This window comes from Lissotriton helveticus, chromosome 5_1, assembly GCF_964261635.1.
Source record: "Lissotriton helveticus chromosome 5_1, aLisHel1.1, whole genome shotgun sequence".
Lineage (NCBI taxonomy): Eukaryota > Metazoa > Chordata > Amphibia > Caudata > Salamandridae > Lissotriton > Lissotriton helveticus.
Window position 1 is genome coordinate 1,832,279,318 of NC_136065.1, and position 144,179 is coordinate 1,832,423,496.

The 144,179-nt window shown below is 46.6% G+C and overlaps 1 protein-coding gene across 1 annotated transcript; it reads right to left on the reverse strand.

Moving 5' to 3' along the window:
* Positions 1-29,526: 29,526 nt before the first annotated feature.
* TMEM92 (transmembrane protein 92) lies at positions 29,527-114,265 on the reverse strand. Its single transcript, XM_078641396.1, has 5 exons — positions 113,999-114,265; positions 85,577-85,602; positions 81,131-81,205; positions 53,319-53,532; positions 29,527-30,229 (listed from the first exon to the last, which is right to left on the reverse strand). The coding sequence occupies exons 1-5, from the start codon at positions 114,080-114,082 to the stop codon at positions 30,116-30,118; spliced, it is 513 nt and encodes a 170-aa protein (XP_078497522.1). The 5' UTR covers positions 114,083-114,265; the 3' UTR covers positions 29,527-30,115.
* Between the last annotated feature and the right edge of the window lie 29,914 nt (positions 114,266-144,179).

Below are 144,179 nucleotides of genomic sequence, written 5' to 3' on the forward strand. Positions count from 1 at the left end.
GTTTCCCGCCATGGTTACAGGGAGTTTAAATTTTCTAAATTTCTGTTGAAGCCTATTGGGAAGCATAATAGGTTTTTGATGCTCCCATCCCTGAACCGAAACAACAGGCTCCTGTTCCATTTTCTCATCTGTCTACACAGGTAGCCTTGGGGCAGGTCATGAGGCCTGTCACTAGATACCAAGATGGTTATGTACCTTATAGTGGCCGGTTTTACAAGCTCTTTCTTTTCCCTCTTGTTGTTATAAAGATTATATAGAGCTTTTTTTTACTAAATTCTTGTGTGTGCGGTCTATTGTGTGGGGGGATGTGAATAAGTGACCCTGCTCCACACTCGCTAGACTTTTTTCCACCGCCCCGAGCCATGGTATATAACTGGCGCGCTCACATTTTAGACAATCCAAAATGATGTCACGGGTCAGTGACGCAGCTGGGTTCATCCATATTTTCAACCAGAACAGAGCGGGTCTAGATCTTATAAAGTCCTCTGTATACTTAAGGCTCAGTTCTCGGTGGCACACAAAAGTTGGGGCAGAAATAACCCCGCCCCCCCCCCCCCCCCCCCAAGATCTTTCTACAGAACCTATTCTCCACCGTCTGTATATTCGTGTAGCCCCACACCTCAGCGCCGTAGGTTCCTGTAGGTAAGCATTGAGTCTTATAAATTTGCAACAATGATGTGATAACCTCAGCGTGTAAGGGTTGGCGAAGAGCGGTTACAGAGTTTATAGCTTTGCCCAATTTATTTCTCCCCAAGGCAACATGGGGTTGCCATGAGCCAGAGTCAGCGAACAGCAGGCCTAGATATGGGAAAGAGCTTGTGCTTTTTAAAACAATATTCCCTGTCAAAATTTGATTAATCTTGTGTTTTTTTGGGCCACAGCACATTATAAATGATTTGTTAAAATTTGTGCAGAGACCAAGGTCTGCCATATACGTAACAAAGCCAGAAATTAAAATTCTCAGTGCATTCGGTGTGCGGGCCATAAGGACCGCATCATCCGCGTAGAGGAGGGCGGGAAGTGGTCTACCATTGACTTGCGGGAGATCAGTTGTTAGTTTACACACAAAACTGCTTAGTTCATTTATATACAAGATAAAAAGCAGGGGGGCCAGGACACAGCCCTGTCTGACCCCCCTGCCAATAAAAATATCTCTGGAGACTTCACCGAGGGTATTCAAACGAACGCGGGCTCTCAAATCACTATGCAGGTGGGCCAGAAAATAAACCTAAGATTCATCTAAACCATAATTCAACAAAACTGACCATAAACGAGAGTGATTAACAAAATCAAAGGCAGAACTCAAATCCATAAAACCGAAATAAAGGGGGGATTTTTTGCAATAGTGTACTTTGCCATTAATAGATTTAAGTTTAGGCATTGCTCCACAGTACCCACGTGGCTTCTAAAGCCTAACTGGCATGGGTGTAGGATGGAATTATCTTCTGCCCAAACTCTAATCCTGTTAAAAAGGACCCTGCCTAAAATCTTCAAAGTGTTGTCTATTAAAGATATCGGACGATAGCAGGCAGGGTCCGTTCTGTTGCATTTTTTAAAGATAGGCACGATAGTACTATTTGACCAAGTTGCTGGGGGTGAAGTGTGGGATAAGTGGTTGAAGATGTTACACAATAATGGCGCCCAAAAGTCAGGTTCCGATTGAATTTGGTCAATGGATAGACCATCTGGCCCAGGGGCTTTGTTCCCAGCGCTTCCTGAAATGGCGTCTTCCACCTCCATTAGAGTAATATTCAGTATAGTTAACGGAGGGGCAATGCCCGTGGGGTTAGGTGGGGCCTCATACATTTTCGAGAAGTGATCCACCCACACATCCCCTGGGATATTACAATTTATGGGGGTGATATTTGTTCCTAGTGATCTTAGACTCTTAACTTCGCTCCAGAACCCAGTGACGTCCCTCAAAGACGCAAAACGCACGAGAGTCCCAATGATCTCTTAGTAACTCCTCTGATCTTATTTTAAGAGTATGCTTATAACTAGCCCTCAGTCTCCTCACAGCAGACTGATCTCGTGGGACCGCTGTGAGGGCAGCCCTTAGTTCCCGGTTGGCTTTAGAACATGAGTCGAACCACCTCAGTTGTGTATGATTGGTTACGCGGGCTGGTTTAGAGATCTCTTTTTTTATAGCCTTACAGAGGCCCGTAAAGGCCTCGATGATAACATGTTCGGGACTGTCAGTGGATAGACAGACTGACACTAGTTGGGGGTGCTTTTGAATGGTGCGAGTTAAGACTCCCTTGTTATCAACCCCCCTCCAGACCACCCTAAGTTTGTCTGTGGATGCCGCTAAGTTTTGGGCCCCAATTTCTCTCATGTTCCCCTGTCTTTTGATGGATTTAAGGGGAATTAAAATCGGATAGTGATCACTATAGGGAACGTTGACAACCTTAGCCTTTAATAAAAGGTCTTCTAAAAGAGAGGATATGAATACATAATCAATTGTAGTTGAACAGCCTCGCCCTACATAGGTTGCCACAGGTTCTTCAGTCTCAGTAATATTTGCCATCTCCATAGCATTAACTAAATCACGTGAAGCTAAATGGTCAAGCAGTTCTGCTCCTCTTTTACAGCTAGGGGTTCTTGGGTAAATATGAGCATTAAAATCACCCCCTATACAAATGCCGTCAAAATTGCCATATTTGTGACCATCAACAATTTCGTCAATAAAATCAAATAATCTTATAAAATTGGCGTTGGGATGAGTTGTAAAATCATTGTTATAAAAGTTGATTAGGCATAGTTTTATCCTACTGATGTATGTCAACGCCTGAAAGTTCTTATCATTAACAGGTAATGTTTCAATTTTGACTCCTGCCATTATCTTGGCCCAAAAAGATAGTCCCCCACTTGGGCGGCTCAAGGCCGGGGTGGGTACAATCTGATTATAACAGCTGTACCCTTCCTGAAGTAGGGGACTAATACACCAGGTCTCCTGGAACATCAGGACATCGAAATTAATAACCCACTCTGTCCACTCCTTAATTTGTGTTTTAGCTTTAAGACCAGCAATGTTCCAGCTCAGAATGGTCAGGTCGTCAGTGGATGTGGGAGTATTGATGCCCTGGGAAGATGTTAGATGTGTAGTTGGTGATGTGGGTACTCCTGAATCATTGGGCGCCATTGCATTAAGGCAGATTGGCGGTTCAGCAATGGAATCAATTATGTGTGGCGGGTCATTAGGTGTTATATCAAGGAGGGTAGATGATCGTGGTCATTCAAAACTGCTCGACTCAGATAAAACACTAAATCTATTAAACAGGGGGTAAAGTGGTGGGCTTGATTAAATGATCTCTGGGGGGGCCTATAAAAATAGCCCAGTGGAAGTGGAGTTATAACAGTTGATGGGCAAGGGTGGTTGTTGTTGTTAAGAATGTATCTGGCTGTGCCAGGGTGGCGGAAATTAATCACAATGCAGTCGCCGTTAATGTTCTTAAATAAGCGACCAACCCAACTTACTCGGCGTGCTGACAGGATTTCATTGGAAATGTCATGGCCTACCCCTTTGTGTTTGCATAGCCAGTCTATACATTTGTTGTTTAACTGGACCCAAGACTCACCTTGACCTTCTTTAAGCGGTGGGGCGCCTGCTAAGACTAAGACGTATGGACATGCATCCAGTGGTAAGTGCAGGGCAGGTCCCTGAGATTTTAAGGGCCCTAGTGTCACAGCGGGCCACTTGTCAGGGGCAGTGGTAGTTAAAGCACCTGATTTGGGGATAGCTGGAGTGGGGACACCCTTTGACATGCCGCTGACCGTGCTGGTAGTACTGGAGGGCCCGGCTGCCACGGCCGAGATGTGCTGTGGTTTCGTGGCAGTTGGGATTTTCCCTGCTGTATTAATCCTGGGTGCAGCAATAGGTGTAGGTATGCTGCTACTGGGAGTCTTCAGCCCTTCACCCATGTTAACCTTACAGGCAGACTATATATCTTTCAATAGACGATCTCCCCTCAATAGGTCTAGACTAATCAACCCCTTCCTTTTTAAGTCTTCCTTTCTTACAAGATTTTCCAACCTGTCCAGTCTTTTAAAAATAGTATTAAATTGCTTGATCATTTGACTTTCCATTTGTTTAAAAATAGCGTCTACAATAGTCTCAATGAGATTCCCATTAGTCTTTGGTTGGCTGATGCTGTCGAGTAATGACTCAGTCTGTGTACAAGCAGAGGTGTGGCCATCATTTGCAGGGATTGTGGGGGATGCAGCAAGAGCCACGTCGTCATGTAGTGTAGGCTCGATCATGTCAGCACCACCCCCCGGTAGATCTTTATTCCCTTTAGTCCACATACTCTGTGGAGTTGGCTGGCTCTTATTACGAAGAGGTTGCATCCTCTTCGTAACTGTTAGTTTGGAGGCGCCTCTTTTTCTTTTCTCACCTCCAGGCTTGTTACTCGGGGTCAGGGGGACAATTGCAGTATGCACAACTGGATCTGGTAAGGAGTCAATAGTGATGGTGGAGCTGCTGCCCCCTGGCAAAAGTTCCAAAGAGTTAGCAGGTAAAGATGATTTCGTGACTATAACCACAGGTGATATCGGGGGGCATTATTGGGGTTTGCCAATGGTGACTCAATGTGTGTCCCTGCGAGACCCATTGATATTCTCCTCTCGGTATACGCAATTTCGTTTTCCAACACGCTTTCCAGAGAAGGTTGAAGAACTAAGGGTCTTTCAGGAACTTGTGCCACGTTGTTGATATTACATTTCACCATTGTGGGTGTTAGTAGATCGGCCTCACCGGTTTACAATGACTTAGGGGGGTGGCCCAGCCCAGCCTCTTCTGGCCTAAGAGGGCCCGCCCTTTGCCCGGGCTTGTCCCGCGGTAGCTTCTGCGTTTTAGTAGCGCCTCCGGGCGCGCTGAGGGCAGGAAGCAGGAAGTTCCCGCAAAGCTCCCTGGGAGCTGTAGTCTCCAGCCGCGAGATGGCACGGAACAGCAGCAGCGAGACCACAGCGTATGGCACCCAGGAGCAAGTGTCCGGTCCAGCGGGCCAGCAGGTAGAATCTCCGGCCACAGGATAAGCTGAATGACCCCCCGCTCCACCGAGGGAGCGTCTGCGTTTTAGTAGCGCCTCCGGGCGCGCTGGGGCAGGAAGTTCCCGCAAAGCTCCCTGGGAGCTGTAGTCTCCAGCCGCGAGATGGCGCGAACAGTAGCGGCGAGACCACAGCGTATGGCACCCAGGAGCAAGTGTCCGGTCCTGGGGGCCAGCAGGTAGAATCTCCGGCCACAGGATAAGCTGAATGACCCGCGATAGCCGGTTGCCGATAGCGAAAAGAATTCATTTTAAGGTTTTGTGTGTGGCCCACAAAATATTGACACGTCAAGGACCACCGATTTTAGCGGATCTGCTGGTCCAATATGTGCCAAATCGCCCTCTGCGTTCCGCTAACTCTGGTTCGGTCTGCACTCCCCGCTTTCACAGAGCCAGAGAAGGTCGCTCATTAAAGGTTCAGGCGGCTCACCTTTGGAACGCTCTTCTGATCCCAATTAGAGGACTTCAGAATCACCTGGCTTTTCGAAAGGCTTTAAAGACCTGGCTTTTCCCAGCGTAGGTTGCTCTTCATCTGCTAGAGTGGTCTTGGCCCTTGCTTAGGTAGCGCTGGGAAGCCCAGTCACTGCAGCTGCTATGCGCTGTACAAATCTCAAAATAGTATCAAACTTGAATGAATAAAAGATTAAGCCAGTCCAGTTTTAGAGCATGAACTGCAGGTGGCATTTCAGTTTCTGAAGCAAGTTTAGAAAGGTATGAAGCTGTGCCCCATTGATCGTCTTTATTAGCAGTCATAACTTGTATACATAGAGCTTTGTCTTGGGTATGAAGCAAGGGGGAAAAACAAAAGCCCTAGAAACTGCCTGTCATACCAGAAGCAGCAGTCGCTTGCTTGAAGTAGGCCACAAATGCACAAGGCATGCCACGTAACTGTGTACATTTAGGGGCAACAGATTATTTTACCTCAGCGCAGTTGATCCCCGGGAAAGCTTGGTTGACAATAGCCATCTATAAACATGTAGCTCTACAGTCCTGTAACTATGTGCTTGGACTCCGAATGACCTGTAGGTGAAAGTCAGTTGGGGCAGCATCGGACTAGTCTTTTCTTTGTTTACAGAGGCACTGCCCTTTCTACCCCTGGTTGCAGAGGTCATAAAGGCAGTGACAGGAGCAGACAGTAACTGGGATTATAACGCCCTGTTTCCTACTTTTATATGGACCAAAGGGAAAAAGGAGTGTTGTGAGGGGCTACGCTGCCACAAATGTTCGAATTGGGGGTCTCTAGTTGACAGAGGTATTTACCTTTGACCAAATAGGGACCCTGCTTCTAGTCAGGGTAAGAGGCTACACTTCTAAAATAACCCCTGCTCACCCCCTTGGTAGCTTGGCATGAACAGACAGGCTTATCTCAGAGGCAGTGTTTAAATAATTTGTGAACTCTGAGGTTCCGTGAAAATCGTTACGACGTTTTGGGCATCGCCGAATATGGACGAGTGTGGTATCTATGAACCGTAACTGACGAGTTTAGTAAGTGTACGCGGTTTCGCCATGCTACTCAGAAGAGTTCGTCTCATTTACAGGTTTCTCCAATGAACCCTCGGGTTCCATTTTAGATACGGCATCCATTTTGTTCCTTGCCCTCACGTAGTCAGCGAACAGGCAACTGCCCGCATCATGACCCTCTAGTTCCCAAGCTTTACGGTAGAAGCATATTCCTTTCATGCGTCTTTTATGACTAGGGGGAGGACACTGCTAAGGCAGTTGCCTCCGCTCGAAGGTGATTCTGCCGTGCCGGTCTATTGTTTCAGCCTCGCACGTGCTGGGACCAAGCCCTTTTAAGCGACGATTACGCATCCAATATTATCCTCACACTCTCTCTTCCCTGTTGTCTGACTTCCTTGCAGCTGTTCTTGTCTTTTTCTCTTGCTTATTTACAACTCAAGTGGAATGTACCTAATGGTGGGAAGATATGCTTTTACAGTTGGAACTGGTGATGTTAATGTAATTATGTTCCGGGGTTCTGAATACATGAAAGCGATCCTTTTGAATTTTACTGTGGGAACTGAGCTGTAACCTTTTGCTTGCATATTATGCAATGACAAAATCTTGTATAAAAGAGAGCGACCCACAAATGCAATTTGAAGCAGACTCTCAGAACCTACACTCCGTTGTACTTCGTGTGACTTTTGCTTCCCTGCAGTAATAAACGCTGATCTTTGACGCCGAAGGAAGTCTCCCGTGTCTCTGTCTTTAGTGTGCCAGAACAGGTATCCCACGAAGGTTTTAGGTGTTGTCCCCTGGCACCGCTGGGCCTTAAATAGTCCAGTCCTTCAGTTGGCGCCCAACGCGGGGCGACATCGGCGGTACCGGTCCAAAGCCTGACGATTGTGAGGAACTTCGTGTGAAATCTCCGAGGAAAAGGTGCACCCCGCTTCATCGATCCTGTTGTCGAAACAAGTGGTCCGAAGATTTTTCCCGCGAAGATTCCCGCCTCCTGACGGCTGCGACGGACCGATGCCCTGACTGTCGACCTGTTTTCGACGCCTGGCGTAGACCTTTCGTACAGCGAGACGATAGACGGGCCTTCCTGGTGACGCCATTGAAGCTCTCAGTTAAGTATTTGGGGGTCGCTCCCAGGCCTTAGTTGTTGTTTCAGCTTGTTAAAGCTTTGTTGTTTGCATGGTTCCATTGCATTTGTGGTTCTTAGTTGTTGGTTCTTAGTTGTTATTTGACAGTTGCAATTGCCAAAAACCGAGGGTTTTGTCTTTCACGAAGATTCAGTACTTCGGTAACCCTTGAAGTTTGATACTAGGTTAGTGTGCACGATGCCTAGCCATAGTGGTATTCTTGGTTTCTTTAAATGTTGCAACAAGGATTCCCGGTTGGAGGACTCGTGTCCGATACCTCCAGTTGGAACTCCGATATATGAGCTCTATAGTCGACATGGTGTGGGCCCTATTATATATAATGACTGTTGGGTCCGTTATACGAGAAAGGATGGTGTCCTTAGTTGGCCACCACACGGAACTTTTGGAATGGAGATTTTAGATAATCTAGAAACTAAATTATTTAAGAAGAAAGCTAGGCCAGCTATGTTTGATTCCCTTCGGTTATGGCGTAAAGAGGCCAAACAGAAAGAAATCAAACAGCTTAAAAAGAATCGTAAAGAAGGTATCGTTCCGATAATGCAAGTTGTACAACAATGTCAGCGAGATAAAGAAGAAAAAGAAATAGAAGTTTCCACTAGACTGCATCACATGAGGATAGACAAATGTTATCCGGTTTTACCAGCTAGTCTTGATAAGAAAGAAGAGGATTCAAAAGAGGGTCCCCTGTTAGCGTATTTGATGAAATCGCCACCTCCTTATGCACAGGGTGCTACAGCCCCTGTAGTTCCTCCTGTAGTTCCTCCTGTTGTCCCTCCTGTTGTTCCGGCGGCTGCTGGTCAGGCCGTTGTTAATCCTACGTTTGTCCCACCACCTGTCTCTATTCCTACTGCTCCTTTGCCTGTACCTTCTCAGCCTCTTGTCCCTGCCACCCCGACTATCGTGCCTGCTTCTGCTGTGTCTGCCTTCACTTCTAACGTTGTGGCTCCTGTTCTTCTTTCTCCTTCTGTTCGTAATCGTATCCCTAACACTGTTGCTACCCTTTATTCACCACTTTCTGGTCAGTTATTTCCATCCGATACTTCTGAAACTCCCCAAAGACGGAGTCAGATCCCTAGTGGAAGGGAGAAAGAGCCGTTAGTGACAATGGCACATAGGTGGATAAGACATCCTGCCAACTACCCTCCACGAATGGTTTTCGAGACGTTTTCTCAGTTTAATGAGCCGACGCAGAGATTCGTGTTCGAAGAAATGTGTAACTTTTTGAGGGAACAATGGTATAATGACAATTTAGATAACGTACCGCCCGATATGATTGAACTTCAGAGTCAATTTTCGAGCGGTATGATTGTAAGTGGCGATGTACGACGTGCCTTAGAGCGATTGTTATCCTTTAGATCCACAGTGCCTTCTCGCGTGTCATTTAATGATGACGACTTAGAAACTTGGAAAGCGGCTCCTGGTCAGTATCCTATGAGAGAAGTTCCGCCAGTATGGATGCCAGGTGCTCCTGCTCCTTCTTCCACATTTCCAAAGAGTTTGGATACACCTCCCATGGAAGCGATCAGAAGTCTTGCAGGTGAAACAATCTTTGCCTGATCCGCGTAAGAATCCAGCAGGTTATTATAAGGAGTTGTCCCAATTGGTAGATGCTACTATTATGAACCTTGCCGACATTGACATGCTGTTCGGTAATGTTGTACCACAGCCGGTTTGGGCGAAAATTCGCCAGGAAAATCATGCGAATGAGTTAGGTGGTGACTGGGCTGCACTAATAGCAGCTGATGGCCGACAAGTTGGTGGGGCTAAGCCTGAGCAGTTAATTACGGATCTACCTCAGAGAATAATTACACTTATGAAAACTCTCATGCCAGCGATGAGGGTGAACTGGGATAAATTATCAGCTTGTAAGCAAAAGAAAGACGAGAGTGTCTCGGACTTCTTTACTAGGTTCGAGGAAGCATTTGTCGATCATAGTGGTCAGGATATGAGCACTGAGGGAGGTCAGCGGTTATTTGTTGATAGTTCGTGTTAAATTTGTTACCTGAACTATGCAACAAATTGAAGAATTCAGAAAGTGCATGGGCTGTTTCAACCACTGCACAGATATTAGCGACGGCTCAATATTATGAGAATAGGGAAAAAGAAGAAAGTGATCGTGTAGATAAGAAAACGAAGGAGCTGAAAACAAAGGTTTTGTTGCAGCAAGCGTATCCTCCGCATTCAAATCACACTGATTTGCAACAGCAATATAGACCACAATCACAATCCTCCAGAATACAGTCACGTCCTGACTCCTCTGACTTTAGATCTATGCTTGGGTATAACCAGTGTGCATATTGTAGAAGAGAGGGACATATAAAATATGATTGTCCCGCTTTGCGTGACCGCCTTAATGGTGTGTCGGCACGAGGGGGTCGTGGTGGTCCTCAACAAGCATCTCGAGGTGGAGGTCGCGGTGCCTTTCAAAATCAGACTGAGCGCCCTAATACGTCCTCGGACGCGAATAATTGTTTTGACCAGCGAAATGTAAGGTCCGATAAATCAGCGCAGTATTACGCGGACGACTATTACGTTGAACATGAGACTGTTGTAAACGATCGTTACTAGGACAGCCACCGACAGAGAGAGGGAGTAGTATCAGTTCCGGTTGATCAGACTGGGCCTTACGTCGCAGTTGCTACATCTGGCGTAGTTGAGCCTTTTCTGTTAGACACTGGTGCGACGAAAAGTTCCATCATGCATTCGAAACTCCCTGGCGCACCTTTGTCCAGCTTAACAAATGTTTCCATTGGATTCTCTGGCGCCCCTGTTAGCAATCCTGTTTCTAGCCCTTTGCGCCTTGCAATTGGCCCTCGTGAGCTGGAGGCTCCATTGATTCTATCTACTGGTTGTGGTGAGAATCTTTTGGGTTTGGATTTGTTAAAACGGTTATATGCGACATTGTATTGCTCTCCTGAAGGAGTGGAGCTTACATTAGGTCGGAGAGTAATCTCTCCTATGTACTTGTCGATCGATAAACTCCCGCCGGAATTGAGCTCCCTTCCTGCGTCTCTATGGGCCACAGGTCCCAATGATGTGGGTCTCTTGGACATCCCACCCTATATGATCAAGCTGAAACCAAATGTGCGATTGCCACGTATACCACAGTATCGTATCTCCATTGAGGGAGAACGGGCGCTATTAACGATTGTACACTATCTGATCGAAAAGGATGTCGTTGAAGAAACTCGGGGAAATGTGTGTAATAGTCCTGTGTTACCCATTTTAAAACGAACTGATCCATCTAAACCTCCTGTGTACCGTTTCATAATCGATTTGAGAGTAGTAAATAAAATCGTGATTCCACAGTTCCCCGTGGTCCCTGATATCACGACTTTGTTGACCCTGATTCCAGCATCTGCCTCCTGGTTCACAGTGATCGACCTAAAGAATGCTTTCTTTAGTATCCCGATTGCTGAGGAAAGCAGAGACCTATTCGGATTCTCATTAGGTGGTCGCAGTTTTAGACTGAAACGCGCACTACAGGGCTATTGTGAGAGCCCGTCGATCTACAGTCAAGCCCTTAAAAGTCAACTTGATTCATTTGTATTACCGGCAGGCGCAGCCTTGATTCAGTACGTTGACGACCTGTTGGTAGCTGCTGATACCGAAGATATTTGTAGAACTGCTACAGTATCGCTGTTGCGGCATTTATGTGACTTACATCACAAGATGTCACCTTCCAAGCTGCAATATTGTTGCCAAGAAGTAACCTACTTAGGTCACTTATTGTCAACAGAAGGGAGAAGGTTGACCCCAGAGAGAATTGCAGCGATTACCCGAATGACTGTGCCAAATACTCAGAGAGATGTACGTGCCTTTCTAGGTATTACGTCATACTGCAGACAATGGATCCCAAATTTTTCACTATTGGCGAAACCATTGTTAGCTCTCACGTGCAAGAATGTTCCGACTCCTTTGCCATGGACTGAAGAGTGTCAAAAAGGTTTTTCTGAATTACGTGATGCGTTGTGTTCGGCTCCTGTGTTAGGTACTCCTGATTACAGTAAGCCGTTTACACTGTACGTTCACGAGAGGGATGGTTGTGCGTTGAGTGTTCTGGCGCAACAATTTGGTGACAAACAGCGTCCCTGCGCATATTTTTCTTCGACCTTAGACCCAGTAGCTAGAGCTTTGCCGAGTTGTTTAAGGGCAACAGCGGCAGCTGCGGCGTCCATTCGACAGTCCGCGGGTCTGGTCATGGATAATATGCTCACGGTGATGGTTCCGCATGCAGTTGACACTCTCTTGAACCGAACGAAAACTCAACATTGGACGAGCGCAAGGTTGTCTGGGTATGAGCTGACGTTACTGGCTAGTCACATACGGATAAAACGGTGTAATGTGTTGAATCCAGCAACATTATTGCCGATCAACACGGAGTCAAGTGATGTAGCACCACATGACTTATCTGAGAACTGAAGAAGAAACGAAGGGTCGTATTGACCTAAAAGATACTCCATTGGTAGATCCCGATGGTACTTTGTATGTTGATGGTTCCTGTTTTAAGTTACCGAATGGTGATGTGACGACTGCGTATGCTGTAGTGACGTTGAGTACGATTGTGGAAACTGCGAGATTGAGTCAGAATTCGGCTCAGGCAGCTGAGTTGATTGCCTTGACGAGAGCGTGTGTGTTGTCTAGAGGAAAGCGGGTGAATGTGTTTACAGACAGTCAGTATGCTTTTGGTGTGGCGCATAGTTTTGGGCGTTTGTGGAGAGAAAGAGGATTTTTTACGTCGCATGGTACAAAGATTCAGCATGGACAGCTTGTGAATGACCTTTTAGATGCACTTACATTGCCTAAGCAGGTGGCCATAATTAAATGTAGTGCGCATCGAAAAGTGACAGATGATGTTGGTCATGGTAATGCGTTTGCAGACGAAACTGCTAAAGAGACAGCTAGAGATCTGACAAATCGAATGTACGTTGTGAATTCAGTAAGATGGCCAGCAGAGACTAGCATGTGTGAGGACACGGTTGAAAGTGTGAAGGAAATACAGAGTGAAGCTACTGAAATGGAAAAGACGCAGTGGAAAGAAAGCATGGGAAAGTTAGACGAGAATGGATGTTGGGTTGACTTGTCAGAGAAACAGAGATGGATGTTACCGGATGCATGTGCTTGCTGTTGTTACAATGGCCCATGGCACAGCACATATTAGCTCGAAGGGCATATGCAAGTTGTTGTCTCCTGTATGGAAGAATGATGGGATTACTAAATGTGCAGAGAGAGTGGTTAAGAATTGCATGGTATGTTTGATGCATAATCCCGGTAAGGGCACCCCCACTCCACCTGGTCATTTTGCCCCTCCTACATGTCCTTTCGAAGTTATCCAATTGGACTTCATCCATATGGAGAGATGCAACAATTTCAAGTATGTTTTGGTCGTAGTATGCGCATTCTCCAGATGGATTGAGGCTTACCCTCTTAAGGATAATACTACCCTATCCACAGCTAAAATTCTGCTCAAAGAGTATTTCCCCAGGTACGGCATGCCTCGGATTGTATGGTCGGACAACGGAAGTGAGTTTGTGGGAAGTGTGATGAAGAGTGTGTGTCGTGGTTTAGGAATATCCCAGAAATTTCATAGTGCTAATCATCCTCAGTCAGCAGGTTTGGTGGAAGGATATAATGGCACCCTGAAATTGAAGCTTGCTAAAATCCAGGCAACGACTGGTTTATCATGGCCCGACGCTTTGCCTCTAGCTCTCTTATCGACCAGGGCTACTGTACACTCTCGAGTAGGGCTTAGCCCCTATGAGATTGTGTTCGGCCGCCCTGCGAACATTTGGGGGGTTCCGAGGCCTAAAGAGTTTAACAGACTTGAATATCCAATGTTGATTGATTATCTATATGATCTGACTGCTAAATTGAGTTTGATTCATCAACAGGTCTTTGAGGCTCTGCCGTCAAAAACAGAGGGTCCTGGACATCGGCTCCAACCAGGGGACTGGGTCCTCACCCGTAATTTCGGACGAAAACGTCACCTTGAGCCGAGATTTGTGGGACCCTTCCAGGTGCTACTAGCCACGAGGACGGCGGTTCGGCTGGAGGGACGAAAACACTGGGTGCATGCCACCCACACCAAGAAGGTTCCGTTTCCTCTGCCGGCAGACACATGGATACGTAAAGGTTTTTCCTCGTCTGAAACTGACATTCCCCAGCGCTTTGTCCCATTTAGCGAAGCTCAGCCCATAGGGAACACTTCAGTTTTATCTGACACCCCTGTTGATTCCTCTCAAACAATTTCCTTTCCTTCAACATTGGAAAAATCAAGTGCTGAACAATTGCCTGAACGATCAAACACTCTTTCGCCATCCAATCCACTGTTTGAAGATCAGACTCGACCCGGAAGAAGCCGATACTTTCTTCGTACACGCAATAAAGATGAATACATTATTATTATTTTGATTTCAAAATACCCCCTCACATTTTGCCTTGACCATTGTGGACATTTTATAATGTATGTATTTCTTTTCCAGAACAGCTAGGAGACGTATATAAAATTGATTATTTAACTGATTAAAACCCGCCATCTGGGTTGGCCGTAGGGCCGCGCGGGTACTTCTTTCTGTTTAGCAGTTATTGACATTAGGTCAATTTCTTTTGTCGATTTCTGGGAACTCCTGGGAATTGATAATCGCTACTCAGAACGAAGTGCGTCAAGAACGTTGCGGACGGTTGTTAGAGGATGGAGTTCTCCAAGCTGTCGAAGCTAGAGGAAAAGACGGCGCAAAGATCTAAATTGTACAGCACATTTCAAACAAAATGTTTTTTATTACAGGTTTTCATGTTGTTCCTAACTGTTTCTATGCTGCTGGTGGGTGGAGTATATTTTGGTTTTCAATCATTACTGCCTTCTGCCTTACGTACCTCTCCTTCTCATGATCTAAATTTCGTCTCCACTGTTTCTCCACATTCTTTTCACCTACTGCCTCAACATGAACAAGTCAGACGTGCGGAATTTAGAAACAATTCCTTTGTGCAACTTTTGCATCAGCATCAGTTGGTGGTAAATACTACAAACTGTTGGGTGTGTGGGCTAATGCCGCATACCATGGACAGGGGTATCCCATATTTGGTTCTTCCGTACAGCCCCCAAGGGTCAGCTCGGGCATTCCAAATCATGTTCCGTAGTGCACTAGATTCCTACCCCCATCCACGCTCAGCAAGTTTTGGTCCTGGCCCGTACCATAAGTCTCTGGCGACAGCGATTGCTGATCTAGATAGAGACATTTTTGATGCTTCGCTTATCCCAGAGGAGGAAGTGCAGGCCTATAAGTACCTTAGTGAGGCTGGGTATAGTATATCAGTGGGTGATAGGCAGCTTAAAAGCTCATCTCCAATCTGGATAGTACCTCACCTAGGCCACTTTTGTCTGCAAGGTCGTGGCCGAAATCCAAGAGCCCAGCTTGGGAAGAGTGCTTGTGTGGATACTTACGTTCTACCGATGCTCTCTTCCCCTGTCTTTCTGACTGCCAAGGGTACCTATTTTGTATGTTATGACCGAGCATATACGTGGTTACCTCATGACTTCTCAGGTACCTGCTATATTGCAAATCTCTTGCCCCCGACTTTCACTGTTGCTGCCGACTATCACAAAACCAGAGTTGTGAGAGGTGTCATTAGTAAAGAGGATACTTCCGGTCAAGAAGCAGGAGACTTCTTCAAGGGTTTTCTACCGTTTTGGGGCCCTATGGTCAATAGCAGAAATCTGAGACAGTTAACTCGTGTAGTAGAGTCAACTGCTAACATAACTGCAAGCGCCCTTGGTAATCTGACAGCAGAGCTTCAAGCGGATAGGCTTATGACGTTACAGAACCGTATGGTTCTAGACATTGTTCTAGCAGATAGAGGTGGTGTGTGCAAGGTCATCCATTCGAGCTGCTGCATATTCATACCTGATAACGCTCCAACGGTTTATCAAGCCATCTCCAAGTTGCACAAAATCTCGGAGTCCATACACGTGGACGAGGGAGATTGGACGCTTCTAGGATGGTTTTGGGATCTAATGTCGACTTGGGGTTGGAAGATTCTGATGGTTATAGGGGTTGTTGTGACGTTTCTGTTCACATGTTGTCTTTGTGTACAGTGTGGTCCTGCCTTATGTGGCCTTTGTGCTACAACGTGTATAAGAAGGCCATCTGTTACCAAAGAGGCATTGATGGATAGAATTATGTTCCAACAACATCTGAATGATCTGATGAGAATCGAGATGGACTCCGACTTCGACTAGTTCTTGCCTACATGAGGGCAAAAGGAGCGTCTGAGGTTCCGTGAAAATCGTTACGTTTTGGGCATCGCCGAATATGGACGAGTGTGGTATCTATGAACCGTAACTGACGAGTTTAGTAAGTGTACGCGGTTTCGCCATGCTACTCAGAAGAGTTCGTCTCATTTACAGGTTTCTCCAATGAACCCTCGGGTTCCATTTTAGATACGGCATCCATTTTGTTCCTTGCCCTCACGTAGTCAGCGAACAGGCAACTGCCCGCATCGTGACCCTCTAGTTCCCAAGCTTTACGGTAGAAGCATATTCCTTTCATGCGTCTTTTATGACTAGGGGGAGGACACTGCTAAGGCAGTTGCCTCCGCTCGAAGGTGATTCTGCCGTGCCGGTCTATTGTTTCAGCCTCGCACGTGCTGGGACCAAGCCCTTTTAAGCTACGATTACGCATCCAATATTATCCTCACACTCTCTCTTCCCTGTTGTCTGACTTCCTTGCAGCTGTTCTTGTCTTTTTCTCTTGCTTATTTACAACTCAAGTGGAATGTACCTAATGGTGGGAAGATGTGCTTTTACAGTTGGAACTGGTGATGTTAATGTAATTATGTTCCGGGGTTCTGAATACATGAAAGCGATCCTTTTGAATTTTACTGTGGGAACTGAGCTGTAACCTTTTGCTTGCATATTGTGCAATGACAAAATCTTGTATAAAAGAGAGCGACCCACAAATGCAATTTGAAGCAGACTCTCAGAACCTACACTCCGTTGTACTTCGTGTGACTTTTGCTTCCCTGCAGTAATAAACGCTGATCTTTGACGCCGAAGGAAGTCTCCCGTGTCTGTCTTTAGTGCGCCAGAACAGGTATCCCACGAAGGTTTTCGGTGTTGTCCCCTGGCACCGCTGGGCCTTAAATAGTCCAGTCCTTCAACACATACAGTAATGAAGTGAAAACACTACAAATGGACACCACACCAGTTTAGAAAAATAAATAATCTTTACTAGCTAACCTCTTCGGTCATGAGTCACAGTGGAGCTGTGCTCATGACGAGCTGGTCTCGTCATAACGGCTCCACTCCGCCCACGCGCTATTAATTCGCCCGCACAGGCGGGGAATCAATCAGTGGGCGGGGTCATGACGAGACCAGCTCGTCATGAGCACAGCTCCACTGTGACTCATGACGAACTGGTCTCGTCACGAGCACCGCGGCGCCGCACTCCCCTCCACCCCCGCACCATGGAGGAATTACCCCCACAGGGAAGGGTTTAACCCAAGACTAAACGACAAAAACCCACAATACTGTAATCCAAATAAGTCTTTAAAATGGTAGAAGTAGCTTAGTTCACTTTATATTGTAAATGCAACACTTTACTCTCACAGTACCTGGGATGCGCAATGCAAAACCGACAAAAGGGTCGCAGGCAATGGGATGCGCCATTCCTTACACTCAGGGGAGTGGATGCATTGGTTCCTTACTGCGGCGCAGGGGAGTAGAGGCTCGCTTCCTTACTGTGTGGGGAGGTGACGTGCCGGTTTCTTACTGCGATCCGATGCGATGCCGCTCCGGTGTGATGCGACAAAATGGCGTCCTGGTTATGGTGCGACAACGTATATGCTATGCATGCACGCCCGACGGCGTGCAGAGACTCGAACTTCAGAGCCGTGACAGGCCCTGAGATAAGCTTCTCCGGTGATGCGACGGGACCTCTGCGGCACGCTTCTCCGGTGATGCGACGTGCTTTGGTGATGTGATGGCAACAGCAGCAGCCGCTGCATGCTTCTTCGTCGATGTGGCAGCACACTTCTCTTCATCGAGTTGCACTTCAAGCTCCCAGTGACACGCAGTCTTTTAGAAGACCCAGCACAACAGCAGGCACTTCAATTCCCAGCAAGGGAATTCAGGGGGGAGCGGGTGGTGCAGTCTTGTACCCTGAGACTTCAGCAGGAGGCAAGCACAGTTCAAGCTCTTGGAGATTCTTCTTCAAGATGATGAAAGCACACTCAGTCCTTTTTCTCCTTTCTTTGGCAATGAAGCAACCACTGCAGGCCAACCCCCAAACAGCACACAGCACAGGGGTAGTCTCCTCCTGCAGTTTCTCTGGTTCTTCTCCTCAGCAAAGGGTCGTCTTGATTCCCAGAAGTAATCTAAAGTTCTGGGGTCTGGGTCCCCCTTTTTATACATCCTTTGTCTCTGAAGGCAGAGAGTGTCTGTACCCAGTCCAAACCGGTTCTGGGTGCATTATGCCAGTGCAAAACTTCTTCCTTTGTCAGTGTGGGCCAGGGTCATCAGACTCCCCACAGGAGGTGGAGCCAGCATTGTGGCAGGTAGGCACAGCCATATTCAGACCATACTACACCTCCCACCACTCCTAATGCAGATAGGTCTATTCAGCCTTGTGCTGATTCACCCTGTCTCCTGGAGCCACCCCAGCCCCCGTCACTCAAAAACCAGACATGGAATACACAACCTAGCAGAGGCAGGCTTGGATGGTGAGGCAAGGAAATACCTATTTTCTAAAAGTGATATTTTTAAACACAGAATGTTAAAACCAACTTCACTAAAATATGTATTTTATCATTCTGAGTTCAGGCATACTAAACTCTAATTCCTACCTAGTTCCAGTTAGGATTATAATATGTTATAATTAAACTGACCATTCTGGCCTATGGGAATAGGTAGCCTTGCAAGAGTGAAAAACAAAATTGGCTGTAATTCATTACCAGTACATGCCACACACATCAGTGCATGTCCTACCTTTTAGATACAATGCACCCTGCCCATGGGGGTACCTTGGACCTACCTTAGGGGTGACCAACATGTAGAAAAGGGAACGTTTAGGGACTGGCAAGTGGGTGCACTTGGCAAGTCGACATGGCAGCCCCAGGCTGCACACAGGCTCTGCAATGGCAGGCCTGAGCAATAAGTTACAAGCTGCTCAGGTGGGTGGCACAACCAGTGCTGCAAGCCCACCAGCAGCATTTGATTTCCAGGCCCTGGGCACACGCAGTGCACTGTACTAGGGTCTGACAAGTAAACAAAATAAGCCAATAATGGAGTCACTAATCCTTACAATACTTTACAATAGGGAGCACATGCACGTTGGAACTAAATAGCAGTGGCAAAGTGCCCAAAGCATCTAGACCAGCAAAAACACAGGAGGCAACAGCAAAAAATGGAAGGGAGACCCACGCCAATGGTGCCAGGTCTAACACAGGCTCTCTATTAACTTGGTAACTGACATTAGCGATGGGCCTGAGCTAGAACGGGCTGGCACTCTCGTAAAAAATGAGGGCAAACTGACAATTTAAAAGGATATTACTGGCGCTCTATGGGGGCTTATCACATTCCCCCCGAGATGCATAGAAGGGCTGGACTGAACTTGCCTCCATAACTAACAGCTTAATATAGTGCTTGCTAATGGTCTTGTGGTATCTAAGCACTGCACAAAACAGGTGTTAGTATGATCAAGGCAACCAGCTAACTGTTTGTGTTTCCATCAACCTAGAAAGGATAAAAAAAAATTAAGCCAGTCCACTGAGTTTTAGAGCATGCATCGCAGGTGGCATTTCAGTTTCTGAAGCAAGTTTAGAAAGGCATGAACCTATGCCCCATGGATGGTCTTCATTAGCAGTCACAACTTGCATACATAGAGCTTTGTTATGGGTACAAAGCAAGGGGGAACAAAACCACACAAAAAAAACTGTCTATCATACCAGAAGCAGCAGTCACTTGCTTGAAACAGGTCACAAATACACAAGGCATGCCAAGTAACTGTGTACATTTAGGCAACAGATTATTTCACCTCACCACAGCTGCTCCCTGAGAGAGTTTGGTTGACGATAGCCATCTATAGACCTGTAGCTCTACAGTCTTGTAACTATGTGCTTGGACTCCGAATGACCTGTAGGTGCAAGTCAGTTGGGGCAGCATCTGACTAGCCTTTTCTTTGTTTTCAGAGGCCCTGCTCTTTCTACCCCTGGTTGCAGAGGTCATAAAGGCAGTGACAGGAGCAGACAGCAACTGGGATTATGAAGCCCTGTTTACTACTTTTATATGGACCACAGGGAAAAAAAAGAGTGTTGTGAGGGGCTCAGGGTGGATAAACATGAATCCTATACCTGGCGCTAGGGTTTGGGTTCCTAATAAACATTGTTTTGTAGATTTGAAAGCACATTATCACCAAAAGCGCCATAAAGCGCTCTCATATACAGCCACAACTGAAGAGAGGGGTTCACTATGGGATAAAAGTTGCTAGATTTGTCCGTGCTCAATGGAAGTCGTGTCAGCAAAGGTGTCACTACTGCTACTCTATGTTTTTTATTAAAGTGCAGTCAAGTGGCCTTAGAGGAACTGATGAGCTGTTCCAATGGCAGGGTAACACTAGTGTCCATATCCTTTGAGAATCTTTGATATATTTGGCATGGAGAGGTCGAAGGTCTTTGCTCTTACTCATAAGAACAATGCCCACATTTGGAATTAGGAGGGAAAGGAAAATCTTATAATTTCTGAGGTACAACACTAAATCTTGTCTACAATCCACCAGCTGTATTTCATGCACCACTGGGACAATATTGTGGAAAAAATTCAGCTGGTGGGTTCTAATCCATAGCTAGACTTTGCTCCAGAAATTGAAGAGTTTAGATTCCTCAAAACTCTAAATGAGTCCTCAGATCTTAATCCCTTGGCCGTGGGGATAATTTCCCCGCTTGTGCTGGGGGGCAGGGGGCGCACACAGCGCCCCGGTGTTCATGACGAGCTCAGCTAGTCATGCCGCACAGTGTCGCTGTGCTCATGACGAGCTGAGCTCGTCATGACCACGCCCGTTTCTGTTGAACGTTCGCACAGCAGGGGAATTATCCCTACGTGTGAGCGCCGGGCGGTTCATGACGAGCTCAGCTCGTCATGAGCACTGCGCAACCATGGCTCATGACGAGCTAAGCTCGTCATGAGCATGGGAGGGGTTAAAGAGACAAAATAAAGGAACAAGTCCGGTATGGATGAGTGGATTTAACTTGTTTTCTAGGCCATCCAAACTGGACAATTCCCCTGGATTGTTCTTGTCTGATGCTTCAATGCTCAGTTCAACAAAGCTGTTGCAGGATGTTGGAGTGATCAGTGACAAATAATTCATTGAATCATGCAATGTGTGTGAAGGAGAGGGTAAAGAGGCAGCACACTTAGGATAAAATAATTCTGAAAACAAAAGTAGTACACCCATACTTCCTCTGAGGTGTGTGAAGGAGTCTAAATTCTAGGTATATTGTGTTAGTTGATGGCTTTGACAATCCTTTACATATAGAATAGTGATTGGAAACCGCTTTTCACTTGGAAATAATATTGGATCTACATTGATAGATTCCATTGATGATCATGGCACTCATCTAGAGCCTATTACAATGAAAGGGACGAGTCCTTTGAAGAGGGTTGAAAAGTGAAGAATGATTACTAAGAACTGTAAAGTAACAGTTAATGTTAACCAATTGAAGGCATCGGATAAAGATGAAGTGAATATTGATTTCACAAGTGTGGGGATATTGAAGACAGATCACTTATAGTATACAGAAGAGATAAAACAGCAATTGAGGGGTGTGAGAAATTGGGTTGTTGGTTGTGAGGGGTGTAAGCCCTTCTGAAGCAATAGCCACAATCTGAGTACGGGTGAACCACAAAAGTCACTAAATTAACTTGTGCTTAACCCTCTGGTAGCTTGGCACAAAAGCAGTCAGGCTGAACTTGGAGGTAATGTGTAAAGTATTTATTCAGCACAGTAATAAAGTGGTCACACAACACAAGAAAAATACCGCACAAATTTAGAAAAAAATGGAGTAAAACTTGAAAAAATGAAAATCCAATCTAATAAGTAAAACTGGATATATGCAATTACAAAGATTTAAGTTATGTATAGGGCCTAAAAGAACAAAGGCCCACTCGCAATTATCTGGTCATACGAAAATTCAGGCTGATCACGATGCAGTATGGGCCGGATACAGGGACCAAACACCAGGTTAACCCCGCTGAAAGAGTTAGTTTCTAAAGTCCAGCGCAAAGAGTCCAGCTTGCAGTGGAGGAGGTCATGAGGAGAAGGGAAAGCATTGCAGATGGTCATTGCTATTGTGCGAAGATCTTCTCAGGCGTCGCAGAAGGTCGCTGGTGGAGCTCCGCTTTGGCAGTCACCGCGGGGCGGAGTGCAGATCTCGCGTTGCGAGCAGTCGCATCACGCGTCGGCTCACTGGTGCTTCACATTGGCTGTCAGTGAGGGTGGGCCCCTCCGCAGTCTCTAAAAAGCCAAAATGTCAAGATTTCTCCTTTTCTTATAGGAGGTCAACTGATGCTTCACCAAGGGTCCCAGAACCAGGGAACACCTCATTGGGATCAGGAACCACTCCAGCAGAGGCCAGCATGGCTCAGGCAGGTCCAGAGGCACTTCCAGGCAGGTCCAGTGCAGCAGATCAGCTGGGCAGTTGCAGAGAAGCCTCTGGAGCTTGTTGTGTCTCTTTAGTTCAGGACGGGAGGTCAGTCACCTGACCCTTGGAGCCACAGCCTGGAATGAACGGTGCAGTTCTAGTCTATCTTCTCAAACAGCAGGCCAGGCCTCAGACAACAGGGCAGTCCTTCTGTAGTACAGGTCTCTAAGTGTACTGAAGAGGGGGTCTGAGGGTCCCATCGTTATGCCTGGTGTCCACTTTGAAGTGGACAAACGTTTTGGAGCCTTCTCGCTACAGAAATGTCAAGAATTTCCTACCTCTCTTCCGTGGTCTCAGTCTGTTTGCAGGCACAATAGGTTAGTGTGAAGTCCTTTGAATGTGAGAGGAGGCAGTGTCTTTGAAGTACAAGTTTATTTATTTAAGTTTTGTATAGCGCTAGCTAGACCCAAAGGTATCCGTGCGCTTCACAACGGATACAAATAAGCATCAACATAACAGGTAGGTCGAAGCAGGGTAGGGAGAGTATGGGAAAACATGGTAGCAACTAAAAGTCTATACAATATCAGCATGAGGGCGACATGGCGGAGATCAAGGGAGAGTCATCAGGTTCTCGCTAGGACCAAAGAGATAGTGAACTATCAAAGTCATACGGGGGGTTCTCGTTACGATCCAGCCCGCTCAAGAAAGAAGGCTTTGAGTAGTATCTTGAATATCAGGAAGGAGGCGGTCATCCTGATATGGGGGGGGGGGGATATAGTTCCATATTTTTGGAGCATTTCCCGCAAAGGACCGGTTAGATCTTTCACGTTTCTGTGATTTCAGAGGTATGAGTAGTAGCGTGTGGAGCTTCTGAGGGTCCTGGACTGACCGGCTCTCTTGAGTTTATTGGCCAGATATTCCGGTTTACCTGCATGCAGGGCTTTGTGTGTGAGGCAGGCTGTGAAGAAGTTGGCTCGTAGGTTAATAGGAAGCCATTTCAGGTCCTTGAGAGCCGGGGTGATGTGTTTATATTTCTTAGTTCCCGTGACCATTCTAGCTGCTGCATTAAGGGTAGCAGTTAAAGGACCGAGACGAGATTTGGCTGTTCCAGTCAGAGTAGCAATGCCATAGTCAATCCTGGAGAGTACCAGTGCCCGAGTGGCCTGTTTCAGGTCTTTCAAGGGGAGGAAGGGTTTCAGTTTGTAAAGAAGTTTCAGGTTAAGGAAAGCACTTTTGGCAGTTTTAGAGATGTGTTCTTTCATGTCCAGTTTTGGGTCCAGAGTGATCCCCAGTGATTTGACGGAGGTTGTAGGAACAAGAGGAACATTGAGGGTGTTTAAGGCTTTGAGCCATTCGAGTATTTGGGGATTTTCACTTTTGTTTGAGATGAGGAGCACTTCTGTCTTTTCTTCATTAAGTTTGAGGTGGTTGGATGAGAGCCAGTGTTGGACCTCTGAGTGTGTCATTTAGTCTGTGGATGTCTGCGATCGAAGTGGTTTCCAGGTAGAGTTGTGTGTCGTCCGCATAGAGGTGAAAGCGGATGTTGGAGTTCCTTAGAATTGTAGTGAGGGGCTCCATGTAGATGTTGAAACGTTGTGGAGAGAGTACTGACCCCTGTGGGACTCTAGTAATGGGGTGGGGGTCCGATTTGGAGCTTTTAATTTTGATAATTTGTGTGCGGTTGTTGAGAAAGGAGGCGAACCATTCGAGAACTGTTTTTTCCAAACCCGCTCTCTTCTGTAGGACATTGAGTAGTAGGTTGTGATCCACTGTGTCGAACGCTGCCAAGAGTTCCAAGAGGATGAGGAGGCTACATTGGTTGGAGTCGAGAGACATAAGTAGGTCATCCATCACAGTGAGGAACCCAGATTGGTGTTGGTCAAGAAGATTCAAGATCTCTAGGTGATGGGTTAGCTGAGATAGCACACATTTTTCGATAAGAGCGGAAGGTTCGACACTGGTCTGAAGTTGTTCAAGACCGTAGGGTCGAGGACAGGTTTTTTTTAGGAGTGGCGTGACTTGACCTAGTTTAAGGCAGTCAGGGATGGAGCCATCGTTCAAAGAGCTGTTGATGATCTGGGCCCAGAAAGGGGCTAGAGTAAGTTTCAGGTCTTTGGTCAGTCTCGAGGGCAGCTGATCAAGGGAGTGAGACGAGGGATTAGCGATGGCAATGAGATCACTTATTGCTTCGGTTTGGATGGGTTGGAAGGAAGACCAGCGAGTGGCTGCAGTTGTTGGTCTTGAGTGGGTAGAAGCAGTGGGGTGCAACTCTGAGAGGACGGAAAGATCGCTGCAAGATCGGATAATGGAGGCAATTATTTTGTTGAAGTTAGCAAAGTCGTCGCACTGGGATTTGGACGCAGTTAAGCTGTCTGTCATAGGTATGGAGGTTTGGTTCCTGATATTGAAGAGTTCTTTGGGGCGGTTTGTAGCCTCGTCTAGAGCAGAGCAGAAGGATGACTTTTTGTTCTTGATATGATTAAGGTAGGTTTTGCGAGTTGTTTTGAGTTGGTCCCAGTTGAGGGCAGTGGGGTTGTTCCTCCAGGATCTTTCCATGGCTCTTAGCAGTCTGCGCTCATCATTGATGTCAGTGGAGAACCAAGACCTGGAGGGAATGCTTCTGTTTTTTTTAAGTTTTCTAGGTGCCAGCTGGTCCAGGACGCACTCCAGGTTGGAGTGCTAGAGCGAGGTGAGATCCGTGGTTGAGAGGAGCTCCGTCGAGCTCGGGAGGAGTGAGCGGAGAGCATCTTGTAGCTTGTCAGGGGGGACTTTCGATAAGTTTCTGACCCACTTGGGGGAGGTTTGGGTGGGTGGGAGGTAAAGAGCCGGGTGGTTGATATGAAAGAGGATGGGGTGGTGGTCGGACCAGTCCACAGGGATGATGTGGTCAATTGAAATTATCTTTTTGTCCGCAATGATTGCATCTAGGATCGCTCCTCTATGGTGTGTTTCTTCTGAGCAGTGTTGGATCATATCGTGGTCTTGTAGAAGGGAGGTGAGAGATTGGATGAGCGGATTCTTGGTTGCATTCCATCTTAGGTTGAGGTCGCCCAGAATTATTCTGAAGTCACTGTTGAGAGCGGTTTGAGTGATCAGATCGCCAGCTGTTCGTCAAATTCAGTAGCGTTGCCTGGAGGGTGGTAAAGGAGAAGGCATTGGAGTGGGCTGTGGTGGGGCGAATTGATGTTGACCGAGAGGCACCAGCGTGTCCAAGATGGGAGGGGATAGGGTGTTCAGCCAAGTTTCAGTGATGAAGGCTACATCTAGGTCATGGGAGAGGATAGTTTCAGCTAATTCAGTTGCATGTTTGACGGCTGACCTGCAGTTGATGAGCATGCAGTTGATGGGGGGGGTCTGCATCCAGGTTCCGGTTGACCAAATTCGCTCTGGGTAGGGATGCGAGATGGGCTGGGGGTCTGGCGGTTTTTCGGTGAGGCGGGTCTCTTCTCATACCAGTGATGACTTGGATCGAAGAAAGGGGTGAGGGGTGCGGGAGTAGAGCTTGTGTAGGATGGTTGGGAGGGGGTTTATAGGATGCGACTCGGGAGCTCACTTCCTGAGGGGAGAGAGAGGAAGAGGTTCTTCTGGGACAATCAACTTGTGGTTCAGTCCGGGGTTCAGTAAGAGGAGGCCGAGAGCCTGAGGGGGGACAGGGATCTGATCGGGGGGGCATCATTCCTAATGGGAGGTGAGACGAGATGGGGGGTAGCTGGAGTTTCTCTAGGGAGGAAAGGGTTTCTTTTAGTCAGAGGATCAGCGTGGCGATCTGGGCTTCAAGAAGGTCCAAGCGATGTGTCATCATGGGAGCTGGGGGGGGTAGTGAGGGGGGAGCTGGGCCTTAAGTGAGAGGGGCGAAGGGGCAGGGCCTTCGTGGGGGGGGGAGAGAAGAGGTAGGAGGGACCGATTCCGGTTTGTAGAGGACTGGGTTTATCCAGCGCCTTGACGCCTACGGGCAATGTTGCGCTGGATAAATCCCTTTTCAATTCAATTGGGGAGGGAGAGGGGTAATGGGGCGAGTTGCAGTTTGGAGAGATAGTTGGGGAGGGAGGGACTGAATCAGGATTGGGGTTCAGATGGGCGAGGGCTAGAGAGGGGGAAAGGGTTTGGGGTGAGAATGATCGGGGGGATAGCAGGGGTAGGAGGATCAGGTTCAGGTTTCGAGATCATGTGGTCAAGGAAACGAGAGGGAGGAGGCTTGCAGCCCCTTTGGGAGAGGTGGTTATCTTCACTGAGTGGAATGGTGCACGCTAGTGTTCTGGGAGGTAGGGAGGAAGGGGAGGTGTCCGGGGGATTGGGAGATGGGAGGGAGGGGGTGGCAGAGTTCTGTGAGGTAGGGAGGAAGTGGAGGTGGCCGAGGGGTGAGGGGAATTGAGGGACGGGGCTGGGGGGGGGCGAATGGCTGGTGACATGAGTAGGCATGGGGGGTGGTGCACGAAGAGGTGATGGAAGCCTACTTTGCGGCTTGGGGGTTTGACTGGAGCCACTGGGGGGGGTGCGTGGCTGGTGAGGGTAGAGAGCAGTAGCCGTCTTTAGAGTGGGGAATAGGGAGTCGAAGAACTCTAGGTTTTCATCTTTCGCCTGAATAAGAATGGTGCCATTCAGGAAAATGGTGATGGTGATGTCTCCGGAGAGAAACTGTTGGTTGAGGGGTGAGATAGTCCGTTTCCGGTTGTGTTCTGTGAGGGTAGTTTTTGAGACAGGGAGGAGGGAGTTAAAAGTGGTAACCCATAAGTCCGGTCTTAAATGTGTGAAAAATGAAGTCCATTTTTCTTTGCCCTCGGATGAGCAGTGGTAGGTGTCCACAATAAGTGTTTCGGGATGTTGCCTAATTAGATTGTTTAAAGCGTTTTTTTGCTTTGAAGGAGAGTTTTTGTGGGAAAGTTATGGTGTAGGTGTTCTGACCAAGAGGAGATTCAGTAACGGGCAGGACTGCATGACTGAACTCAAGGCCGGAGGCATCCTGGAGCAATTAGGGGGAATGGTTTGTTGATCTACTGGAGTGTCCTGGGTGGTTAGAGGTTGTAGGACTAACGAGTAAGGTGCTCTTGATGATTGGAGATTGCGCTTTTGCGTTGAGCTTCTTGCTTACGGCGTGATAATTAGGCTGCGGCAGAGGCGAAGGGCAGCGTAGCAGGGGTCTAGAGGAGTGTGTCTTGCGCCGAAGCTCCTTTGATCTGAGGTGATGTCCCTATTAGTGCTAGGCAGCTCTTAGCAGTGGATAAAAGAACTGGAGCTTGCGTGGGGAGCGGTTATTGTGCCTGGAGAGCGGTCAAAGTACCCTCTGTTCGTTGAATCGGGCGTGCGTAGTACTCTAAACGTGTCAGCGGGGGCAAGGATGATGAGATTCACGTTGGAATCTTTTCAGTGTGTGTTGGGATGTCCGGAATGGCAGCCATGATTGAGTTCAGGCATCCCTTCAGTAGGTGAGGGACGAGTGGGAGCTTAATCAAGGGGCCTGGGAACATGCCTGCGAATTCGATAGTTAGTTAAGTGGTCGAGATGTCCGGTAGATGCCGTTGGGGCCGAGAAGATGACCATCATACCCAAAGACTCCAGATGTCTTTTGTTTTAATGTCGAATCGCTATTTTGGGGGCCGATAGGGGTGCTTCTTGGTCAGAAGCTTATTTGATTTGCAGTAATGTCCGAAGTGGCGGCCATCTTGAAGCCAGGCAGCCTTATGCAAGGGGGAAATGAGCTGGAGCACAAGTGTTACATGTGACAACTAAACCTATGTCAACATGTCAAGATGGCCCATCTAACCAACACCTAAACCCCCTATTGTGTGGCTGTCTGGGAGGCATACACAAAAGCCAAATGCAAAATACAACTAATCGTGTGACCAAATGGTTAAACTTTCTAGAAGTGGCATTTTCAAAATTGTGACTTAAAATCCGGCTTTAAAGAGGATTTTAAAATTATAAATCTTTATATTGTAGATTTAGAATAAACCATTTGACCTCTGTATTGATTCTACTTTCCCTCTTTCTTTCGCTACACCAGTTAATACTCTATGTTTAAAGTTTAAGCAGTGGCATTTAAATTGTTTACCTGTGGGCACAAGAGTTTATAAATTTGTACAATGTTATGGCATTTTATTGCTGATGTGCTTTGACCAATTTTAAAGGAGTTAACAAGTGTGTTCTACTGATTTCTAGATGTTTCATCTAAATGTTTTGGGATACTTTACATGGTTCTCCATTTGCAATGTTAATTAATGAATAACAAGGTATGTTGAACACAACACAATCGCATTGAATTGCTGCTTCTTCATTACTCGTATATTAATTGAAATGTAACACCATCAACTGCAAGCAGCTATGTATGTATGCATGCCCATCCCTATACATGCATAAGTGTGTATAGATGGTAGGAAGACACCAATGACTTGATGTGCTGTGTATTGTGAAGGTGGGCAGAAAGAGGTGTTCAAGAAATTCTTTATGCATGACGGCAGGTGGTCACAGGTGACTGGTTTCATTGAAGGCTGGTGGGAACTGCAAGTAGCAGCTGAATGGTGACGAGGTAAAGGAGTATAGATGGATGTGGTTGTGCGTATGGGGCAGGAGATTTTGTCAATTGAGCTGGCTGTGGTTTGGCGGCACATATATACGTCTAGATGGTTAAGGGGAACAGAAGCAACCTAATGGTCACCTGTGTGGTGAAAAGCTCTACTTTAGCAACACTAGGTACAACGTTTAGAACTCTTGATAATACTCTTGGTATCTCACCGGGTAAAACTTCAGCATTTTTACAGATCCACACATGGTTTGCCAGAGTGAAAATACCATCAACATACTACAAAGGAACATGTCCTCCCCACCCTCCCACTTCACTACCCTTTACAATCCATACAGGGTTCTAATGCTTGCTTCCATTGCTGCACCACACTTCCAGCCACTGTGCTGACACAGCTATTTCCCACTGCCCCTTTTCTGTCTCTGATTTGCAATGCAGTATCGATAGCTATTTTACCCCTCCTGCAGCTCACACATCTGCTATAACGTACTCCTTTCTATGTCTGTCACACACCACCATCCTGCTCAGTGTCCGCCCTCAAATGTCATTTGGAGAAAACACCGGCTGTGAAAATGAATTTCAATTAGTACAGTATTAGTGAAGAGTTATGGTCCCCAGCTTCAGCCCACATACAAAAGTGATCTCCATTTTCCATCAAACCCCTCACTCATGACTTTCAAGTGACCAGATAAGCCTCAATGATACCCGAACACCGATTTTGCTGAAAAAAAAAAATATGTATTTGTTCTTAACAAAAGATAAAACAACAGTCATTCATATAAATAAGCCATGGTCATCTACACAGTAGAGAATTCAATAGTGTACAAGATACTCTCAGTATCTACATAAATAGCAGCCCCCTCTTTTGTTTGAAAATGTCCCTTCCATCTGTCTCAGACCCTGCATGAGCAACGCACCCACCTATAACAAAGCCACTAGGGCGCAAGGCCCTCCCACTCCCAGACTGATGTTTCAGAAGACTCATGGTGCCATCTTACCCAAAGAGGCACTGTAAAGTCTTTTGCTATCCATCTGCAACTACAGAGTCGGTTGACCAGAGGTGAGCACAGCAAATCTTCAAACTTGGAGCTGGACACAAATTAACTATCTCCCCCATACTCGCCGATGAGAGTTTTCACATTTTCCAAAAGAGAAGCGATGATGCCAGAAGACAAGGATGGACAGACTCCCAAAGAAGCCTAGTAGGACATGGACTTGCTGTGGTTCTTTGTGGGCTGCTCATTACACATTACAGCCAGTGTTGAGTTCACAAGGCACTTCTAATAGACTGGAGTCTAATCAAGGAGGTCTGTGCCTTAAAAGGCGGATTGGTTGTAAGTTTCTCCAGGATTGGCATCTTCGATCATCAGACTACTGTAGGCGGGAGGCTGACTTTCAGGTGCTGGATAAAGGAACGGCTTAGACGTTACCTACAAAGGGAAAGAGCAAACAAAAAATTGCAAAGATTTATTTAAATCAGCAGAGAAGATCATAAAAGACAAGAAATTCATATATAGAAGTACCGCTGAGTTGGGAAATCATGACATTTGTAATTGCCACGTTTTAATTTGTAGAGGAAATTACAAAATTTCGCCCTGCAATTACTGTTCTAGTACCACAACCCACTCAGCCATATTGATCTATTTAGAGACGGAGGATGCCAGCTTCTCATAAAAATGACCAAGTATCCATAGACCCAAAAGAAGCAAAAAGGAGAGCTTGAAGTAGCGGGATTACCAGCTAATTAGCTTTCCTCATTACTAACTAGTGACTTGACCTTTATAATTCTGTCAACAATGTAAGAACTTGAAAGGTGTGGATAGGGATATGGCGTGTTACCCAATGACAGACATTTGTGGTCCCCTTGCCTTGTTTACATAATGCTATCAATAGCAAGCCCACCCCCTCACTACATTCAAAAAGCTAATGAGAAAAGTATCCACAGTGAACCAAGAGTCTCTCTACTAATCCTCGATGTAGACTGCTGGAAATGGACAATGTGTCTGACCATTCAAGGTGCTCTGGGAAAGTCAAGAGACACCTTGATATTGTGCAGTTTAACTACAAAGGGCCAGATGTACGACCCATTTTTGCCTGCGCAAACGGGTTTGCAACCCTTTTGCACATGTAAAAATACCAATGGGCCATGTACAAACCCGATTTAGCAAGTCACAATTTATTTGCGACTTGCTAAATAGGATTTGCGATTCGCCATTAGGAAAGGGCGTCCCTTCTTAATAGCTACCCTATGTAAGAATATTTTACGACCGCAATTGCGGTTGCAAAACACTCACAATTTATTGCCCTTGCCAAGAGGGTGGTAAAGCACTCGCAAAAGGAAAGAGGTCTCCCCAGGGGACCCCCTTCCCCTTTGTGAATACAGGGGGAAATATTTTTTATGGTCAGGCCGTGGTACCAGGGACCACTACCGGTTAGGTTATATCCACTTATAACGCGCTCGGATCCTCGTGAGTGTCCCGGCGCGATTCCAGAGGGGTGCAAGAAGAGGCTATCAGGCAAAGAAAGTTTCTTTTTGAACATAGCTGGGTCGTGGATGGACCACACGGCAAGGGGGAGGGCATTCCAGGCCACACTAGCCTTCACCACAAAAGAGCTGCCCCCTAGCCTCTGGAACTTGAAGCGCACGACCGAACAAAACAAAGGGACATGGATCGGAGGGCTTGCGAAGGAACATAAAAAGAAAAGCGCCTCTGAAGATAAAGGGGGCCATAACCGTGGAGAGCACGATGGGCCAGAATCAAAGATTTAAACTTGACCCTGTCCACCACAGGCAGCCAATGAAGAGAGCGCAATTGGAGAGTCACACTGTTCCTCGCCGAAATGCCCAATAATCTGGCCGCCGTATTCTGAACCACCTGTAACTTTTTGAGCAGGTAGCCAGGGGCGCCAGCATAGAGGGCATTGGCATAATCCAGTCGAGACAGAATCAAAGCGCACGTGAGAGTTTCTCTTGCTGCCTGCAGAAGGAGTGGAAAAAAGTTCCTAAGAGTCTCAAGAAGGCCAAAGCAGCAGCCGGCCAGTTTCTTTTTAGTGGGATGTCCCGTGGAAAGGGGCAGTAGAGAGTCGGGCGGCCACAGATGCTCTCGGTAATCAGGGGGGAATTTACCAAAGAGCAGAATCTCAGATTTCTATTCATTGCACTTAAGCTGGGCATCTGCCAACCATTTAAAAATGGATGCTAGGCACTGTTGTGCTGCTGAGACGGAGTCTGATGTTTTGTCCCAAGTAAACAGCAACTGGGTATCGTCCGCATAGGTCATCACCTTAGGCCCAAGCTCCTCTGCCAGATAGATCAGCGCCGTAACATAAATGTTAAAGAGAAGAGGGCTAAGGGAGGAACCCTGCGGTACTCCAGTAGTAACCAGCTGAGGGGAGGAGGAGAAAGGAGGGAGCCAAATCTGCTCAACCCGCTCCTTCAGGAAAGACCTAAGCCAACCCCAAACAACTCCCGACACACCAATCTCTGCAAGACGGGCCAAGAGAAGAGCATGTGGGATTGTGTCGAGCGCCGCCGAGAGATCCAGCAAAATTAATGACGCCCTCCTGCCGGAGTCGAGGTACTCCCAGGTGGTCTCTGCCACCTCTACTAAGACCGTCTCAATGCTGTGAGAGGCTCGAAACCCTGATTGAGCTGGATGCAGAAGTGCCTCAGTCTCCACATACTCTGTAAGCTGTTTATTGACCACTTTCTCACAAACCTTGGCACTTGGGGGGTGGGAGATAGGCCGATAGTTCCTGTGGTTAAGGGGATCCAGAGAAGGCTCTTTAAGTAGTGTCAAGATCTTCGCCTGCTTCCACCCCGGAGGAACAACCGCTGTCCGAAGAGACAGATGGATGATAGAGTTCACCTCTATATTTACACTCTCTGCCACCGCTGCCAGAAGCCTGGCCGTGCAGGAGTCCGAAGGAGAACCAGACTTGAGCCCCCTGAGGATTTTAAGAGATTTCAGGGGGTTGACTGCTCTAAATGCTGACAGAGAGCAGGTGGAAGCAGTGGGCAGCACCGCCAAAGGCCCCTCACGGCAACCATTACCAGAAGGAAATGTAGCCTGGATGGCCTGAATTTTATCTCTGAAACAGGATGAGAGCGTGTTACACCAGGCGAAAGAAGATAAAGTCACACCTTAAAACATGAAAGAAAAACATTTCATTTTTTTTTTTTTAAATGCATCCCGTTTTCCTTTAAAGGAAAACGGGATGCATTTAAAAAAAAATAAAAAAAAAAAAACTGCTTTATTTAAAAGTAGTCCCAGACATGGAGGTCTGGTGAGACCAGCAGGCCACCATACCTGGGAGCGCCAGCCATTCCCAATGGGGCCGCAAATTGCGAGTGCCTCATGAATAATGATGAAGCATGCAATTTGGGACCCCTTTGGGAATCGCAAACAGTGTCTCTGACTGTGTTGTACATTGGCATTGGCTAATCGCAATTTTTCCCAATTTGCTAATGTCAATGGCCGTACATCTGGCCCCTAAAGTGCAGCTGGTCTAAGAATCTGCAGAGTCCAACTAATTCTACATTCTTCACTCTGATGGGATGGACTGCCACAAAGCATTAACATGTGGTGTCTAGGGCACAATTTCAAATATTCATGGCCAGAGGGGGCAAGATGTGAATGCCCGGCTCTTTGTGGAAGAACATAATTAGAGCATCAATGTATAACACAACCAACTTTTTATAGTAAACTAAGACAAATGACCTACGGCCTTGATAGAAAGCCATCAGTAACATTAGGATGATTTTCAGAAACTGGTCAGACCACCACCAGAGACACTGATTTTTAAACTTCAAATTAGGCTAACCACATTCTGAATGGTCCTACTCTCATGGGGATTTGAGGAGCACACATCTGTTACGGCTACCACCTCAGAAAATCAACACAAAGCCCCCAACAACGACAGCGAACAAAAGTACTAGCATATACGTAACATTCCATCTTCCCAGTAGTTGTCAATCTGACCTGTGAAGGGGATTCCAAAGGCCCCTGCAGCCTTTTCTTTTTGCGAACTAAATAGATTTGCAGACCGAGCAATTTGACATTGTGTACTTTCTTGCTGTAGCACATCTTGGAGATGAAAAAGCCTTACTGATTGTAGTACGATAGGCTGCCTCTGGTTACTGGAGGGTTTCCAGGGCTCAAGAGAAGACATTACCATGTTCTTAGTAAACTATAGGTTGTTAAAGGCAGATCACTGCCAGATGAAGAGCAGAATCTTGATTAAGCTCTCCTTTAGGCGGAGGTATACATGCAACATGTTAAGTCAAACGAGTTACTACCAACAGTGAAGTTTACTAAATTTAGGTCCAATGACACAAATTCAGACTTTCTTGTAGCTTGTCACCAGCGTCGATAGGGAAAAAGGCATCTTAAAAAGAGAAAGCCAAAATCTGGAACTGGATGCATCTTTAATACATAGTTCAGCCTGAGATCAAGATTAGGTCCCAGGACCTTATCTTCTTGAGGAAAACATAACTTACGAAAGCAGCAACGCCCCGCATCAGGTCTCATTTATAAGCAAATCGGGTACCAAATATAGATCTCAATAGTACTAAACTTTTGTGGAGATGACAGAATAATCTTTGGAAGTAAACGAAAACAATATTCCCAAACTGGAGCATTCAGAGCTCATGAGGTCCCCCACCTGACTGCCGAGGGCTGTGTCGCCTGGGCTGTGCGACTGGTGAGGAGCCTTGGTTCTGACTGGGCGGCTCCTGTCGGAGCGATCTGTGGCCTCTGGCGGCAGCTGCTGGGATCCCGACTGGTTCGCCTTGGTTGGTGCACGGCACTCAGCAGTGGGCTTAGCTGAGGAGGCGGGCCGCCTCGAGCCCGAGGAAATATCGGAAATTACACTCACGGAGCTCCTGCGGGCAAGCGGGGGTTGAGGGGCAGAGCGCCCTGGGGCTTGACGCGACGGCTGCTAGCGAGGCGGGCTGAGCTCCCGACTCGGCGTGTCCCCCTGGCTGGCCGTCGGCAGCTCGACGCCGGATTAATGGTCCTGAGACTGAGGCACGGATCTGCCCAGTGCAATTACCCGCTCCTGTCCTTCTCTTTCATCGCGCCTTTCCCGAGGCCCCCACGCTGCTCCCGTGTCCTTCATGAGCAGCCCTGCAGATCATCACAGAAGAAGTTCTTTCACACGTCGATGATTCCCACGGTGACAGAATCGATCTGACTATTACTCCAACACATTGGATGCACAGGACTATGATAAGGTACTGTTTCTGTCTCTGTTTCTGCACCGCTCCTAATTCTTTAAGTATTTACCCTTCCAAGATCGGTTACCCAAAATGGCTGGGGCCATAAAACTTCTACAACAACAATTAGCCTCCATTTTTTATCAGTCCCTCACAAAGTTAAAACTCAGCCTGGCACTGCGACCCTCAAAACAGACATAGGACTCCCCTCTCCCCACTCAACTAGATAGAAACTGGACTTCCTCGGTCAGCCCTGGCTCAGAAAGTGAACTAGTCTCTCAAAACATAACAAAAAAAGGACTACAATACTTCTCTCTACCTGCTCCAACTTGGCGGCCATCTTAGACTAGTCAATCCTCTCTACCCTCCTTGCCTAAGGAAGTGGCCATTTTAGACTAGTCAATTTCTCCACTTCTTCTTGACCACTTATTAGCCTAACCACTCGCACCTACCTTAGCCCCTAACGTATCCACACAACAACCGGCACCCACCTACACCTCTACACCCAACATGGAACCCATAGGCAAGCACACATATAAAAATTACCCCACCCTCCCCCCGAGCTCGCCAAAAAAACGGCCAAACGTTTTAAACACAACTTCCTGAAGTCCCACCCTGAAACCCTTTTGTAGACACTTACTTCTCACTAAACAATGGAGCCAAGAACACAGATTTCATCCTATACACTACACGTAGAGCACAATGGAGAAAAGCGTTCCTCACACTCCTCACTATCTCCGCCACCAGGAAATCCGCCCATGGCTTAACACTGTCCACCACACCTACCCAACTCTTCCCAGCTACAGCTACCATCACCATCTATAACAACGGCATCATCTTAATTCAATCCACAGACAGGAACCTTGACCTATTCGACAACTTGTTCCCCACGTTCAAAAAATATATCTCCAACCCTCAGTCTCCAATTCATCTGGCCCCCAATCCTAACAACCCTGACTCCACAGCACCTCCTATCACTAACACACATCCCCCCTCCCCCTTTACTCTATTCCATCACCCACCCACTACAGTCAACTCACATCCCTCTATCACAGACTTGGATCTTTCCTCATCCCACATCCTCCCCACCCCATCTTCCCCCCAACAGAACCCTGCCCTCCCACTTCCTACTGGACTCTCAGAACACCCTACCTCCTTCAACTACACTCCCCCTCCCCACAATAGATCCTCCTCCCTTCCTATCTCCCCCCCCATTCCGAGCCCTCACTACACCACCGGCACCCCAGTCACCCCTAGCCCTCTCCCAGCTAGCAACCTCTACCCCCCCATTCTCAGTCCTCACTACCTCACTTGCACCCCAGTCTCCCCTAGCCCCCAGTCTCCCCTAGCCCTCACTTATCCCTCAACCTCTCCCCCCCCACTCTTAGTCCCCACCACCTCACATGCACCCCCGCAACGCCTAGCCTACACTCACCCCTCAACATCCCTCCCCCCCTAACTCAACCTCTCCCCTCACTCCCAACATACCTACCCTTCCGAACTCTAAATCACTCACTAACACCACTAACCCACTCACTAACACCACTAACCCCTCCAATAGCATCACACCCCCTCCCCCACACTCCTGTAACATAGACACCTATACACTTTCAGTACCCAGTCCCAACTCCACTCCCAATCCCACGCTAGACATGATTATGTCCACCCTCCTCCAAGTCAAAGAAGATCTCCACACCCTCAAAGAGTTACTCTTCAAAGAACCCAGACAACCCCTACTTACTACCACTTCCCCCCCTAACAAATCCCCCACTCATCCTGCTCATCCTCTCACACAAAACTTCCGACACTAGACCTCTATCCCCGCTCGTAATCCCATCAACCGCTCCTGTCGCACCATCAATCCTCTTTCGGACCACGACATACACACCCTCCTCCGCTCATATGACCCAGTTACCCTACCAACCTAGCCACCACACACCTTTCCATCCCCACGATTCACCCTAACGCCCTTAGGCTCCCCACTCAAAACAACAGAGGCTCCGTCCCAAATAACCCTAAAAAAGTCCCCCTCACTCTAGAACCCTCCACCACCCCCTACACCCCAAGGCTCAAATGCATACTTCTCAACTGCAGGTCGGCCCCTAGACACTCCTCAGACGTCGCTGATATTATTTCACTGGACATTGATCTAATCATTCTGACTGAAACTTGGTTAACTGAATCTTCTACACCCATCATGGATATTCTAGTTCCCCCCAACTACCACATCATTAGACTTGACAGGCCTAGCAAATCAGGCGGTGGAATCGCATGTATTTTTAGAAGCAACCTCTCAGTTACTAGAGCCAGCTCCCCATCTCTCACCTCATGTGAATACTTCTGCCTAGATGTCATCAGCAAGAGCAAACCTATATGCTCTCTACACGTCATCTACCATCCACCTGGGGACAACCTCATCTTCACCCAACAACTCATGGACACAATTTCATCCAATTCCGGTCGGCAACACACTCAAATTTTCCTTGGTGACTTCAATCTCCACTGGAATGATCACAATGACGCGGTGGTAAATAGCCTAAAAAATTACCTCAACGCTCTTGACCTCACCCAAATCTGCAGCAGCCCGACACATGATAAAGGCTTTATCCTCGACCTTATCATTTCTAAAGAAAACTCTACCCAACTTGGATCAATCCAACCCTGTGACTGGTCAGACCACCACATTATCACATTCTTCATCAATGAAAAAGTTAAACTTAACCCGGTTCAACCCACCAAATCCAAAGTCTGGAAAAGGGACCTGAAGAATCTCAATCCAAACTCTTTACCTTCTCATAGCTGCAATCTCCTCCTTCCCCCTAACGGTGCTCTGGACGTTCAATCTTTGAACGACCACTACCTCAACTCTATGACTTCTATAATCAATGAAGCCGCCCCCTTGCAACTGAAAAGAGTCTCCACTAAAAAATCCAACCCATGGTATGATGGTAGACTCAACGAAGATAGACGGGCCATGCGCATGGCAGAGCGCACCTGGAGATCAGCCCCTTCTGCACTAAGCCTTAAAACTCTGAAGGAAAAGAGAAATACATACTTCAGGAAAATCAAGCGCACAAAATCAGATTTCTTCAGCCTTCAGCTCAACCAAGCAAAAAACCGACCAAGAAAGCTGTTTGAACTAATCAATACACATTCCAAGGAACAACCCCAACTATCACATAGCACAATAGGTGATATACCATCCTCTGAAGACTTCTCTGCTTTCTTCAATCTAAAGACTGATAACATAAGGAAAGATCTCCTCAATGACGTAAACCTTTACTCCAACCCCTACAGCACAACATCCACTGAACCAAAGAACAATGCTGCATGGCCATCCTTTGATACCTACTCTGAAGATAAAATTAACAAACTGCTCACCACATTGAAACCTTCCAATCACCTCACAGACCCCCTTCCTGCTAACGCTGTAAAGGACTTCATCCCAATTCTCCTCCCACTATGGACCAAAATTATCAATAGCTCACTTCAGCAAGGTCACATCCCCGACTCCCTCAAAGTTGGACAAGTCACACCTATACTCAAGAAACCAACAGCTGACCCTTCTGCCTTAAACAATTACCGTCCTATTACCAACATTCCCATCCTTGCCAAATTGTTGGAAAAATGCGTACAACTCCAACTAACGAAACACATTGAACAGTTTGACCTCCTCAACGCTCATCAATCAGGCTTCCAAGCAGGGCACAGTACTGAGACTGCTATTACACACATAATTGACGACGCCCTCCAAATCCTTGATCAAAACGATACCTGCCTCCTCATCCTTCTTGATCTGTCCTCAGCATTTGACAAAGTCAAACACGAGAACTTACTTGAGTTGTTAAATACCAGAATGGGCCTATGTGGGACAGTTCTCAAATGGTTCACTTCCTTCCCACATAACCGGTCTCAGAAATTCAAGAGCAACAACCGGATGTCCCCACCAGTGCCTGTAACACTAGGCGTCCCACAAGGAACTTCCCTTTCTCCAACATTGTTCAACCTGGTCATGGAACCTCTCACCACCCTGCTACAAGCATCTAATGTACACTTTCACATGTACGCAGACGACACCCAACTATACCTGAAATTACAATCCCCCAATGACATCAAACTTCTTAACTCAACGCTCAGAAACACACAATCATGGCTTGCCGATAATCACCTCAAACTCAATGCCCTGAAAACTGAGTTCCTGCTGATCTCACCTCCTGTGAAAAGCTCCACCTCTCAAACCTGGCTTAAGCACCTAACTGCACTCAATGTCCAACCTACCATCGTGGACTCAGCGAAATCTTTAGGTATAACACTTGACACCAATCTCAACATGCAACGGCATATCAGCAACGCAACGAAGGGAGCTAATTTCCAAATCAATACCCTGAGGAAACTTAAACCCTTCCTCCCAGCCAAGGACTTCCAAACTGCAGTACAAGCCCTAGTCATGCCGCGCTTAGACTACGGTAGCGTCGCCCTCTGTGGACTCCCCCTATCTACAACTGCACCCGAGAGCCTCTTTGAACGCGGCAGCGAGACTTATCACTGGATCAAAAAAACACTCACATATTTCCACTGACCTAAAATCCTTGAACTGGCTGCCTTTTGAGGCCAGAATACATCTGAAAATTGCATGCATGACTCAAAGGGCTATACACCACAGCTCCCCCGGTTACCTTACTCAGAAGCTGACAATTTCTGGTGGCTCAAGATCCACTAGAAGTTCAAAGAATCTCCTTCTGAAACCTCGTAGATTCCGGAAGGAAAAAACATATAAGCGCTCCTTCTCAGGAATGGCACCCAGGATCTGGAATTCACTCCCTCCAGAAACCAGACTTATCACCTCCACTACATTCTTTAAGAAAGAAGTAAAAGCTATCCTCATGGCTAAATTCACCTGAACATGTACCTAACTTTGGAACTTTTTGAGACTCCTGACTATTTGTAATACTTGCTTATCAGATTGACTATTTGTATTATTGTTTAACTGATTGTTTATGCTCCCTCATTTATCTACCTTTTTTTTACTACCCATTTACTACCTCAACTATATGTCGCTCAAAAGCCTGTTAATTGCTCTCTTGTTTTTACTACCCCCTTGTTGTAAAACGCTCTGATATCTGCAAAGATCTTGTTCGCGCTATATAAAACTCTCAAAATAAAATAAATAAATAAATAAATAAATGAGTCTCAGGAGGTCAGAGTTCAGCCTAGATTGATGCCAGGAGCTCATGCAGAACCAGGTTACTTTCCGTTTGCGGATAGCCAAAGCCTGTAGAATATGCAAACCTCACTTTGTGAAGTTGAAGGTCCGGGAATATGCACAACTTGACCTAGAAGGAAATATTTTCCCCAAAAAGTATTTTGCCGGACAGTTTTGTCCTCTATCTAGCCTTCGGATCTGTAAAATTTTCTTCTGCAAAAAATAGAGTTTTTCCATTGGCACCGTTGCACATAAAATCTCACTGAAGTGGGCACAAATGAATTTGACCATTTTGTCATTCATTTACTTTTAGTTCATGGGCTGGACGCTTTAAGATGGATCAGGATGGGAGGACTCGCAGCTATCTATTGTTCCATGCCTCTTAAGCGGAGGTAATCCTCTTCGCATGGAAAGGCAAAATTAAAGACTTGACCTTTGAGCTACCATGGCTAATGACAGCATCCTTAAAAAAAACAAATAAAGAAGTAGCAAATGTATACCCTATAATGAGATAGGAGCGTGAAGTTTCCATGCGTCATAAAAATTGCACACGTCATTGTTTCCCCAAGGATGCTTTTGCCGCAGCGGTTTAGATAATACTGCAATAGTAGTGGAAACTGCAGGTACCGGCCAGAGGATTACTGCACTGCGTTATACTTTCAGCTGCTTGTCAGAGGCCCAAAAAGCAACAGCCACTTGATTACTTGCATAGGTGAAGACATCAGGGCTTCCAAGAAATGACAGCATTTCACTTTGCCAGCATGATTCGGAATCCATGTTAGCAAAATCTGTTGGGTCAACAAACGTCTAATCCCCGTCTGCCAGAGACAGAAGGTTAATCTATATACATTTAACATGGGCTCGTGCTGTGCAGATCAGCATTAAAAAGGCAAACCATAAATCTACTTATAAAATATAAGTATCTTCCTTTTGCTTTCAAATTAATAACATTAACATTGCTAATGGCTTTCTGAGGTACTCAGTCCATGATCAGAGGGATACTGTTTGCAGGATAAGTTAGAGGCACAGATTCAGTGTACAGAAAACACGTGTTAGTTTTAAAAAAAAAACTTGGAAACGCCTCAACCAGAACAAAAGCAGAGTTGGCGATATAGAAAAACCTTGATCACTATCGGGAAATTTTCATCTGTAACAGTGAACCTAGAAACAGCCTGATTTATATTACACCTGGAAGATGGTACTGAGTCTGTACATTTAGGTACGGTACAGAGATCTGAAGGTTTTTAAGAAAGTTGAATCTGCATCTCCATCTGGAAGGTTAATTACTACTGAGGAGTCAACGAGCAGCAGCATGGAAGACTTCAGGTGCGAGGATCTTGTTCTGCACTGAACAGATGAGTACAAGAAGTTCTGTAAGGGAAAGAGGAGGTTCAGCGGAGAGGCGGAAATCTGCTGTTCCTCTTTGGAGGCTTTTTGGGTAAATAAAGTATGGTTTTAAGGGGCCTTTGAACCCTAGGCTGATCAAGCTCAGAATCTACAATAGGTTTTCTGCAGAGCCTTTTTTAACGTGACCAGTCTAGTTGGTGACCACCAAGTGCCATGGATGTATTTTTGACCCAGTTGAAACAAGCCCCTGACCCTGTAGTGCCAAGCATGCCCATCTTGTAAAGGAATAAGTGCCGGGTCCAAAGATTTGCACAGACATACGCGGTCGGCAGTATCTAAGGTAGGGGTGCCAAATACTAAATCTGTATAATCTTGATTCCACCCGATGCCTTCTTAATCCATCACAACTGTCCGTTTATCTCACACAAGCAGAGTATGGCTTTCTCCCTTTGTCTAGATTTTTAAGTCTTTCCCTTGCACACCACTTAATGTGTGTTCTCTCTATTGCGTTGGATAAAAGTGGGATGAGAGATAAGCGTGCCGGTCCCTAAAAATGAGAGTTGGTGGGAACTTCCAGAAAACCCCATCACAAACTAAGCACCGACCACCATCTAAAAAAAAAAAAGAAAGAAAAAAAACTAGACATTGAGCAGTCCTAAAGAGCCCATTCTTATGAGGATATTAGCAGCTTTCTCTAGTCATGAGGATTTTGTCTGATGTCTGCACTTGCAGAGTGAGTGACCTTCAACAATCTAGGTTGCCTTCTTTCACATGCACAACACTGATGCAAACTGGGAACGTGCTTCTGTCCAACAGCAGGAGGTCTAGCCGTTCTTTAGGTGACATGGGGAAGCATGTGTGGCCAATAGCATGGGGGTCTATTCTACAGGTCTGTAATGCGGTGCTGTTCTTAGCAGCACCATCTTCTGTACCAGATTCATCCTGCTCGCCTCCGTGCTTCACAACAAAGTTGAAGCCGGGTCAGTAAGTTTGGGAAGTGTGAGGGGGAAGGGAGCTTCAGATTTTCCAACGATCAGACTCACCTTTAATGTTAAAATACATTATACGGTCGAAGATCGCATGACAGGAGCTTAAGGGGCAGTGTCCAGGGAGAGGAATGCAGATTGGTAAGAGGTATTACGTGACGGAAAACACACTTTTTTGTAGATTTACCAACATGTTTGAAGACTTGCAAAAACAGAGAAAGTGGGTTTACGTTTTTGTCTGTGTATGCGAAAAATTCCTGCTAAAATCCAACAAACACCTTCGCATACCCGACTAAAAGCACCAGAAAATACATCGCAAATTCGGTCCTAAAATAGAGAGCTAAAATTACGGATTTGGATTTTGTGCAATTTCACATAATTCTGCATAACTTCCCTGAGATTTTGTGCAAATATGTGAAAGCAGATGACATGAATTGTGCACGCCAGTAGTTCATATGTGTGAGCCTGCATTCATAGGTATGCGTTTCCTTTCGGGGCGTCTGATGGGCTTTCCACCTCAATGGGGTCTCTGAGGTCGAATCGGGAAATAATTGGTTCTTCAGTCCATCACGCCCAGCACTGTATTTAGTGAGGGACTTGATGCCAGAACCCCATTAATGCCCAATGGTGAATGAACCAGGTGAAAGCGAGTAGCCGAACGAGCCTTCGCCAATGAAAAGCTGCTGCTATGCACCCTCCAGCATTAGAGTTCATTCATTGGTTGGTTTACTACATTTCTCTGAAGACTGTCCTCCCACCTAATTCATTAGACAGGCTGTACGAGAGGGGTAGACGGCGACGTCCTGGGGTGCAGTGCAAGGGCAACTTGTTTCCTGGGGAGGAGGAGTCCTTGCTACTGCAGCCTCAAATTTGCACAGAGAATGAGTAGTTCTCTTCTGTCAGCAGTTATTACATTACACTGTATTGCAGGACATGCTGGCAAGAAGAGACATCTTGGGCTGCCAGCTGTGCTGAAAAACGGCGTGAGAAGCGGGGCCAGTTGCCTGTGCCTTCGTGTCACTTCTTGCCAGAGCTCGGCTTACGGTGGGGGATGGCTGGGAGTCTGTCTCCCAACAAACCACAAAGTGCGGTGACCCAGCGGCCTCTACCAAAGCTCCAGCCTTCAGGCAAGCATTAGCAAAGCAAACCTAATCAGTCTCGATAATGCTTTGCCAATGGGTTTCAGCATTGCATGGCCAGATGGTAAGGTTTCACCAGGTAGATGCAGCCCACAGACGATGCGGGGTTACTCCTTTGTGTAACCATGGGCATACATGAACAAGGCATCCTGAATTAAACTTACCATTTGATAGAGAGCAAAACACAAAGTGAAATGTGTCAATTCTCTTAAACGAGTGCTGCCAAAATTACCTAGTAAAATCATGATACTTATTTTGTTCACCTCGCAAGAACAGTAGGTACGGTCTGTCTTAGTGAAAGTACTACTTGTGACTTGTATGTTACACATATGCCTGCTGCAGGCACTAAACCAACTATGGAATCCAACTGGTTAGAAGTATCACAGCCAACAATCATAAAAATGAGCATACCAGTTGCACATCGTCTAAACCACGCAAGTCTTAACCACACATATGCCTTTACCACGCATGCCTTTACAATGCAACATGCATTGTTAAGGCATGTATGGCAAAAACCTATGCATGGTTAAGATTTTTATGGTAAGTGTAAGAACCCAGATACTTGCCCCTACGCTCTGAGCCCTAATACGGCCCCCAAACCCCTAGACCTAAAACCAACCCCTTCCGCCAGAGTACAAAAAACATCCCTGTCCCTCTAAGCCCTAAAAGCTACACTGATCCCTGAGCCCTAAAACTACCCCCCATCTGAAAACCAACCCCTGTGCCCTAAAAACTTCCCTGTTCCCCCAGCCCTGAAAACGACCCCAACTCTTAAAAACTAACCCCACCCTCGCAAAACCGGGATCCTAGCCATACTTACCTCACTGCATTCTCTCTGGACCCTTCATGCTTCTGCCCATTTTGGCAGCTAGACCACGCATTGCCTTAACCACGCATATGCATGGTTAACGCATAAGCATGGTTAAGGCAAGCGAAGTATCTCTTGCATTATTTGGGACACGTGTGGTTGTGCCCGCTCTGTTCTGTCCGTTTCCCATCATAATGTAGTGATCATTGCATGAGTAGGTTCAAAATCAGGAATCCTTTATTAAATCTATTCCCTCTTCCTACTACATGGTGTTTTGTGGGTCACTGTTGTGTAACAGGTTTGACAAGGTATAATCCGACCATACCTCCCTTGCAGTCAGTGAATTGGATTTACAACGGCCACCTAGATGTCAAGGCCATTGCAAGAAATTCGTAAGCCAGCTCATTAGGCCACTGTACTGTTATCACGTGGTCACATGCAGCCGCAGCCCGTGGAGGGAGTTCCGTGGGGCGGAAAGGCGGGTGGGGGAGGGGAGAGCCAGGGAGGGGGGTAGTAAACACCGGAATATGGATGATTGGAGGTATGTAAACAAATAAATAAAACTAATTTCGTAGCGCGCCCTGCATCGCAAAAGTGTTGTGTAATAGTGTTGTATTAATTTTTGCCACTGTTGGTATTATGGTTTGCACGGGCCTTAGAGACCGTGCACGTGCAAAGTGCCTTTTGGTGCCCCTGGTAGGTTGCAGTTTCAAAATCTCAGTAATGTGAATTTACTTGGGTACTGGCATGAACATTTTCCAAATCTGCATATCAAAGGCAGGGTGCTGTTTGTTGAAAATACCTTTATTTCATCTTGCAATAAGCCTTTTACTGATTTTCCTTTAACTTGTAATTCTAGAACATAACAAACCATGTGCTTGCTCATGTACTGTGCACTGTAATCTACACCACAAAATGCTTACTATACAGATGCACTCCAGTGCTTATGAGCATAGTTAGTGGCATGTGGTGCTTTACAATGACCATCCAGTCAATTGAAACAAGGGCTTCCCGCAGCCTGTTTTATTAGTAACAAGCGAGCCAGTTATGACATGTTCCTGTTTTTCTAACTACCTCAGGGGTGGGGAGAGAGAGGTGAGTGAAGGGCAGGTGAAACAAAGCAGCCACATGACCTTGCACGGCAACGGAGACCATGGAGGGGGACTGCTGATGTACTGTGTGCTGTATTCTAAACCAGCTGTTCCCAACCTGTGGTTGTCAAGATAACTCCAGTGATTAATGTACCTGCTGGAGAGATTGGAGTGGTCTAGTGGCAGCTTGGACTCCTTAAGGTAGCACAGATGGTTAATATGCCTGCTGCAAAGTTTGTGTACCATGCATTTTAAAGAACAGTATTTTATGTACATAGCTCAGTGGGTTACTGCTCGTTACAGAGATTATTTTGTTACTGTACAGTTCAATTACAATCGTAATCTAGCACAGTGAGCTATGAAGTGCCATCAAAGAGCTGCATGCAAACTGCATGGTACAAGTTAGTAAATTATGTTTTTTACTCCAGTCTTTCATTAACCCAGTGCTGCTAAAAAAGGTTTGTGGGTAGAAATAAATTCTTATTTTTAAAATCAACGCAGGACCACTGTGTTATGTTCTGAATCCCGAGATTGTTCTTCTCCAGACCAAGCACACTTAAAAAATGCCTACAGTATGGATGATATGTGAATCTTACACCTTGTAACCTTTGCTTTCCGTAACTTTTTTCTATACATTGAATTACACATGTATGATTCATTGTCTCTGTATGTGTGTGATGTAAAGTGCTCTGACACCCTACACTGGTATAAGAGGTGGTAGATTTTGCGCTTTATTTTGCGCCGCATTATATTCTTATTTTGCACTGCTCTTAAAAAAACGAACTGAATCCTTGCTCTCATTTCCCTCTTTCAAGCTAATTAGGTGCTTGAAGACCACACGCTAGGACGCTGTTTACCACAGGAGCGGGAGACATATTGGGCAGGTAGTTCACTCAGCGCACTAGTTGTTGACATCCTCGTTTTGAAAGACCCCGAGGAGCCAACGCGTGCGCGTAGCGGGCGCGCAAAAGGCAAGCCCGTCTGCGCCCATCCACGCCAGATCGGGATCAGGGGCCAGTCCCCGTGCACGAACTACCACCTACTCCTTGGAGGGATTAAGAGTTTACATCAGGTAGACCTTTTGCTCTGCCCTGCCACCCACACACGCCTTAAACATTTAGGTATCCTTCAAAAGCAGAACCCATGTCAAGGGCTCCTGCCCCCCCCCCCCCGCCAAAGTCAGAGGCCTACCCTCGTGCAGGTCAGAAATTCCACGTTACGCATCTTCTACCTTAACACTCGTTCCCTCGTCAAACATCAATTAGACATCTTTCTCCTTCTTCTTTCGGATAAGCCAGACATCTTTTTTTATCACCGAGACATGGCTGAACAGGAACTCCACCCCTGATATACTGGCAGCCCTCCCTGACACCTATTACATCTTACATGTCAAGCGGGGCCCAGGAAAAGTGGGAGGCGGAGTAGCGGCCATTTTTCACAAAGATCACATCTTCACCTCTATGTCCCCCTTAAATCTCCCTGCAGCAGACAATGATTATTAAACTCGACTCCAATGCAGGTCCATTAATCTGTGCCCTCACATACAGACCCCCCTCAACACATGCCATCATGGAACTCCTCTCGAACCTCAATTTTAGTCACCATATCCGTTCTGCTACACATTACAGGCCATATTCTGGACCAGGTATGGACTACAAACCTTACAGTCTCCACACCCACTATATCACCATATATCTGGTCCGATCACCACTCAATCAACTTCACCGTCTCTATCCCGACCTGCAGCAAGCCCCCGGCGTCCGAGGGGGGTCTTATTAGAAAATGGAGCACCCTTGATAAATAGGCCTTCTTGGACAGTCTAGCCAGCTCCACCCCTGCAGACAACCTGGATGTGGATATGGCTGAAGCCAATATCTCTGCCTGGCTACTAGCGGCTAGCAACAAACATGCTCCACTTAAAAAACTCAAATTTGCCCGCCGCTCTGAAGCCCAGAAATGGTTCTCTCCTGATCTTAGGGCTCAAAAATTAGACATCCACCAAAAATAGAGGAAATGTAGATGGGCCTACGCCCCGGATGCTAAACTCCTGTATTTGGCCGCCCGTACAGACTATAAACAAGCCATCATTTCAGCTAAAGCCGCCTACTTCTCCAAAAAAATGGAAAAAATTAACAAATCAAAAGACATTTTTCCATAGTGAACGAGCTGTCCAATACTGAGAGAATTCTCCCCACACCCACGGCTATCCAAAATCTGTGCGACTCCCTTAATTACTTCCTGGAAAAGATCGCCACCATCAAAGCTAGCATCCCTGTTTCCGGCCCGAAGATGGATCCCCCGGCCATGATACTCTGCTCCCACACCCTTGGCCACTTCCCACTCATAGATGCACATTCTCTACAGGCCCTATTGGCTAGGGTAAAGTCCAGCTCACCTCTGGACTGCTGTACCCGCACATTTTAAAGGACATTTTCTCTGTCCTCTCGCCCCCTATCCGGACCTTCCTCAATGAATCTGGCATTCGTGACTCGGCCTATAGTTGGATCAGGTCCTTTCTCAGCGACCGCACCCAAGCGGTACGCCTAGCCCCTTTCACTGCTTCCAAACTTCCCACATCCTGTGGGGTCCCTCAAGGATCCTCACTGTCTCCCTTATTGTTTAATTTGTATTTGTTAACCTTGATCCAGGCCACCAATTTTAACTATGCCGACGATCTCCAACTGATCTTCACAATTGACAACTCGCCTGAATCTATCCGGAAGTTCCAGAGCATTATGCTTCACATCAGTCAATGGATGGACCTAAACCATTTGAAGCTGAACCCCGGCAAGACCGAGCTAGTCCAGAACGGAAATAGCCAAACTTTCTGGGCCCCACATTATTGGCCTCCAGAACTCGGTCCGCCGCCCATCCCATCTCCCTCGGTGAAAAGCCTTGGGGTGATCATTGATAATGATCTTTCCCTAAAAACCCAAGTAGGCACGGTTGTGTCCTCCTGTTTCTTCCAGCTCTGGAAGATCAGCCGCATGCTCACCCACTCGGCCCTGATCCAGGTGGTGTTAGCCCTGGCACTATCGCACTTGGACTATGCAATCAATGTATTCAGGCCTTCCACTCTTCCTCAGCAAACGTCTTCAGCTAGTCCATAACCAGGCGGCCAGATCGATTTATCAGCAACCGTGTTGGCAATCAGCCAGACCCTTGCTAAAAAAACTTCACTGGCTCCCAATCCCCCCAACGCGTTGCTTTTAAGATGGCCTGCATTATCGTTAGGTCCCTCCACGGTCGTAGCCCCAAAGTCATCAAAAACCTCCTTCCTAGGTACATCCCCTCCTGCAACCTTCATTCCGTTAACCTCCATCTCCTGGCCATTCCGTCCTTCAAGCTCCAACGCCAGGGCGGACGCTTGTTTGCGACTCCCAGATTTTGGAACTCCCTTGCATTGGAAATCCGATCATGCAACAACCTCCTAAGCTTTAGGCGATCGCTCAAAGCATGGCTATTCACACAGGCCCACATGTAACTTCTGTTGGTCCCGGCACACACTAGAGTTAGCATCATGAAACCTCCCGGTGTACATGCACTCTACAAGCAATTATTAACATAACATAACATAGAAAACAAATCAAATATATGTGACAGAGGGGCTGTGGAGAGATGAGAGGCACTGTTGGAGGGTGATAGTGAGGGAATAATTGAAAAGCCCCAACAAAGTTTGCACAATAAGGTCATCATCTACTACGCTTTAAAAGCTAATACATGGAATATATAATGACAAATTTATTGTAGAATGCACCATTATTTCCCAAATGTTCTTGGGGTAGAGCCCCCAAAGCTGGTTTGCATATTTTTTTCAAAATGAAATAATAGCTTTAGAGTATTCAAGTATTTGTTAGGTGTGCACTTGTTTGTGCATTTTTTGTGAATTAATGTTTGGAACTTAAATCATACAAATTGCTTGGGGGTCCTCAGGAGTGAAAAGGATGGGGACCACTGTTCTAAACCACAAAGCGCTTACTATACAGATGCACCTCTGCATCTAGAAGAGCAGTTGGTGGCATGTGGCGCTTTACAAGGACTATCCAGTGAATTGAAACAAGTACTTCCTGCAGCCTGTTTTATTAGTAACCAACGAGTCCATTATAGCTTGTTCCTGCTTTTTAACTATCTCAGGGTGGGGAGGGAAGGGGGAAGGGTGGGAATGAGTGAGTGAAGCGCAGCTGAAACTTAGTAGTCACATGACCTTGCAAGGCAATGGAGACTATTGAGGGGATTGGGGACTTTCTCCCTCTCTCCCCACGAATGCTCTCCTGCTAATTGAAAAACATGCTGTGGCTTAAAAAACAAGTTAACAGGATTTACAAGCCCGTTTCATTACAGTCGTAGAAGAACCGGGCAAGCAGCCACAGGGGAGCGGTCAAGAGAAAGAGACCGTGGCAGATGGGTGATTGGGGGGGGACGGGATAAGAAAAATTGCGTAGTGGGGGAGAGCAATTTCACAATGGTCAAGAAGCACAGGGCAAGCAGACAAGGGCTTGAGATGGAGAAAGCAACAGTGGTAGGAGGTTGACTGGAGAACAGGACAAGAAATAAGAACATGCTTTAAAGGCCTGTTTACAGAAATGAAGCGGTGCTCAGACAGAGTGAAAACGCAACTGCTCCGGAGGTGGGCTCTTAAAGAAAAGACGTTCCTAAAATGTTCATTAAATGGGAGGAGTGGATGGGCAGTAGTAATTGGTTCATGGTCTCCTGGAGGGCTAACCACATGAAGAGGCATGACACATGCAGGCCATGGACAGACGGGGAGAACGATTAGCAGAGTGACGATGGATCCAGCAAATGGAAAGATTATGTGCGGGCTGAAGCCCACAAAGGATATACAACACGTGTGTTTTGAGACAGCACATACGCGGTCTAGAGCAGAGACCTAAAAAACAAATTTGTGTTCACCTTTTGATTTCTGAACTGATGTGGAACAAAGCATCACATATACATCCCCCATGCCAAAATCACGTGCGGCTATAAAAGGGACAGAAATGAATTCCTATTTGTTAGATTAGAAATGTGTGATGATTCTGCTGAACTATGTATTTGAACCTGGCCTTCTCAATTTTAAGATGGCTGCCACCGCAGAAGAGCAATTCTGAAGCATTTTTAATTCAGCTGTATCGGTCTTTACATTATGAAGTAATAGCGAAGAGTAGCTAGCCAAAAAACTCTGGTAGTGCTTATAAATCCTTGTCATAAGTAGTTATATGGAAAGCCTCAGTCGAGGCGGTGAATTACGCCCTATTTCCATGCACCAAAGGAATAGTGAATCGCTTCTTGCCACTCGCCCTGCCCAGTAGGACCCTTTTGCTGGCTCGGCTGTGTCACCTGCTCAGACTGAGGCAGCACAGTGATCTCAACTGGCCCAGTCATGATGCGGCCCTACCTCACTGAGCCATGAGCCAGGCCACAGACCTTCAGAGGTAGAGCCTGGCTACATGCACATCATTAAGAGGTGTAGCAGGAAGAGCTATATTCACCACCCATAATGCTTAGACTCCGACAGCATAGGCTTCAGCATTAACCCCTTCGCTGCGACCGCGATTTTTCCGCTGTGCGGTAAACAAAAGAACAGGGCGGGGCCGTGACAAACCCCAGCCGTCATCCGCACACGCCCACCGCGGGGCATGACGGCTGGGGTTCGTCACCAGCATGGGAGGGGTTAACTAGCTGCCAGGAGATGCTGTTGCACAACTCACCAATGCAATACATGCGTAGTGGCTGTTACAGACTGCTGTCTCCAGAGCTAAATAAGGTGGCGGCACCTAGAGTGAGGAAGAACAAAGTACAGCAGAGCAGTGAGTCTCAGAGTGGAAGCAACACAAAAATGGAGGAGTAAAATTAATAATTTTGGCTGTCTTGGGGATCTGCAGCGTGGGGATATTTACACGTATCTTTGCACATGTGTATGTGTGCGCCTCTGCACAAGGGTCTGTCTTTCCGTCTGTCCTGGCAATATTCGCCTTAGTGGCCACATTAAATCTTGTGGACCACAACATGAAAAGTGAGAATCTTTTGCAGATACGCCCACTCGGTTTGAACGATGGCCAGTTTTGGCACGGCTGTGACCATCTCTGGTATAGTGCTCACCCTGACAAAGTATGGTACCCCTGGGTTAATTAAGGGTATTTTTTGCATATTGTGGGCACCTTTGGCAACATTCTAATCCTAAGAATTTATGAGGAGAGGGGTGTTTGTAGGGACAGTCATACTGCCTCACTACCCATGTTACATTCAACAAAAAAGTGTGACCGACTCAGATTTGTGAAATCACACTGTCTTTTTTGGAAGAATTTGTTACTTTAGCAGGGTTACACCAACAAACACTTTTGCTTAAAAGACACAAGGACCACTCCCACCGTGGGGGTATGTTTCATCAAAGGGTCTATGCTCCTCACCTAGACAAGAGTCTGCATTGCCCGAATGGGCTCCAGTTTCAGAGCTCAAATTTATTTCCATTAGTGTGAGAATGAAATGCTACCCCTGTAAAAACGGTGGCTACATTAGTAAGTTTTAAAAAAAACAATAAAAAAACACAAACAGAGAGGGGAAGCCTTAATCTCGTAAAATGACCTAGTGGTAGTCACCCTTAATCTTATCCCGGTGTGCAAGAGTAAGATTACCAATGCTATAGGATAAAAGGGGTAGTTCTCATCCCCCTTATTCAGGTCGACATGTTTTGGCCTATTTATGAAGAGAGTCTGTGTTGTTTCTAGCTTTCTTCATCATTGTGATCTTGGATGAGGACCATCTCTGCTGGTCTGAGAGCCGTGCCCCTCCCAATGATGCTTTCTTACTGATCAGCCAGCAGCCCAGTTATGTTAAATACACAAAGGTGTAGCGTGACATTTTTTCATATCTTGGCAGATCAGAGAAACAATGTAGCGTAGAACTTTGCCACGTGGTGTGCAATCTTTACATTACTACTGCTAATTTCGTTTTTGCTAGTATTTGTATTACAGTTAATGCAATTTTGATGTGCACATATTATACACTAGCTTTGGATACAATTACCCCCCTCTTTTTGGGTGTCCTGATTTAAGCCCCTCACAAAACCTACAAAGTCCTAGACAGGTCTATGGTCAGCCAAACAGCTCTCCTGCAAATGTGTGTAGCACATGGGGAGGGAGGTTAGGTGCCTGTACTTTTTTTTCTTTCTCCAAGTTGGAAAGCAAAGTTACATCCGAAAATCTGGGGAGCTAGGGAGATCTAACTTGGAAAAAAGGGTGTGGTAAGGGGAGTGTAGAAACTATGTTTGACGTGGTTACATTTTCACACTAAACCTAAAGGGTTACCAGGGAAGCACTACATGGACTAGTGTGCTGAACACTATGTACAAACACTGGGACCCAACACAGTCTTCAGCTCCTCTCAGCCATAACACAAAGGACATTCAAGGATGCTCCTAACCCACTTCCACAACCAAGAGAGGTGGGAATTGAGGCACCAGCACTACTGAGAAGAACCAGCACCAGTGATCTAGAGATCAGACGCCCCTTTGAAACAAAGGCACATTCTAGACTCTTAGGCTCATGTCACTAACCATAGTAGGTCATAAGAGGGATAAGAACATGCGTCACACGCTTCGAAGAACTCCTGCAGCATGGGCGCCTAAATAGTGATCCTTCGCGCTACGACTGTAATGGTCGCAAGCTTCCTCAACAATCTCACTCGCATCACACTTTGAGTTCAAACAGAATGCAAGACTGCAGCGTTTACCTCACTGTAGGGTGGTGGCGCTCCAAAATTATCCTGTTGTGGAGTTATAGGGACAGACAGAGGTCCAGAGTATGTCGGCGACACCGGTACTTCATGGGGTCGCCCAGATTCTATGTTGGTTGTGTGTCGCTCAGCGTTAGATCGACATAGCCGGTTACACAGTCCACACAGGCACATGAAGGCGAAGGCCACCATTACGGAAATAAAGAGGGGTCTATTGCACATGGCAGGAAGAGAAAACAGTACATAATGTCACTTAAAGGTAAGAATTCAATAGTATGCCAAATATTTCTCATCAAGAACAGACTGCTCAAAATGTTACCTAGTATTTCGCAACTGGTGAATCAACAGACTAATATTGAAATAGATCTCAGATGGTAAATTTTGTTATGAGGTTCACTTAGAGAACACAAAAATGGCATTACGGGTGTTCAGGATTTTGACCTTACACTAGCGAAACAATAATCCTCTATGTTGCGGTTACTTTCAAGCACTTATATTGCGTATGGTGACACAGCCACATAAAGGTAAAACAAACTTAAAAATGTATTTTCTACCAACAGAAATAATAACAGACTGAAACCTAAAAAAACTTGATTAACCAACGTTTACAAACTAATAAGCATGACTTAACATGCCAACACATGCAAACATAAAGGCCGTTTGCATACTTCCGCACATTCAAGCTCGACATATTGGCTATTACAATGTTTTAGATTGAGCCTGCGAGAGCATACACTTTCGCTTGTGAGACTCGCATCTGATATGAGGTGTGGAACCCGCCCATTCCTTACCATTCGTTGGCACCATTGCCACTCTTCTTTGCTGCCTTCTCATTGGGCAGCACTTCCCAGAAGTCACTTCCTTTTATTGTCATGGTGCACAGACCAAGTGCTGATTAATTAACTTTGATTAGTGCCCCTCTGCTCACCAGGTTTTCTTTTTTGCAGTTTTACATAGCACAAACTCCACCAAGGTATTGGAGCACTTTTTGTGAACCCTAGTTATGTTGCATAAGGACACATTCATTTTTAGGTCTCGGCTAGAAGCGAGCGAAGCTCGCTCTCGCCAAGGACCTATAGTGAGCGTGTCAGCTTTCCAGGAGGACAGCACTGGCCGCGCGCGGCGATTTGTTAAGGTCACGCGCACGAGAACGCGCTCGCGGCCAGGTGCTGTCCTCCTCGAAAGCTGCCTCCCTTCCCCGTGCAGGGCGGGCCGCCGCGCTGCCTGCGGCGACCCGGAAGCATTGCCGGCCAAACCGGAAGTAGGTGCTGTCCTGCAGACATTCAATTTTTCTCTATTGTCTTTTGGCATCGGTTCAACATCGCTGCCTCGTATTGCCACATAATGTTGGCCCGGGCATTTAAGGGACGTCGTGAATGTTTATTGTTCGACCAGTACCCTAACTAGAACATGCCTACCTCGAAAGCGAGCATTTCTGCGCACATAGGGGAATAACCGCCACTATCGGAAGCCCAGGACAAACCCTGTAAAGTGAGAGGCAGTGAAAGGCGCCTCGCGCCATACCTGGCTCGCCTCGCGGGCCTTGCTCTCAGACATGCTGGAGCCTGAACGCCCGCGAAGCGCGGGAGCCTGGAAGGCTTCACCTGTGTTTGCGCTTCTGCTTGGCTAAACTTGCTCAAAAGCTACACTTATTGGAAAAAAAAAATTTACGCTCTAGGAGCAATGTAAAAAAACATCAATCATTTAATTTCAGATGTTCCTACATTCAGTGCAAATATTTGGAGTGTGCCGATGTCCTCTGTCAGCTGCGGCTTATGCTCCTATTCAGAATGCATTGTTGAGGTGCGGTGTCCCAGAGCCGCCCTGCAGATTCGACCGAGGCAGACCTGGCTCAGATAATGGGAATTAACAGAATGTTTACAACTGAAAGGAATGTAATGGGTAGCCGCTCTCTCTGTACCACAACTGCTTTCCACTTCTCCGTTTTTATGTAATAGTGAATTCATTTGTAATGCTTTATCTTAGTTTTTTCGCTTTGTTTCATGACAAGCCAACACAACAGTCAATTTTTCTCATCGTGACGTTTATTTCGCCTCATTGCCTGCAAGGGTCTCTGAGAGAAGTATACATGGAGCAGAGATATCGGAAACGGAAATGCGTGGCCATTAGAAGCCCATGGTGCCTGTGATCACGTTCTGGTGAGAGCTGGCTGTGCCAGTAGCAGGCCTATCAGAAGAAAGTGCTGTCAGTGTACTAAGGGCTCTCGCCTCAGTTGTGCCTGCCTCCTCAAATAAATACAGAGATCACATTCCACAGTGCCTGCAGCGACCCTCTGATACCTGCTACTGGCCAGACATGATTATACATGCAGACCACTATTGGATATCAAAGAAGGCGTTCTTTATAAATTAGGGACAGACATAGAGGGCAACCATCTGAAGATAAAAGAGTTAGGCACAATACATGCAGACACAAACATACAGAGACACTCAGACACACCAGCAATTTTCAATATTATACTATTTTTCATTTCTACTATGTCTATTATTATTTGAAAAGCTTTTAAAGATACAACTTCAAAATACTATCAAAAGCTACTTTTCCATTGTATTACTTTTATAAAAATACATGTGTGAATAGTGTGAAATACAAGTGTTAACTGTGTGAAATGTACATTTAAGATATTTACATACAAGTTAAATACGCTATATACTTGTCAAGCAATTTTTTCTTAATACTATCAGAATAAAGAAATGATACTTAACAAGAATATCATGCCATTTACAAAATTATATGTTTGCTGTGCATTTATATCATATGTTTAAAAATAAATACAAGTTTCTTCAAAAAACAATTGTTACAAATTTATTTTTAAACAATTACATTACTAAAGAAATACTCAATATGAATGATTTATATCACAAGAAAAGCCTTACTACTTCTTAATAAACAACAAAAAATTAGACAATGAACAAATAATATTAAGCATTATCATTTCATTACAAAGAACTTGGTCACAAAATAATGTTAAAAGCTCTAAATTAAATGCTGCGAGACCTATTGCATTGTAAATGCTTGTTCTTTTTTTGTTAGGGATAGAGATTTACCCAGAATCACATGATGTTCAGTCGACGCTGAAACTCGAATATGGCTCTGTAGCTCCAAAGTTGGCAGCTCTGGCTGATATGCCACTTCCTCTCCTAATGCTCTATTTTGAATTTAGGTACCAATTTATGAGATATGACTGGGCCAACTTGAAGTCATAGCTCTTTATCTTATTCTTACCCACTCCCTGTTTAATCTTTCCTCCCACCCGCCCTCTTGTATAGCGTTTGCTGCTCTGTGCATTCATCGAAGTGAAAACTCGTAAATTGTATAGCTCTCAGCAGGATGAACATCTGCGTTATAGTTTTAACGTCGAAACATGGGGAATACGTTATTCACAGAGGTTTGTGATCAGTACTGAGATCAGACTGGGCGGGTGCTCGCCATGGTTGTACAGGTTTCCTAACACCATTCATCTTACACAACCTCGGGAAGTCACATTTGTATACCTGAAGCTAAAACTGGACCTGTGGCACCTTCTCCTACTCTGCTTACGATTTCAGCTTGGTAATATAGCAATTTAAAAATATTTGCACTTCTGTGCCGACCCAACACTTTGTAAAAATATCATAAGTTATTCTAATTAATGAAATCTTTGCAACTTTTCTCCCGGAGAGAGGCTGTGTGTCACATATTTTGAGAGGTCACTGCTGCGATGTCATACACAGTTGAAAGGGCTGGTGACGCCTTACTTCACTTCCACAAAACCTACAAGTTTTGTGATGTAACACGGGTTAAACTCTGCGCCTATCCTTTTTTTGCAGTTTTAAATTGTATTTATATTGGTTTTACTACCCCAGGCAAGGTGCTGAAATAGAGCAATGTGACCCGAAAGTATTCGAACACTTTATATGAGCAGCATTTTTTCACACAAAGAAACATTCATTTTTTGGCAAAGGAAGATTAAGTGATTGGCCCAGAATCACAGGATGTTGAGGCGAAGCAGAGCCTGGAACTCTGTTCTCCAGGTCCGAAGTCAGCAGCTCTGGCCGTTATGCTACATCCTCCCCAGTTAAGTAGTAGTGCAAGCAGTAGCCGCCGGCATGTTGGTTTAACCGAGGGGAAAACAAAATGCACGATTCTTTGTTAAGTGCAAGCAAACTGGTTTTAAGCCACGACGTTTCTGTAGGAGGCCTGAAGCACCAGAGCAATAGTATGTTGCTTATGGATTTGCCTACAGAAAGCATACCCACAGTACGCTGCTTGTAGGCACACTCCAGCCTTCCTCACTTTTAGGAAATGCTGCTTGTATGCAGATTCTTTGATTTTCCAGTACTTCTGTCTCTGGTAAAATTGTACATGATATGCAGCAAAATGACGCGGATCACACTTGCTACGCTGTGGAGTCTGAGGTGCAGCAGTCTTTGCAGGAACATCCTATATTGGGCTTGTAAGACAGCTGCAGCTTTCCTCCAACCATGCATTTGTTTCCTGATCAAATGTAGCCTGCAAGTGAATAAAAGCTTCCCACTTGTGTCTTAGTTTATGCTGCATGGTGCACTTCTTTCAACGGTATGTCTGAACAAAGAGTGCAGTTTTCTTCAGACTCGGTGATTATGCAGTCCTTGCCCCATCCTCACATTACATTGCATTTTTGTGATGGCACGCTTCAACTGTTGGAACTTTTTCCTGGTTATGTAGGTGCAATAAACAGCATGAATTGTTACAGCAGATGTTAACATAAGCGCTTCTTTCTTGGAGCGCATACTTCTCTAAGCAGTTTGTCAGCACCACAGCAGCAGAAAATGGGGTCCTGGGGGGGGCGGCCGACCGAAGGGAGGCCTGCCCCGCCCGGGGGAATTTGGGGCCGGGGAAAGGGGGGGGGGGTAGAGATGGCGCCAAACGGGGACGGATTGGTTTGTTCGGTAGCTTTTGGGCTGGGGGGCGGGGCTTGGGTGGAGTTTCCGTTGGGGCTGGGCTGTGGTTTCCGCCCGCCCACGCGGCCGAGACACCATTTTAAGTGAGGTGTCTCGGCCGCCGGGCGGGGGGTGGCGGGGGTACAACGATTTTGGACTTCGGACTGTGTAAATTGTTGTGACAGCATCCGTGTCATCGGAATGTACAATATGCCGTCTCAAGGGACTTTTGGACTGTGGCAATTGTTTGACATCGTCCGGGCACCGGAATTCACTGCAGGCTGGATGCGTCACGGACAGCGCGGGAGACCGGAAGAGCTCGGGTGAGCAGCATGCGGCTCCACACGACCGAGCGGATGGGCTTGTTCTGCTTGGTGCGGGCGGTCAGGCTCCCACGTGGGACTAGGTGAGTCCCGCTGCCCCTACCCGAAGGGTCCATGCGGCCGCCGGGGTGTAATTTGGGGCAGACACGGAACAACTACGGTACAGAGGACGGGCTGCATTCAGGTTTGGGTAGGGCGGCCGAGACTGTGCCTGGTAAGCATTGCAGCAGGGACTGAAATGTCACATTGATCTTGTGCCTATATGTAAGCGGTGGGATAACGGCCTGAATCCTGGCTACGTGGGGACATGTTGGTTACAAGGGAGGGTGCATGGAGTACGGGATAGCTCCCCGCAGGGTTCCATGTTGTTCCCTGGAGATACGGTTGCTGCATGATCGTCACGTTTCCACTATGGGATGTTGCCTTAGTTTATGTTTGCGGGCTTCAGTGACGAGAGTAATCTGATGGTGGGGGCTTATGTCTTTTTTCGCTGACGTTCACGGGCCCCTGATACGTTGTGCACGCTCGCGTCTTTATGTGCTAATGATGACTGAGTGTATGGTAGGGTGCTCTGATAGCCTCGATTTCAGGCGCGACGTGTGGGGTCAAGGATGACAAATTGTATAGTAATGTGCTCTGATAGCCATTTCATGCGCGACGCCGTACAAACCTTAATTTTATGGCGTGACGTATATTGTTGCCTAGAGCCTGAAAGGGAGTCAAATTAGGATGTTATTAGTTGGTGTTAGGAGGTGTTTCGTCATGTTTATTGGCTATCCTGCTCTTTATGACCATGTTGCGGCTGCTTGAGGTGTCAACTCATCGGATGGCGGACAGGTTAGTGCTAATAGGATTACGTTTAGGAGTGGCCATTGCTCCAAAGGCTGAAGGGAACCGGGCCCTGCTCGGCGTTCGGTATATTACGGCATGCATGCCCTGATCGTAGCACTTTACCATCGTTCGGGAATTGAATCATGCGAATATTTGAAATGCTCAGCAATCTCTGTGGGCAAATTGGCAGGCGCCAGTTAAGCGGCTTCTAGCTGGGCAATGTGCTTTGCGGTCAGATTTCTGGTAGCGTTGGCTGGGACCTTACCTCATGTCTGGCATGAATATTCTTCGTATCACGGTTACTGATAGGGGACAGCTATGGGGTATGTGAGAGGTTTTGATGCAGGCCTGGGTTGTATGTATAGGGCGTTCCGAAACCTGCAAACTTGAAATGACAACATGACGATGTGGGAGGCGTGAGGGAAGCTGTATGGGAAGGAGTGCGTGCTTCACAGGGAATAGAACCATGATGATGTGGGAGGGCGTGAGGGAAGTCGAATGGGATCAGGAGGTTTCTTCTGTTGGAAAGGCACTTTTGCAGGATATGCGGCGCTTGTGTGTGGTCAGCATGGGGGTTTTCCGGAGGGCTGCTCTTTCGGGTGTGTTGGTGAATGGTGTGTGTGTCGGAAGCGGATGGTGCGCATTTACTGGGGGACACTTGAGATCGTGACTCAAGTGTACTACGCCATCCCTGTCCTGAGAAGCATTCGAGTAGCCTGAACACGGCATCTTTAAATGGGATACATTCTTACATAGTGGGTGCCACCTGCATTTGATAAATGATTTAGCATTTAACTGCCTTTATAAAGTGCCTGACGCCATACATTTCCTGAGGGTTTGGTTTTTCTGCACTGCTAGAATAGACACCAAACAGGTCAGTCATAGGGTGTTTAGGGTGTCTTATCAGCAATAGGCAATGAAGACTCACAATTTTCGTATGGCGTTATATGTGGTTTTGGACACGGAGTGCGCAAGTACAGAGCAGCCTGGTGGGTCAACGCTTGTGGAGTGGTGGTATTTGTTACATACTCCGGATAGTTACGGCGATACCACGGTTATGATGGTGGAAAGCGGGTCAAAACTGGGATTGGGTCGGTGGGAGGTTGCTGCTCATGCAACACTCCTTTAGTAAACAAAGGTCAGAGATTATTCAGAAAAGTGAACACAAGGAGATGAGGGAGGGAGCGCTGCCACTTGTCAGCCGCTGGCACGGTCACAGATCTGAGTTGATTCCATCGGTGGGCCTTTGTATGCAACCTGACATTTCGGGCTATGCAGGTCCAAGTTAACACAAGAGTGCTTCAGACCATTGGATTAGAGTTTGGTTTGGTTGGTGTACATAATTTAGTACCCGTTGAGAATGGATGAGGGCTCACTAGAATGTAGGCCCAGATAGCACTTCGGCTTGCAAACATTTGGCGTGGAAAGGTTTGGCATGCGCGCAAGTATAGGGAAATGTAGAAACACATTGGGTATTTGTCTTGGAAAAGTGGGGGGGGGGGCACAATGGGGGGGTCCAATCTGCGGATTCACACCACCTCCTCTGTGAATCACATAGCACGCAGGTGGGGACGGAGGGGCTCCACCTATATGAAATTTAGGTGTTAAGGAAGTACTTTCCACTTTTGTAAGGGAATTGGGGATGGCTTGTTCAGACACTCAGTACACCTTGTTCATCCCTGGCATCGGTTACATGAGGATTACCGAGCATGATCCACTGGAAGGTGTAATAACTGACCTTGTGGTCGTTTAGGTTTGAGGGACTCGCATTCATGCAATATGTACAAAACATAATTAACGTTTTGTCGATTGGCAGAGACATCCTTTACGGCTGGATTTTGTTGACCCGAGGTGTATACTTTTGGGGTGTCGGCCTGGGTGCAGGGTGGGGGCTCGAGCGGACGATACAGGCGTTATCGGCGTGAACGGGGACAGTGGCGCGGTTTGGCCGCGGGTATTTCAAGTCGGGTGTAGGTGAGAGGTACGTTCTTTGCAGTGGGCTTCTTCCTGGCGGGCGGGTTCTGGTAGGTGACGCACGGTGTAGAGGACTTCTTCCCTGGCGCCGGTGAGGAGGCACGGTCCCATGTCGGTGTGGTCATTCTCCGTATTGAGCTCGACTCCGTGGCCAGGGAGCACGCCCGCCGGAGGACAGGGGGGGGTCAAAGCGCGAGGGGGGGGGGGGGGCTGACGCGGAACGGTGACGCCGCCAGGTCGGGGGCTGCGGGTTATGGTAGGTGATGGGGCGGGATGTGGGGCCACTGCGGCAGGGGTTTCTTCCTGGCGGACGGGCTCCGGTGTGGGACACGCATCCGGAGGGCTTCTCTCTGGTGGGACGGCCGGTTTCAGCGGACTGCTGGCAGGCGCTGGGCGGCTGCTCAGGCCTTCTGTTTAGGGGGGGGCCCTGGGCGCCAGAGAGGGAACACGGCCCCGGTTCAGTGCGGCATACCTCGTAGGGAGCTCGATTCCGCGGTCAGGGAGCACGCCCCGTTAGTAACGGAGGGCATGGCCCTGTGCATGGGTGACCGAAGGCATCATGATACATTGGCGACGGGGGGCATGGCCCTATGCCGGGGTGACGGAGGGCATGGCCCCATTAGTTGGTGACGGAGGGCATGGCCCTATGCAGTGGTGCCGGAGGGCATGGCCCCATAAGTTGGTGACGGAGGGCATGGCCCTATATGTGGGTGACGGAGGGCATGGCCCTATATGTGGGTGACGGAGGGCATGGTCCTATACCTCGGTGACGGAGGGCATGGCCCTAGACAGTGGTGACGGAGGGCATGGCCCTAGACATTGGTGATGGAGGGCATGGCCCTATACTTGGTGACGGAGGGCATGGCCCTATACGTGCTGACAGAGGGCATGGCCCTAGACAGTGGTGACGGAGGGCATGGCCCTAGACAGTGGTGATAGAGGGCATGGCCCTATACTTGGTGTCGGAGGGCATGGCCCTATACGTGGTGACAGAGGGCGTGGCCCTATACGTTGGCAGGGGCATGGCCCTATTCCTTGGGGGGGGAGGGCATGGCACTACACCTTGGTGACGGAGGGCATGGCCCTATACATTGGTGACGGAGGGCATGGCCCTATGCATGGGTGACGGAGGGCATGGCCCTATACATGGGTGACGGAGGGCATGGCCCTGTACGTGGTGGCGGAGGGCATGGCCCTGTACGTGGTGATGGAGGGCATGGCCCTACCCATTGGGGGGGAGTCCTAAGGGGGGGTCGAGGACCGTTAGCACGTCCCTCGAGTGGCGGTTTTCCCTAATATATGGGGGAAGAGTAGTAGAACTGTTTTGGATTATCGGGGGGTAGGTCAAGCACAACAAAGTATTTAGCCAGGTGGAGAGGCAAATTGACGTTATGCTAATTGTTACTGTTTGTGGACTGTGGGAATCAGTTAGGGGAGGGGGTGGGGGTGAGGCAGGAAATTACATATTTATGAGGTTTAGATTGTGCGGCGCAGGCCAAGGATGTTGTTGTGTAGGATGCACCTGCTTCCAATAAAGCGGCCTTTGTCACACTTACGTTGAGTCTCGGGTTGGTGCTTTCTTCCCCACCCCCTTTCGCCAATGGGCCCCAATGGGGTCCTGGGGGGGGCGGCCGACCGAAGGGAGGCCTGCCCCGCCCGGGGGAATTTGGGGCCGGGGAAAGGGGGGGGGGTAGAGATGGCGCCAAACGGGGACGGATTGGTTTGTTCGGTAGCTTTTGGGCTGGGGGGCGGGGCTTGGGTGGAGTTTCCGTTGGGGCTGGGCTGTGGTTTCCGCCCGCCCACGCGGCCGAGACACCATTTTAAGTGAGGTGTCTCGGCCGCCGGGCGGGGGGTGGCGGGGGTACAACGATTTTTCCCTCCCACCCTCCCTGGGCATGATTCGGGGGGGGGGGCCCACGGGCAGGCATCGCCCCTTTCCGGGTGAGCTCCCGTTGCGGGGGTTTGGGGGCGTTGGGGGTTTTCGGGCTCAATTTTTGTTGGAGGCTGGTGCAAATAGGGGGTTTTGTAGGGGTTGATGTGTGTGTTGGATGTTACATCTTGGGGTCCTTAGGCTCAGTCCTGTGGGTATGAATAGAATCAGAAGAGTCCGTGCTTTGGGGGAACATTGCTCTTTAATTGTATGGGTAACAATGTGGGCAGCCAACACGTGTTCCGCCCGGTGGCGAATTGCGCCGGGGTTTTTTCAAGGCTGTTTACACTGTTTTGTATTCGGTGCGCAAAGGGGGTTTTGGATTGGGTGGGGGGTTTTCTCATGTCGCTGGAGCAGGTGTGGGGTGCATTCTGTATTTAGGGGCGGTTTTCCCTAATATATGGGGGAAGAGTAGTAGAACTGTTTTGGATTATCGGGGGGTAGGTCAAGCACAACAAAGTATTTAGCCAGGTGGAGAGGCAAATTGACGTTATGCTAATTGTTACTGTTTGTGGACTGTGGGAATCAGTTAGGGGAGGGGGTGGGGGTGAGGCAGGAAATTACATATTTATGAGGTTTAGATTGTGCGGCGCAGGCCAAGGATGTTGTTGTGTAGGATGCACCTGCTTCCAATAAAGCGGCCTTTGTCACACTTACGTTGAGTCTCGGGTTGGTGCTTTCTTCCCCACCCCCTTTCGCCAATGGGCCCCAATGTTCTGTTGTAAACCAGCACAGCTTGTTTCGAAGCAAGGTGCCCCCTCTATGGAGCTTGGCAGTATTTCTACATTTCCTGGACCTTCGCTGCTGCCGCCACTTCCTTCCGTGGGCCTGTAATGAGAGGCCGCAGGTAAGGAGCGTCGCCTCGCTGGCCAGTGACTGAAGTGGGCAGGCTGCTCTGCTTGCTTTCGCAGTTGGCGCGCTTCATTGCTCTGAAAGCAGTATGCAGACGTATAACTGCGGTGCGTTTACTCAAATACCTGCATCTTTCATACTTCCCTTGAAAATACCCTTTGCAGCACCGCTGGACTGTGCCCCCTTCTGAGGTCAAGCTTATGAAAGCACGTGCTAACTTCAGCGCATGCGCTCTCGCTTGCGAGGCACGTGTCTGATGTAAACTCATCCGTGGATTGCCATTCACTGGCATCATTGTCGCTCTTCTTTGATGCCCCTCCCCACCCTTCCACCCCCCACTCTTTTTTTAACAAATAACCTATTTAACTAATCTTACATTCTCGTTCCTCCTCCCCGGTCTCCGTATATTCGCTCCCATCCCATCACTCCGTGTCTGTCAATCTGGACATAAAAAGCGACCAAAGCCGACTGCTTTATAGCACTTTTTAACGTCATCCTGTTACCCACCCATTTGTTTGCCAAAACCAAAAGTTAAACTAAAAACGTAATCTACGGGTTATGCCAATAATGGTTCTATTTAGTTTGGATGTTTTTGAAGAGTTTGGGTTTTCGGTTACTACGGGACACTAATTCTACATGTATTGTCTGTTCCCTTCCGTGTATGCCCGTTTAACGAGTTATTTTTAGGAAAGAAGAGCCGAGGTCGGCGTATATGGTCCAGCTAGACTGGTGCCCGAGAAGCCGATTCATTTAACAAATTGATCCGAGCTCGTAGAAGAAGGTGATCCTCCTGCAATGGCAGAGCGAAACTTACAGGTGGGCACAGTAGAGCAATGGTGCCCTCTTGTGGCCGTTTGAACTCAGTTCAAATAAGGTGTAAAATGGTGTGTGTGAGTGCTTACATCCTTATATGCGCACAAATGCAAAAATTGTAAGTAAAAACCTTCAAAATAGATAACACAGTTATATAAAAACTCATTGGTCCAATAACCAAGATTAATTTCTTATAGGACTGAAATTCATCCTAGCATATAACCCGGGGTTAACATTTAATAAAGCGGCCATGTGAAATTAGAGACGATTAAAATTAGAATAGCATTATTTTTCTTTTGGCAACAGCAATCTTTAAAAAGGAAGAAATACTACTACAAAGGGTAGGAGAATTTAACTGTTGCAAATAAGACAAGGCGTCAGCACATCTTCCAATACTACTTTCTCTCCAATTAGGGGAACTAAAAACCTATTAGAATGAATGATATTCAACTGGCAAAAAAAGGTGAAGTGGAGCAGGCTCCGAGGCGAGGACTCATCACGAGGGCAAATTAACACTTTACTTGGATCAAATTAGCCCAAGGAAAAACCCAAGTGTTACCTCACAAAGCCAAGTCTAAAACTAGCTAAAGAACTCTATCCCAAGTGTCGTAAACCCATACTACATACAGCTCCATTCCAAGGGAAGTCTGAGGATTCACTTGCTCCCCAATGGAGGCTTTCAAGGTCACGGCTTCTTCTCTTTGCCAGTGTTTCATGGTGTTAAACGCATTCTTGACCCACATTAAGTCAGATCTGGCCATGGCAGAGGGTTTAGAAAAAAGTTCTGAACTCCCCAGATGGGACATTTCTCTCTTGATAGACTGGTGCCAGGGTCTTTTCAAGCCTCTGTCACATGCAAGACAATCAGGGATCATTCCCCTCCCTGTTGAAGCAGGTGTGTTGGTTCGCCCAAACTGCACAACACCAGAGGGGACAATTTAATGCCATCTTCCACACACTAGACACCGATCTATTGATGTGAAATTGAAGTTGAACAAGCCCGGGGAATTCCCAAAAGGCGCCACATAAGCCTATTCTCTTCTCCCTGCAGGGAAGAAGTATTCGAATAGCCCCAAATGACAGCCCCCCTAAGTAATGATGGGGAGGCATGTACTCTTAAAGACCTACAGCTAAGGGGTCACTGGACTTCTTCCAATGCGTGAGGCTAAGTTATAGATGTATCCCGCCGCACTAGCAAACCTTTCACAAACGTTACCTTACAAGGTCCCCGGTTCCCCCTAGCAATAAAAACTACGCCTAGATAAGAAAAAACCTGAGTGGAAGCAGCCGGATGGCCCTGAAGATATACACTCTTCAACTTCTCATACATAATGCACATAAACTATAAAAGTAAGATTAAGGGGGTTAACCCAGTAGCACAATAAAATCCTTGAAATCCATACATGAACAAGTTACTATATATATCAACGTATACGTGAAACATGCATTTGTATTTATTTATTTTGATTCCACATAATTCATAGCCTAACAAACAGATACATTTACAGTACAGTATCACTAATTAAATAAAGTACATTTCTGGTGTTACATCAGTATTAACCAAACTGGATTTTGATAGTTGAAAAAGCTTTAGTCTGGGCAGATTTTGGTCAAGAATCAGACACTCAGTTCAGTGCTTTAAGGGGGTTTCAGTAGCATTTTTGAACATGTGGAAGGGAGATGCATTTCTGACGAGGGCTTGCACGGCATGTGCTACCTTTATTGCAATTGTAAGGCCTCCCGGTTTTAGAGGTTCATCAGTAATTTTCTTATAAAATTTGGTTTATTTTGACAAGGCCGTTTTTGTGGTGCTTTTACGCTGAAGAATGTTTTGTGTTATTCCTTATCTCCCAGAAGAAGGTCAATGCTTCAAATTATTTTCTTCAGTGAGGACCGGAATGAACCAGACTGACTATGCCAGGATCAGCATCCTTCTCGAGACACCTGGGGCTTGCACAAACCTTAGCAGGAGAGGATCTGTTGCCTACATCGAGAAGTTGCAATACCTGGCTCGTAAGCGTCTACTGCAGGGAGGAAGGACATATCCACTACCAGACTGGTTCTCTGTTCCTTGAGTGTATGGGACTGGGAGACATAGGGGTTTTGGGAAAGATGCCATAGTCCCATTGTTCTATAACATGCCCCATGATGACGAAGTATCATCTTTCCACCATAGAGGTCTTACTGTGCAGGTGGTTGAGGGCTGGCAACTTCCTCCTCTCTAGTCTCAAAAAACTAATACCGTTCACTAATCGCACATACTGATACTCATTTGGCTAGGAGGCCTCGAGAATGCCTTTGATTCTATAGCCTGGAATTTCCTGTTCGCCGTTCTGACTCGCTTTGGAGTGGAGTCATATTTTCTCAGTATGGTGCGGCTGCTTTACCATAATCCATCGGTCCGTGTCCGGACGGGGCCCTATGTCTCTGACCCTATTCGGGTAAGGCGGGGACCCGTCAGGGATGCCCGCTCTCCCCGCTTTTGTTTGCGTTGGCTGTGAAGCCACTGGCGGCTCATATCCGAACCCACATTGACATGGGCATCGCATTGGGAGATGGCATGCACACCACTTCACTCTATGCGGACGATCTGTTGCTGTACGTCCGAGACCTCCATAACATCCCCCCACCCCCGAGCTTGACCGGGCCCTCACCCACTCTGCACACATCTCGGGGCTGCTTGTTAATGCAGCAAAATCAATTCTCTTGCCGTTCTTAAAAGAGACTCCCGACCCAGGTTACGTCCTGGGGGTACCCCCATAGCTTGGCAGGTGAACCCGTTTCGCTATCTATGGGTTAGAGTATACCGCACGAAGGCTGACCTTTGAAGGAAATATTCTCCGGGCCACTACAGCGATTCGATCCCAGATGAGTTTCTGGAAGTCCCTCCCCCTGTCAATCTCCAGGAGGATTGCCCTTATCAAAATGGTGGTCCTCCCCGCCTCCTCTACTATTTTGTTGCCTTGCCCCTCGTTATCTCCTCCCCCATTCTTCAAGCAATGGGAGGGGACATTGAGGGATTTTATATGGGGAGCTTTGCGCCATAGAGTGTCCATGAGGAAATTATACCGGTCGGCCTAGCTGTACCCAATTTCGATCATTATTACTTAGCCTCTCAGCTGCAATGGGTTGCTAGGTGGCTGTCGTCTCGTCACTTACAGGACACTGCTTGACTATTACCTCCTCTGACGCAGGGTGCCCTCTTGCAGATCTTTCTTCCTTGCTCCAAGCCCAGACTTCCAGACGCACTCCTACTTGCCGTTGCCTATCGGTGTTTTCGGAGGAGTCTCTTTCTCACTAAAGCCACCATCCCCTACGCCCCTGCTATCCCGTTGCTGGGAACCCCGCGTGGGGGTGCATACACCACAACGGTGGAATTACAACATTGGGGTTCGGAGGGCATCCAATACATAGGAGATCTCTTGCAGGATGGCTCTCTCCTTCCGCATCAGGAACTCATAGCGGAGGGTAACCTACGACCTGGGCTGTTATTGCTGCATAGAGCACTTATAGCCTCCTTAACGTCTAAGTGAGGTACACTTGCCCAAGAACCACCCATGCACTACACCTTGCAATACCTTCACGTGACGGGCACAGGGAGACACCCGACATGTTGGTTTGCATCTTCCATTCGGCAAAACACAGAAGCCGATCTCACTCGCTTCAGACATCACTGGGAGGAGGACTTGGGAAGGGCATTCACAGATAGGGAATGGACCACTGTCCGGGGCAGTTCCACATATATCCCACGTAACCAACGGTTCAAACAGATTCAATTATTTGCGCTTCCCAGGGCTTACCTTACCCCACCCTCAGTTGTCCTCCTTTGGTGTAACCTATGTTCGTAGTTGAATTCATTTGCACCATGCCTGACCGGTCTATGCACTGCTCAGTGGGACTTTATTTGGGCCCGGTTGCCAACTCTCGATAGACGCGGTCATTGGCCCCCTGGTAGTCATTATTGCATAATTTATCTGTTCCTCTTCTTTTATGGAGTGCTAGACTCTGTACTGCTAACGGACGCTTTTCCATGATGTACGAGCTCTGCACGGATTGTGCAAAAATGTTAATAAAAAGATTTTTTTTTTTAAATAAGGTTATGAGAACATTCTACCCACTGAGGGTAGAATAATCTAAACTACAAAAGGGGAAAAAAATAAAAGCTTCGGAATGTTGGACCAGAAGGCTTATATCAACCATTATTAGCCTGGAGACACTTCGCTGTCTTCAATGGATTCCAATGTTCTAATTAATTGTGATTTCATTACCACTTTCATTTATCTATCTGTATGTGACTTTTTGCTTTTGCCCTTCTGCATACTGTGGAATTTTCACATCTCAGATACGTGCTGCTCTGTTGCGTCCTGGGAACGTCAATTGTTCTTTAATATATGCTGGGTTTCTTGGCCATAACGATCCAGCATCTTGTCTGTACTGAACAAATAAATCCTCATTTAAAACAAAGGTTAGTGTGTGCCCGTCATCTTTCTTCACTCAATGGTAGAAGATGTTTAATTGAGGAAGTAGGACACACTATTTGGGACTGCACATCAGATATCCAGCACAAGGCCTTGGAGGGAATGCACCTAATTCCTTTTGAAGGGTGGGAGGAAAGTTACATCACTGCAATTTTGTACATAGTGCACAACCTTTCATGATTCGGCGTCGTACGGGGCAGCAGCAGCACCCGGCCATTATGGTGCGTCGTACGGGGCAGCAGCAGCACCCGGCCATTATGGGCCTTGATCAGAGAATATCTAACGCAACACGTCACCAAAGCCTCAGAACCATCAAGTGGCAGTGGTAGGAGGCACACATATGCAAAGTGCATTAACCGCCCGAGACCTCCACCTACTGATTAAAGCTCTTGAGGCCATGCTATATGGTATTCGGATCAGCCGCATTGCTCACTGCTGCGAAAGCGACGTGCATTTCCAAGGAGTTTGGAAAATGAGCCTATGTAGGCCCAAGGAGCCTGTGACCTATGTAGGCTGGAGCCAGGGTGCAGCGATTTGCATGCAAGCTCATGCTTGCAATTACCAGAAGGGAGTCTAACATGAATTCCCGGAATGCAGGGACAGGCCTGGTTGTGGCCTGCCCCAGCATTATGCACTACCAGAGCTAGATAAAAGGCAGCAGCATCTTGTAGTCAGGGCGTGCATTATCCAGAGAATGATAGTGTCCCGCGCTGTCCCCTAGTTAGTCCCATTGTCTCTTCTTAGCATCTGCAATGAAGACAAGAGACTTCTGAAGTCTACCTGGTTAACAGGAGGCTCCTAATGTTGGTTCCCCTCGGCCCTGTTGTAGGGGAGTATTAAAACAGGAAAGCAAAGGACAAGCACACTCATGAAACAAACACATCTAGAGGTGTCAAGCAAATGAAGCTCACAAACCTCGCCACCATGCTCGCCAGCAAACCATAAGACCACAGTGCTGCAACAATGTAAGTGTAGCGGACTACATTAAAGCTTCTGCCTGAGACACCTTAGTTCTTCAAAAGCACAAAGCAATGTGGAAGTGATTCATGTAATGCAGAGTTCTCAGAAAATGTTCTTTCACAGGAAAAAAGTGTCTAGCTCACGATTCCAAACTCAGTAGGTCATGTAGGGCTACCCAGGATCTCACACCTTATTTGACCTGCTGCATTGCAGGATCCGATCGATATTTGCATGCAATTTTTAGGTCGAAGCCTAATGGTTTGCCAAAAAACATTTTGGCGACATTCAGAAAGCTGACCTAGGAATGCATTCTGCACGTTGCTTACCATCGGCTTTATGTTTTTAACTCACATTTTCTGGCTTTCTATTTACTGGCTTTATTTGCGTTAGGCCGTCCAACTTGAGTGTGTTCCTCCCACTGCCCAAACCTGGTTTACTATATCCTTCCACAAACTTGCTTTCTGTAAACAGGCCTTTATCTTGTCACATTTGCTGTGCATTCAAAGACAGATTAAATGTCAGGTTCTCTCTTCCAAGGGAGCTTTGTGTTTACTTTTCTTTCTCCGGCTTCAAAGTGAGAGAATTTATGTGACAATCCTGCTAAGTATCCATGTAAAAGGTGTCAGATGAAATGTTTTTAAGCACACAACATTAAATAATGACATGTGCTGATGTTTAAGAATATATCAGTATTAGAACAAATAAATTACTCTTTTTGTAATTCTGAAGTATGGTGGGACAAAATATTTGTATAAGATCAACACACATCAGTACACTAGGTGATGACATTTGCACACTCATTTTGGTGCAGAAAAAACATATTTTGTTGCAAATGTAATCAGGAATGTGGAATTCATATAGCCCGACACCCAGGACATATTGCTTGGGTTCAAAGGCAACACGTTTTCATGTGTACTTTGTCCTTGGGACAAGTAGGCCCAACTCCCTGCAGCACAAACCCTTTGGCTGCCAGTTTGCAGTAGCAAATTATGGATCAGGGAAGGGCACTGTCTGTCGTTAAGGTAATATTTTGTCTATGTTAATGCTGTTCAAACGTGTATTTTTGGTTCATTAATTGAAAGCCTTTATTACTAGGGTGTGCGCTTTAAGTAAATGTTGTGAGCTCTGACTGCACTACTGACAGTGGTTCCAGTATAAAAATGCGTTCACACGTTTTAAAAGTTTAGCAATATGAGGCTATGTATAATGCTCCCAAAATGCTCTCTGATTTGATGCAACATTTTGCAGAAGCTTAAAAGCAAGATTGATGATTCTTTGCTTTAAAAATAAAAGGTTCATAAAAAAATGAAATCAGTAAAAAAAAAAAATGGATAAACTATAAGTCTAGCTTTCGTGAATTCTCAATAATTTACAAAAGTAGGACAAGAAATAGTACTCATAAAAAAGGTGTGAACTGCATATTAGCATTAGCAAATATGCATGTGTAGTTTTGCTCATGTGAAAATCTGAGTGTTTGCAAGATCACTTTCCCTCCAACCACTTTTTCTCCCAACTCTCGAAGAAGGTTTACCTCTTCCATCATCAGGAGTAAATTTCCAACATTTCTCAGTATGGGAATAGGTTATATAATAGCTGCTGAAAACCCTTAAAACATGCAAGTTAGTAGGTTTGCACAGACTACAAAGGACATTCTAACCCCAGAACTATTGTTTACCACTATCTTCAACCCCAGTATGTAGATCTGTGGAAACGTGGCAACATAAGGAGATTGAAAGTATTCAAACACTACTATGGTATGAGCCTTGGCATAATCACAGAGGCTATATCAGAGCTCTTATATAAAATGAGATTGCTGCCAAAATTTGGCGCTGCACTACATGGCACCAAATGGACAAGTGGATTTTGTAACAGGACAAAAAGGTTTATGAAGCAACCTGCCCCATGGACAAGTAGATATTGTATTAAAATCCACACCCCTGTGCAGTGCGCTACCACACCATGCATACTCCACACCAAGCACCTCCACACCACTTAATTCTATGACACTCCACTTTACACCAGTTGACTCCACCACACTCACTCCACACCATGTCCACTCCACACCACTTACCCCACTCCACTGCAATCTATCCCACTCCAATGTAGACCAATCTACCCTACCCCAATCCAATCCGTCCGGCCCAATCCAATCCGGCCCAATCCATTCCACCCTACCTCAAACCAATCCAATCCACCCTACCTCAATCCAATCCAATCCAATCCACCCTACCTCAATCCAATCCAATCCACCCTACCTCAATCCAATCCACCCTACCTCAATCCAATCCACCCTACCTCAATCCAATCCAATCCACCCTACCCCTATCCAATCCAATCCACCCTACCCCAATCCAATCCACCCTACCCCAATTCAATCCAAACCATCCAAATCAAATTCATTCCACTACGATCCAATCTACCTCACTCCTCTACAATCTGCCCCGCTCCACTCTACTCAATTTAACGCAATCAACCCTGTACCAATCTACCCCAACCCACACCACTCCAATATACCGCTATCCAACCCACTTCAATCTGCCCCACTCCAATTATCATAATCTTCCCCCACTTCACTCTACCACACTCCACCCAAATCTATCCCACTCCAGTGTACATCAATCTACCCTACCCCAGCCCAATCAAACTCGGCCTAGCCCTATACAATCCACCCCAAGCCAATCCAATTCAATCTACCCCAATCCAACCCAAACCACCCTGCTCCAATCCACCCTGCTCCAATTCAATCCAATCCACCCTGCTCCAATTCAATCCAATCCACCCTGCTCCAATTCAATCCAATCCACCCTGCTCCAATTCAATCCAATCCACCCTGCCCCAATTCAATCCAATCCACCCTGCCCCAATTCAATCCAATCCAATCCACCCTGCCCCAATTCAATCCAATCCAATCCACCCTGCCCCAATTCAACCCAATCCAATCCACCCTGCCCCAATTCAACCCAATCCAATCCACCCTGCCCCAATTCAACCCAATCCAATCCACCCTGCCCCAATTCAACCCAATCCAATCCACCCTGCCCCAATTATATCCAATCCACCCTGCCCCAATTATATCCAATCCACCCTGCCCCAATTCAATCCAATCCAATCCACCCTGCCCCAATCCACTCCGCCCCAATCCACTCCACTCTGCCCCAATCCACTCCACCCTGCCCCAATCCACTCCACCCTGCCCCAATCCACTCCACCCTGCCCCAATCCACTCCACCCTGCCCCAATCCACTCCACCCTGCCCCAATCCACTCCACCCTGCCCCAATCCACTCCACCCTGCCCCAATCCACTCCACCCTGCCCCAATCTACTCAATTTAACCCAATGAACCCACTCCAATCTATCACAATCTTCCCCATCCAATCTACCCCACTCCTCTTCATCCAATCTACCCCACTCCTCTTCATCCAATCTACCCCACTCCTCTTCATCCAATCTACCCCACTCCTCTTCATCCAATCTACCCCACTCCTCTTCATCCAATCTACCCCACTCCTCTTCATCCAATCTACCCCACTCCTCTTCATCCAATCTACCCCACTCCTCTTCATCCAATCTACCCCACTCCTCTTCATCCAATCTACCCCACTCCTCTTCATCCAATCTACCCCACTCCTCTTCATCCAATCTACCAGTGGCATCCCCTCCGCTAAAGTGGAGGAGCGTCGCCCCACTGCTATTTCAGCACTGCAAAAAATAGAAAAATAAAATAACGCCCTGTTATTAGCCTTTTATTTTAATGGGGACTGAGCCGAGGCAGGGCTTGGCTATGTGACGCCAGAGCAGAGTGAGGAGCAGTCCGCACTCCCTCCTCTAAGTGCGCATGACGGTTTGGTCGGCCCTCTTGGACCGGACAAACTGCCATGCGCACTTAACATGTTCTCCACTTCAATCTACACCCACTCTATGCCAATCTACCACCAACTCCACTCTACACATGCTGAACAGCAGCTATACTGCTGTACATAAAGGCTAAAATATAATGTCAAAGCAAATAGCTCTCACATAGGCGACACCTACTAGCTATGCCAATGCTGGTTTACACTGACCTGTTCCCTTTACTTATGAACTTTGTATATTTCAGCAATGGTTGCATCACCCATAAGGTAGTCAATCTTAGGAAACAAGGTGCGCAGCAGCAAGCCTTCCTGGAAGGCGACTATACAAAAAATAAACGTTTCCACACTCAAACATTCCCCGGGTCTTAAAGACCATATTTGTCCTTTTTTTCTGTGTCACTTTAAATATTTTTCAAACTGTTTGTAACTCACTCGACGCCTCCATTTTTTAGACCGGATTAAGGCAACTGATCTTTTCTCTACTTCTATAAGTAGCTTTTGGGGGGGTATTTTTGCTCAGAACCAATTGCTTCTATTCATTAGTGAAATGACTCAGCCGCACATCACTCTTGCTGTTGTTCGGCTCTGCTTATTTGTCAACTATGCGATTTGTAAAATAAACTAGATGAAATATAAATATTACATAAATGTCAGCTGCTGTCCTGAAATTACATGGGCAGTTGATCTGATTAATACCAGCGTGACTGAGTTGGGTAACAATGAACATCTGTTCTTCAATCCCAAGATGCCCCAACGGGCGATCTTGCGCTTTACAAATACACATAGCAGGGGTTAGCATGACATACAGATTTTTGGGCAAGATAGGAGGCTAGAAATATGCATGATCACTTATTTACCATTTTGCAGAACTTTAAAGAACATTAGAATGTTGAGCACTCCATTGAAGACAATGGAGTAGCTCCAGACTTATAATGGCTGGAATAAGCCAGGAGCTCCAACATTCCAATGTTTGCCTTCATGTTTCTCCCTTTTTAATTTAGCACATTCTACCCATAATGCATGGAATGTTCTAATAGCCTTTCTAATTTCCACGTTTATGGGAAATATATTAAGTAACCAGGTTAATATTAGTTTGTGAGGATGGAGGGTTGCTTAATGTGTATTGGGACAACAGGACTTGTGCTCTTTTGCTTCAGTGTATCAGTGCTTTATTGAGATGGATTGTGATGTGCTTTGAGTGACGCGTTACCAAAATCAGGTCTCGATTAGAAAGGAATTGTTGATCCATTGCGAGCACTTGCACTTATTTGAGGACAGTCCATGGGGAAAATGGACATGGATCTGTGCTTCAAGCCTGCGGTGCTATTTTGGATTTGGACTGTGCGTCCGAGTGCATTGTAGACACGCCTTTGTTTTCAGTCAGTAAGGCACAGATCCTTATACACAGGTATTTGTGACAGTTGACACTTTTGTTGAGTCAGCCGTTATGTTTGTTTTGACATAACTATTTAAAAGCAGTTCAGATGTGAAGGGTTTCTTGACTAAAACATTAAATAGTTTAGGGTTATATGAATTCATCTTAGTTTAATTTCTGGCATTATTTTTGATTAGGAAATCTAGACATCACAAAAATGTCTGATTGTAATATCACTTCAGGTGATAATCAAGAGGAGGTCATTAAAAAAGTGTTATCAGTATAAGAATGAGTTTACGATGGAGTAAAAAGTATTTTGAGAACCAGAAGAAAGGAGATAGTAGAAGAAGGTCAAGAATTTCGGTCGTCTTCACAAGAAGAGGGGCTAACGGGGGGGACGGGAGGGGGTCGGCTATTAAAGGGGTCCGGCGGTACACGTTCAACAGAAAAAAAACATTTGAATGCTCATGAAATTTAATAGAGGTAGCATCCTTCGAGGCTCACAAAGTATGGTTGTTAAAAATGGCACACGAGGGCAGGATATCCCTATACACGATGAAGCGTCTCAACGGCAGTTATTGAACGATGATTTAAATATGGATGTGAATCAATATGCGTTGAAGTGGACTACAAAGAATTATACAAATAATACATTTCGGTAAAACTATCTTCAGAAAACACATACACCCATAGCGGTGAAGCATTATTTGGGGTAAAATCCATTTAAGTGATTAAAGACAGCCCCCATAGCTCTGAATGGTGGCAACTAAATCATGCTGCAGAATATATATACACTTTGATTGGAAGGCGTTTACATGAGGAAAGAGGTGTAATTAAGGCAGAGTGATCACATCCAGTTATTGGAGAGAGAAAAACATGACTCCCATTTTGGACCCAGAGTTGATCAGATATTTAAACTTGGTAAAGACCAGGGAAAGGGTTCAGAATGTTCCCTCAAGCACTGCAAGAATAAACTCGTAGACATTTTGAGTCGTTTCGTGGAGTAAGTTAAATTGACATTACTAAGAGGTTGGTTTCATATGTTTCTTGGGCATTGCAAATGCAGACCTTATTGCTGAGAGATGAAATGCTGTTTTCTTGAGAATCACCCCAAAGTTAAGTGATCTTGCCAGGAAGGAATCTAGTGAGGTCAAAAGGCCTTTTGTTCGGTGAAGGAATCATGAAGCCATTTGTAAAGTATGTGGCAACTTTACCATTTTAGACAAAGCACAGGCACCCATGAGAAAGGTATATGAAGGAAATCATTAATATGGTAGGGTTGTAAGGAGAGGGTGAGTTTTTGGACAGATATTCTGTAGGTCGCAGTATAGACAGGGATCACAAAGGTCAATAGGATGTTTTCCACAAAGAAGCAGAGATAAGTAGTAGAACCCCTCCCCTCCCCCCGGGGCTAAGGCCAGTATTCAAGCTCAGGACATGGGGAGAATGGGGATAATTTATTGTTTTTCAGATAGAACAGTGGAAGGAAAGTTGGGAAAAAAATTCAAGGCAAATCTTAACAGGAGATCCTTGGGTTCTAGACGCAGTAACAGGATACGTAATAGAATTCCATTCCTTGGCAGCCAAAGGAACCAAGAAAACTATTATTTCAGGAAGAGCTACCAATTATTGTAGAAACATACGTGTCAGATGTTAGGAAAAGGCACTATAATAAAGGTGGGAAATAATCAAAAAGGTTTTGTGAGCACGGTTTTGGTGAAAAAGAAGGGCAAGCGATGGCACCCTGTAATAAATTTGAATGTTTTGTAGTTTACAGTCATTTTAGGGTGGAAGGTGTGCATGTCTTGAGAGACTTGAAGGAAGAGGGAGACTGGATGGTGAAGATAGTCCTAAAGGATGCATATATACATTTCCGATAGCACAAGAGAGTCAAACGTTTTTACAATTTGGGTGGAAAGAACAGTTATATCATATCATATGTTCTTCTGAACTGTAGTATTTACCAAGATACTAAGGCTAGTTGTAGGAAACCTGAGAGGGCATGGTGTGCTAATAATCATCTATTTAGATAATATTCGAATATTGAGTCAGGGTGCAATTCTGGGCAAATCTCGGTTGGACTACTAAAGTATCACAAAGAATTTGGGTTTTACTGTGTATCGGGAGAAGCCAGTTCTGACATCTTTTCAGAATGTGGAGATTTTGGGATTCGTCTACCAGAGATAAAAAAATTATGATAATACAGCAAGAGGGGAATCATTTGTTAAAATTGAAGGTGGTGAGTTTAATTGCGTTATTTTAAGTGATTAGTCTTCTGTCTTCTTCAGTCCAAGCAACGTTTCCAGGCTTGTTGCTCTACAAAGCATTATAGCGTCTAAACAAATTCAGAATCATCAAGGGGTTTTGGTATGGGTATAAGCTAGGTTTCTCAGTACAAGCAAGAGAAGCGTTATGGGTGTCAGAAAAGTTAGAAGCATGAAAGGTCATGGGAGTTTTGGAACAACCCCATATTTTGTTTCGGAATTAGAGGTAAGCAATGTTGAATTAAGCATAATGTAAATACAATTGGAAATGTGGGAAATGGAGGAGACGAAAGAGCATATCAGTTCCTAAGAAAAGACAGCAGGGATTTGTGCAACTCATTTTCAACAGGCAAGCTCAGTGTTGTTGAGAATGGATGGCAGTGACAAACAAATTTGGCGGAAGCAAATCAAGGAAGCGGTCAGATTCCAAAATAAATGTGAGAGCTATGTCTGGAACACAAGAAATGCTTGATAGCTCAATATCTGCATGGAAAGGAGAATGGAGTAAGACGAATTCTTGTTATCTACAGATTTCAGAAATATAAGTTGAAAAGGGGGATATATTTGAAAATGCAGGCTGTCTGGGGCCCTCCGGAGGTGGATTTGTTTGCATCCCATTCGACTTGTCAGATGGGGAGGAATTGCAGCTGGGGCCAGATCCAGGGGTTCAGGCAGTGGACGCATTCAAATAGAATTCGAAGAAGTTGAAAGGCTATGCGTTCTCTTTGTTTGCAAAGATGCAGAGAAAGTTGTGAGAAGGCAGAATTGTTCTGTGATTTTAGCAACTCCTTTTTGGACAATATAGGATTAGTTCCCTTCCACGCTAGAGTTGGGAATGGAGATTCTGTTTTCAATCTAACTTTTCAAGGGTTTGTTAGAAGGTGTGATAAGGGAAGAGCATCCACTTGTACAGTCAGCAGGTTCTCAGCCTCTAAGTTTGGAAGATTTAAGGACTTCAGCAAGATTGAAGGATGTTTTTAAGGAGCTCCGGAGCTCAATGAATCAAGTGTGCCAGGAGCTAAAAAGAGAATTATAGGGGACTGGGAGGTTTGATTACGCTTGTGTTTGGAAAGGAATTTGGATCCCACAGACGTCGATAAAGTAATGGCAGCAGATTTTTTGACTGACTTATTTGGGAAAGGTTTAAGCTATAGGACCGTTAACTGCTATAAATCAGCTAAGGTAGCCAATTAATCTCCAGTGGATGGTGTTTCAAGTAGAAGAGGTTTCCGATTTACAGAGTAATGAAAGGAATTAGTATTAAAAGACCACCACATTCAATATATGAAAGTTTATGGATGTTGGATCAATTTTTAACCGCATGCGTGCGGTCGATATTCTGCTCCTGCGCTGGGCTTTACAAAAACCCATTATTCATGACGAGCTGGGCTCGTCATGAGCGTGCGAGGAGGCTACCTCATGACGAGCCCAGCTCGTCATGAGCGTCGAAGGGGTTAAGTTACTTGAGGACTCGTCTGAGATTAGGTTCTCAGAGAATTGACATGGAAGGTGGATACCTTGCTTTATCTGATATCCATTTGGAGGATCTCTAATGCGAGTACTATCTAACTCTTCTGTCCCTCCACAATCCTTTTCAATCAAAATAACAGACTAACATGTTCACTTCTCAATTTCCATATTCCACTATACTAATTCACTACTAATCCTTTATGGGTTCCAGAGTAGCGTGCTACTCGTCAATGAAGCGCTTCAAAACCCCATCAAGGGGTAGCAAGCGCTATATAAATACAAACCTCTTTGCCTCTTCTATCCCGAAACCTACCCTTCTCTATCCAAATAACTGCATAACATATCCAACACTCAAATTACTTCATACTTCACTATACTAATTTTCAAGACTAATCCTTTACGGGTTCCAGAGTAGCGTCCTTCTCGCCAGAAAAGCACCTCAACACCCATCAGGGGTAACAGGTGCTACATGAATGCAAACATTTCTTCCCTTTTATCCCTCTGCTACCCTTCTCACTCCAAATAACTGACTAATATCCACCACTCAAATTACTTTCATATTTCACCATACAAATTCAGCACAAATCCTTTATGGGTATCCGGAGCAGCGTGCTTCAACACCCCATCAGGGGTAACAAGCACTATATAAATACAAACTTGTTTTCCCCTCTTCTATCCTTCTGCTATCTTTCCGAACCCAAATACTGACTAACCTATCCACCATTTAAAATGTACTTGCATGTTTCACTATACTAATTCAACACTAATCCTCTATGGGTCCCGGAGTAGCGTGCGCTTGGAGGCCTCATCAGGGGTAATAAGCGCCATATAAATCTAATTACAATACAATAGTAGATTTCAGGAACCAAATGGTGTGTTTTTTAAAATCTGGAAAAGGAATAAGACTGTGGAAGTGTCATTGAATTATCCAAAATTTGCTGAAGAACAGGTTGTGTTAATTGTTCATTACTTATGTAAGGCCAGACATGTTTCTTCAGCAAGACTGTGATGCAGGAAGCAGGAGTTGATTTATCAGTGTGTGAAGTGAATTCTGTAAGGGGTTCAATAGCTGCCAAGTCTTTATGTGCAGAAGGCAGGTTGGAGGATTTTATCAAGGCAGCTGATTGGTCAAACAGTAGTTTTTGAAATAATTTATATTAAGCCTTTGAGGCACATAGCATACTTTGCACTGAAAGACTTTATACATGTATAACACTAGGCTCCAGTCTGTACACATAAGGCGGACTGTCATAGCTTTAGTGTAATTAGCATTGTGAATTAAAGATTAGGAAGCAAAAATCTCTCCCCCCCTTCATGTAGGAGTAGGGTGGTTAAGTTGGTTGTTTTCTGTTCATTTATACACAGCCACAAGTTTATTAGCAGTATTTGTTGCGAGACATTGGAAAACCAGGGAAGGTCATAGGTTTTAAGTATTATTACAAATGAATAGAAGATGTGATGAGTAATTGTTGTTGGGATGAAAGATGCAGAATTAGTGCATGGTATGTGTTTTTATCCTCTACAGAGAGTCAATATGGAGTTAAATGCAGTTTTCAGTTTATGGCAAGTAGGATGATGGTGTAACGTTTTTTCTACCTTTATAACAATCAAAAGAGAGGGGAGATGGAAGAAACAGGGTTCTACATTGTATTATTCTTTAAAGTGCTGCAGTATAAAATCACGATTCTCTATTCACCCCGGCTTTGAAAACTGTCATTCCTTCATCTGGCCTCTGTTGATAGCAGCAAATAAATATAGTCCTTACCCATACCAGCTGCTGTCCAGGTAGACTTGGTCTCTCGCACAGCACTGCCCACCACAGCAATAGTCCCCAGTGCACCTGTTGAGAGGCAAGAACTGGTTAAACTTCAAGAAACGCTTGAACCGAGTGCGGTTTGTGAACAATATGGGCTCAAGCAATAAAAACACAGTCTACTGTTCTCCCGCACCAAAAAAATGAAAGTAAATCATAAAATAATGACAGCAGCTTATCTATACAAAATGAGAGGGACAGTCACAAGAAGAATTTAACATCGGTCTAAAATGCAGTGTCCACTTTAGGGCCTCATTATGAGACTGCCGGTCCATGGACTGCCAGGCTCACGGGGGCATGGCAGTGGCAGACTTCGACCACTTGATTAAGACCAGGGTGGTCGGGCCACAACCTCTAGGGATCAGAGAACCCTGGCGGTGGCACAGTAGCCTTCAGGCCGCAATATGCTTGGCGGGATCGCTGCGGCCCTGCCAAGCATATTATGAATTTCCTCACCACCACGTGGTGCGACCGAAATGAAAAGTGTGGAGTGAGTAAACAAAGGCAGCCCTACAGAGCCCGCTTGTGCCTTTACGCCATGAGGTTCATGCAAAGGGGCACATGTTGTGCCCCCCCCCATGTACATATACCACAGTACCTGCACGGCATCGACTGCAGCAGTCTATGCCATGCAGGTACTGATTTGGGCGTTCCCATTGCGGCTACATATTTCATAGGCACCGCCGTGAGAACGCCAAAGAACAGCCCACCAGACAGGAGAAAACTCCTAATCTAGTGCGCGGTTCAATCATGGGTTTGGCGGTGCGGGAGCGGGGCGGCCCTGCTCCTGCACCACCACCACCAAACTCACAATAAGGCCTAAAGGCTTATGGTGGCGCTGTGCAAGACATTTTGAAGCCTCCTGTCAGGTAACACTTCATTTTATAACCTATTTTCTAGGAATTCAAGCCTATATGATGCCAAACAATATTTAAGTATAAGTTACATTTTCAGAAATGAGGTGAAGGAAGATTTCTTGGGGGAGGTCCCACAGTTGTTAAGAGACAGAGTAAAGGTAGGCAGAAACAGGGGGAAATGTAGAGAAAGAGAAATGGAGAGAAAAATCACTTTCCCATGGACCCCTTTGAAGAAGCCTTAAAATGTCTTTGTTGAAATGTATATAACGACTGTCCTTGTCCACTAAAGTTAATGTCAATAACAATAAAAAAATATATATGTTTTCCCAAGACCTGAAATTGGTATATAGGTCTTAACCCACAATACACAACAGTGCTCCAATTGAATACTATTCTTCTGATATGCTTTTATGTGCTTTACCCACAATATGAAACCATCTATTGATACTATGTATAACTTCACCCTAATTACTTTATACAGTAGCATATGCAACTATGTAAAGCATGCCGTCTCAATGATTACGTCCATAGTATATGAAACCACAAATAAAGAGAAATAGGTTTCAGAAAGAAATGAAGTAAATGGCTAGAGATTGACTGAAATCAGCAAATAGGGTGCTATAGCAGGTAATACAGAGTGGCTAAGTGTCTTGGAGAGATGGCCCACTGGCAAAAAACACAATATTTGTGGCCTCCATGCAAGGGTAATGGTCTTACATGAAGGAACTTCAGAGTACTAAATCTAGAGCAAGCCTAAATGGGAAGCTCATGTTCCAGACAGGTGATGCATGCTTTGCTGCTAGAACTGGGATTAAAGTAAGTAAAAAAAATATTCTGGGAAACAAATAACAGGTATCCCCATTCATAACACCTAGGTATGGACCCACTGGCTTTGCTTAAGCTTTTTCCCCCTAAGATGGCCGCTATGGGCAAACATAGGTGGCCAGTCTGAAATGACAAAATGTAGACCTCAATGACATGTGATAGTTATACTTGTGCAGGTGAGGCAGAACTGTCTATGTGAGGTATCTGTATATGCAAATACTTGATGGAAATGAAGGGTTGACGTCTGGGACCATGTATTTATTAAAAATGAAAATTGTTTTTTGAGTCAAAAAGGTCATGTTTTCTTTGGAAAACTGAGCTTTGTTTACTCAAAATGGAAGGTTATATTTAATAGAAATACTTGTGCATTTCTTTTAACTGATAATTTGGCAGTTTTACATGGCTGGGAAACAATGTGTTTAATAATGAATACCACTAAATGGGGATTTTATTTACTTACTGGTGACTTCCAATGACCCGCCATGTACGCATCATACGTCGCCAGTTTCTCTTGTTCGATAATAAATGCTATTCTAACTTATAATGAGATGACGGTCTATTAAAAATACTCTATTTGCAGGTTTTTAACTCCAGGTTTCTCAGGGCGTTGGCTTTCTGTATTCCCGAGCACCCCAAGTTTCTGGACATCAAGTATAATATGTGATTTTTAATACGAATTTGGCTTAGTGTTCATTAGAATTCTTGAAAGAAAACCACTGCAGTGGAGTAGGAAAGTGTTATCAACCGCTGTTTGAAAGCTTCTATTCTGCGACATAAGATGTTGTGGAATTAATCAAATTTGAGATAGAGGCTGTATTTGCATCAGGCCATACCTGATGGTATGAATGTATGTTTTTAAAATTTTGGACTTCTTGGTTGATACAGTGGGGTCCTGAGCAGCATCAGTAAGTACACCATCGGGTAAATTTTTAATCCAATTATTTGGGATATTCTAGATCTAAATCACCTAATGTAAGTAACTTTCTACTGTGGATCACTTTCGCACGATATGATGCGTTTTCACTGGTGTGATATGAGATTAGGTCAGGTCTTGCCATTTGCCTACGAACCCAAAACATAGTTCCTCTTAACATTAATTTCTTTTATTTGATGTGGTTACACTACCTAGAAATGTCTTTGCAGTTTTGAACTTGGTCTCTTAGCATTCCATTGTTTCAGAATAGCGAACTGATGACATTCAAATGCCTATTGTGAATAACATTTCTAGCTTTTCAACTCCGGGCTAAGTTAACTGTATTTTAAATAATATATTTTTCTACAATGTAGACTGCACCAAAAACAACTAGGAGTCTAATCGCTTGACTTGGACGCAGGGGCTTAGCTTGGTTAGTAAGACTGGGGGGCGTGAGCATCAAATTTCCAGGCATCACGCTGGCTATAATGTTAAACTACATTATATGACAAGTAGGAAACATGAGGAAAGCCTTAGAGGCAGTGGAAAGAGAGAAATACATATTAATATCAGAACCAAATGAGAGAAACAATACTTTGTAAAATGAACATTTTTAGGGCTTTTCAAAACAGATATGAGAGAGTGTGTGCGTGTGTGTTTTTGTCAGTGTGTGTATGCAAAAATCCCAGGAGAGCGCCTATAGACCTCACCATACCCGACTGAAAGCAGTTGTATACAACTATTCAGCAGAAAATACGTTTATTGGGAGGGGTGTACCACCACACACCCCTCCACTGAATATATGCCACTGCTTGGAGGTTATGCTTTAACAGTACATTATGTATATATTGAACAGTGAGCTGGAGAAGACCCTCTGACACAGTCTGGTTAATTCTAGGCGAATAGAGAGATGAATATAAGTAAATATATGTTTCTTTAGTTAACGGTACATGTCTGCAGTTAACGTTAGACTAGAGGCTAGGTAAAGAACACCGGTATGAGGTATTATAATGATGAATTGCTATTTAAAGGTAATTAGATACTGTTGTACCTGGGGTAGAAGTTCTTGTTTTCCAGTCTTTACAAATATTACTTGAGAAAGACGTTCTAGCAGTCAAGATTATGACCAATCTAAATGTTTTTGGGAACCCTGTATAGACATTTTTGGGTTTTACATGTAATCGCGATATCTGCATTTATATTACTGTATATAGACATTTTTCAGCCCTGGTGAAGTTTCAAAAAGAGAACGTATCGCGTTGGCGGCGATCTCCATTTTAATAGCGATGCTTTTTTTTCACTAAAATGACTTTATCTAAGACTTGAGAGATTGTAGCGTGATCCTTTCACCCCAAAATGATGAGACTATAAACAGATGGCGAGTTTATTTTGCTACCAAGTAAACTAACCTTCAATTTAGTATAATTTACAGTGTGCTGACACCGTGTTTTCTCTTGCTGCCATGGCTGTCCTTTCATTAGTCATGTGAGAGCATTTGACACTGAAAGTTTTTCATGATACTACTCTTGGTAAGTCTGCCTGATGCCTTAGGGTGGGGTCACTACTCCCAATCCTGCACAATATTGTCACTACTTTAATCTAGTCACCGTAATACCAGTGATAAAAGGAGCTTGGAGCGGATTTCATTGCTCAGACGAGGCTCTCATATTAAAAGCTGGAGGTTCCGTCTGTAGACTCCACTACAGGAGACTACATAGCCCATTAAGGAGCGTTTCTTATCGTCTAGACACAGCACAGGAAGAAGCATAATCACCATTATGAGAAAAGAAAAACTGGACTTACTCAAATATTCCACAGTGTAAAGCAGCCTGCAGAGAGGAGAAAAACAAACCATGGTCAGTTAAACCGACACTCTTTCACTATCACACATTTCAAACTTTAGATTGTTATCTTTGATGTAAAAAAAAAAACAGTTGTAAAGCGCTCCAATACCTACGGGTCTAGCTAGCGCTATATAAAACTCTCAAATAAATAAATACATCTTTCCTTGTACTTCGGGGGGCAGGTATCGCAGCTGCTTGCAGTGAATTGGCATTTATGAAGCACAACCATAGCTTGAGAGCAATGCAGCATTGAACAATTATGGGGGTTGGGGGACACCAACTAAGGATGTGACTTTTCAATTAAGTTTCACTGTTCTATTAAATATGAAATATTTACAATTTCTAAGTACAGACACATTCAGTGATTTTCCCAGTCACTTGATTTTAGTTGCACGTGGAAGCTTGGATTCTACACTGGGTCCTCAGATTACAGTCAACAATGCATCACCTATACCAGAGGTAGTTATGTTACATATCTTTGGGTTTTCTGCCCCTTTTGCCCATAAGGCAGTTAGCCGAGGCATTATTTTACATTGCAGAGAGGCACTCATTCAACTGAACGCATGGGACAAGTTATACAGGTGAAGTAATTTACTGACTATATGATAATGGCATACATTCACTCTACTAGGTGCTCAGGTAACACAGAGGAAGCCCTTCTACTGCTTGGGCAGGTAATAGAAGTACAGCAATGCAGTCTACATTGACAGCCCCTTCCACTTCCTCCTTGGGAGAGGTACTGCCAGGACAGGAATTCTCTCCCTTTGGGGCAGTCCCTTTTATTACTAAGTGGGACAGGTAGTACAGATGCAGTCCTTCACTCTACAACATTGGACAGGTGACACTAGTTGCATCATAGACTTTTGATCCTCCACAACCCCCCTATTAATAAACCTGTCAGTAAACACCCATCACCTTAGGAATTGAATCAATCCAGTGTTGAATATGCAAAGGAACCAGTGAGTAACTTTAGAGAGAAAAGCAGTTAAGATCTGTAAAGGGTGAAGAGACCTTGTGGTAAATTTCCCGAGTGTTCAGTCCACTCAGAAAACCATGCATCTCCCATACTACCAGCAATTAACACAGCTAGGTGAAGATGGAATGAACACATTTTACTACAAGTATCTTCCTAATAACCCAACCCTTTCCATACTCTTCCTCCTTCTATCCCTCCTTGTACTTATCCCAAACCTCATCTTACTACTATGATGTCCTAAATAACACTTTCTAGACTGTTTCCTCCTCTTTCCCTCCTTTATCCCTTTCAATCCAACAGACGTGTTTCCACTGCTCAGATTAACTCATATTTCCCAATGCTAATACACAACCAATCTTTTTTGAGTTCCAGGGTAGTGTGCTACTCGCCAAAAATCTCTTTGATGCGTTCGTTGCCAGGGGGAGTAAGCGCTATACAATTACAACTGGGTAAGGAATTCACTTTCCTGATGAAGACCTCAATAGAACTAATCTCCTATATAGGGTGAAACGCAACACATTCACATGTGAACTAATTTTTCAAGTTGTGAGAAAGCAAAGTCTCTAAGAAATATCTAGTTTAAAGGGAAAACCAAACCGAAAACTGACTCTTTCAAACAATTGGTATTTTCCTGAAGCCACCTGGAAATCCATGTTGAGGAAGCCAAATAGGAAACTTTGAAAGTACATCAATTTACCTACAGCCACCCTGCACTACTGTGCTTCACACGCCACCTTTCCTCCAATTTTTAACCTAGTTATATTTCTCCTCAGCCAAAGTGCCCGAAATATCACAGGCACACTGGCTGGAGGAGCTCCCTATCCAGTGGCTTCTCGAAGGCCTCAAGCCTAATATCTCTGGACAAGTGTCTCACTCTCGACTCCGCAAGGCTCTGAAGACCTGGCTCTTTACATCTTCATCAGTCTGAGCCATAAATGTATTTGTCTGACCGCCCCTCCTGCAGCGCCTTTGTGCTAAATTTGCGCTTTAGAAGACTAATATTCATTCATTCAAGCCCACAGCAGGCCTTGCTCATTTTCATGACCAGGTCTGAACAACACCAGCCCTGAGACTACGTTGACCACAATCCCCTAGGTTATTACGTTTCCAGAATTTTGTACCGTTTTGTACTTTTCAATCTAATGCCTTCTGGATGTTGGAGTCTTGCTTTTCTTCCTTTTGAATGATCAGACAGATATCGGATTTTTGGGTGGAAAGTTTATCTATAATGATCTTGAGTTAGGAGGCCAATCCGAGACACTCTTCCATATGTAAATGGGCACAAGTCACCAAGCAGTCCTGGACCCTGTCTTTGATTCCATTTCCCAGTCACGTACTTCCACCAACTGGCAAAACAGAGAACTGCACACTTCCCTTTTACACAGCATTACCCATTCCATAGTACTCCCCACCCCCCTGTCTGAGGGCAAAAGGACGAACATTGAAATGCGGCAGACCAAGACTAAAGGGGATTGAGTATGAGCGGGCACGAACATGTAAATGTCTAAGAGCAAATATGCAAGCCTGAAACTGTATAGTGATATTTACATAAAGAGGGAGTCACAGGCACGAGGAGGAACGATCGATAACATTAAAGTGCACCAAGATAGAGTGCTTGAAACCAAGTGAAGCGGTAATAAAGGAGCAGCAACAAAAGAACTTGACTCTGGAGTGTGGATGCGGGACATGCAAATGAAATACTGAATTGATGTGCTAAGTCTACGAAGAGCTGACGTACTGCAGCTAAGAATAAGACTAAGAATAAAAACAATAGAATTGTAAATTATTAACTTGCCTCAAGGGTGTAGCAGTGTGTATATGTGTATGTGGGTGTAGACACGGGTGTCTACCCGTGAGTGTGAGAAAGTGTACATGTCCGCTGATGGGACTGGGGTGATCTACCCAAGGAGAATATGCAACTGTGGCGGACAAGCGGCATAACGCAAAATGGTGGGGCTCCCCTACAGAATGGGCTCAATGAGAGCACCCTCACCAGTTGCGCCCCCCCCCCCATGCACTGTAGGGGCCTGCTCAGCAAAGCAGTTTGGCTTCCCCCAGCGTTTAACTATTTCTTATTCCACGCCAGGGCACGCATTCTGCAAGGCATTCCATGGAATGCATTAGCGGGTGGGGGGGGTCCTGCAAAACAAGAAACCCTGCCCGTGGCACCTCCTCCCCCCAATCACCTCTGGGACCTCCGCTCCGCACTTTTGCCCGACCATCGGTGGAAGATTGAGAGAGGGGTGTAAAAGTGTATACATGTCGGCTCGAGTGGGGGCAGGGCAGATTGAATGTATGTCTACCCTGGCCAGTGGGGGGTGGGGGGGGGAGGCTTGGAGAGGGAGTATGAGGAAGTGTCAAACTGGTCTCATGGTAATGTGTGTATACACAATTTGTATTCAAAATGGAGGGATACTAGGACTATTTCCACTCGCAGGTGAGTGGGAGGTGCAGCAAGAACAGTAGCCCCTAAGAATGTGTCAAACAAGTGTTGTTCTGCTGTTCCTCTAGTGGTAAAATGCGGAGTAAAGAAAAGGCGGTGTCCAGCTAAGCCCACCTAGAGTTTGAAATCCATTTGTTGGATTTTAATGCCCTCAAACACCCTTTCAGGAGTCATGCTTCATCATATGGACTGCTCCTCGTTGGGTTGGCGGTGCAATACCCAACGGGCTCAGAAAAGGGGCACTTTGTCGGAGATCTTTTATCCAACAGCCGTATGGTGAAGTGTGGGTATGAGGCCAGAAGCATGTAGATGTGCAAATGTGATTTTAAAAAATAGGACTGGGAGTACATGACATGGAATAATTTTATTCTGGGGGTCTCCTGTCCTAATTAAAAACAGTGAGCACAGCACTCGTCTAAGTGTAATGTCTCGCGGTAAAGTGTCTGTGTCTCATTCATCAGAGGCCAACATGTTTCTCGCGTATTGTATATTTACTCGCGATTCTTCAGGACCGGAAAGAATGAAAGACTATCTACACTTAAAAATTGCTTGGTAACTCAGTTTTTGCAACAAAAAAAAAGACGGGGTATCCTATTCGAAGTGGTAATACCTGTGGTAGCCTGGATCTGCCTATAGTGGGAAAAAGGAGATAACATTACAGGCAAGTAGGGTGAAAAAAACAAATGAAGACACAGCCTGTGTTATGACTCTGTATTCGGTTCTAAATTAATTGTGGTGAACGCCGTCGTGTAGGCGCAGAGTAAAATAAATAAAAGTGAGTGGTGAACCCCCCCTCCCCAGTGAGCTAAGGTGATTAAACGCCCCTGTGGGAATTCAGTGGAGCAGCAGAGACGGCAGGATAGGACTCACCTAAGTCAGTAAAATGTCCAGGCATCAACAGTACCCGGTGGTCAATACATAGAGCGTAGCTCCTACGTATGCTGGACTACTATACAAGGGGGAATAAAAACAGTTAAGGCAGAGTGGTTTTAATACGGTGAAAATGCACTTGCATTCGATGGCTGTGATGTTATAAAACAAAAATTGTTCAGTTTCTAATTCAGGGTGATTCATTTGTCATGAGCATATTATAATTTCTACTTATCTTATTTGTAAAATGTCAACCAATAACATGAAAGTGCAGGTCGCATTGTAGCCTCATGGATGTCAGTTCAAGAGCATTTAGAGAATATGCTTCAGTGTGCAAGGAAAGTGGGGTCTAAATCTCCTCTGGTCTCCCCATAGGAGCCCTGTCTCATTTGGCTGGGGCGCTGGGATAACAACAGGAAAACAGTGTGTAGAGTTTCTCATAGCTTTAGTTGAAGACGTTTGATCAGCCTTAGTATGAGCTATGGTAAAACAGCCACAAAATGAGCCAAGGTCAATGAGCGTTTTAGCTAACCCTGGTCATGTGTATTCCGATGTACTCCTCAACTCAACCTCTTAAGATCGTGAAGCTATATACGTGTCCGTGTAAGTAATCCTGCTGGTGAAAGTAAGCACCGTAAGCGGGGTCCGTGTGCTATGTTAGCGATGTAAACTACCAGAGCATTAAAACCATTAAGACCTCAACAGAGTTATTTCACTCGGCATGTTAGTGCCAGCAGACAATATGCGGGACCTCAGTAATTAAATGCAGCCCCCATAGCTGCGGAATGCGGCCCCCGGGGGAAGTAGGGGCGCAGACCAGTCTTACCCCGGGGTTTTCGCACAAGGAACGGAAGGACAAGGTGGAGGGCACATAAGGTGTCAGGAGAGGAAGATCCGGCCTCTTCCTGACACCTGTGCACCACCGGGAGGACGTTTTAAGTGTGTTAGGTTTTAGGGTCTGTTTAGTGTTGGCTGATTTGTCGATCAGCTGGCAGATGGAGGGTTGGCTAGTTGTCAGGTCAGTCTCCGGGAAGATGCCCCTGGGGAGTTTTTGGTGCGGCAGGTGTTTTCACCACGAGGCGAGTGAGGAGTCTGAGCGGGCCGGTTGGAGACGTCATGGCGGGAGTATCGATCGGGAGCAGCCCCTGGCCCGGTTGGGGATTCAGCATGCAGTGAGTAGGTGCGCGTGTGGGGAATGACTGGTGCGGCGGGGGGGGGGGGGGGGGGGGGGGGGGGGAGTGGGGGTTGCGGCGGTTCGCACTGCGGAGCTGTGGGAGTGCATGGCGGCAGTTGGCGGGATTTGGCAGATAGTGCCGGGACACCATGTCTGGGAGCGGGCGGGGGGGGGGGGCGCGTTTTATTTTCCTCAGGCTTTTCCCCGGGTTTTTTTGTCGCGCTGCTTTGGCCTGCGGGGGGGGGGGGGGGGGGTTCTTTCCACCCTTTGTCCGCTGTCCTGGGGGGGGTCTTGCCCTGCACGCCTGGGGGGAGGGTGGGAACGGTCCCGGTTCAGGCAGCGGGTGCATTTTGGATGCTATTGCTCATCGTTTTGCGGGGGACCCCTGTTCGCTGCTGGAGAGGGGTGGCTGAACTTTGTTGCAGGCATTCATCGGCTATTAGGCAGTGGGCATTGAGACACATTCAGCGGCGGAGACCGGAGCCGGCAACGGTGCAGCAGGCCCCCAGTCATTTTCTGCGGCAAGGTGGGGCGTGGGCCCATCCGCCCTGGGAGCCCGCTCTTTTTTCTGGTTGGTCACGGGCGGGTCCCGGTGGGGTTTGTGGACCACACGGAGCAGGGTATCAGGGACTAGGTGAGGGACAGCCGGGACGGCGCGAGGCCCGGTGGTGCTTGAGCCTACCTGGTTATGGCGACCTGGTGGAGGGAGCGGAATACGGACGGTGGCCAAGCTCGACAACAGGTGATACCAGCGGGGCGCACTACGGCCTCCAAACGCTGGCCCGAAGCAGTAGCGGAGTCCGCGGCGGTCTGCCCTCCACTGGGGGATTCGCGCAGCCTCAGATACACCTTTTTATCCAGACACTGTTAATTATGTTTTGTGATGAGTTGGCATGGTTGTGGTGTGAGAAATGCGTGGGGTCGGATGGTGTGGTTGCGTGGGGAGCTGTGGGGCTCTGTGGGTGCTGTGTGCTGGGGATGTTGGGTTGACTGGTTTGGGGGGGGTACATGGTGCCAGGATTGTTCTTTATTGTGGTAGGGGTCAAGGGGGCCAAGGTGGGACATGCAGGCACAGCCACGAGGGGCATGGCGCCTATGGGTAAAGGGGCGTTGTGCTGGAGCAGCCCTTAGGTGCGCGATCAAGGCTGCGGGCTGGGGATGCGGACAGCTTTGCGGGGATCATGGCGATTCAGAGGCAATGTGCTGCGAGTTTGGGGGGGGATGTGCTGGGGTATACCAGTGCTGCTGCGGCAGGAGTCATGACGGGGTCACAGTGTGGGTGACATAATTCACAGCGGATACTTGGCAGCGGGATGACAGGGTTGGCCGGTCGGCTCCCTGGTGGCATTTGGACGTGACATTGGCTTTCAGGTGGGTGGGGGGCTCTGGGGTCTGGATGCTTATACTGGCGGTGGGGAGGAGTGTTCCTGCGAGATTCGGACGCTACCCGCAGCATGACGGGCGTGGCGTCGTGGCAGCGCCACGTGGGGCGCAAGGTTGGAGTAGTGAAGGTGGGTGCTGCATACGCCGGGGAGGCGGAAGCCTGGTTTTGGTGTACCGTGTAGGTGGCGGAAGGCTTCACATCTTGTCGGTGGGGATTTTCACGCAAAGGTTGGGGAATTGTTGTGTCGGGCTATGCCGGAGGGTGAGTGGTTTTCGTCCCCAGGAGTAGGTGGCATGGCAGTCAATGGGGCGTGAAAGGAGTGCAGGAGGGAATTCACAGCCTTTATCAGCGGACTCAGGCCTGGGGGAGTTTTCAAAGGATGGGCGTGGTGTGGCGGTGAGCGTCTGACGCGTCGGCTATGGCGGGGGTGTTTTTTGGCGGGAATTGTTTGGGAGCGTTTTTCCAAAGGGACGAGGAGTTTATGAAGGAAGCGTTTGCGGGGGTGTGAAGGGCGGCTCGGGGTGGACCTGTTGGCCGAGGTGGTACGGGAAGATGTAGCGCGGTGGTAGCGGTATTGGGGACGCTGTGTGCTGTGGTCTTGGGGGGGGGGGGGGGGGGTTGTTTGGCGTTGAACTGGGTGCTTGGTACTGCGCGCCACGGAGGCGGGGGTTTGTGGTTCAGAGCAACTTACAGATAAGAAGGAACCGAGGGGAGGTAGGTTGGATCGCGAGGGGCATATTGGTAGTGCCAAATTGGGGCGCGGGCTTTGCGAACGGAGCAGCTGAGGTGCGGTGTAGTTGCAGAGGTGCGCACGGACATGAGGGCAGTAGGGGCCGGGCGTATTGGTGTCGGTTTGTTCGGGGGGCAGGGGAGAGTGTGGGAAGATCACCAGGGATTACGAGTGCAGTTAGTTATGTTAAATTTTATTTCTATAGCGCACGGCTACTCAAAAAGGAGTGTCCCGGCGTTTTATTTAGGCAGCTCAGTATAAAAAACATAACACCATAGAACAGACACTAACAGGGAAAGGACAAAAAAAGACATCCTAAAGGTTAAAAAGCCAGGTCTTAAGGCTCTTCCTGAACAGGAGCAGATTGGATGAGCGCCGCAAGGCCAGAGGCAAGGTGTTCCACAGCTGAGGGGCCCTCAGACTAAAGGAGCGCCCCCCGGTACGGGCCTTCCTCACTCGAGGAACCGCAGCCAAAAACAGAGATTCCGAGCGCAGAGATCAGGCCGGGCGATAAAAGACAAGCCTGCGCTGTAAGTACCTAGCTCCGGAGCTGAAAAGCGCTTTGTGCGCCAGGGTCAATGTTTTAAACATGATCCGCTTCCGGATGGGCAGCCAATGAAGCGACTGCACCAAACCGGACGCTCTCACTCGCCTATGGAGGCCAAAAATGGCGCGAGCCGCAGAGTTCTGCACGACCTGCAGCCGCTGAACAAGATAGTCCGGAAGACCTAAATAAAGGACGTTGGCATAGTCCAGTCTGGAGCCAATTAAGGCTTGCACAGTGATCTTTCTATGCTCTTCTGTGAGCAAAGGCAGGAACTTCCGGAGCATCTTAAGAATGTCGAAGCATGTGCCCGTCAAACCAAGAATATGTGATCTCAGCGTCAGATTATTATCAATCTTCACTCCCAGATTTTTTGCCACCTGCGATGCCTGGGCAGGGGGACACATCCATTGGCCACCAGGCCAGCCAGTCGGGGTCTAAGGAACAACCAAAAAACAACACCTCCGATTTGTTGGAATTGGCCTTGAGGCTATTCTGTGAAACCAGTTAAAGACCATCCCTAAGCAGCCCCGAATACTCTCTCCATCAAAAGCCTGATCTTTCCCACACGTGAAGAGCAATTGAGTGTCATCCGCGTAGGACACGATCTGGGCCCCAAAAGACTCCACTAGTGCCGCCAGAGGGGTCATAAAGATGTTAAAAAGAGTCGGGCTCAACACAGATCCCTGCGGAACTCCGACTCCCAATCGCGGCATCTCAGTGGAGCTCGGGGAGGCCCAGACAGTTTGTCGGCGGCCCTCAAGAAAAGATGTAAACCAATTGAACACCGTCCCCCTCAGACCGATGTCATGGAGTCTGGCGAGGAGCACCTCATGGGGGACGGTGTCAAAGGCCGCCGACAGATCAAGCATGACAAGCATGGCCTTGCCTCCAGAATCCAGTGTCTCCCTAATGACCTCTGACACCTCCAGGAGTGCCGTCTCCGTACTTAAATTCGGACGGAAACCGGATTGCGAGGGGTGCAGCAGGTCATTGGATTCTAGAAAGCTTGAGAGAACGCCATGCACATGTTTCTGCGTGATTTTAGCCAGCGCCGGGAGGAGGGAAATCGGCCTGTAGTTGGCCAAAACCTCTGAGTCTAGCCCAGGCTTCTTGAGGAGGGGATCACCATTGCCCTTTTCCAAGACTGCGGGACCCTCCCCTCACTCAAGGACAAGTTCAAGAGAGGGTTGACCAATGGGTTAACCACAGCCGCCATCCTGGCCAAAAATTTGGCCGGACAGGGGTCTAATGGCGAACCAGATTTAAGATTGGCCAGAAGTGCGAGGGAGGCATCGGTGGAGACAGAGGGAAACTCTGCCAGAACCGCGTCCCACGCAGACAACGGAACTAATCCGGCCACCATGCTGAAAAACACTTCCGCAGACCTCACTGTAAAAGAATCCTGGATAGATTTGATCTTGTCCGTAAAAAACTTGGCAAGATCACAGACCCACGACTCGGATGGCGCTCTTTGGGGCATGTTGGATCTGGGGGCCGTAAACTCCCTCACCACAATAAAGATCTCTTTGCATGAGTTGGAGGCAGCCTCTATCCTCCTGGCAAGATAGTCCTTTTTCTCACGGAGAATATCGCGATGATAAGCTTTGACCGCTGTCTTGTAAGCAAGTCTGGCCTCCAAATCATACTGGAGGCGCCATGCCCTCTCAGCCACCTTGCACTGGCGACGAGTAGCGCACAATGCCTCAGTGAACCACGGTGCCGAGACCCGCTTAGCCGTGGCCCGAGGGGCCATTGCGGGGGCTAGGTCGTTCAGCCTCTCCAGCAACCACACCTGCATGGACTCTACGTCCTGCTCTAAATCACCTGAGGGGGGGGCACGGATGGTCCATAGAAGCCTGAGCTAACAACTCAGGAGTCACTCTGTGCAAAGCCCTCAAAGCAGGGCCATACCGTCTAGGGGCGCTTCTGGGTAGTTTCTCGCTGCCCACTACAGAGAACCTGGCCAGCCTATGGTCAGTCCAGAGCACCGGGAGAAGCTCAATGTTGACTAAAGGGACCGAGGAAAAAACCTGATCCAAGGTGTGACCCTTGTCGTGTGTGGGGCCCACGAGAAAGGGGACGAGGCCCAGAGGAGCCGTAATATCAAACAGTTTGTTCGAGTCCGAGTCCTCACCCACATCCATATGAAAATTAAAATCTCCCGCCAGCAGACAGTGCCGCGCATTTAAAGCCAGTCCAGAGATGGCAACCTGGAGGTCATCGAAAAAAGAACCCACTGGTCCAGGGGGTCTATATATCAACAACCCTTTCAAAGCTTGTTGCGGGGTCAACCTAATGGTAAAGGCAAGGGATTCAGATCCAGCGATTGTATTCAAGGGAAGAATAGAGCAGGAAGGTATCTTCTTCACCACAACCGCCACCCCACCTCCCCTTCCCTTGGCTCTATCTTGCCGAAAGATGTTATAATCCGGTGGAATAGCCGCCATAATGTCCGGATTGGACATCTTCCCCAGCCAGGTTTCGGTCAGCAGAAGACATAGTGGTTTTTCCCTAACAAGGAGATCAAAGATCTCCAGGGCATGCTTACATACTGATCTCGTGTTGAGCAATAAGCAAAGATGTTTCACACGATCCTCACCTCTCTGCAGTGAGGCAGCGGGGGCATAACCAGGCGACCAACCACACCCAGGACAGAACCGTTTACCCCTGTAGCGTCCCGGAAAGACGCATCGACACGCACAGGAGACTTTTTGCAAGCCGCGGAGTTCCCTCGGTGAATAACAGACCATCTTACCCGAAGATAGGGAACCCTGTAAAGCCAGGCCCTCCCGCCGCTCCGCCGCCTCCGAAACGCTGACGGGCGCAGACTGGCAAGACTCTGGCAAGACTCTGGCAAGACTCTGGCAAGACTCTGGCAAGACTCTGGCAAGACTCTGGCAAGACTCTGGCAAGACTCTGGCAAGACTCTGGCACAAGCGAAGGCAACCCCGCTGCGTAATCCCGCTGCGCTCAGGGAACTGGTTTAAATAGTGCCTCAGGTGAGGTGACACCGCCCCACCAGGACACTCAATATGGCGCTGAAAGAGCGTCAATGCCCTTCCCAAGATGGCGCCCGAATATCAAACTCGGCAGAACCCCAACCAACCCGGAACCGGGCCCGCTCAAGCAGCGATGAATCACAAATTATTGTGCAGGTAAGGGGGACCCCTAGGAGGACACTTCCAGATAAAAACAGGGGAGATAAACAGAAAACAAAAATACAAAACGGGTAAATAAAAACAGCGCGCTAGCAACGCGACGCTGGATGCTGTAGTGAGCTGCCAACCAAACAAATGATTCCTATCATTCCTGGAGGGAAAGAGTTGGCTTTCGACAGGGGGAGACATTTCTCCTGGTATTTACTGGCCGTGTGCGTAACAGGGATGTTCTGTGGCGGGACGGTCTGGAGAGGAGTGTGGTTCTTGGGGGGGGGGGGAGGGGGGGGTCGGTGGCGGCAGCAGCTGTGTTGTCATAAGGGGGACCTGGGGTTTTGTCTTGCGGAGGGGATCAGGCCGACGGCCATTAGAGGGCTGGGGGTACGCCATGTATTTTCTTTTACAGGACTGATTTTTCTTCCCTACCAAGGGGTCTGGAAGTAGAGTGGAAGCCAGGGCTGTCGCCTGGATGGGTGTGGCCTTTTCTCCCGGTATTTGGTCGACGGTGGAGGCGCGCTGGCGGGTGTGTGGACGTTACTGGGTGGGGTCCACGATCGGTGAGTGGTTGCCTGGTGAGAGTTTGGGTCGGAATAGCGTTTGTGGGGGGGGGGGGGATGTTGGTACCAGTACGGTCACCGTTTGGCACAGGACATGGGAGGTTGCCCTGATTTGTGGATACTTGATGGGGAAAAGTTTACTGGGATATGTCAGGTCTGGCATTATCCTGGGATGCTTAGCAGGGGATGTGTTTCCAGTGAACGGAACATGGGGCGTCATGGATATACACATGTTTTGTGCTTGGGGGAGATTGTTTTGGGGGGTCAGGGATGTGGAGGTCCAGGCCATGGCGCCCTGGGTGATGGGACTGTTTGGGGTGCGATGGAAGGTGGGGGGCCTTTTTTCACGGGGAGCCGTCTGTCGCAGTCCAGGAATGGTCAGGACCATCACTCACTTACATTCGAACGGAGGTGCAGGCTGTGGATGGTCGTCGCCTCGGGGGACACCTAACAGGGACAAAGTTTGGCTCGAGAACACCTGGGGACGGATTGCTGGCCCGGTTGGGTGAATAGTCGTTCACTGCGGGTAGGGGGGGATCCGCAGTTGGCTGTCCACCGCAGGCCTGAGAATCCTATCTGTTTCAATTGGGATGAGTACATGGGGGAGGGTCATTCGCCGCAGGGGGTGCGCTGACAAAGCTTACAGTTTCGATCCCAGTCGTATTTGGTTTTAGTGGTAGACAGGCGATTGGTTGGATGGTCGTTCATGGGGAGCTTGACAGGAGCAAGTTTCGGCCGCGAGAGTCCTGGCGTTTTTCGATTGGAGGCAAGCACAGGGTGAATGGTCGTTCACCGCAACCGGGGCTCTTTTTCTATGAGCGGGGTTGTGGTCCAAGGATCCTATCTGTTTAATTTGAATGAGCAAATGGGTGGGTGGTCACTCACCGCAGGAGGGGCGGGGGTGCACTTGTGACGCACACTGTTTCGGTTCCTTCAAATGTGTTTTCCAAATGGAGGCACGCAATATGGAGATGGTTGTTCACAGAGAAGGGGGAGCCTGACATGAGCAAGGTTTCCAGCCCGAGAATCCTGGCGGTTCGAATGGGGGGCAAGCAAAGAGGTGGATGGTCGTTCACTGAGGCGGGGGGCGCCTTGTTTGGAGACCGTGTTTGGCCTGTGAATTTTTTCTCTGTTGCACTGGCGGCAAGCAGGGGGCGGATGTCTGGCCTGTGCATTTTTCTCTGTTGCACTGGCGGCAAGCAGGGGGTGGGTGTTTGGCCTGTGGATTTTTCTGTGTTGCACTGGCAGCAAGCAGGGGGCGGATGTCTGGCCTGTGCATTTTTCTCTGTTGCACTGGCGGCAAGCAGGGGGTGGGTGTTTGGCCTGTGGATTTTTCTGTGTTGCACTGGCAGCAAGCAGGGGGTGGATGTTTGGCCTGTGAATTTTTCTCTGTTGCACTGGCGGCTAGCAGAGGGTGGCTGGCCGTTTTCACCTGGAGGGGTACTTTCGTCGCGCTCAATGTTGGCCAAAGTTCCTTTGACTTACTTGAGGCGCAGGAATGGTGGTGGATGGTCAGTCACCATGGGGGGGCACCTTTAGCAACGAATGGCCCGGAATATGTGCTTTGTAGCGGGAAGCAGAAATGATTGGTGGATGGTCGTTCACCTTAACAAAGGCGGGCAGCTTCCTGACAACTGATCGGGAATGTGATTGGTGAATCTGGGGCACGGATACAGGTGGTGGATGGTCGTTCACCGGCGAAGAGGGACTCATGTCACTGACATGGTTTGGCCCGACGAAGGTCGGATTACACGGATTGCAGACAAAAAGTGGGCTTGGTCCTTTACCGCGCAAGGGGGGCATCTTTCCTGGTCGGGGATTGCCTCGCATCGGTTATTTGTGTGCCAGAGACGCGCGGTAAGGTGGTGGTGGCTGGTCAGCCATCGGACGCCACAGGGTGGCGGTTGCATTCGTTGTACACGGGGGTGGGGCAGGGAACCGCCCTCCGGGGGTTCCCTGGTTGGCGGTACTTTGGAGGGGTGGGGAGTCACATACGGGCGGATCCACCCCTCGGGTGGGGGGGAGAACGGTACACAGGTGACTGATAGTGGGGCACGGGAGGCAATGAGCAATAAAGGCAAAGTCAACAGAGGATGCTTGGAGGGCAAGTGAAGGTGAGAATGGGGAGAGGAAGGAGGTTATCGAGTGAATGGGTGAAGAGTCAGACAGGTGAGAGGGTTTTGGAAAGGCAGAATGGAGATTGCGTGGGTATGGGATGGAAACGTATATTTCATGCATTGATGTACTGTTAATAAGTCTAAATGATTATGGAAACATATATTTCATCCATTGATGTACTGTTAATAAGTCTAAATGATTGCAACCTTATCCTAATAAATGGCCTTTTACACTTCAAGTAACAGCGTGGAGTGGAGTTATTGCGCGACGTGCGCTGCTTTCCCCGGTTGACCGCTGGTGCTGCCGTTTAAGGTTTTGTTGCAAGTTCTACATTTAGGTGCCTAAGCCCTGTGCAAAGAGGTGGGGAAAGGGTTGAATCACAGCTGGCCAATTTAAAACCGCGCCGGGTTGTTTATGAACATGATGGACTATTATAGTCACACATCGGTTAAAAAAGCGGCGCTCTAATGTGAGGCTAAGGGTCACAGAGCGGTAGCGCTGCTACCTTGTACTCACGATTAGTATCCAAGCGTCGTTCATCTTGACCTACCCAACACACCGGGTCCGGGAGGTAGTCCGTAACGCTGCTGGCTTGGATTTAACGTGATCGCAGCGTCACGTGACCCGGGGCAGAGTTAAGATGTATGAGTCAGTAAACTTGGCAATGCTATCAGCCATCTTGGAACGGAGTGGGAAATGCAGTTTTGGATTAAATGCGAGTTAAAGTGAGCCCATCTAAGGTTTTAGGAGATACAAGTAAAAGGTAAAAAATTGAAGCAGCGTCCAGTATGTTATGTTGGCAAGCTTCAAAAGTATTTACGTTTTCAGCTAGTAGTGCACGTACTAGTTCTAGATAGACTAATCCACAGCTATGTGTACCAAGTTAATGTCAAGGATATGTTGCATTTAGACAAACCCAAATCAGGAATCCGGTTGCGTAATTAAGTCAATGTCATGCTTGTGTAGCCCCTTCATATCAAGGTTCACAGAAGCTGTGTCAGAGAGGAATGTTAGATTATTAACTAAATGAGAGAACAGGTATGTGCCCAGTGGGGAGCACAAAGGTCATGGTGATCATGGAAGCTAGTTCGGAGAGAAATACAGTAATCTCGTGTTGGTGTCAGTTTTTAGATTCTGATCGAGCTCCATGGGATTTCTTCATTCAGGCCTGTATTATCTGAGGATAAACGATGTATCCATCGTTGTTCCTTAATAAAAAGACTTTGCTTGGAAGTTCTTTGGTTTGCTTCAAGTACCACCCACTTCATAGAATCGGGTGAGTGGTTCTCTTCAATGTAGTGGGTACACATTTTGGTGTTTGTCTTGCGGTCGCGAAAATTGCTGCGATGCTCTGAGATTCGCATAAAGGTCACAGGGGCACGTCAGAAGGTTCCATCGCTGATACCGGTGACCAGGCCTGCACATGCACAGTCTGCCACTTCTCACTTTTGACCCCGGATTTTACAGCCAGTCCAACTCTTGTTCCAAACTCGAACCCTACCAACGGAGCTTGCTCTCCCCCTACCCTTAAAGCGGCGCTGATCAACTGTAGATCGCTGAGCAAACACGCCATCGACATCTGGCAGTCCCTCCGAGACAACCACTGGGACCTGCTCTTTCTTATCGAGACGTGGCTAAATGATACCACAAACCCCACCATCACCCAGGCCATACAAGAGGGCTATAGCATCATCTGCGCCAATCGACCTAGTGGTAAATCGGGCGGAGGTGTTGCCCTAATACATAACTCCAAATGGACAATTTCACTCCCCACATTTGAGCCGCCTGACATCATAGAAGGTTTACCTTTCAGTATCCAACTCTCCCCGTCTTCTTCTTGCTCCGGAATTCTTATCCACCGTCCCCCCCACTCTAACATGTCACATCTACCGGCGCTGGCAGATATCATCATTCAGCTTAGTTCACGGTACGCCAATTTCACCGCTTTAGGGGACTTCAACCTCCACGCAAATTATGAGTCGTGTTTGCACAGTCAAAATTTCATCTCCACGTTGGCAGCCTGCAACTTAGCCCAACTTATAACTTCACTGACGCACAAAGCAGGCAACACACTGGATCTGATCTGTTCCAACCTACCTTCCATCCAGGTGACCCCCCCCCACCCCAGTTATTTGGTCCGACCACTTCCTTATTCCCTTTGAGATAAGCATTCCCCATGCCTTCAGGCCCACTATTGCCCCAAGAACCGCAGGTAGAAACTGGAGCCGCATCACCCCCGACACTCTTCTGGATTATCTAAAAAAACTCCTACCTCTGTCCACCCCCAGACCTTGACCGAAAGATCGATCATTTTGACGCTTGGATCTGCCAGGCCCTTGATGCCCTAGCCCCTCTTAAACCCATTAAAACCTATCGGGCCGCACCCTCGGCACCCTGGTATTCAGACGAGCTCCGGCAGAAAAAATCTGCCTGTAAATCTCTTGAACGCCTTTGGAGACAGACCTTCTCTCCCGAAAGAAAAAGCCTATACAAAACAACACTCAAAGAATATCGGAGAATGATTGAAGAACACAAACTGGACTTTCTAGCCTCTCGAATCACACAAGCCAACAATAGTTCCAGAGAGATTTTCAACATTGTTCGCTCCTTTACCAACCCCAATGCTTTGACCCGAACCCAGCTCGCATCACAGTCATTATGTGATAAACTTTCACAATTCTTCGAGGATAAAATTGAGACCATTTATTCCTCCTTCCCCACTCCAAATAACGTAGACTGGGAAGAGTCACCTCCCACTTCTTCGACACCACAGGCCACCTTTTCCGAATTTTTTGCCATCCCGGAAGCAACCACTCTGTCCGAATTATTAAAATGCAAATCAGGTTCCCCCAATGACCCATGGCCAGCCAAACAATACAAAAAACTGGCACCCCTTCTGAATCCCCACCTGAACCTCATCTGGAACGATTCCCTCAGATCAGGCAGCTTCCCCGCTAAGTGGAAACACGCCTCCTTGGTCCCCATCCTTAAAAAACCCAATCTGGACCCGGATCTCCCCTGCACCTACAGGCCCATCTCCCTTCTGCCCGCCCCCGCAAAAGTTTTGGAAAAACTGGTCTACTCCCAGCTGGCGAATTTCATTGAAACCAACGGATTACTTCACGAGTCCCAACATGGCTTTAGATCGGGCCACAGCACGGAGTCGGCCCTTCTTGAAATGGCTGACTCGGTGAGGTGGACGCTCGACCGAGGGTCTAGGGCGGTGTTAGTGCTGCTGGATCTTTCAGCAGCATTTGACACCGTCTCTCATGGGATTCTGCTGAGGAGGTTGGTGGACCTGGGCGTAGGCGGCACTGTGCTGAATTGGCTCGCGTCTTATCTCTCAGACCGTACACAGCAGGTCTTCACCCCCCCCCCCCTACACTTCCACAGCCAGACCACTCAAATGGGGAGTCCCACAGGGCTCCTCCCTCAGCCCGCTCCTGTTTAATGTTTATTTTACCCCCCTGGCAAAACTGATCGCTCAGACTGGGATCAAATCCACCTCCTACGCTGACGACATTCAGCTTCTTTTCACTTTTGACTCCCCCACTTCCTCTGCTTTCGACCCGCTAAAAACCTGCCTTAGTGACATCTCCAAGTGGATGGATGCCAACTCCCTTCGACTTAATGCAGGAAAAACGGAGATTTTGTTTTTCAACTCTCCATCCCCCCTGGATTCCAACCTATGGTGGCCAGCAGATCTGAGCCAAGCCCCACGCTGAAAGATTCAGTAAGAAACCTTGGGGTCCAATGGGATAACCACCTCAGCTTCAACACCCAGGTACAAACAGTGACAGCCTCCTGCTTTGGCAAGATCAGGACCATCAAACGGCTTCTTAAATATCTACCCGCGGACTGCCGTAAAACAGTGATCCAGGCACTAATCATTTCCCACCTGGACTATGCCAATGCCCTGTATTTAGGTATCACAACAGGCCAATGTCAAAAACTCCAGATGGTCCAAAACGCCGCTGCTCGACTAGTGGAAAGGATCCCTTTCAGACACCATATCTCTCCCCACCTCCGCAAACTTCGTTGGCTGCCCATAGTCAAAAGGTGCATTTTCAAACCTATGACGCTGGCCCATCGCGCCTCCCGGGGCTTGGGGTCCGACCACTTGAAAAACACCCTGCGGCCGTATACCAATCAAAGGACACTACGGTCCAACTCCCTTCTCCTCCTGGAAACTCCACGTTTTAAACGTTCACGAGCAGGTGGAAAAACCTTTGAGGTCTGTACTACTCAGCATTGGAACAAACTTCCGTTGGTCCTACGTTCCGCCCAAACAGAAATGTCCTTCCGCAAGTCCCTGAAGACCCATTTATTCTCCCTTTAAACATACTTCTGTGCCCTCCTCTTACAAAGTTCTCAGCGCCGGGACGCCCCGTCGGGGCAGCTGCGCGCTCTATAAAATACACAAATAAATAAATAAATAAAATAAATAATAAATGCAATTGGCTGTATTGCAGTTTGTGTGTCCTCTCATTTCCCATGTAAAGTTGTTTTTCAGTGTGATGGTTTTATGTATTGAAGTAAAGGCGCAAGCGCTGCACATGCCTCATGGATAGTGTCCTTTGACAGCTGGCAATTGCCATAGGGTACTTTGTTGATTTGTGGAACATTTCCTTGGTCTGGTTTGTACCAGTATGTCTTTAATGTTTTTGGTGCATTTAAAAGCAAACCGTGGTTGCTCACGGGTAAGGTTTCCTGTGTTTAGGATGTTCCAGTGTTTTTTCAATACTTTTGTCAATCTGTTGGATGCTGGTGGGAAGGTTGTTACACATGTCAGGAGTTCAGTGTATGTTTGCTCTACTGTTTTGCGTTCCAATAGGCTTCTCTATGATTATTTCGTGCTCGTTTTCTAGAGTGTGATGCTTTTCTGGGGGTATTCTCAGTTTTTGAGGTTTTTAGCAAGTGTTGCCGATTCGATTTTGTACTCCTCAATGGTGCTACAGTTTTGCCTTACCCTTAGAAACTGTCCAAAAGGCAAGTTTTCTTTGAGCGCTTTGGGGTTATAACTGGTGAAATGTAACAGGCTATTGCGGTCAGTACTTTTCCTGTACATGGTGGTGGACAGGTTATTAACCTGAATTTTGATCGTTAAAGAAGGTGATGCCGTAATGGTGAAATTCAGATAAGGATTGAGATTGTTGATCCACCTAAAGAATTCCCCATATGCCTCACTGTCACCTTTCCAGAAGATCAGGATGTCGTCTATAAAGCGCTTCCACAATCTGATATTGTCACGGTATGGGTTGGACTCATGGAAAATGTGCTGCCCTTCAAATGCTGCCATGTCAAGGCAGGCCACACTGGGAGCGTCTGATGATAGAGTTGGCCCCTGAACTCGAAGAAATTCTCGGTGAGGGCCAGTGTGGCTCATTCCATTATAAAAGCAGGAGGAGTGGGAGAATCCCAGATGCTCGCATTCAATACCTCCTCAAAAGAATACTGCATTGCTGTGAGCAGGTCAAAGATGTCCTCAGGTGCTAGCGAAGAACTTCAAACGATGTCAAGTCTTTTTTTTAATGAGTCAAAGAACTTCACGACCTGGCAGTTAGATTTTGTGTTGCTAGAAGTAAAGCATAGTATAACTGCCTGCCTACAGGTCCGTACAGCATGTGACTTAAAAGATGGAAGCAGGAGATTGCGCCTCAGGTCCCTCAGTCTAGGGCATATACATATCACGTGGACAATATCCTCCGTGCCAGACTTGCACAGGCGACATGGTTGCAAAGCGGGAGGTCTCACCCAGGGGGGGAAGGTGTGGCAATATCGGGATTACACCGATGCGCAGTTTTAAGAACTTTTCTTTGACTTGTATTTTCATCCCGATGTTAAGGTATGCTTGTGGCTGTGTTTTACCATAGCCACCCAGGGTTGTCCATCCGTGCGCTCTGTTTGCTAAGACTTTCTTGTCTTCAATCGCAGAGATGATGCATGCTGATTTTTTAGCCAGTTTTTTAAAGGACTGGAGGTCTGTAGACGTTTCCCAGGTGTCAAGACAAACCTAGGACTTCAATTGATACAAAAAGATAAACTCTATGCGGCGACATGCGGTGCCGTAGTAGCTCAGACCATATGTTGGCGTTTAGGGAGTCAGCTTCTGCATTACGGATTTTGTGCCAGGTTGCTACATACGCACTCCGCCTTTCTAGAGTTTGTTTGATGATGCCGAATTCCAAACGAATCTGGGCAGGGAGACATATGTAGGAAGGTTGAAAATGGCCCTATAGGAGTTGGCTATGACCGTGTCCAGCAGTTCGGCATCCTTCCCATGAAGTGATTCACTCCCATACATGAGAGTTGGTTGTAGTTTCGCACGCAAGATTTCAAGAAAGGGTTTTAGTGTGAGATCAGGGAGTTTTGCCTTTAAAGATTTTAATGCCAGGTAGGTCATTGTGGCTTTCCCTCGGATGGAATGGAGTTGAGATCTAGAGTTGTTGTTTGAATCCAAGAGGACACCCAGATATTTATAGGAGGCTACCCTGTCAAGTTTTTCTCCATTCAGGTACCAGCAAGGATTCATTTTTTTCCTATAATTGACCGTCATGGATTTTGACTTATGAAGATTTATTTGAAGGCCGTTCTTTGCTGAGAAGGCATAGGTTGCGTTCAGGAGGTGCTGTAGGCCTACTTGGGAGCGGCTTATCAACACAAGGTCGTCGGCATACAACAGATTTGAGAGAGTGATGTTCCCTAACTTGGGTGCGTGATTACGGCATTTCTCTAATTCTGCAGGCAGATCCGCTAAAAAGAGATTAAATCGGATGGGCGCTAGAAGGCAACCCTGTTTTAATCCCTTTGTCGTCCTGATCGGCTTCAAGACGTGTGTGCCAGCCCCAAGCTTGATTTTAATCCAAGTATTGGAGTGGAGCAGTATTAAAACATCTAGGAGGCGCTTCGGAATGCCCCAGTTGTAAAGTTTCAGCCAAAGTTTGTTGTGATCGACGTGATCGAAAGCTGCAGAATAATCAATAAATGTAAGGAATAAGGGTGACTTAGCGGCTTTTGCTGCACTCATCACAAGGGACAGAGCCATGATGTTGGCGATGGTCCCTTGACCTTTGCAGAAACCCGTTTGATTGAAGGGAATGATGGCATTTTCGGAGGCCCATGATGATAATTCCTCCAGGATAAGTCCTGCAAAGTATTTTGCTTCAACGTCAAGCAAAGCAATGAGACGATAACTATTTGGATGGCTCTTGTTCCCATGTTTGTAAATAGGACTTATGACGGACCCATGCCATGAGTCAGGAAGCGTCAAAGTGGAGCTTATGTTGGTGAATATTGGGGCCAGAGATGCACTCCAAAAATCTGCATCTGATTTATACAGCATAGATGGTATTCCATTTGGCCCTGGCGCTCCATTAGGTCTCCCTTTTTTTATTTGCCGACTGATGTATGCTGGGATAATTTTCATTCGCTCTTGCTCAGCGTCCTTTGCTAGACTTTCTTCCTCTTTTGGATAGTCAGATTTCGTTGGCCTTATTCCATCACCCTCCCATGTTCCCTGTATGCTCGCGATCTTGTGGTTGAGTTGTGCCTCGTTTCCCGGCCTTAGAGGTGTTAAGCCAGGAGACATTGTTGCCGTGACACCTATAGCGTCATTATCATTGAAGTGTGATGATAGGTATTTTGTCCATACTTCCTCAGATATATGAGAATTTTGCCCTAAATGGTCGGGGTTCTGCAATCTTTTTACCATTCGCCAAAACCTGGAGCTGTTTTTCTGCTTCCCCTCGTGGACAAGTTTTATCCAAAAATCGTCCTTTCTTTGCTTTTGACTTTCCCATTTCATCCGTTTAAGCTGTTTTTTAGCTTCCCGGAGAACTGTTTGCAAGCTAGTTTGCCTGATCCTTTATCATTAGTCTCAAGGTTTGATTTATTATTCATTTTTGTACTTTCATGTCCATGGTTAAGTGTTTCCCGATCGAAGACCCCTTTATTTGTCCTGGGTTTTTGGACGCCATACCTACCATTTTCCCCATCATGGCGTCGCAGAAGTTTTGCCAGACGTCCGTCAGCTTGGTGGAGAACTCAGAGATTTGAGAAAAAAGGGTTTTCGCGGTGAGGCTGATGGAGTCAATGTTGCCGGAGTTACACTGTAGCCGCTTTAAGTTTGAACTAACATCTGTAACTGGGCCAGTAAAGGGCGCAATTTCCAGTTTCGAGCTGGGTCTTATTTCAGCCACTAGGGGAAGGTGGTCGCTGAAGTCGCTCGCTCCAATTTTGAAGGAAGAAACCCAACAAAACATGTTCAGCGAAACGAAGATGTAGTTGAGGTGCGAGGAGTGCAAGTTAGAGTGGAAGCTGGCTACTGGAGGGTCGTCGTCGGCGTAGCGACCGTTTAAGGCCCTTAGATTGAGTTGTTCCAAATGGGAAAGGAATTTTTTCGAGAGCTTCGTTCGGGTATTCTTTTTTGTGGTGCCTTGAGGCGGCACGCCCCATGCTGTGTTTAGTTCTTGAATGAGGTCACTGAGTTTGGGAATGATAGTGTAGGACTCCCGTGAGGACCGGAGTCACCTGGTAGTGAATGATGCAGTGAGTGGATTTCAGTAGTTGAGTATGGGAGTGACTGCCTTGGAGTGACTGTACAGTCGCTGAGGGTCTGATTATATCAGTGACAATGAATGTGGGTAGAATGTTGCAGTTTCAGACTGAACATATGAAAGGGTTAGCCAGTGGATTCAGGGCTGCGAAGGTCATTCAAAAGTGGGATTAACAACAACAAAGAACTAACGGCGGACCCCAGAGGCAGCACCTCTTTGCTGTGTTCCCTTTGTATTTCTTCTTGATGTGATGAAAGTGGGTGTGCACTGTAGGAGAGTAGGGTCTGCTTTCTATGGTCACCCCCACTTTTTGCTTTACTGGTTTTTGACTTAGATGTGGCTTTGGGCCTGCTAATCAGATCCACAGCCCAGATGCACTCTCTCTAACTTCAAACCATATATTTTAGGTACATACACGATTGGTAATTCGTTCACCTTGTCAGCCCCTGTAGAAGTGTACCTTAGGTACTCAGGGCATAGGTGTAACCAAGACCTACCAGGGGCTGCAGCATGTATTATGCCACCCCTGGCTGGCCACTCAAACTGACACAACTGGCTGATCACTCAGCTGGGGCAAGGTCGTGTAATCACCCCTTGCTTAGGTATAGTATTCCTCTATCTACCCTTATATATAGACACACAGTAACCTATAAGTCACTCCTAAGGCAGAGTGCTTGGTTATGTGTGAGATGGTGCTCTAGCATGAGCTCAGCCTGTCTGCAGCTTTTGAAACCATGTCCTTATAGCTGTTCTATGATATTGCCATACCATATACTCTTAAGTGCATTATAATCCTCGCGGTTGAATGCTAACTTTGGTTTGGCTTTATCTAAACATGTCGTGTAAGGTGTCATACGCTTTGGAATACTACCCCCTCGCCAATTCTGGCGACGGGGGTAGCATTCCACCCTTCTAGAGGGAGAAGACATGTTAGTTCTGACTATCCCGGTTAAAGTTAACCAGAGCCCCAGCGTCACAAAATGGACGATGCTGCCACAGACACAAGTCTGACCTCCTGCTGCTGGGAGTCCTTCCAGTCACGGAGGTTTGGACAATAGGTTTCCTGCCTGGAGAGGTGCGAGCACCACCCCAGACAGGACTTTGTGTATTGGGACAGGGAGGGCTGAAAAGATTGAGACACTGCCTGAGGCACACTAGGTGCTTCATGCATACCCCAGTTCAAACCGGTTGTTGGGGCACTCCAGCCCCAGCTCTGGCGCGAAACTGGACAAAGGAAAGGGGGGTGTAACCACCCCCCTTCCTGGTCCCACCCACAGGAGGGACCTAGAAAGTAATCCAGTTCCTTTTAGTTGTATAAAAGGTAGGAGCTGAGTCCTGAGACTTTAGATTAATCCGGGAATCGAAACTTGACACGAAACTCTGGACCTTCGACGTTCTGCTGAAGCTGAAGACTCTCCCTTGTGGCCAAGGAGTGACCACCCTGGGCAACCAAGCACCAACCAGCAAATCAACGGCTTGCTTTGTAGACGTTTCCCGCCGGAACCCTAACACAGTGCCTGACAAGACCCACGCTTCCAGACCTCTCTGACCCGCTCTTCACGTCTGCTGCATAGCTGAGATCCATGGAGGCGACAAGACACGTGGGACCGGCCATCTTGAAAAGTCCACGACTTGCTAACTGTGCAGCTCCTGAGGTATCCTCGAAGCTATGCACTGGGGATTGAGAAGCCCCGAATCCGAGCTCCACCTGCACCGAAGATCAGCCCTCCACACTCCACAAGTTCTGTGTGGGACCCTTCTGCTTGTGTTCTGCTCGACGCGTTGTCCGGTTGCTGGCCCGTTGGCTAGTAGCCTCTGTGAGGACAATCCTTTTGAACCAACTCACTGGTCTGGTTGCTCCAGGCTGGCCCTTGCCTCCCTGCAAAGGTGAGGCACCTCAGACCTTGCTGGTCTGCATCAGAAGCCTTCTTTGAATCCTGCGTGGGTTGCCTTTGCCGATGCTTGTTGACTCCAATCTGGCAGTCGACCCCTCCATCTGCAAGAACCTTTGTGGGACAGCTCCTCTCCAGCATCTGGTCATCCTCGACGCCTCCTGGTCCGCGTGGCTGAAGAGACAAGCTTCACGACAGCACCTGATTACTCCTCGACGTCATCTGGTTCCTTCCTGGTTCCACCCGGTCACTGGCTAGTGACCCAGACTCTAATGTAATGTAAATTGATACTTGTATAGCGCACTACTCACCCGCAAGGGTCTTAAGGCGCTTGTACGAATACCGCTGTGGAACCCATCCTGGCTTTCCCTGTGAGGTGTCCACTCCTGGGCTCCCCCATGGTGGAGGCCAGGCATCCTTAGCGTTGTGGGGGCCGTTGTGGAGATTAAGCAAGCTATTACCCAGAGTTGCAGAGTGGGACTCCATAATTGGAATAGGCACCGAGGCGAGAATTATCAGGTCCGTGGAATTTTTGAGTCCAAGACCCGCCGCGGCGGGGAATTGAACCCTGGTCCCGGGCTAGACCTCTGCATCAGGGTCTGCCGCTCTAACCATTGAGCCACACTTCTCCTCTGTCCCCTCTGCTTTCAGGTCTTCTTCATCCTCGATCCACCCTTGGATCCACCCGGACATCTTCCTCCTGGTCGCCTGCAGCATCTCTCTTCACAGGCTCCATAGACTTTAACGGCGAAACCCGACACATCTTCACACCTATGCACCTGCTTCCTGTGGGTGAGGTAACGCGAGTACTTCGGTGCTCCCAAGGATATTGACTATCCAAGTGTCTAGGTTTTTAGTTGTTTCCTTCTAGCTAGACCGGAAGTGTCCTAAATCCTTCTTTTTCTAAACTCTAAGTTCCCATTGACTTAACATTGACTCTTGCGTGTGTGTAAAGACACTGCGGCCTTCTACTCCTAACCTAAGGGTCAGATAGTGTAGAACCAGCGATTCTCTAGGCCCTAGGCCTTTCTTTTTCTCGTGACGTGGTACTTATACCACTTTCTCAGTATATGGTTTGCTTCGCCCCTAGGGCCTAACTGTATTTTGTGCAACTTAACGTATTCTGACTAAGTAACTTGTTATGTGCTTTTGCCTCTGACCTCAACGAGTTCAGAGGAGTGTGTTAGTAAGTAAATACATATATATTTTATTTATATCCTGTGTGGTGTCCTTTCATTTGGTATTCAAGGGGTTACATATGGTAAAACAGCTGGCTTTACACGCCCCCACGAGTCTTTTAGCCTAAGACTGTTCTGTCCACGCTACCACTAGGATAGCTGGTCTATAGGGTTGACTTACAACCATCACCATAAGGGTTGTTTGGACTGCTGCAAGGTGTTCACTAGAATAATGGACATCATATACCAGGCCAACTTCTCACATGCACAAACTGCTCATGCACCCGTCGTTGGGAGATGCAAACTGCTAGTCAGAATTGAGCTACTTCCAGAAAATGGAGTGGTGCACTACCAGGTGTGTATTGTTCAATAATGAAGACTGGTCAAATTATGCAAAAACGCCAGCCAAAGCGTTTCATTCAGGAGATTGAACTTCGTCAGCGCAAATCAAACTGGGGGACTCCCCAACGTTGTAATGGACGGTGTAGGTTACCTTACTGCTGTGAAGAGACACGAGGAAGGAACACCGCATAACACTTGCTTGAGGTTTATCTACCCGGCCCTAATCAAGGAGGCCAAGCTTTAACGTACAGTCGCCGAATACCATGTGACTGCACCATTGCTCAACGCCCAATTATTTTCTTAGACTACGCCAGCCATTACAACGTCCACCACTTAGACTCTGGTTTCATTTGATCTGCCCTGACGATGTTCAATCTATTGAACGAAACACGTTGGCTGAGGTTTTTGCATAAACTGATGGATTTTGAAATAAAGAGATACTTCTTCACCAACGAATTGACCAGTCTTCATTATTGAACAATACACACCCAATAGTGGGATTAACCCCTTGAGCGCGGCCGCGATTCTGCGCCTGTGCGGAGTTTTTCGAAGTGGGCAGGTTCATGATGGCCCCCAGCCAGGGCCGTCATCAGCACACCCCCACCGCGGTGCATGACAGACGGGGCCGTCATCAGCACCAAAGGGGTTAAGGAAAACAAGAAGACAGTGAAACCTTCTTAGTATCAGCACCTAACCTGTGATAACTCTAATTTTAAAGTTCCCTTTCTATCAGTATAGGGAAATGTGTGCACACTGGTTGGCACCCACCATCACAGTGCTAGATCCAGCAGGAACCCAACAATATAAACAAAAGCACAGGTGCACCACAAAATGCCAACAGTAGAACAAATTCAAATCCAAATGATAACATGAGAAAGGCTCCTCGGTTTTCTACTATACAACGGAATAAAGAAATCAAAACTAAGGAGCCTTTCTCATGTTATCATTTGGATTTGAATTTTTCAACCAATAGTGGGATTAACTCTGGCATAGTGGAAGTGATGAAGTCGCTGTTTTTCCGATCCATGACGACAGTCTGTTAGGTAATCCAGTGTATGAGGCTGTGACACAAAACGGCGACTCAAACTGCAATACCGGAGTAAACCCTGTCCGTTGATTGAATGATGACTGCTGCGCGTCTTAGAATGACCTTGCAAGTTGGGACGAGAATTCTGAGTAAGACAAAGATAAAGATAACGTGCCAAAGGCCCACAGTGTCTGACCGATGTGTCCAGCGAGTTTGGCAGCGACCGTCTCCATAGCACACGAGGTCACTTAACATGAGCCTGGGAGAGCCACAGGAACAAATGAACCGAGAGTCGAGGCGCTAAAAACATGCAGGAAACGGGGGCGGGGCATCCAGGTACTCTATCTAAATTTAGCTGAGGCTGTATTGTATCACTTAGGTATTTTTGAGCGCACGTGGCCAGTGATGTTTTAGCACCAAAATCCCATGGGCAGCGAACCCGACATCCCATGCCCTTTGAACCCCGATTCCAACACAGGAATGGACAACACACAACATGATGATGACAGGCAGCGAGCCCGCGTTCTCTTTACCGCTGTCAATACGGAGATGACATTAGTAACAGTCCAGGAGACGTATGCACGCTAAATATTAAAATAGTTAATTGTTCCTACCAACGGTGCGATTGTTGTGTCACAGTTTGGCAGCGGTTGTGTCTGTATGCGAGTAAACGTGAAGGTTCACGTGATGGTAAGGTAAGTGGGAAATCCCCAAGGAAATCAGTTTGTTGTTTACTAATCTAGTGTTTTTCGTGAATGTATTTTTTTGCCAAGGTGTTTTGGGAGCGTTTTTTGGTCACCGAGTTTCAGAGTGATTCCTTCAGTAGGGACTTATTAGTTACTTTTATTGAGTTTAGGAGTAAGAATTTAAGGCAGAGTGGCAGTGAGTTCTGGCGACTCTCAGTGAATCTGTCACGGTTTGAACAAGTGAATAATAGCCGTGATTTGGGGAGTAAAACCGATTTGAGGTTTTGGGGACCGTGTACCTGGAAATTGTTGGGGTGCAGTCCTGGGAGTGACTGTGTAAGTGAGGGAGGGGAGGGGGGTGGGGGGGGGCTTCGGTGACTCGGGTAGGGTTCTAAGTCATAGTTTCCGAAGTGGCTTTTCAGGCACCCAGGAGTTATCGTGTAAGTGTGTAAAGTGTCAGTGATGTTGGAGAGGTATCCAGATATGTTAAAAAGCGGCGCAGTGATATATAAATCAATTACGAGTGCAGTAGTGATCTCAGGAGGGACCGTGCCTGTGAGCCCGGAGAGAATTGTGCGTGACCGCGCGAGGGTGAATCCACGAGTGCCTTGGTTCTGTGCGGAGGGAGGCATGGAGGAGCGGGGGGATTGCATGGTGGAGAGGGGGAGTGGCATGCGGGAGAGAGAGTTCACACAACATTGTCTTCTGGGTGTGAGTGCGCGCGCGGACTCAAAACACGCGTCTTACCGTCCGGCAGCTGCCGAAGATGCCGACCAGGAGAAGTTTCGTGCCGAGTCGCGCCGTGGAGCGGAAAACCTCCATGTGAACCATCACTGCAGCGCCTTGAAGAAGCCTCAGTCTGCTGCAGCGCTCCCTCACTACTCCTGCTCTCCACTCCGTCCCGGCGGAGCTCACACCCCTTTCTTAACTCCCTCCAGGAGGAGGAAGGTCGGCCGAGGAGCCTCGCCTCCCAGCGCACGTGCAAAGTCCCACAAAGCTCTCCCACTTCAATCCACTCATCACACAAAGAAAGTGAGTCACCGCCAGGAAGGGGGTGGAGCCAGCCGGTGAGGTCAGAGCCAGACACAGGAAGGCTGAAGGTGGTGGGAGGGGCTGGGCGCTCGTTAAAGCTACACTAGCGGCTCTCTGGACGTGTTAGCTAGCTTCTACACAAAGCAGGTTAGATAGTTCAGATGGTTACTACCACGTGTCTGCTGCAGAGATCCCTGGAAGAGGCACACCATTTAAAATCCCTCACAATAAACTTTTCATGTATTTTTTCAACCGTGGATAGAATCACAGCTGTTAATGCAAAGCTTGAATTGTTACCGTGACTCGCACACTACCTTCAACGTACTACGGGTTTGTCATTTCTGAGCATTGCAAATAATTGTACCACTTGTCACGGTCCCTAATTATGTGACGTCAGAAGGATTTAATGCTGAATTGATACTCGAGGCTTTAGTAAACTATCAACATAAAAGGGCGTGTCGCCTTCAAATGATCAATCCTGGCCCATGTGGAGCTGTAAGGCTTGCTTTTCTTTTTCTCACCCAGTGCCTACTTTAGAGGTAATGCCACTCCCTCAGACAGACACGTAGGAATAGGTGCAGAATATTGGAAGAGGTATTACTTATCAGTAATTGTAATCACTCCCCCTCCTACTTGTCCTCGTCTCGGTCATTACTTGTGAGATAAATCTCACCTCGAAACAGAAAAAAGTCCAGGAAAGAAATGCTGTGGTAGAAGCCCCACTCTCCTGTGCTGGCAGTGGCACTGCAACACCACAGCCCTCTCCCCTGCCAGGAAAAGTGGGATGCCCCTTCAGTTCACTTGCAGTTGATAGCTACCCGGTGGATGTGCTTCACCTCTGGCGCGTGCATTCACGCAGGGCTTTAAGTGGGAGGCAAAAACTGGGGGGGTCTCTAAAAGGGGCGTGGCCAGTGTAATTAAGGACGTGGCTTAAAAACACGTCTGCTAAAAATCTGGGCCCAGCATAGCATGCCGACCGTCTTGTATTTTGCTGCTTCTGTCATTGCATCCAGATATGATACAACAAGATATATCATACCTATAACAAGCCAGCACTATTGGCTTTGTCATTGGTTGTTAGTTGCATAAGATAAGTAAGCAGCAACTATGGCTTGTATATAATATTGAAAAAGCTTCCACTTAAAGCCCTGGTGACACCACGACAATGTTGCTGCTCCCAAGTTTCAAAAAGAGAAGGGAAATCCAGAGCGAAAATTACCCTCTTTAAAGGATTTCCCTTCCCCAACAAAGCTCACCTGGCATGACGTAATGCCCTAACTTCTCCACTAGTGATAAGTGAGAGTTGTGAGCAACTGCACATCGATGTGCCTGCTGTCACTGCGGTCCGACAAAAAAAAACAGACTGCCTGTGCCAGGGCCCAAACAGAGCCAGATAGAGACCCGTTTCGAGGCCGCCTCCACTTAAAGCCCTGCATCCACGAGACAACAACAGGAGGTATTTTTATTTTTTACAAAACTGTGTGTAAAGTCTACGCTTTAAATAAAGTGCAGGCTGCTGGCTGAGGGTTCAAAGTGTATTTATTTATATATTATAACATAGGTTGAGGAGCGCCGGCCAGCGCTGCCGATCGGTGACTTTCCTCGGCGCGCAATGGGGATGCGCGCGCAGGCGCCAACATGGCCGCCGCACGTCACGTCTGCGTGACGTGCATAAACTAGACTGCGCACACTACATATCTCCCCTTTTTACCAAGCTTTGCTGAGTCACTTACAGTTCAGTGTCCAATTCGAAATCTCGATATCGGGAGGGCCTTACCACCTGCCTTCCACTCCTTGTAACCCTGACGGGGTTTTCCATAGTCTCTTGGCTCCGCTTCTCATGGCCTTCTGCTCCTTCACTCACAGCTCCCTCTTCATTCATGCTTCTCTCCAACCTGTCCATTTCTGTTCCTTGACTTCCGTTCTCTTCTTCCTCTTCGCTCTCCATCCCGGCTCTTCTTCCACCTTGCTGCTCACTGGCATCTTGTCTCCTCTCCACGTTCGGACCTTCCATGTCTTCCCATTCAGTTCCGTGTTGCTCCCAGCCCAAAACCTTGTTGCACCTGGCCATGCGGTCCTGGGACCACACATTCCCATCACTCAGCAGGGCCGCTCGATCGTACACTTCCACTACTTGCATCGGCTTGCTATACTTGCTGCCTCCTTTCTTCTGTAGAGTGGCCAACTTTACTCTCACCCACTCCCCTTTCTCCAGGCCTGTGCCTTTAACATTTCTTCGTTTGTTGTAGTGATTGCTGTAGATTGTCTGTGCTCTTTCCAGGTTGGCCCGCACCACCGCAGGGGACCATTCACTGGTGACGACCTTTTCCTTCCAAATCCTGTTGTCATGCGTAAATGGTTCACGTCCCCTCAATATTTGGAATGGGCTGTACCCCGTGCCAGTGGGGGTTATCCTGTAGGCCCACACCATGTTCTCTAGCGCCTTCTCCCAGTTCTGTTCACTTGATATGGCGGCTTGTATGGCTCCCATCACTACCCTGTTAAATCTCTCCACTAGGCCGTTACCGGCCGGATGGTAGATTGCTGTGTGTTTGACAGTGATGCCATTTCTTTTCATGAACTTGTTCCACCTTTCCGACGTGAACTGGGGCCCATTGTCACTCAAGATCGATTTGGGTATGCCTTCCCTGGTGAAGGTCTCTGACAGAAACTTTATAATGTTCTCTGTGTCCATGGACTCATCTACTCTCAACTCCGGCCACTTCGAATATCGATCCATGAGTACACACACATATTTCTGTGTGCCTTGGTCATCTAGGACAGGTCCCAAAATGTCTATAGATAGTTCTTCCCACGGATTTGAAGGGGGGTCAAACTTTCCTATCGCTGGCCTCAAAGGTTTCAAGGTCTTGTCTGCCCGTTGACATTGTGGACATTCCCTGACATGCCTTTCAGCCCTTATGTCCATGCCTGGCCACCAGAAGTTTTGTTTTGCTCTTGCCTTGAGTTTCCCTATGCCCAGGTGTCCCTCATGTAGCAGGTCCAATAGTTTTGTGGTGATGTTCCTTGGGGGGATCACCTTATCTCCTCTGTATATGAATATCCCCTTGTCTCCTACCGACAGTTCTTCCCGCACTTCAAAGTACGGCCTGAGGCTCGCCCTCACGTTTCTTTTGTCTGGCCATCCTTGTACGATGTGCACCTTTACTTCCTTCATGTCGGTGTCCTCCTCGTATGACTCTGTCCATTCTTGTTGGCTAATCAACTTCTCTTGGTCTTCTATAAGAGCTACCAACTCCCCACTTCCTGCAGGGTCTTCCTCTCCAGGCTCCATGGCGGCTGCCCTACTCAGGTAATCCGCTGCTCGGTTCCGGTTCCCCGGGATGTACTCCACATCGTACCTGAACTCGAGTAACTTTAGGGACATTTTTGATATTCTGGGAGTGGCACTGGCGTGTCCACTTGATGTTAACACCTTCACCAGTGGCTTGTGATCAGTTTTAAGTAGAAAACGTGTTCCCCACAGAAATTGCCGGAATCTCGCCATGGCCCATACGACTGCCAGCATCTCTTTCTCAATCACGCTGTATTTTCTCTCTGTATCCGTCAATGCTCTGGATGCGAAACTGATTGTTTCCATTTCCCCTCTTCCTCTGTCTTGCATGAGTACAGCGCCCAGGCCCTTGTCGCTGGCATCAGTCGTCAGTACTGTGGTGCCTTGTGGGTCGTAACCCTTGAGAGGAACAGCTCCAGTGACATCCTTTTTAATAGTTTCGAACTCAGCTTGGGCTTCCGGTGTCCACTGGAACACTGTGCTTTCCCTGGTCAGCAGCCTCATGTTGTGGGTCTTAGAGGCGAAGTGTACCACGAACTTGCTGTAGTACTCCGCCATCCCCAAGAACGACCTGACCTCTTCTTTGTTCCTGGGTGGCGGTGCTTCAGCGATGGCTTTGACATTTTCTGACTTGGGTGTAACGCCCTGTTGCCCGATCTCGTGTCCTAGGTACGTTACCGATTGTAGGCCCAACCGGCACTTCGTCCACTCCGCTGTGAGGCCTTTGTTCTCCAGCGTTTGTAACACGTTTCCCAGCTTCTGATCGTGATCCTGCCTGTCTCGTCCCATCACCAAGATGTCGTCCTGGAAATACTGGACGTCCTTGCAGTCTCTGAACAGTTGGTGCATCATTTTCTGGAAGACTGCAGCTGCCGATGCCAGCCCGAACGGCATCCGACAGAACTGGTAACACCCAAACGGAGTGATGAAGGATGTGAGACTTTTGCTGTCCGGGTGAAGTGCTATTTGGTGATAAGCCGATGTCAAGTCGATAGTGGAGTACCACCTCACTCCTCTGGTCTTGGCCAGCATTTCCTCAATTCTGGGGAGGGGAAATTTCTCCACCACGATATTTTTATTCAGTTCTCTCAGGTCCACGCAGAGCCGGACCTTCCCATTGGGCTTCATCACGACCACCAAGGGGGCCAACCATTCTGCACAGGTTATCGGTTCTATGATTCCCTTCTTTTCCAACTCCTGGAGTTCTTTCTGGGCTGCCTCTCTTACCGCAATCGGTACGTTCCTCACTTTGTGAGCCACCGGGATGGCCCCTTCCTTGAGCACGATCTTGTGTTGGAATTTTTCCATTCGTCCCACCGTGCCTCCGAACACCTTTGGATAGTTCTCCTTCCATTTGTTCAGGTCCGGCCATTCCTCTTGCTCTGTGAGTAATATTTGCTCCTTTCCTCCTGGATCCAACTTTATTCCTAGGTCGCCCTGGTCTAGCCATCCTAGGACGGAGGGTCCTTTCTCTGCAATGTACAGCTTGCACCATGCTGATCGGCCCCTAAATTCGAACAACAAGCGTCGGAACCCCACCATTGGAATGCGGTCGCCATTGTAGGTGACCGGCCGAATGTCAAGTTTCTCCAACTCCGGGCCCAACTTGGGTCTAAGCATTTCTTCCCACACTGCCCGTTGGACGATGGTGAATGGAGATCCGGTGTCTGCCACCACGGTGATGGTGATTCCACCCATAGACATGTCCAGGACTGGTTTTGTGGATTTCTTCCCTTCTACATTCAGTACCTGGTCGTATATGCATAAGACGGTGACCACCTCTTCCTCTGCGACCTCCTCCAGATCTTCTTCGCCCTGATCGATGCATTTCACCATTTCCTTGGGATGTTTCTTCCTACACACCTTCTCATAGTGGCCTAAGATGCCACAGTGTAGGCACTTGGCTCGGAACGCGGGACATCTTCTGTCGCGTGCGTCGTGGGACCAACTGCCGCATCTGTAGCATGATTTCTTGCCATCATTGCCTGTTTGCTTTCCTTGCCATCTGTTGGTGCCTTTGGCCGCTGGGTCCTTGCCTCTCTGGTCTTTGCGGTGGTCTCCCTCTTGTATCCTGTTCACCATCATTGGGGGGGCTACATCTTTCTTGGTCGCATCAGCGCACCTCCTTGCGAGTTCCGCCCTTTTTACGATGACCATTACGTCTTTGAGTGTGGTGTCGCCGCTTGCCCATAACTTGTCCTGGACATTTGTGCTCGTAGTGTGCATCACGATCTGGTCCTTTATGAATTCGTCTTCCCACAGTGCATATTTACATGGAGCAGCTAGCTTCCTCAAGGCCGCTACATATTCTTCTATGGTTTCTCCAGCCCTTTGTCTTCTCTGCTGGAAGTTAAACCTGTCCACTGATACGCAGATAGTGGGGCGATAACGTTCGTCTAAGTCTTCCAATGCATGTGCATATACATCCTTATCAGTGTCTTCCCTCTTTTTGGGCACCAAACTCTTGTAAATCCTGAGACCCTCCGGTCCCAGGTTCAGTAACAGGATCCGTTTCTTTCTTTGGGGGGTGAATGACTCTTCATTTTCGTCTTCCAGAACGCCTATGAAATTGTCAATATATTCTTTCCAATCCTCCCACTTCATCAGGGGGTCCCCAGGTTTCGGCAGAAATTGCACTGGTGCAATCGCATAGCCTGCTGGCGTGCTCATTCTCACCTCCCTGATCGCCGTCGCTTTGACGTCCTTGCTGGTGGGACTCCCTGGGGTGCTGTCCTTCGCTTCTGTATTGGCGTCCTCCTGGGGACTCTCAGTGCTGGTCCCCGCCTCCTCCTCTTTGGTATCCAGCGCTGTTCTTCCCTTCCGCGGTGTCGTGGAAAGGTCTGCGCGGTAGGCTTATCTTCTGCGGGGCGCTGTGCCGCCTATCCGGCCCCTTCGCCGCCCCTCAGGTGGCTGTGGCTCTGCCACGCTCCTCAACCTGTCGTACCTTGGTGGGCTAGCTGTGCCCCCTTAAGCCCTTTGCAATCTGGCCATGTAGAGCAGCTCTGCGCTGTGTTCAGGTGGTCAGAGGGTTGCCTACCCTGCTGCTGCCCACGTGGGGGAGGGTTCGATATATCTTCTGCTGAGTTGCTCAGCTGGAGCCTCCCGTCCTCGTCGCCACTGTAAAGTCTACGCTTTAAATAAAGTGCAGGCTGCTGGCTGAGGGTTCAAAGTGTATTTATTTATATATTATAACATAGGTTGAGGAGCGCCGGCCAGCGCTGCCGATCGGTGACTTTCCTCGGCGCGCAATGGGGATGCGCGCGCAGGCGCCAACATGGCCGCCGCACGTCACGTCTGCGTGACGTGCATAAACTAGACTGCGCACACTACACTGTGCATAAAGGGCTAGGGCTGAGTGTGTGTTCCCCTCACTAACACGTAAATAAGCGAATAGGTTTGTAGGACATGTGCAGATGCAAATTATATCTGTTCCCCAGTGGCGGCTGGCATCGGGGGGGGGGTGGAGGTATGCGGTTGTTGCAGTCCGGCATGTGCAAACAACAACTTACTTTAACCAACCATCCTCCGACTTTTTCAGCTCTGGACCTCTTCTAAACCACAACCCGATGCTGAAGTGGGAGCACCAATCCTGGTGCGACTCACACTGTCAGAGCAGCGCCCCGATTGGAGGGAGTGGCCTTACTCGCCACTCCCAAGGACACGGGAGCCTTGCACTTATTCTGATCCAGCTGTCTTAACTCAGCTGGGTTAGAGGTTTCAAAGTGCTCATTTGTGGCTGTCCATCACAATACAGTCGTCCAAAGAGACCTGCGCACTTTGAAAAGTGCACAAACAGCCCACCCTTCTCACTGCTGCTGTCATTCATCAGCGCCCGCCCCCGTCCTGACACAAGCGTCAGGACGGGAGGATGACAAACAAAATGCTCCAACTAAGGAATAATTAAATATAATGGGAAACCCAATCTACTCTTGAGAGCCTGGGCAGAATCAAATGAACGGATAAAAAGATTAATACATTCATTTAATATATATGTAACTCATAATGGCTTAACAATTAATACAAAAAAACCAAAAATAATGTTAATAGGGAAAGGTAAATTAGGGGTTAAGGATTTGAATATTAATGGTTTGAGTTTTAGACATTCTGTGAAATTGTTCTTTTATTCTGCTGCTAACTGCTATTGAATATGTGCTGCTAGCCTATTGCACTTAATGCACTTTTCACTTCTCTGTTGATAACATAAGTCACTTTAGCATCGATCTTGAAATACGGATGTATTTCGGCTGCCAACAGTTATAGAAAATCTGTAAATTGTTCTTTTTTTGTACTGCTAACTGTTATTGAATATTTGCTGCTAGCACATTGCACTTTAGCTTTTGCTATGTGAGCACATGGCACTTTACTTGGATTTTGAAGACTGCTATCAAAACTGTGAAATATTGGCTGTACTATAATCCTGTAGTAAATGAAGATTTGCAGAAGGGTGCTGTAGTTAGAAGTCTTCTTTATTGTATTTGGAAAGAGACACCCACAGGTAAACGCTACCGCTCAACTCCAGGACTCCAGGCAACTGACTTTCGTTGTCAAGAGTACTGGAACAGAACGGAGCGACTAGAACATGGAACACCATTGATAGATACATAAGAAATGTGCCCTCGTGCTGGGTGCAGCACGAGGACACAACAGCAGTATACCACAACTTCTCCCTCCTTACAATATTTTAAAAATAAAACATTCAAAAATAAAAACAGAAGCAATTATACAAAACCAATAAACACATTTCAATCCAAAACATAATCATTAAATCTGACAGGTAACTTTCTGCATCGAACAGAAGATTCTGAAGTTTGATGAAGAACTTCCCCACAAACTTCAGAAGAAATGGAGGAAGGAGAAGAAACTGTCTGAGGATCTGTCTGATCGGAAAAAGAACACAAAGTGGAGGAATTATTAGAAATAGGTACCTCCAACCAAAAAGACCACTCACATTGATCAAATTGTTCTTTTGTCAAATTAAGCAAAGAGCGTGCTTGGGAATTGGTTAAGTGAACTAACGCTCTTTTATTCCACCATCCTCTACTACCAAGTAAAGCGGATGCTTTACTGACAGATGTTACTTGAACTGGAGTGGAGAACTTGGAAAGTCCTTTGGAGACTCTTTTGGGGTTTTTAATAAGAACCCAATCACCAATTTTTAAATCACTTGAACTGAAACATTTTCCAAAATCATGTTTGTTTCTCATGACATTCTGTTTTTGTAAGATTCTATTTGACAAATCACCATCATGAAACTTATTACTTTCAGACATTCTGTCGTCAAGATTAGCCTTGACATTCTTTTGGGATAACCACTTGGGGCACAACTTAGTATGAACATTCTTATTCCTCAACAAAGAAAATGTGGATACTCCTGTGGTACTATGAGGAGAGATATTATATGACCAAAATTTATCTTCAAGAAAATCTTTAACATCACAGTGAGAGGAAATAGCTGTCTGAACAGCGTCTTTGAGTAGTCTATTAGCACGCCCTACCAAACCATTGGAAGTGGGTGAGTAAAGAGCCACTTTAAAATGAACAACATCATGTTCAATCAAGAATGAAGTAAATTGGAGGAGGAGCCTAGCCTGCAAACATGATGGCCGCCTAAACCCTCGGCTCCGCCGCCCCGCTTGTCTTCCCTCCATTCCGTTGCTCATCCTGTGATTTATCCGGTCTTCTCGATACGGTATCGGACTCGGGAAGTGATGCTGATTCCAGCGGTGTGCTCCCCGATGTGCTCCCTGCGACAGGACTGATTGAACGTCCCTGTTTCCTTTCCGGTGTTAATGGCGGCGACCGGGTCTTTGTTCTCGGAGCCGGCTGGCCCCGACCACCACAACAGCGGCCACTGACGGCAGAGCGGAGTCGACCGGCGGATAGCGGCTGCCGCTTAGAGTTTCTGCAGCAGCGCGCTTTCATTCCTTTTCACCTCCGCACTTGCTCGAACTCGCAGCTGCCAGTGCTACATTTGTATCCTTACCCCTGGCCGACTTTGGGTGCCTTTCAGTCTCCGGAGCTGTGAAGGGGGCCATTTTGAACCGAGTGCTCGGCGACTGTACCTGGTGGCCTGACCAACTACTGAGGGTGCTTACAACTGCCGACGTCGCACTATGTCCGTGTGCCGAGTCGGTATGGAATGTGCTGCCCATGTCCCCGTGACCTGGCTGTGCTTGTCGGGGCGCCCATGGGACGACGGACTGCTGGAAGGGGATGCCGGCGTATGGGCTCGAGGACTGCCCCTGGTCGTCGAGCCCTGTGTGCAAGGAGCTACATCATCCTCATCTCCGGAGGTGCCCCTTAAGATCGCCGAGATTCTGGGCGCCCTGGTTGCCTTGCGAGCTGCTTGGTGTGGTCATGCCCGGGACCTGGGGGGCCACTTAGATGCCATTTTGTCTACGCTATCCTTAACTGGCCGAGCTGGAGATCGCGTGCAGAGCGCTTCGCCACACCCTGGGCCCGATTACGGTGAGCTGTCTATCCTGAGGTGCATGGAGACGCTGGGGGTGCGAGAGCTGGATACTGCTGCGACTCTATCTGCTACAGCGGTGGAGAGATGTGAGACTCCTGGACTGGCGCAGCTGCTGGGGAGTCGCCTTTGGGCGCCATGTCCTGCAACTTCTTCGGGATCTGCTGGCGATTCTTCCTATTGTGTCCTGGGCGCGCTGCTTCTACTTCAACTGTTTAACTTTGGAGGACTGCTATTGCGCACCGCCCTTCTTTGTACACCGGTGGCCCGCATGGATTTGTGTTGGACAGGTCTTAGTGGACGGCGCCCTGTCCTGCCGTGGTCCTTGCAGCTGTTTACCTCATTCTGGGGGGCTGTTTTATTGTTGCTTTTCGTTGGCACGCTGGATCGTCAGGGACAAGGTTGAAAATGCTTTTCATTTTTGCTTGCTGTTGTTTGCTTTGCTGGGACTGTGATGGGTAGACGGGGGAGCTGGATGTTGGTTATGCTTCAATTTGGGGTCGATGGGTAGGGCGGCCGAGAATATCCTGATGGGTTGTTTTAGGACACATAAATTTGGCCCTCCTCCGGTTTTATATGTATACTTTTTCTTCCTTTCTCTTCTTTCTTTATTTCGGGTACTCTTTATTGGGCGACAGGCACGCTGCTAGGGGGGGGGGGTAGGCCGTAGCCTCTGCATGTGTGCAGGGTGGGGGGTAGGGGGGGGGCTTTGTTTTGTCCGTTTTAGTTCCTATGGGCCTTATTTTTCTTTTTATTCTCCAATTCCTTTCGTTTTTCTTTTTCCTTGGGTCAATGGTGTGGGTCGGGGAGGGGTGGGTAGCGATCGGCACACGACCTACTATGCGATTATCAATCCTTTTCAGATATCACTGTGCCGCCATTTTGCTTCTGTTTTAATGCTCGCTGAATTTCTTTGATTGACGTCGCCCACCTTTGTTCTGAATGTATACTGCGAACTTTGATCCTTTCTAACGTTTACTATTTACATATGCTTTATGAACATTATAAAATTAAACCTTAATTTCTCCTGCTTCTCGGTAGTGTAAATGTTTCCATGTAACCTAGGTTGCCTGTATTTGGATTTATGTTGCTACTGAGTTGCCATATTTCTCGCTACGGTGCTCCGAATGATGTCGAGGCCGGCCAGTTGGTTGTAGGCCCATAATTGTTTATGATTCTGTGCAATAAAGGTTTAAAAAAAAAAAAAAAAAAAAGAATGAAGTAAATTTCTCAGAAGTAAAATGAGAACCATTATCTGTAACTACAACAGATGGGCAACCTTCAATCATAAACAAGTTTTTCAAAAATTTAATAGCATTGGTAGAAGTTGGTGAGTCGCAAAACATGTGATACACCCACTTCGAGTGATAGTCAATCAATAAAATAACATATTTCATTTCATGAGAAAGTTTTTCAAATGGGCCAGAAAAATCTAAACCGACCTTTTCCCATGGTTTATCTGGAAAAGGAACAGGATGGAGAGGGGTATTTATGAGTTTCCATTTCTTATCCGAAAGTAAACATTCATTGCAAGAATCTATAAAAAACTTTACTTGAGACTCAATGGAAGGCCACCAGTAATGATATTTGATAAGTTGAGACGTTTTTGTAATACCTAGATGACCTTGATGTGCAAATTTAATGATATCAAGCCTGATATCTGAAGGAGGAACAAAAACATCATGTCTCATAATCAAATTATTAACCAAGGACAGTTCAGAAGAGATCATGGCAAACGCTTTTAATTCATTCGAAAGTTTCCTATTCTCTGGCCAACCTTTGGAAATGTATTGTGCTACTAATTTTAAGTTATGATCTTTATCATATGCTTTAGACCAAGACTCTTCTGTAATGCACGGACACAACTTTGTAGCATCAAGAGTGGCGACTACACACTCAACATCACCAATTACTTCAAAATCAGATGAATCGTTAGGTGCCATGCGAGATAAACAGTCAGCTCTAAAATTTTTACCTCCAGATATATGTTTAATGCAAAAATGAAACTCATGCAATTTTGACAAAAGCCTGACAAGTCTTGAAGAAGCTCTCCCAAGACCATCTCCATTAAGAAGCTGAGTGAGAGGCTTATGGTCAGTGAATAAATCAAATTTGCGTCCCCATATATAGTTTTTGAATTTTTGAATGGCCCATACACAAGCTAATGACTCTCGCTCAATAGTGCTATAGTGTGTTTCAGAATCTTTAAGTTTCCTGGAAGAAAAAGCAATCGTGTGTCTTATCTCCCTGAAACCCACTGTCCTAACACAGCACCTAAACCAGTCAAGCTGGCATCAACTATTAAAAAACATCTGGCAGAATCTTGAAAACGATGCAAAGCAGGTGCTTCAACAATCATGTTCTTGATCCGAACAAAAGATGCTTCAACCTCTTCCGACCACTCAAATTTTGAACCTTTGCGTAAAAGGGAACGAAGTGGTTCTACAATTAGGGCATAGCCTTTTACAAAACGGGCATAATACTCCACCAAACCAAGAAAAGAGCGAAGAGCATCTTTGTCCTTTGGAGGAGAGGCATGAGTAATAGCCTCAATAAGAGAGGACTTGGGTTTTATACCTTCAGAAGTCAAAGTATTGCTGAAAAAGGGTTCAGGCAGATCAGGTCGTTTACCCCTTTTCTAGGTTTGCCCGGCGTTAGCCGCTTCTCACCCAACTCACGATTACCCAAATAAAGAGGCAGGCGCTGGAGACTGGAAGGCAGGAAACAGGAGTTTATTTCCGACGGAACAGAACACGTCAAATCAGACAACAGGGTATCTTCTCGAGGTGCTCTAACAAGTTTCTCTACGGCTCCGTCTTTTATACACAGGTTTATGATGCACAAACATTCCTTATTGCAATAAAGACACTTTGAAGTACAAAAAGGGCATGTTTGGGACCCCAGCTCCAGGCCCATTCCCATACTGACCGCTCTGATGTTGTTTTCCCCTCCCAAATGTGACATGTGATTGTAATCTGCAGCCGGACATTCCAACAGGGCACGAGGGCAGGAGGGGGTGGTCAGATCTAAGGTTGGGCAGGCGATGAGATCATGTTTCGCTATGCGGGGCCGGAGGGGTACATCCACGAGACCTAGTTTTATGATGTGGGACTGGGTCGAGAGGCCAGGTGTAGCCGGGCGGGGGGGCATCAGAAGAGAGGAAGGGCGTTCCTGGGAGGGATGCGGGGGTGTCGGTCAGGTCTAGGGGTGTGAAGGCCTTGATTAATCACCGCTCCTCTGATGTGAGTCGAGGTCCTACTGTAGGAAGCAATAAACTGCATCTGTTGGGCTAGGTGATGGCCTGGGATCAGGCCGGGCAATCGGGCAGGGAGGAAGAGGTTACCAAAAGGGCCCGTTCTATGAGTAGAATGAAAGAGCGAGGGGGCGGGGGTCCAGAGTGGGGACAAGGTCGTGTTTAGCGGTGCGTTTATGGCCCGAACAGGAGAGACCGGGGGCTGTCGGGGCGCGGGGTGCTTGCGGGGCTGGAGAGAGAGATGATGGCTATCGGCAATGGGCAGGGAGGTCATGACACAAAGATGGCTACTATCTATGTTCGTGATGGGGCCTAAAAGGGAACAAGATGGCGGGGCCACCGTTTCGTGACTTTCTTTACCTTCAACAGTGGCGAGGGTGAACACAAATGAACGCCGCTTATGTACATATACATTTGTCATTTTCCACAGTATGACCTAAGTATTCTAAAGATTGAGAACCAAATTTACATTTATCAGCTCTGACCGTCATGCCCGAGTCGTTGAGCTTACTCAAAACAGAAGTCAGATATGATAAATGAGATTCCAATCAGGAGAAAAAACCAAAATGTCATCCTGATAGGCCTGCACACCAGACATGGACTGAAAAAGATGATCCATTATCTTTTGAAAGACACTGGCGGCAGAAGCCAGGCCAAAAGGAAGTTTTAAGTATTTGTAAACTCCAAATGGGGTAACAAATGTAGTAAGATTTTGGGAGGCCTCGGTGAGGGGAACTTGATGGTATGCTGAACGCAAATCAATTAAAGAAAAATATTTTGCACCACCCAAATTGGCAAGAAGATCTTGAATTTTGGGGAGGGGATGGCAGTCAACCAAAATATTTTTGTTTAATGTGCGTAAGTCGGCACATAACCTGACCTCGCCATTTTTTTTTCCGTACAATAACGATGGGCGAAACCCATTCAGATGAGTCTGAGGATGCAATAATGCCATCATTTTTTAATGAAGCGAGAACAGATTTAAGTTCATCCCTTGCGCTAATAGGGACTGGACGAACTTTATGAACTATGGGTTGAGCACATGCTTTTTGTTTGATCTCATGCTGAAAACCTTTTACAGTACCTGGTTGATTAGAAAACACTTTTGGAAATGTATCCAAAATTTGTTTAATATCAGACTCGTGATCATTGACAACAAGACATTCAGACACAAAAGATGGAGCAGGAGAATAATCCTGAGGACGATCACCTACTCTTATCGGGTTATCAGAACCAGGCATCAAATAAAGACCCATTTTGGCAAGATCTTGCCACCCAACTATATTGCGACCTTTGATAGCAACATAAATCTTTGTAATAATTGACCTCCCCAAGCACTCTAATCTGTAGTTGAAATACCCAAGCATGTCAATGTCGAATTCACCGAACGCTTTAGGACTGACGTCAGATTTAATTAAAGAAATGGAGTTGTTCCATTTCTCATGAAATACTACATCTGATAAAATAGTTATTGGAGATCCAGAATCTGCCATTACTAAAATTTCTATGTCACCAAAAAGTGCAGTGCAGAATGGACCTTTAACTAATTTTGGAGTGTGAATATAATTGCATTGAATAGAAACAACCATGTCTTGGAATTCATCTATACAATCATCAATTTCAGAACATTCGACGTTGTTAACAGAAGGTCTGAAGGGTTTTTTAACAGATCTACATAAACCCTGAAAATGTCCAATTTTTTTGCATAAAACACATCTTTTGCCAAGTGCAGGACAAGTAGGGCTGTGACCAAGATGAGACTTTGAACCGCATCTGTAACAAAAGGGGTTAGGTTTCCTGGGCATTTGTTTAAAAGACCTGTTAATATTTACAACATTAACAGAATTAGAATTATCATGCGAGGTAGATTGAAAAGGAATACGAGGTTGGTCCTTTTGAAGAGCATTAGATGTTGTTATAGACCTCTCAATGCTCTTTGCAATGTCAATGGTTTCCTGAAGTGTTGGTTTTTTACAACTCAATAAGCGTTGCCGAATTTTCTTTGAATAGCAAGAAAAAACAAATTGATCCCGGATATAGATGTCAGGATTTGATTCAAACTCACATGTCGATGCCAAAATTCTTAATTGTGCAATATATTCTTCAATAGATTCGTCTTCACGTTGTTTCCTTTTAAAGAAATTATGTCTTTCAAGCATCTCATTTGGTTCTTCACCATAATGCCTTGCTAGGCGAGACAAAGCTTCTTAATAGTCATCCCAATGATCACCTGCATCACCAGTGGGAACAGGAGATATTGGAAGATTTTCGAATACATTCTGTGCAGCAACACCCAAACAGCCATATAAGATAGCAACTTTTCTTTCAGGGGCAAATTTTACGGCATAAATTGCAACAATATGGTTAGCAAACGCTCTAACCCATTGACGCCATGGTATAGCTGGTTTGCCAGGAAGTTGAAGAAAAGGTGGGGGCTGCGCAAACTGTTGTGAAGAAGCCATTTGAAATCAAGTTGATTTCTCAGTTTGTAAATAAATTGAGAAATTATACTTAAATAACAATTAAAGTAATAACAATAATATGTCTGATTATTTGTAATATTGAAGAAACCAAACGTATAAGTTGAATAAATTGTTAATAAAGAAAAGGAAGTGCAGGCAATGGTGTGCCTGTCACCAATAAAATCATACCTTTGTCAACGTTTATTTGAAGAAATAGCTGAAGAAATCAGAAAAATGCAGGTAATGGTGTGTCTAGCGCCGATATAAACGAACCACAGTAGCGTGAAAGACAAACAGCTGATGAAAAATTATCTCCGTGTGGTTCGTGTAACTAGGCAACCTAAAAAATGGCCGCCCGACGTACGCGTGATGAAATCACTACGCAGGTATTGGTGTGAACATCAGCGTGAGCGTTAACCAACTCACGTCTGCGTAGATGACACTCACGGATGATGACGTGCGTGTGGAACTCTAGGCTGCGCAGAGGGTACTCACGGAAGGCCTGGCTGATTACGTCTGTGTGGAACCCTGGGGATGGCCTTGATCCGTTGACGACGTCGAATTCAACCAATTCGTTGATAACGGGACAGCCAAAAATTTTAAAGGTATTTTACGTTTTTCAATATCAATAACAAGGGTAGGCTGAAGTGGAAGTAGGTTGTCGGTTGTTGAGTTGGTAGAAATTGAGGATGTGCCAAGGATTTCTCTGGTGGGTGTCTTGAAGAGGTTCTGGACCCGCTCTTCGCCAAATGTAGTAAATGACGATTTGCAGAAGGGTGCTGTAGTTAGAAGTCTTCTTTATTGTAATTGGAAAGAGACACCCACAGGTAAACGCTACCGCTCAACTCCAGGACTCCAGGCAACTGACTTTCGTTGTCAAGAGTACTGGAACAGAACGGAACGACTAGAACATGGAACACCATTTGATAGATACATAAGAAATGTGCCCTCGTGCTGGGTGCAGCACGAGGACACAACAGCAGTATACCACAAATCCCTAACTGGAAAATGTTAATCAATTGTTGACAATTTTATTTATGCACTGTATCCATACATGTTCAATCAGTCGTTGTATGTGATTTGTACTTTTCATTTTTGTAATAGTTTTAATTAATCAACAAATAAATAACTAACTAACTAACTAACCACATGAACAGATAAAGAATGCCTTCAAGGGATTTATTTATAATATTCAATTATATTGCTTTTAGTGTATACTCAGGTGCAAGATTTATTTATAAACTTGCCAATGATTCTCCTTTCAAAACCTTTTTGAGAAAAAAAAAAGTGTTCCTTATATAAAATAGGAACCAGTGACACAATCACAACAGGGAAATATACAAAAGACACAGGTGTTTATAAAAAGAAATTTAGGAATGGCGCCCTTGCTATTCCCCAAAAGGTGAAGACTAAGCGTGTCATTTAAAGTTTGGATCCTCTTTAAATTGACGTGGCTCCCATTCTGAAAGACTGGCAGTTCGTCTTTCCATTTATGGCCTCATTCTGACCGTATATTTAGAAAAACAATGGTTCTCGTGGACAATGTAAGAATACTTAATAATATACAAGCACAATGGCAAATTAAACTGAGAATGGGATGTCGAAAGAGAAACGTTGTACAGAACGCACTAAATAGGTCAAATACTTCTTGGAAAAATAATGTCTGTATTGAAAACATGCAGATTGTGCTCATGTGACACCGAGCGCAGTCTGCATGTTTTCGATACAGACATTATTTTTTGCAAGACAGTATTTGGCCCTTTTTAGTGCGTTCTGCATAACGTTTCTCTTTCGACATACCATTCTCAGTCTAATTTGCCATTGTGCTTGCATATTATTAAGTCTTTTTAAATTGCCCACGAGAACCATTGTTATTTCTAAATATATTGTATGCCCTGGTTCCTTGTGAGTAGGGCCGCCCTTGATTTTCTATTACTCAATCTGAACGTAGCATCTGGTAATTCAAGAAATTCCGCCTCCCGGTGTTACCAATACATGTGTTACCTGTAACTCTGGAGGGCAGATTTAATGAATGCTAGAAGTTGGACCCCAGTTTGTGAACAGTCTACCCTAGCGGGTGACCTCGTGCATTGGGGAGGTCTGCCTATTATAGGAGGGTTTTCAGATGTAGACTCCTGTCAGGGAAAATCAACATTGGCTTCCACTTTTAGGGAAAAATCTTCCTTTGTGTGGAGGCTATTGTTTTTTAGTTTTTTTGTTTTTCGGAAACAAACACCTGATTTTGGGGTTTCTCGTTGAAAAACAAAGAACTATGCTAAGTGGGCTGTAACATGGATGCCCTGTCATCATCCAGTTTTGCCGGTGGATGCACTTTTGTCAAACAGCCCCCAGTCGACACACCAAGGAGCTCTATATTGCATGAGGTGTCGAGCACTGGGAAGGGTGCAAAGCTGCTCCCTCATTTATTGCACAAGAGACAAAGACAGTGTCCGAGACTTATTGATGGTTACAGAATACCCTAGGTCCAGTTATATCACTGACGTTCTTGAGCATCATTATCCCTTAGGGTGCAGATATTGGCAGGATGTAGTTTTGTAAATTATCCCAATACAACATACATTGCCATGCCAGCTTCCACGTTATCTGAGTGTTTAAACCCTATATGTAACCTAAATTACTTTTTTTTTGTCCTCATTGTGCAATAGTGCAGTAAGGAGTTGTCGGGGCCCCTTCTCTCTTTTACCTCTTCCTTCACTGCTTTAGTTCTGGGTCTAAGGAGTTCCCCAACGGAGTTAGAGCAGATGGGATCCCCTTATTTCCATCACTTCACAGAAGGTTTTATCGAGGGGGTTGAGCTAGCCATTCTGGCTACTCTGGTAGGCCTTCACCTGGTTTAGTATTGCTATCGCTATTGGACGGTGAAATATTGGACCAGCCTTGACCATTGTAATTTCAAACATCTTAAATATATTGACTAACTTGATAATTTTCCCATATCTCCCAAAATTTGTACTTTTTACTAGGTGGCCTTCTTTTCTCCATTTTATATATCCTTAATATCGAGGCCAGCCATTCTCCATGGAGAGGTGAAACTGGACTTACCCACTTCACACAAATCTCTCTTCTGGCCATTAAAATCAATAGGAATAATAGATTTTCTTGATTTCTTGACAACCTTTCTGAGATATTAGAACCCATTACCTCAAAAATGATTAAATCAATACTCACTGTCAGATGTCTTCCTAGCACCTCATCTAGTGTCTTACCCACATCATTCCAGAAACCATCGAGCTGGGGGCACTGCCGAAACATGTGTAGGTCGTCCGCTTTTTCGAGTCCACGCTTTGGGCAGTTTTTCACTGCAGCCCCATTGAACTTGGAAAGCCTCTTCGGGGTCCAGTAGGCTCTATGGGTAGTAAATAGATGATTCCTCTTTAAGGCAGCAGATGTTACAATAGACCAACATTTATTCATAGATACTTGCCACGAGTTTTTTATATCCAGCGTCGGCAGTTCATTCCCCCAGGTTTTCTCTGGAATCTGGAAATTCTCCTCCCCGTTGAAATGAGGGCCCAATACAAATGGGAGATTTCTTTATGAAAGGGTTCCTTTTTCCTCATCTCGGTCTCTAGAGTTAAATTTCCCCTTCTAATTTCTTTCAGTGATTTTGCCCAGCTTGAAGTTGGTAACATTTAAATTTTGCTAAAGAAACGTTTGTTATTTCTGATAACGTCTCCCAATCAATTATTTTGTTTTCTGTCATTAGTTGGCCCCACTCTTCTATTCCAGCTGTTTTTAAAGGGAGAGCGAGTCTGTCTTTGAGGCAGTCCGGTGTGCCTGGAGAATCCCATATTGGGGCCAAGTCGCTAAAATATGGTATGTCTAAGGTACACCTTATGTTATACCATAATTTTGCGGCAGAATTTAACGTCTTCAGCTTCACTTTTTTGAAATATTTCGGGTGACCGAATTTGTACAAAAAATTACTAGTTCCTTTAGTCATTACTTGGCGATATGGTGGGTAGTTATTCGACGTGTTTAACAGTGGCCTACTAGATTTAAATTGAAAGGCTCTACAATACTCCAGGAGATCGGGGCTGGCTATTCCCCCCTGCTCTTTTCTTATTATTATTTTATTCCATGCAATTCTAGATCCTTTTGAAGACTATATCAAACTTGTGAGTTCTCCCTGAATTTTCTTTATTGTGTCTCTCTTAAATTCCAACGGGATGGCGCTAAAGGAAAAGGAAAGTTTTGGGCTAATTGACATTTTTACTATATTAGACTTGCCCAGCAATGTCAATGGTAAGCCCCCCCATACTTTTAGCAACATTCGTACCTCCCCTTCAATCCTGTGGATGTTTATTTGTGCCACTTTATTTAGGTCTTTGACAGTATCAATGCCTAGGTACCTGATTTTATCCTTATTATAAGGACTGGTTATAGGCTCATTCCAGCTCATGATTTCAGTTTTGGATTGATTAATTTGATAGCCGGAGATTTTCCCAAAGTTATGCAGAGTGTCTTCTATTGCACTAAAGGACCCATTCAGGTCCCTAGTGAAGATCATTACATCGTCTGCATATAGTGCTACCTTTTTGTGCCAGCCTTGATAGGAAAAAGGGGATATTAGGAGGTGGTTTCTAAGACTTTCTGCCACCGGTTCAATATATAAATTAAAAAGTATTGGGGCCTTGTTCCTCTTTTTATCTGTATATTCTCTGTAAGGTTGCCTTGATTAAAATTTTAACCCTGGGTGTGTCATAAATCTTTTTTACCATGCCCTCAAAAATTTTCCCCAAATTGAATTTTTCAAACACTTCATTTAGATAGGCCCAGTTAACCCTACCAAACGCTTTGGCTGTGTCTATAGTTATTATGGATAGAGGAAGATTTTCGTTGATAGCTAGATCAATTGCCCCGATCAATTCGTGCGTTAAATCTTGTAGGTGTCTTCCTGCCACAAAGCCCTTTTGATTGATGTTAATCAAGGAACCCGCTATTTTCCCCAATCTTTTTGCCATAATTTGCATGAAGATCTTATAATCGCAATTCAAGATAGAGATTGGGCGGTAGGATTCACATTTTCTAGGGTTTTGCCTGGTTTTAGGAGAATTGATATCGTGGCGTCGTTCCACGAATCCGGAAGTTCACCTTTTTCTAAGAAAATTATATTAAAGAGAGCTGTTAATGATGGAACCAGCGAGTCTCTCAGCTTTATAAAAAACTCATTCGGGAGAGAATCTGGGCCTGCTGCTTTGCCTCTCTTAAGATTTTTTTATAGCTTCCTCAACTTCTATTTTTGTTATTTCTGCGTTGAGATCTTCTCTCCCCTCAAGATTTAGGATTGGGAGGTTTTGAGCTTCCAAAAACAACTTTATCTCATCTTTTGAAGGATTGCCATCTTCCTTATAGAGCTCTGTAAAAAATTCTAAGAATTCTTGTTTTATTACAGCCTCCTCTGAGCTGGAGCTTGAGGCATTACGTGGGTCGATGCTAGCTATTTTATTTCCGGACTGATCCGTCTTCGTTTTCCATGCTAGCATCTTACCACATCCTTCCCCATATTCACAGTGGGCCAGCTTGCTAGCTTCCCATTTTTCTCTGACTCTATCCTCCAGAATTTCTGTGAAAGATTCTCTTTGTTTTAATCTGTCTGCCTCTAGAGGACCTTTTTTAGAGGGAGTAGTTTCTGCTGTTATCTGTAGGTCGAGGGCTTTAATACTACTTTCTAATTTAAAGATCTTCTGTTTAGTCCTCTTAGATTTGAACGCTGCCAGGCTAAGGATTTTTCCCCTGATCACTGCTTTATATGCATCCCATGCGGTTTATACTGAGACGCCCATTCTGTTGTTTTCAAAGTAGAAATCCGTCTCTTGCTTTAGCTGCTCGATGATCTGGGGATCTGAGAGGATAGTGCAATCCATTGTCCACCTTGATCCTGAGATGTTATCTTTAAGTTGTACTGTGATCTGAACGGCGGAATGACCAGAAAGGTGTGCTGGGATATGTTCTACCTTCTGTGTTCTTTCTACTAAACCCTGGTCTACCAGGAAATAATCGATTCTGGATTGCACACCCAATTTTTTATTCTGAAATGTAAAACTATATTTCCTGTCACCTTTTTCCTTCCGGAAATCTGCGAGACTTAAATCTCTTATACATAGCCCCAGCCATTCCCTAATTTTTGGCAGACTTGTTTGTTTCTTTCGAGGAAATCGGTCCACTTTTGGGTCGAGAATAATATTAAAATCCCCTCCTACGATTATTGGGGAAGAGACTGAGAGCAGTTGTGTATATAAGGTTTGAAGGGGAGATGGGTCGTCTATATTTGGACCATAATAGCCCGCCACAGTGATAACCTCATTTTGTATTCTTATTTTGGCCACTGCTCATCTGCCTTTTGGATCTGTTTCCGATGATTCCATTCTTACTTTCAGAGATTTTTTTAAATAATATGGCAACCCCCTTGATAACACAGTTTTGGTCTGTGCACACATATACATCTACCCAATGTAGTTTTTTATTATTTCCTCCCATTCTCCTTTTAGAAGGTGAGTTTCCTGAAGGATTATAATTTCACTGTCGATTGTTTTCAGATACTCTAAAATTCTCCTTCTCCTACTCTTGGTTCGTAATCCGTTGACGTTCCATGAAGTAATATTTACGAGCTTTGGATCATTCTTCATTCTTTTTCACCTTTTGTCTGACCTTTCCACTCAATCTGTCAGCCACTGACCCCCTCTTTTTCTTGTATCATATAGAGGACATTTCCCCCCCAACTTTCTCCCATCTCCCGTGCATATATTTATTTTTTACTTTTTATTTTGTGCAAGTTAAAGACTTTCCTTCCCTTGAGAAGCCTCCCTTTCTCTTCTTTGGGCTTTGTTGATAGCCCACTCCGAGCTCCGTGTTTGCATTAATTAAACTTCACTCTGTTTACTTTATTCTTGCGATTGGTCGCGCATTTGATCGCGCATTTGTTCCAGGAATACCCCGACTTCCCTTGGGTCTCTAATGTTGTACATCTTGTTCCTCCACATAATCCTGAAGGAGGCCGGGAATTTCATCTGTACGGTGGCCCCAAGTGATTTTAGCTCCGACATCATCTGCCCCAGCTCCCACTGCCTGTCTTGAGTTACTTTGGCGATATCAGAGCGAATTCTAAAGGACCATTCATCTTTGTTTTAAGACCCTGTTTTTAAGGCTTCACTTAGAAGCCTCTCCTTAAGTGTATATGTTCTGAAGTTAATTATTATTTTCCTTGGGTTTTTTCTTTCTTTATTTCTCTCAAACGGGTCTCGATGAACCCTCTGGATGTCGTCTTCTAACCCAAGAGTCTTACACCAAGGGAAGTATTCTTCTAGAAGTGCAACCATAAATTTCTTTATGTCCGGACCCTCTCGGCCCTCTGGTATATTCAAGATTCTAAGATTGCTCCTTCTCGATTGGTTTTCCAACGCTTCAATTCTTTCGTTGATACTTTTGTCCTTTGCCCTCAGAGTTCTAATTTCTTTCTGATTAGACTCCACTTTTTTACTCAATGAGTCAACTGCAGCTTCTACTGCTGTCATTCTGTCTCCTAGGGCATTAAGTTTAGTATCTAGGAGGTCACAAGCGTTAAAATTTTTATTTTGGTTCCCTTCTGAGATTGTAAATTTTGACCTCATTTCTTCCAGGATTTTTTCTAGAAAGAAGTCGGTTGAGCTTTGGCTTGGGTTTGGGTTTTCTACCGGCATAATTACAGGATCTCCTGATGGATTCATTGCTATTGTGCTAACAGAGGGGGGGGGGGGGACTAGTGAATTATCCATCCTTGTCTGTGCCAGTCTTGTATATTTTTCCTGTTGTTTCTGCACTTGCCTTTGCTCTTTCCCTTGCCCTTGTTCTTGCCTCTGACTCTGGGCCTGTTGCTGTACTTGTTGTATTTTGAAGAATGACCTCAAAGAAGGGGTAACCTTGATATTTTAGAGGTTTCTGTTCGCCCACCGAAGTCTTCTTTCTCCCCTGTCTGTTTTTTTTGCTTTGTTTCTTTTTTTGCCACTTTTCTAGGCTTTCTCTTGGTGCTGCGCGGAGTGACACTTTGTTTTGCGGATGTAGGCTGATTTAACTAAAACAATTGTCTATTTCTTAAGCAGTAGGAGGATCGCCTTCCCTTTTCAACATTTACATTTTCCCTCTCCTCTGTAAATTTAGTCAATCCTATGTGGCTAGCAAGCTCTGTGGTCTCTAGAAGCCCTTCTCCTCTTTTTTTTAGATCTGTGGATGAGGCTGTTTCTACCAAGCCTACACCCTTAGCTGCAGTTTATTTCTGCTGATTCTCGTTTATGCCTTAAACCCTTACAGTTTTTTCCATTCCCCCCTCCACCCTTTTACCACCAAATACCCTGCTTACCCTACTCATGTGCTGGTTTGGAGGTTTCTTCATAGAGGTTTCTTGCCCCAACTCCTTTGTGCAACAGACAAGGTTTTTTTCCTTTTTGCCGGCTCCAAGGGTGCTTTGCAACTTTCCGGCTCCAATTTGTCCCCACTTGTGCTGACACCGTCTCCCCTGCCCCGTAAGAGAAAGGAGATCCTTCTCACTGCTTTCCGGCAGTTCCTCCTTGCACTGGAGGCCGCCTCCCACCTTCTAGCTCGAAGCACGCCACCTCGAGAGTTCTCCCCGCGTGCGGCCGCTTTCTGCAACGGGTAAGTTCTGGGCGTTTTTAGCATTGCCTGCCTGCCCGTTTAATGTTGACTTTCAGTTACGAAAAGCACAGCACAGCACAGCACAGCGACCGGCTAGGCTATTCCACTCACGCGAGGCCCCCGTATCTTAAGAACCGTACTTTTCTGAGCGTCAGGAGGCGGTGAACTTTAGGGTTTTTCTTTTTTTTTTAAAACCTCAATTTTCCGAGAGTCCGGGATGAAATGGTCGTCTGTTTTATGTAAAGATGCCTCTCCTGGTACAGTTTACAGCATTTCGATTCGATTTAGACGTATTTCAAGTGCATTTTCTTGGAGCAAACACGGAGCTCCCGACCGGACCTACTGACCGGCCGCCGTGTAACCTAAATTACAACTGGAACGGAGGGACGCATTTAATTGACTGCTTGGTCGGTTGAGCTGAACTTATACAGCACCCTCACCGGCAAAGGTTCCAGGGCACTGTGACTTGGTCTTAAGAAGAAACCAACCAGAGGAGAGTTTAGCGAAAGGAAACATGTTTTAAGGTGTTCCTCAAGGTAGTTGATTATAAGTAAAGGTCCGAGCTAGAAGTAGTATGCACGGCCATCAACACGTGCTGTAATACTGGGAATCATCTTTAGGGCTGGGTATTATTTGTAGTATTGCTTACCTGTTCTGTTAATGTTACTTTAATGTGTTGTTTGGCATCTAGAATGTATTGTGACTTTTAGAGTCATCCGACATTTTGTAATCCGGAAGGTATGCAAAAAAGCACCACTTCCCAATGATAAGAATTCACTATGCACATTTCTAGGGCTTTGCGAATTTTATACAAGATTTGTCCCTGGGTACGCCTTGACCGCGCATCCATTACGGTCTTTACTAAAGAAAGGTGGTCAATTTGATTGAACCTTACAATGCTTTTGAAGAAATAAAAAAACGGGTTGTGAATTCAGCAGCTCTGAGTCTGTATGTTCCTTGTGGGAGAGCCTTTATATCAGTCGCTGCAAGCATGAAAGGTATTGGAACAATTTTTGGATGGTTTGTTGCTGGCAAAGAGATTGTGGTTGCTTTTGCGTCTGGGACAGTGAAAGATGCAGACGCTATGTACAGTACTATAGAATTTGATGCTTTGTCTTGCATATGGGAAGTACTGTTGCTTGATTTAGAAATCCCTTAAAAAACAGAAGACAAGAGGTGCTTGGCAAAACAGGAACAGTTTGTTTAATTAAACATCATGGCTGGGAGAACAGTTACAGTCACGAGATCTGAGGACTGTCTCAATTTACAATCAGCCTGTGTTCTTCTTTTATGCAAACCATGATAGGTTGTAAAAATATCCGGCATACCATATATGGTGAAGAATGTTGGTTGATGCCTTTGGAGTAATAAATTAACTGTCTAAAGGGTAATACAGGTGGGTCTCGACCTCAACACATTGTGGCCAATAGTTAACATGTCAAGATGCCTGGCATGGGGAGCGCATGATCACTATGTGTGCTATGTCCTGATTGGCTATGTGTGCGTACCTCATGTGGCATCTGAATTTTTACGGTGTTTTAAAAGCGTGCATACCCCATGCGGCCATGCGGCCATGTGCGCTTTATTGGGCCAACCTCCTTTGACCCTGTGTAATAACGCTGTGCCTATCTCTGGGATTGATCAAGAGTTTTTGCCTGCCACCTACGAACCCTCTCACCTGTGACCAATCAATCAGGGATCCCGGGCCTAGGTCTTTAGATCCACTTTACCAGATATTTAGAGTTCACAACGGACGATTCTGTTAATTAGGATGTAATTTAATTTTCATTGATGAATCCACCGATTTCCATATTAACAGTACAAACATAGGGGCCTATTAGGATGGCATCCCAGAGGTGGAGGGACCGTCTGCAGGGGCAGCGGCGGTCCCTCTGTGCGAATTAGGATGTGACCGCCACCCTGGCGGTCACATCCTGTATTTTTAACATTGCGGCGGGTGCTGCTTGAAGCAGCACCCGCCGCAATGTTAAAAATGCATGTATAGCATTTACATGCACAAAGCGGCAGGCACCGCGCGGTGCCTGCCGCTTTGTTCATGTAAAAGCAGGGGGGTACCATAGGTACCCCCCATGTGCACCCCCCACCCCCTGACACCCTGGGGGCCCGCAACGGGCCCCCCAAACTGAAAAGACCACATGCTTTTCCACGGCGAAAAAGCCGCCGTGGAAAAGCATGTTTACGAATGCATCCTAATATGGCTGGCGGTGTCTGATAGACACCGCCACCATATTAGAGCTTTTCCGCCGCGGGACCGCGGCGGAAAAGCTGCGGATGGGCTTACGGACCCCCCTGCCATCCTAATCTGGCGGGGGTCTTGTGAATCACCGCAGCGGTGAATCCGCATCCTCCGGGCCGGCAGTGGCTTCCGCCGGCCCGGAGGATGCGGATTCACCGCAATCATAATCGGGCCCATGGTTTGGGTAAAGCCTCAGCAATCACTCCTGATATATTCACTCTATGTTGAACATGTACAGCCTTTTTCTTTCCATATCTCGTCTATCTGCATATTTTACAGTTCATCTTTTCCTCTTCAGCACCCTCTTTTCACTCTGTTCTGAATCCACTTCCTCGCATGTTCACTTCACAACCCTCTAAACATAGAACGCATCCAGCTACTTGTAAGCACTGTATTTTCATTTACTTTGTCTGTGTCAATATTTTGACAAATGTGTACCTCCTTCACAGACATTTTCACAGAATCACATTTGCAACTGGAATATGTGACTAATGCTCTGTGCACTCTGTAGAGAAGCGAAATGTTGGTTGTCCATGTGCCCTGAACATCTTCCTGACTCTTCTTCAATATCAATTCTTTTTTTTTCAATTTTAGAAAAAAAAATCATAAAAGAAATACAATTCTACAGCCACTACAAAGACAGACAACAACCAAACCAACTATGAAGTTAAGAAAAAAAATGTGTGAATCGCTGAGACGCAATCCACATATTTATACTAATGGCACATTAAATTATTACAATTCAAGCATATGTTAGTGCAGCAAAACCAAAAGGTTTTAAGCCCTATTAAATTAAATACAATAAAATACACACAGAATTACAGTAAAAGTAGGGTAAGTAATAAACAGTTCATTAGTGTTATAAAATGAATATATCCAACTTGCACATAGCATAAACAAGAGATACATTAGTGGACCCTTAGCTTAATCTTCCATCAATGTCCTATTTCTTTCTGACATTTTAAGGAAGGAACAGTCTCTGTAACATACATCAGGTCTACCTAGAAGTTGCAGGTAGAATAATCTGTCTCTGCACTTCTGAGACTCTTGGAACTTTAGAATTGATTTAAGAAAGACTATATAAAAAGGGTTTGTAAAATTTACAAAAAAACATAAAATGCATCAAGGTTTGGTCAGACAACCCATCTCAAGGACAAACGAACGTGCTAATGCCCGAGGAAGTTAGGGCCTCTGAGAAGCTCAAATGACGCCACACTGTGCCTGCCCTAAACCGGTAGAGAAGCGATCTCTCCCAGCGTGAGAGTTCCAGGGATAAATAATACACAGACTCCAGAGAAGCAAAACACATAAAGTAATATCTGGGGGAGGTTTTACTGAGTTCCCGGTTCAATCTGTAGGTAAAAACAAAATTCTTGAAAGCGGGACTTCACCGTCATCTTGTCAGATTTAATTAAAGTGACTGATGGGATTTGAAAGACCTTGTCTAATTGAAGACAGTCTAAAATTATCTCCCTGTTAAGATTTGCCCCAGCATTGGACCAAATACTAACCCAAAGCAAAAGTGAGACCAGCTTAACTACATCAGAAATATAGGGTAGGTTTAGCTTCGAATGTAAAATGGATTAGAAGCTGGTGGGAGGAAGGTAAACAAGCATTTACAATGCAACGGTTACGCCTTTGTAAAAGTTAGAGCTATTGGCATTGTAAATGACAAATTTTGTATTTATGTGTTGGTTTTGAAAACAGATAAATAAATTGCATTGTCATTTACAATGCCAATAGCTTAATCTCTCACAAATGCGAGACCTATTGCATTTGCACACACACACAGAGCACAATCGCACACACAGAGCCACACAAACACACACACAGAGCCACACACACACACACAGACAGAGCCACACAGACAGAGGCACACACAGACACAGAGCCACCCACAGAGTCATTCACATAGAGCCACCCGCACACACAGAGCCACCTACACAGAGCCACCCTCACACACACAGAGCCACCTACACAGAGCCACCCTCACACAGACAGAGCCACCCTCACACAGACAGAGTGGGGGGGACGGACACCTGCACAACGAAGAGGAGCAGGGTGGGGGGGAGGGACACCACAACAACCAGGAAGAGCGGGGGTGGGGGGGACGGACACCAGCACAACCAGGAAGAGCGTGGGTGGGGGGTGACGGACACCGGCACTGCCAGGAAGAGCGGGGGTGGGGGGTGACGGACACCAGTACAACCAGGAAGAGCGGGGTGGGGGGGACGGACACCAGTACAACCAGGAATAGCAGGGGTGGGGGGTGACGGACACCAGCACAAGCAGGATGAGCGGGGTTGGGGGGTGACAGACACCAGCACAACCAGGAAGAGCGGGGGTGGGGGGTGACGGACACCAGTACAACCAGGAAGAGCGGGGGTGGGGGACGGACGGACACCAGTACAACCAGGAATAGCGGGGGTGACAAATATCTTTTACACGAAGGGGGCCTGAGGTTTTAAGAGCAGTGTGACCGACTGAAGGACAGTGCACAAGCGGCCATTGTTCTGCTGGGAAGCCATCTCCACACTGCTGCCCATCACAACCAGAAAGGGCGGGGGTGAGGGGGGACGGACACCAGCAGGACACCACACTTGCACCAGGATTGAAAGCACGGCCCGGCCCTTACAGCAGTCTCAGTAGCAGGGGCCCACTCACTGAGGATGCTCCAACCTCCTAATCACAAGTACATCCCGGGACAGAGTTTTGCAGCAGAATAGCGCCCCAGGGGAGGTGTGAGTTTCCAGGAGATAAGGGGCAGGGTGAACCACTCCCCCCGTTAACTGGAGGAGCATTGTTTCAGGCAAAGAGAGCGGATTTGGACACATTAGGCCCGGACACCAAAACAAAATCGCCCCCTGCTAGCGAACTAGAGAGCTAAAAAAGAGACCCACATTTGCAAATTAGGCCGGTTTTGAACTTGTAGATCTGTGTGTGGGTATTTGCAAGGTATGGGAGGCTGCAGGCGTTTGTGCTTACACCAGGCAATGTGTGTGGTAATACCAGGACAATCAGCAGTAAAAACCACCTTCGGACCATAAAACAGGTTCGCAGACAGGCAAAAGTGGCCCACACGCTGATCTGTCAGGGCAGTCCACCCGACACTGGCTGATTGCTCCAAGACCAGTCCGACCCGGGTCTCCCTGCGTCCTCCGGGCGAAGTGCTTGACGGCGAGGCAGGGGAGCAGGCATGGCATGGGATGGAGGCAGGGGAGTAGGCATGGATGGCATGGGAAGGAGGCATGGAAACAGGCATGGCATGGGAAGGAGGCAGGGAAGCAGGCACGGTATGGGAAGGAGGCAGGGAAGTAGGCATGGATGGCATGGGAAGGAGGCACGGGAGTCTCCGAATGCTGCGAGAGGTGGATGAGAAATTAGGGAAGAGAGTGAAAGAGATGGAGAAAAATAGAGTGAGTGAGCGGGGTGGAGCAGTAAGAAGTGCCGAGAGTGCGGTGTAAGTGAGAGGCTTGATGAATCCTAGAAGATTGCAAAGGAGACATTAGTG

Excerpts from the sequence above, each read along its gene's own strand:
- TMEM92 (XM_078641396.1), bottom strand. The coding sequence starts at position 114,082 with ATGGTTCACATGGAGGTTTTCCGCTCCACGGCGCGACTCGGCACGAAA. Across the intron at positions 85,603-113,998 it reads TCTTCGGCAGCTGCCGGACG|GCTGCTTTACACTGTGGAAT; the intron begins GTAAGACGCGTG and ends TCCTCTCTGCAG. Across the intron at positions 81,206-85,576 it reads TTACACTGTGGAATATTTGA|GTGCACTGGGGACTATTGCT; the intron begins GTAAGTCCAGTT and ends GCCTCTCAACAG.